Source organism: Notolepis coatsorum (genome assembly GCF_963971535.1).
Source record: "Notolepis coatsorum genome assembly, chromosome: 2".
NCBI lineage: Eukaryota > Metazoa > Chordata > Actinopteri > Aulopiformes > Paralepididae > Notolepis > Notolepis coatsorum.
This window is the reverse complement of record NC_140166.1, coordinates 130,367,924-130,512,102: the sequence shown is the minus strand read 5'-3', so window position 1 is coordinate 130,512,102 and position 144,179 is coordinate 130,367,924. Positions and strand designations below refer to the sequence as shown.

Genomic DNA, 144,179 nt, shown 5'->3' with positions numbered 1-144,179 from the left:
GTAATAGTGTAATAGTGTAATAGTGTAATAGTGTGTAATAGTGTAATAGTGTAATAGTGTGTAATAGTGTAATAGTGTAATAGTGTAATAGTGTATAATAGTGTAATAGTGTAATAGTGTGTAATAGTGTGTAATAGTGTGTAATAGTGTAATAGTGTGTAATAGTGTAATAGTGTAATAGTGTGTAATAGTGTAATAGTGTAATAGTGTGTAATAGTGTGATAGTGTAATAGTGTGTAATAGTGTGTAATAGTGTAATAGTGTAATATTGTGTAATAGTGTAATAGTGTGTAATAGTGTAATAGTGTAATAGTGTGTAATAGTGTAATAGTGTAATCGTGTAATAGTGTAATAGTGCAATAGTGTGTAATAGTGTAATAGTGTGTAATAGTGTAATAGTGTTATAGTGTGTAATAGTGTAATAGTGTAATAGTGTGTAATAGTGTAATAGTGTAATAGTGTGTAATAGTGTAATAGTGTGTAATAGTGTGTAATAGTGTGTAATAGTGTAATAGTGTGTAATAGTGTAATAGTGTGTAATAGTGTAATAGTGTAATAGTGTGTAATAGTGTAATAGTGTAATAGTGTGTAATAGTGTAATAGTGTGTAATAGTGTAATAGTGTAATAGTGTGTAATAGTGTAATAGTGTAATAGTGTGTAATAGTGTAATAGTGTAATAGTGTAATAGTGTGTAATAGTGTAATAGTGTGTAATAGTGTAATAGTGTAATAGTGCAATAGTGTGTAATAGTGTAATAGTGTAATAGTGTAATAGTGTGTAATAGTGTAATAGTGTTATAGTGTGTAATAGTGTAATAGTGTGTAATAGTGTAATAGTGTGTAATAGTGTGTAATAGTGTAATAGTGTGTAATAGTGTGTAATAGTGTAATAGTGTGTAATAGTGTAATAGTGTGTAATAGTGTGTAATAGTGTAATAGTGTGTAATAGTGTAATAGTGTGTAATAGTGTAATAGTGTAATAGTGTGTAATAGTGTAATAGTGTGTAATAGTGTGTAATAGTGTAATAGTGTAATAGTGTGTAATAGTGTAATAGTGTAATATTGTGTAATAGTGTAATAGTGTAATAGTGTGTAATAGTGTGTAATAGTGTGTAATAGTGTGTAATAGTGTAATAGTGTAATAGTGTGTAATAGTGTAATAGTGTGTAATAGTGTAATAGTGTGTAATAGTGTAATAGTGTGTAATAGTGTAATAGTGTAATAGTGTGTAATAGTGTAATAGTGTAATAGTGTGTAATAGTGTAATAGCGTAATAGTGTGTAATAGTGTAATAGTGTAATAGTGTGTAATAGTGTAATAGTGTAATAGTGTAATAGTGTATAATAGTGTAATAGTGTAATAGTGTGTAATAGTGTAATAGTGTGTAATAGTGTAATAGTGTGTAATAGTGTAATAGTGTGTAATAGTGTAATAGTGTGTAATAGTGTGTAATAGTGTAATAGTGTAATAGTGTGTAATAGTGTAATAGTGTAATAGTGTGTAATAGTGTGTAATAGTGTAATAGTGTAATATTGTGTAATAGTGTAATAGTGTGTAATAGTGTAATAGTGTAATAGTGTGTAATAGTGTAATAGTGTAATCGTGTAATAGTGTGTAATAGTGTAATAGTGTGTAATAGTGTAATAGTGTAATAGTGTGTAATAGTGTAATAGTGTAATAGTGTAATAGTGTGTAATAGTGTGTAATAGTGTGTAATAGTGTAATAGTGTGTAATAGTGTAATAGTGTGTAATAGTGTAATAGTGTAATAGTGTGTAATAGTGTAATAGTGTAATATTGTGTAATAGTGTAATAGTGTAATAGTGTGTAATAGTGTATAATAGTGTAATAGTGTAATAGTGTAATAGTGTGTAATAGTGTAATAGTGTAATAGTGTAATAGTGTGTAATAGTGTAATAGTGTAATAGTGTGTAATAGTGTAATAGTGTAATAGTGTAATAGTGTGTAATAGTGTAATAGTGTAATAGTGTAATAGTGTGTAATAGTGTAATATTGTGTAATAGTGTAATAGTGTGTAATAGTGTAATAGTGTAATAGTGTGTAATAGTGTAATAGTGTAATCGTGTAATAGTGTGTAATAGTGTAATAGTGTGTAATAGTGTAATAGTGTAATAGTGTGTAATAGTGTAATAGTGTAATAGTGTGTAATAGTGTGTAATAGTGTAATAGTGTAATCGTGTGTAATAGTGTAATAGTGTAATAGTGTGTAATAGTGTAATAGTGTGTAATAGTGTAATAGTGTAATAGTGTGTAATAGTGTAATAGTGTAATAGTGTGTAATAGTGTAATAGTGTGTAATAGTGTAATAGTGTGCAATGCGACTTGCGGGTTGTGTCATTGCACTCAGTAGGGATATCCTCTTTCATTGGTCTATGTTGACCACTCCCCCGATCCTTAGGCCGCGCCCCCTTTTTGTATCCTTTGAACCGTTTGTCATAGAGACTCGCGAGAGACCCTCTCCCCCGTTGGCCGGCGGTGCACAGGCGTCACCCACACTTTCACAATTTCCCCTGCGCGGAATTGTCTAGTTATTATTATTATTCAAGCGTTAAGTTCAGGTCGTCAGCCGTGATCCCGGCCGCCAGGAATCTGGGGCAGCGGATCGATCGTCGATCCTCTGGTTTCCGGGAACAAACCTGTGTAAAAGAAAATCCAGACGTGCCGCCGACTTATTTGAAAATGTATATGACGGGATTCGTGATTTACCTTTGAGGATGTAGTCTGTTAACCGTCTGTAGTGTGGTAGTGAAAGGGTTAACTGTCCGTAGTGTGGTAGTGAAAGGGTTAACCATTTGGTAGTGAAAGGGTTAAGAGGCTGAATTTGTGATTTACCTTTGAGGATGTAGTCTGTTAACACATTAACTGCCACAGAGTTTGATAATCTTATACCATTCTCTGCCAGCACTGTAAGTCTATGGAGATGTTCACCTTCTTTGCAGGGCTATAACTTTTTAAATTGTATTGCTAAATTGACATTACTATGGCCCATTCAACATCGATTATCTATCGTTCAGGATGTAGGAACGTTTTACTTTTTCATTCACACATTCATACGAAAATACCGTCTAGAACAGAAATATGTTTTTATCGTTTTCTGCAGTAATTCCTAGAACGTGATATATAGGCATAAATGCATGTATAGATTATCAAATGCCGTTTGTTACCGATCCACGCTATATAAAAAATTTCAATTGTACATGGTCCTAAACGTTATGACTGATCATGCGTGGGTGAACGGGGGGGGGGTCGTTTATAATTCCGTGATCGTCGTTAAATGCTTTGTGTAGTATGGGTGATATATAGATCAGAGCAGTTTGTATGGATAATAATAAACACTCACACTGAAAATGACGTCAGCCTCCTCTTACCGTTGGGCGATGAGACTGGAGGAAAAAGATCCCAGTTATTTGATGGGGATCGAGTAGATCCATTTCCGGTTTGTATAATACTAATGCACGCCCAAATCATGTCGATTATTGAGTTATGGCAGCGATCCATATCCACGGTGTGTGGCAAGAGTCCTGCGACGATATGCGAGTGGCCGGACGGATTTAGGAGACGCACCGATATCCAACCGCCCATTTCCGGTTTGGCAACTCGCCGATCATCCACCAGGGGGCAGTATTGAAGCGTTGCAGAGTTGTGCCGGCTCACACAGCATCAGACCAGGCTGCGTGAGGGAAATATGAATACCATGGCGAAAATATGAAATATGATCTCAAAATCTGGCAGAATTAGCATGAACTTGAAACATGTCGTACAACATGATTGGCGCAGGATGTGTTAAGAGGCTGTGATTTACCTTTGAGGATGTAGTCTGTTAACCCTTTCCCCGCCAATAACGTCGTACGACGGGTTTCAAGTTAATGCGAATTCTGCCAATAACGGCGTATGACGTGATTCTGATCATAATTTCATATTTTCGCCATGGTATTCATATTTCACTCACGGAGCCTTGTCTGATGCTGCGTGAGCCAGCACAACTCTGCAACGCTTCAATACTGCCACCTGGTGGCTGATCGGCGAGTTGCAACCGGAAGTGGATCTCTTGTGATCCCTGTGCGTCTCCCTATTCCGTCCAGCCACTCGTTTATCGTCGCGGGACTCAATACACACACCGTGGATATGGATCTTTGCCATAACTCAATAATCTACATGATTTGGGCGTGTATTAGTAATATACAAACCGGAAATGGATCGCCTAGATCCCCACCACATAACTGGGATCTGTTTGCTCCACTCTCATCGCCCAACGGTACGAGGAGACTGACGTGAGTTTCAGCGTTTTTGTTTATCATTTTCGATAAAAACTGCTCTGATCAATATATCACCCATACTACATGAAGCATCTAACGACCATCACGGAATTATAAACGACCCCCCCCCCCCCCCCCTCCGTTCACCCGCGCATGATCAGTCATAACCATTAGGACCATGTACAGTTGACATTTTTAATATAGCGTCGATCGGTATCAAACTGCATTTGATGATCTAATATATGCATTTGTGCCTATATCTCACATTCTGGGAAATACTGCAGAAAACGATAAAAACATGTTTATACTCTAGACGGTATTTTCGTATGAATGTGTGAATGAAAAAGTAAAACGTTCCTACATCCTGAACGATAGCTAATCGATGTTGAATGGGCCATAGTAATGTCAATTTAGCAATACAATTTAAAAAGTTATAGCCCTGCAAAGAAGGTGAACATCTCCATAGACTTACAGTACTGGCAGAGAATGGTATAAGATGATCAAAGTGGTGGCAGGGAATGGGTTAAGAGGCTGTGATTTACCTTTGAGGATGTAGTCTGTTAAGAGGCTGTGATTTACCTTTGAGGGTGTAGTCTGTTAAGAGGCTGTGATTTACCTTTGAGGATGTAGTCTGTTAAGAGGCTGTGATTTACCTTTGAGGATGTAGTCTGTTAAGAGGCTGTGATTTACCTTTGAGGATGTAGTCTGTTAAGAGGCTGTGATTTACCTTTGAGGATGTAGTCTGTTAAGAGGCTGTGATTTACCTTTGAGGATGTAGTCTGTTAAGAGGCTGTGATTTACCTTTGAGGATGTAGTCTGTTAAGAGGCTGGGCACTTTGTCACTGTCGTCCCTCATGGCTTGTAGAACTGCAAGACAGTGAACACACTAGTGTCGTCACGATACCAAAATCTTGACTTCGATACCAGTTCTGAAGCGATACCGCGGCAAAAACCTAAAATATCAGGAAAAGTAGTGATGCACCGATGTGAAAATTGTGGCCGATACCGATAACCGATATTAATATTGCTGTTCTGGCCGATTCCGATATTTACCGATGTCGATATCTCTGTATAGAAAACACCTTTTTATGATAATCAAATAAAGAGCTATTTTCCAAAACGCATTTTCTTTTTTTTTTACTTTTGTAACTTATTTTCAGAAATGACAGATATTTTGAAACTATTTAAGGCCAAAACATGTTAAAAAAAAAGATTGTTTATTTTTTTTGTATTTTATTTTTTTATTATTTTTTAAACACACATATAAACAAACATGACAACACACGATAAGATACACAAGCATTAATACACAGTGTATATCCAACGAAATTACCATTTAGATTTTTAATTTTTTATATATATCGGCCCTATCATGATATCGGACCGATACCGATGTGTACAAAAACGGCCATATCGGCCGATATTATATCGGCGGCCGATATATCGTGCATCACTAAGGAAAAGTAATGGAATATAATATTAGATGACAGAACATGGAAAATGAGAGAGAGAGAGATTCGGGGATGTCTATTCAGCCGACACTGTTGACACACACACACACACACTGCTCCGGTCACGCATCCACTCAACTCATAGAAGATACGCATCAGGCTATTATTCTAAAAGTATCGATACTAATACAATGGAGCATTGAACTGTTTTTTTAACAGCTGGGCTATCGCAATACTTTTCCAGTATCGGTGTACGGCACAACCCTAGAACACACGTGGGTTTGCTCCAGGCGGTCGATAGAGACGCGGCTTGGAAAAGGTTTGCCTCGATCGTCTTACTTCAATGACTATAAAATGTTACGATTTTCCCACGACCTTGAGATTTCAACAGTGAAATCTACTGCCTTCTCTTCAGAAGCATAACTGGCGTTGCCGTCAAACTAGGTCGTATGGTCGTCTTGTCGGAAGAGGCAAGACAATGATGTCCGTTGTCTCCTCACAGTTTACCAGCGTACAGTGAACCGTCCGGGACGAGGCTTAACCAACTAGTAAACAGCGCCTGGAGTGCTGTTCTAAAAAGAAGACTGTCAGGTGACAACATACGTCCTTGTGTGGGAGATAAAACTCCCTTCCCCCCTCTCTCTTTGATCTCTCTCTCCTTCCTACGCTCATCCCCCCCATTCCTTCCCCCCTCTCTCTTTGATCTCTCTCTCTCCTTCCTACGCTCATCCCCCCCCCCCATTCCTTCCCCCCTCTCTCTTTGTCCCCAAAGATGTCACATTCCTTTGACCCCCACCCTTTCCAGTTTTGTATACAGATGTTCCAAGATCCGGTGGGGGGTCTCTCTTCCCGGGTGTCGTAGCTAAACACTACGTTGAGTCATCCAGCCTAACTCAGAATATTTTGTATTGATACTTTGATTGAGTTAATACATCGTATTAACCAGGTCTCTTTTGACTGAGTAAGTTATTAGCTTCTGCTAGGGCTGCAACGATTAGTCGACATAATCGACGACGTCGATCATAAAAACTCGTCGACGCAGAATGTTTGCGTCGATTCGTCGTATCGTTTTTTATTAGAAAACAAATTTGCACCACCTATCTTTGTGAAAGTGGCTTCTCAGCTCTGGTCCAGCTGAAGACAGAGCAGAGGAACAGATTGGACATTGAGCATGACCTCAGAGTTGCTTTGTCTACCATCACCCCAGACTTTGAGACTCTTGTCAGGAGCAAACAACATCCCCAGTTATCCCATTAGTTCCCTGGGATGTTAAGCTGAGAAGTCTGCTAAGAAGGATATATTATTTATTATTATTATTATTATTTTATTTCATTGTGTTTTTAGCCCTAGTTGCACTTTTGTTGCAACCCCAGTTATCCCATTAGTTCCCCCAAACTTACTGTCGGTCTGTTATGTTAAGCTAAGAAGTCTGCTAAGAGCCCGGAAAAGGAAGCAGAGATGGAGGGTGTGACAGAAATAATCGTTAGATTAGTCGACTAATCGGAAAAATAATCGACAGATTAGTCGACTACCAAAATAATCGTTAGTTGCAGCCCTAGCTTCTGCCAAGACAACCATATCATGACAGCAGACGTCACAACAACACCAGTGGTACTCCCGGCGAAGGCGGTCGTTCCACCATCCAAATGTCATGAAAATCTCATCAGTCTAGACACATATGAATGTTTTATAGCGGGCGGCTACGTGGCGTAGTGGGCAAGGCGCTCGCCACGAAATGCTGGAGACGCTGGGCTCGTCAGTTCGAGCCCAGCGCTCCACATTGCTTTCAGTTTAGCTGGTCGTTCATACTAATACACATTGGCCGTATTAGGGGGTGAGAAACTGATGGGTGGGGATCGGGCGTTGTGGACAGCGACTCCTACAGGTCGGTTGGTGCGCCTGCGCAGTAGAATCAGGAAGTGTCGGGGGCAGCGTGAGCCTCCCACGCGTTACTCCTCGCCTGCACTGAGAGATCGAGCTGCGCAGGTGAAAAGATGCGACTGCTGTTACCTCAAGTACCGGAGGGGACTTGTGCTATGTATGACTTAGTCCACATTGCAGCCGGCTTGTGGGAGGCAAGAAACAGCGTTCGTGACAGGGGAGGGTTGAATTTGATGATACGAAATTGGGATGGGAGAAAATATAGAAAATGGGAGAAAAAAGTGGATAAAAAAAATGAATGTTTTAATAGCGATAGGGATACTATAGATTATAGATTATAGATTAGATTATCAGATTAACACTCACTGTTGGTCAGGATCTGGAGGTCTTCAAGCGACGGGGGACCTCCTTTCTTCTCGTAAGGGATCACTGTGGTCAAATACTGAACGACAACAGAAACAAAAGGACAGGAATGAGAGAGACAAATCAAAACACAGAAGAAGTATTTGCTGCGAGATGGAGATGAGAAGTAATTCTAGAGGCCTAATAATCACAGTCCAGGCATAGTGTACACACGGACCGGACACCCATGAGGTCTGTGAGGAGAATAAAATTATGGGATAGCATATGTCTGCAATAGGCTTGTCCGCATGCCACTCCACGTCTCAGTCCATGCGTGCATAGCATTCACAGAGTAGCACACAGGTGTCATACAGAATATGGCCTGGCATCAATGTGGAACGCCCTACCCAAAACTGTAAAAGAATGTGAATCACTACCCACTTTCAAAACCACTCTCAAGGGACACCTACGGGAGACTGCAATTCGAAACTGGCCCCTGTAAATATCCTAACCCAACCCCCTCCAATGTACAGTCATTTACCTAGTATGGTTTTGTCAATATTCCAATGTACAATTGTGCTTGTTTGTACAGTGTGTCCCCCCCCCCAATGTACAGTTTTACTTGTTTATACAGTGTGTCCCCCCCCCCCAATGTACAGTTTTACTTGTTTATACAGTGTGTCTCCCCCCCCCCCCAACCACCTCTAATGTAAATGACCCAGTATGGTTGTCAATATCCCAATGTACCCAACCCCCCCCACCCAACCTCCTCCAATGTACAGTTTCTACGTCAAATGTATATACTCCCTTTTCTTGACTCTTTTTGTATCACAAACAGTACTGTATTTGCAAATCTGGTATGTCATAAATGTATAGATGTAGCAGTACTGTCTATCTGTATGTCATGTATGTCATATATGTCCTGATGAATTGAAAATGGGGGACCCTGATGTAAACAAGACGAAAGTCTTTCTCTGGTCTGCATCCCCTTAACAATTGTGTGTATTGAGCTGTACTGTATTGTACCCATTCTGCAATCTGTTAATAAAGTTTCCAATCAATCAATCAATCAATTCTCGCTGATCAAAGGAGATCAAGGTGGACCAAACACCTGGGAAAGCTACGTCTGGACGACAAAAGGCAACGGACTGGTGGCAAAGTGCATCCTTCCTCTGTACTTCCTGGCTACATGTAGGGAGGTCAAACGTTGTTCTATATATATTTTAGAAAATCAGTGGTAGAGCCAATATTTATTTGGTTAAAAACTCAAAAGTCCCAAATGGAAAGAATAATCCGATTTCCCGCGGTTGTAGTCGAGACTTGGGGCAACATTTGGATGGAAAAAAACCTTGTTGTTGGCTCCTATTTAAGAGGAGTAGCCCCCCCCCCCCCCCACCCCAACACCTGAGATCCCCACAGTATGGCTCTCTGCAGACCAGGGCCCTCATTTATCAATTCTTCTTAGAAAGTATTCTATTTTCATACGTAAGCACAGAATTTAGAATGTGTGCACGCACAAAAAAAACGGGATTTATCAACCGTGCGTACACAGGTCCTACGCTCCTCCGTGTTGATAAATACCTCTTTGTTCTACCGTCAATGATCATGCATGATTATCCATATATGGTCATGAAAGTGATGAAACACCCCCCATGGGATGTGAAATAATGGACTGACCCGAGCGGAACAGAAACTTCACGGGAGATTGTTCACTGAGCTCAATACATACAATTATTAAGGGGATGCAGACCAGAGAAAGACTTTCGTCTTGTTTACATCAGGGTCCCCCATTTTCAATTCATCATGTGTGTGTCATTATAACCGTGCTGTAATATGAATGCCTTTATTAGTTGTGTTCGATTGGCTATAATATGATTTTAGATGCATCTATTTTGAATGAATGAATGAATGAAAACTTTATTTAACAGATTGCGGAATGGGTACAATACAGTACGGCTCAATACACACAATTGTTAAGGGGATGCAGACCAGAGAAAGACATTTGTCTTGTTTACATCAGGGTCCCCCCCTGTTGTTGTCGGTATTAGCCTAATAATACCGACAACAAAATAGATGCCTCTAAAAATCATATACTATTAGGTAGCCTATATGAATTACATATAATAGCAGCCATAGCCTACATTATGCAACAGTAACTTGCGCATACCAGTGTATGCGACGGACCAGTGTATACCTTATAACATATCATATTCATATAATAGTTTACTCTATCAGCATACCAGCATGTAATACGTTCTGAGTGTGTATCTACCTCAACTCCTTATTAAATTCGCGCATAGATTTCAGAAATACGGGAACGTTTTGATTTATATTAAAAGGCTTTGACATTGTAAAACTAAATACGTGGAATTCTGTAAGCATAATACAAGTCATATCACCCACAAGATATATGCTCTGTGTCCAGAGCATGTATGTTTTTCATTCATTTAAGACACATTATTGCAAGGGTTTTGTAATACACATACACCCTGGTCTCATTGCAATGCGTTTTTTATTCTTTCTTATACAGTAGGAAGGGGAAGAACACTATATCGTGGGTGTTCATATGACTTGTATTCTGCTTACAGCTTCGAAATTCCACTTGTTTTGTTTAACGTAAAGCCTTTTAAATATAATCAAAACGTTCCCGTGTTTCTGCGGTCTGTGCGCAAAATAATAACAAGTTGAGTTACGCTGAGCGCAGTCAGTCAGTACACCCCGTATATTCCGATAACGCTATATAAACCATGCTGCATTCATTCGGAGATAAAGACCTATTATTCCAAATGCTATTTATAGGGTTTTGACCATAATTACACTACTGTTGCTATTTTACAATGAACTATAATGAATTACGGTTCATACAGAACATGCCAGTGTTGAAACTAATGCACAGAAGCTTATTTCCTTGTTGTAATAATATATTCTACCAACGGGCGCCAACTACGCATGGTCCGACCTGTGCTTAAATATACGCACAAAGTCAAGCACAAGTTCAAATTGATAAATCCCACACTTTGCTTAGAAATGATCGTACGCACGGGTTACGCACATATCTGTGCGTACGCCACGTTGATAAATGAGGGCCCAGGTGAGTACACAGCTGAGCAAGTTACACGCAGGCAAGGCTGCGGGTCCTGATGGGGTGAGCCCAAAGGTACTCAAAACCTGTGCCTCTCAGCTGTGTGATGTGCTCCAGCTCATATTCAATATGAGCCTGAGGCTGCAGAGAGTCCCGACACTGTGGAAAACCTCCTGTGTGGTCCCTGTCCCTAAGTGCCCGCGTCCCAGCACGTCCAAGGACTACAGGCCGGTGGCTCTAACCTCTCACATAATGAAGACCATGGAGAGGTTAGTCCTGGAGCAACTCCGCCCGGTGACCAAACCCCACCTAGACCCACTCCAGTTCGCCTACCAGCCCCGACTGGGGGTAGAGGATGCTGTCATCTACCTGCTGAACCGAGCCTACACTCACCTAGACAAGCCGGGGAGCACTGTGAGAATCATGTTCTTTGACTTCTCCAGTGCTTTTGATACCATAAGGCCTGGGCTGCTGGGTGAGAAGTTGGAGGCGATGCAAGTAGAGGCCCCCCTGGTGTCCTGGGTTGTGGACTATCTGACGGGCAGACCACAGTACGTGCGCCTACGGAGCTGTGTGTCAGACAGACTGGTCAGCAACACCGGGGCCCCGCAGGGGACAGTCCTCTCTCCCTTCCTCTTCACTGTCTACACCAACGACTTCCACTATCGGTCAGAGTCCTGCCACCTTCAGAAATTTTCTGATGACTCTGCGATAGTGGGATGTATAAAGGACGGTGACGAGAGGGAATACCGGAAACTGGTAGTGGACTTCGTCACATGGTGCGATAAAAAACACCTGCAGCTAAATGTGGCGAAGACCAAGGAACTGGTTGTGGAGCTGGGGAGGAGGAGGAGTGCACCTGTGACCCCCGTTTCCATCAGGGGAGTTGATGTGGACATGGTTGAGGTGTACAAATACCTCGGGTCAAAACATGCAGAAGCACTGTACAAGAAGGGCCAGAGCCGACTCTACTTCCTCAGAAGGCTGAGATCCTTCAATGTCTGTACAAGGATGTTGAGGATGTTCTATGAGTCAGTGGTGGCGGACGCCTTCTTGTACGCTGTGACCTGCTGGGGCAGCGGACTGAGAGCGGGGGACACAACCAGGCTGGATAAGCTGGTCAGGAAGGCCAACAGCGTGGTTGGGGTGGAGCTGGACTCTCTAGCGAGGGTGGCGGAGAAGAGGAGCCTTGCTAAGCTCCAGGCCATCAGGGAAAACCCCACCCACTCACTATACACAGACTTGGCTGACAGGAGGAGCATGTTCAGTGCTAGGCTCACACTACCCAAATGCAGCACTGAACGGCACAGGAAGTCCTTCATTCCAACAGCCATCAGACTATATAATGCATCACTGTGCCTCACTGCATCACTGAGCACAGAGCGGCAGCTCAATAGTGGCAGGAGGACGCGACTAGCGGCCTCCAGGCTCCACAACAGGGGGCAGCGACGGCTGCCAGACATTGATCTAGCTCTTATTGGAACCCAAGGAGGACAATACACTACCTAAAGCATACTGCACCTTGTGACACTGAATACTGGAATATATATTTCATATTTAATTTAGTTAGATTTAAATTATAATTATATTGACCAAATTGTTTACATGCTCAGTATATTCTTACTGTATTTATTTCTGTATATTTTATTTCATTTAATTTTATCCTATTTTATTTTACTCTACTCTTATCCTAGGCAACTTGATTTGATTTGTGTTATTATTCTAATTTGTGACCTGTCCTGTCTAAATGTTTAAATGTTGAGCGATTTGCAGTGTCTAATTTCCCACGGGATAATAAAAGTATTTCTATTCTATTCTATTGAATGAAAAACGCAGACACCATTTTGACAGGCATTTTCCTAAAAAATCATCAAGTGACTGTGACGGGGTGCTCTCTCAAACTCCTTTGAATCTCTCATGAACAGGCGTAGTCGGAAGGATCTCGTTGGTGGGTGCCTCCCAAAAGTGCAGAGGTGATATAGTTTTACAAAAAATGTGAAAAGTGAAAGTAACATAAAACAAAATACCCTATACTTACTATATCTAACAAAAGTGGTATATGGAAAGACAGACAATGAGTGTGTGTGTCTGTACAGTATGCGCACTGCCCGCAGTCAGTGACGGAGCCGCTCCGTCACACTGACAAACGCCATTTCATTGTATACTTGTATGCCGTGACAAATAAAACTCTTGACTTGACTTGTGTGCACACAGGGAGGGGTTGGCTACAATTTTAGTGGTTGTTTGTTCTACCAATTGAAAGTATCGTCCAGGACGTTCTGAAAAGCATTGTGGGTGGAGCTCCCATTTGATTACATTAGGGCAGTGCTTCTCAAACTTTTTCTGTCAGGCCCCCCTTTGGCGGACCAAAATATTTTGGGCCTCCCCCCCCCTCCCTCGCCCCAACAAAATAGTCATGAAATGGGCCATGTTTAAATTTATTGAAATAACACCAATATCGTGACCTTTCAAATTGGCCCTATATTTTGTTCTCAGAGCTGTCATGGATGAAAAGCCAGCTTCACACAGATACTGTATGTGGTGCTGAATGGTATCAACACCTTAACTGCTGCATCATGAGATACTTGGTGGGCCATGAGATGAGATACTTGGTACTCAGCACCACACTCTGAAACTAGCTCTCCAGGGCCCCGTTTCATGTACCGGGATAACAGAGTTAGCCGGATAACTTTAGCTGGATAACTCGGTTAGCCTGACTTTCCGATTTCATGTACCTGGATTTTCCAAATCACCATGACAACATATCCAAAAGTTTGAGCCTGGTCGAAAGCAGAGTTCAAGTTCAAGTTAGCCTGAACTATCGCCACGCCCCCGCAAAGAAGTGACAGCCCGTTTCCTGAAACTATTCCCACAGTCTACGATCTGCATTATACCATTCTGAATTACGTTTTTGTGCTCCATTCTTCCAGAGGGGGCTTTTGAAATGTAAAATAGACCCAAAATGCTGATATTAAATTCACTTTGTCCTAAATAATGCACGTTATATATACCGTGGCGACGGTGGCGCTCGCTCGTGCGATGTACACATGATGTGGTTATTTTAATTGTAACTGGGATTAAGATGTCTGATGAGATGCGCTGTTTGACGGATTTGAGAAATTGAATGAGCCGTTGACGTCACATTAATGAATGAGGATAAAGAGATAAACTTCATTCAAAACAAAGGATATTCTAAACACGGGTCTCTCGTTCATTAATGTATAAACAATGAATTTATCCCATCTGGCCCAGTGGCCCAGCGGTAGTGCCCAAGCCTCCCAATCCACCGACCGGGGTTCAAATCCCCGTGTTTCCAATATGATTTTTTTGAATATAATATTAATGATTATACGCCAAAGTAGCCTGGTTTTAAGTTAAAATATTATAAATCTACATGCATTGAGGATGTCATTCTTTATATAGCTCTCAACGTGCACCAAATTGAATTATTCCTATATTGCAAAAAGAAGGACCCCGGTCTTGAACCCGGGTCGTCCGTGTGGAAGTCAAAAGAACAACCCGTTGGACCACATTGGAGATAAGTTAAATATTGACTATACATCAATCAATGGGCAAGAAAGCCGTCTCGTAATTCTGTATAACAGTTAACTAGTTATTTTCGCTAGCAAGATCTCATTTGATTATTCAATCCAGCAGGCAAGTTTAAAGAAATATAATCTGATTGATTGAGGTAATGAGGGACTTAGAATTAGCCTATAGATAACGCATTTAACTTGTCGGCGAGGCGATTGAGCCTATTGCAATCTGTCAATAAAGTCTTAAATCAATTAATCAATCAATGCCGTTGAGAATCAGGGTCTCTGCCATCGATACGTGCTGGCTTTCCACCTAAAACGGGAGCGCGCATCTAGCCTGACTTGAGCCTGACTCTCAAGTCTGGCTTGAGTTAACGAGACTGAATCCTCCTTTGTGAAACAGGAAAATCCCGGCTTTGAACATCGGGTTAACTGAAGCTGGATAATGGACATGTTGATCGACTTAGTTGAACCACGTACATGAAACAGGGCCCAGGTGGTATCAGATGAGATTTCAAAGAGTTCTTCCAGGAGTTTGGATGGAGATGTGTCAGGAAGCTTTGTCTCAATGTTGTCTGTAAAGATTTTTTTTATCCAGAGTAACTTGGTGATCCTTTTCTGTGTTTTATTAAATAATGATTTTCAGATTTTGAGAAATGGTATTTTCATGGAGAACAGTGCGGCTGCAACAGATAGCACTTTAGTGATAATTTTCTGTAATAAAAAAAAATATATATATATATATATATAATATATATATATATATAAATCTCAAGGCCCCCCCTGTCATGCCTCTGCGCCCCCCCTGGGGGGCGCGCCCCCCACTTTGAGAAACACTGCATTAGGGCATAACCTTTGACCTCCCTACTATGTGAGAGCCCTAATGGTTAGAGGAGCGATAAACGTAACATGTGCATTTTATTTCTCAGAAGGTAGCTATACTTTCAAAAGAAAGGATGAGAAAATAAGGTTTGTAGTTTCCGATACAGGAGAAATGCCGTTCCCGTCAAGAGAGACGGGATGTCATTTCTCAGTACGGTGAAGAGAGTGAGACGCCGGTAGCCAAGAGAGAAAGAGGAGGAAGTAACCTGTCTTTCACCGCCCCCACTCCCAAACGTTTGGCGGAAGCCATTTTGAATGGCAGTGGACAGTCCCTCCATGCTGAAGCGCTGAAGAGGAAGGAAGTGAAGCAAAGGAAACAGGAAGTGAGAGGAGAACCAAGATGAAATAAAACAGGCAGGAAGAGGAAACACCACTGTAGGTCAGTTCTGCATGAAATAAGTAGTATAAGTATAAAGTATAAAGAGAGAATGTAGCATCCATCAAAGGAGAGGAGTTGCTGGTTGTGGTCGCCTACCTTTTGCTAAAGAGGTAAGAAGCACAGGCAAAATGGTAAATACAGGCTAGTACAAGATAATAGCTTGTGCGGTCATCCTGGGTCTATAGGACTCCCTGGAAGAAGAGATCTTGTATCTCAACGGGACATTCCTGGATAAATAAAGGATAAATAAATAAAATAAAATAGTATAATAATATATATAAATATAAATGAAGACAACTGGAGCTGCCCATGGACATTAGGGGGGCTACCGTGGCCCTTCACCGTAGCCTTTTAATGCACTCTTCCACTTAGATTATTGCACTGTCTATTTCCATGTCTGCACCTTACGCATTGTTTTTATTTGGTCAATTCTCTGCTCATTTTATGTCAATTCTCTGCTAATGTTATGTCAATTCTCTGATCATTTTATGCCCTTCTATATTTATGCCAATGTTATGCCTATGTCTATTTCATGTCCATTTGTGTCTACATTACTGCTGTGAAGCACTTTGGGCTGCAATTCTTGTATGAAAGGTGCTATAGAAAATAATGTTTATAATTATTATTATAATTATAATAATAATAATAACAACAATAATAATAATTATTATTATTATTATTATTATTATTAATATTATCATTATTAATACACAGAAACATAGACAAGATGTATGACTATATTCTCAAATGATTTCTTCCAGGTGAAAGTGGCAGAATACTGACTGATCCCAGCGTCTGCATCCTCTCCGTTCGGGCCTGCAGGCTCCCAGCGCCGCTCTTCATCCTCTTCTTCTTCCTCAGCAGCTCCCGCTGTTCCTTCTGACGGTTCTGGACGTCGATGAGGACGGAGATGAAACTGTCCTTCACCTCCTTCTCGAAGTCCAGCTCGTCCCTGAGAGCCAGGTGCTGGATGAGCTCCTCGGAGAACCTCCTGATGGTCGTCTCCACCTCCTCCAGGCGCTCGTTCAGCCCCGCTATACTCAGGGCCCTCACCCCTAGACACACACACACACACACACACACACACACACACATTTAGAATATTTTATTTATGTCCACATAAAAACAAGGTTTAAAGGACACAAATATTAACAGTGCGCTTGTACATTGTGGGATTATTCGGATACAATCGTGCCACAGTGGCAATCAAAGTTACAGACTCACACGGATGATGAACCTGACAATCAACACACAGCTCATGGGTACAGATAGCAGCGTCTTCTCCAAATTGCCCGGCTGCCAATAATTGCTGACACTGAGCAATATTTAGCTAATTGTTTGGCTCTTCTCTTCGGAAGACCGGCCAACTGAAGGCCTCTAACACCCAACTTATGGACATGACCCAGGCTTCCAAATATGAAGACTAAAAGTTTACAGTTGTAGCCGAGTTGTGAAATGGTATGGTCTAACAATTGATATTTTAACATTTTGGTTGTAAATGCTTCCTCTAGACTGTAGTCAAACGTGCAACCAACCACACACACACACACACACACACACACACACACACATACATATATACCGGTACGCAGACAATATAAATAGTAGGTATCTCCCTGAACATGTAAGACCGGGTCGGAAACCACCTTGCAAATTTGCAAAACCATGGTCTGGTGTGTTTATTCTTTATCATTTTATATAATCAATGATACTTCAATTCTAGGGATAAACATAATAATAATAATAATAATAATAATAATAATAATAATAATAATAATAATAATAATAATAATAATAATAATAATAATAATAATAATAATAATAATAATAATAATAATAATAATAATAATAATAATAAATAATAATAATAATAATAATAATAATAATAATAATAATAATAATAATAATAATAATAATAATAATAATAATAATAATAATAATAATAATAATAATAATATTAATAATTAATAATAATAATAATAATAATAATAATAATAATAATAATAATAATAATAATAATAATAATAATAATAATAATAATAATAATAATAATAATAATAATAATAATAATAATAATAAAGGACAGCTTGAGTACAGTTTCACTAATATCACGTATTAAAGCTGCAATAACTATTTTCTAACAGTATTTTTCACATTTTCAAAAAGTCTTATTATGACCACCTGCCATCAGAAGGTCTCATTGAGTTTGTTTGTTTGTTTATTTACACATATAAAAACAATTACATATATAATACAATATAATCCACAGGGGATGTGTATGAGAATTGCCTAAAAACCCTCTAGGGCTTGCATGTGGCATTCACCAGGAAGCAAAATTACACTGATATTATATCAAGATAAAATATAACCCCCCCCCAAACAAACACACACAAGCAGGTCTACATAGACACAGAAGCAGGCACCCATGCCATACGATTTCTGGTATAGAGAAAACAACTAATGACAGGAAGAATATATAATAAAACGAAAATAAATACAATAACAAAATATGGTGTCCTACTCTAACAACCCTGCCATCAGAAGGTCTCATGAGTCATGGTGTTCTACTCTAACAACCCTGCCATCAGAAGGTCTCATGAGTCATGGTGTTCTACTCTAACAACCCTGCCATCAGAAGGTCTCATTGAGTCATGGTGTCCTACTCTAACAACCCTGCCATCAGAAGGTCTCATTGAGTCATGGTGTTCTACTCTAACAACCCTGCCATCAGAAGGTCTCATTGAGTCATGGTGTTCTACTCTAACAACCCTGCCATCAGAAGGTATCATGAGTCATGGTGTTCTACTCAAACAACCCTGCCATCAGAAGGTCTCATTGAGTCATGGTGTTCTACTCTAACAACCTGTACCATCACAGAACAGTTGTTATTCCATCATTTCTTTTCTTTGTTGACAAAACCTGGCCCTCGCTTTAGCTCTGCCTATTTTGTAAACCTATGCATTTATTTTTTTATATAATTCAGCAAATCTCACATCAATAGTGTGCTGTCTGAACAGCATTGTGTTTGTAGGCGAAGTATTTAGCTACCTTGTTTAACAACCAGGAAATTCCCAAGAGAAAGTCGTATGCATTGTAGTTGAAATCTTGTAATCCATGCTCAAAAATCTTTTCACCAAATCTCTATAATTACAATACGATTGTGCCGCTAATGTTGATACATAAAGAGGTTTTTATTTTGGGGAAATGGGAGTTTGTTTATAGTGACAACTCTCTGGCTAACGGGGCGGCATTACAGATTCTACCTTTAAAGCTCTCTCTCTGTTTCACACACATATTAAACTCTCTTTCTCCCCCTCTCTCTCTCTTTCTTTCTCTCTCTCTCTGTTTCACACATATTAAACTCCCTTTCTCCCTCTCTCTCTCTCTCTCTCTCTCTCTCTCTCTCTCTCTCTCTCTCTCTCTCTCTCTCTCTCTCTGTTTCACACATATTAAACTCTCTTTCTCTCTCTTTTTCACACACATTAAACTCTCTCTCTCTCCCTCTCTCTCTCCCTCTCTCTCTCTCTCTCTCTCTCTCTCTCTCTCTCTCTCTCTCTCTCTCTCTCTCTCTCTCTCTCTCTCTCTCTCTGTATCTCTGTTTCACACATATTAAACTATCTTTCTCTCTCTGTTTCACACATATTAAACTATCTTTCTCTCTCTCTCTCTCTCTCTCTCTGTTTCACACATATTAAACTCTTTCTCTTTCCCTCTCTCTCTCTCTTTTTCACACATATTAAACTCTCTTTCTCTATCTCTCTCCCTCCAGCTTCTCCATTTGATGAATTACTACACACAGACAGTTAGCATTAACGCAGCCCGTCCTGACCGCGGACACTCACTGTCCTCGTGGCTCTGGCTGACACTGGAGCGCTGGATGTCCAGGGCCAGCATGCTCAGGTCTGCCTGAGAGGGGTGCTGGTCCGGGGAGTACTGCATCATCTCCTCGATCTCCTCGATGACCTACGGCGACACACAGGAGAAAGGAGCGCAATATTTGTCGATAGACAAGCGATGTTTTGTCAAGCTCTGTGCAAATCCCAGCTTTCACGAGTGACACACCACTTCCTGTTTACAGACTGATCCGGCGGACCGATTGGCCTATTGACTATCCAATGATACGTTTAAAGACGTTGGTCCCTAGACCCCCCACACAGCGGGTTTTGTGATAATCAGGTGAACGTATGGTTATGTATATAACCATAGTTATATGAGTATAGTGACGCTCTGCGTCATACTGTAATACTCTTCCATATCAGTATTAGCACTGAATACATTTTCACATGCACCTTTACACACCTCATCTGCCTGGCCACACCCCCATCCGCTCCTCTACATAAGCAGGGGTGTGGCCATACTAACAGCTCCTTCCCAAGTCTTTCACCACAAAGGCAAGACCACAGGGTCCTCAGTGAGTCAGACGCAGAGCGTCACTATACTCATATAACTATGGTTATATACATAACCGTACGTTATATATCGTATAGCTCCACTCTGCGTCATACTGTAATACAGGAGCTAAGCAGAGCGAGAGCTCGACAAATGTACCCGCTGAGGTCCCCCACAACCATCAGACCCGGGGAGGAGCAGAATGATGCTGAGCGTAAGCCATAATGAAACAGAACGTAAGGTTATGTATATAACCAAGTTCTGTGAATTATGGTGACGCTCAGCATCAGACGCCGCTGCGGCCCTTGATCTCGCCTTGTGGTGAAAGTTTGGGAAGGAGGCGAGTAGGTGACCACACACCTGCTTATGAAGGTAAGCGGATGGGGGTGTGGCCAGACGAATGTTGGGATGTAAAGGTACATGGTGGACATTTTTATTCAGTGCTCGTGCACGAAGTGAAGTACAGTGCAGAATGATGCTGAGCGTAAGCCATAATGAAACAGAACCTTCTGTAGTGTGGTAGTGAAAGAGTTCATCTTCTGGTAGTGAAAGTGTTAAGTGGAGTGGGGGGGGGGGGGGGGGGGGGAGCTATTTGAGAAAAATCATAAATCAAAAACAGCGTAAAATCCAATATTGCTGACTTCATATGTCCCTATGGCAATTGTGTTGTCCATAAGGAGCCACGTCTGATGGTGGCTAGAGGGGAGGTCTCTGGGTCACCAGAATCAATAGGGTTCTTCCTCTAGAGCAGTGTTTCTCAACTGGTGGGTCGCGACCCACTTTTGGGTCGCGGATCTGTGTGTAAATTTTTTTTTATTTTTAAATTACATTATTACCTATCTTTGTGAAAGTGGCTTCTCACCTCTGGTCCAGCTGAAGACAAAGCAGAGGAACAGATTGGACATTGAGCATGACCTCAGAGTTGCTTTGTCTACCATCACCCCAGACTTTGAGACTCTTGTCAGGAGCAAACAACATCCCCAGTTATCCCATTAGTTCCCTGGGATGTTAAGCTAAGAAGTCTACTAAGAAGCATATATTATTTATTATTATTATTTTATTTCATTGTGTTTTTATCCCTAGTTGCACTTTTGTTGCAACCCGTTACCCCAGTTATCCCATTAGTTCCCCCAAACTTACTGTAGGTCTGTTATGTTAAGCTAAGAAGTTTGCTAAGAAGTATAATATTATTTATTATTATTATTATTTTATTTCATTGGGTTTTTAGCCCTAGTTGCACTTTTGTTGCACTTTTTGTGTTTATTTCATGTTTTTAACAGTGCATGAAAGATTGTGTATTACTGCAAAAAAGAAAATTTGAAATAAATCATAGTGGTTCAAAAATTTGGGTCGCGACTTAATGACTAAGGAAAATGTTGGGTCCCGAGGCTAGACCAGTTGAGATGTGTAATATGTAATGTGGTGGATACATAATAATACATTATTATTAGGGCTGTCAGTTTATCGCGTTAATTCGATTAATTAATTACACAGCAAATTATCGCGTTATGAAAATTTACTCAAAATGTATTACAAAAAAAATAAATTTAATCTCATTCATTCCATTAAAACATAGAATAAACATTTACAGACTTTTTTTTAAATGGTCCATTTGCATGTTCTTGGTATCTGAATCTATGGATCTCAGGGAATGTATTCCCAGTGTCAGAAATACTGTGTCTGTTACTAGGCTTGAGTAAATTCTAATGAACCAAATGAGAATATTCCATTTTTTTTAGACTGAATAACACCATGCTAAAATTTACCAGACCTGAAAAATCTAAGCAAATGAATAAAGGGAAGATGATTAAACAGACGGTTTTGTAGATACAGTACTGAATTCTGCCATCCGGACACATGCAATTTGAAATATGATTATAGAATATAAAATATCAGTCCTAAAATGATTAAAATGCGATTAATTAGATTAATTAATTACAAATCCTGTAAATAATTAGATTAATTTTTTTAATCGCCTGACAGCACTAATTATTATCATTATTATTATTATTATTATTATTATTATTATTATTATTGTTATTATTATTATTATTATTATTATTATTATTATTATTATTATTATTATTATTATTATTATTATTATTATTATTATTATTATTATTATTATTATTAGTTAACTTGCGATTAATCGCAAATGAATCGAATTTCTTTTTCTTTTCTAAATCTACGGATCTTTTTCAAGTTTTAATACTCTTATCAACATGAGTCAACAAATGCTTGCTTTATGCAGCCATTTAACACAAAAGGATGACCCTCATGCATTGCAAATTTGCATCAAATTCAAAACAGAGTGATGCACAAAATAACTTAAAAGAAAATAACAATTTAAAACAATTAATAAAGTGTGCATGAAATAATAGGGGAAAGAAAACGTTAGGAACTTGTTACATTCACCCACACAAGGGCTGAGGACTCACACACACCCCCCCCCTCTCTATCTCTCTCTATCTCTCACACACACACACGCACACACACAGACACACACATACACACACACACACATCAGAGTGACAGCCACTAAAAAAAAAGTGACAGCCAACCCACCCCCCATACTCAATCTCTCTTTCTCTCCATCCCTCTCTCTCTGTCTCTCCCCCCCCCCCCCTCTCTCTCTCTCTCTCTCTCTCTCTCTCTCTCTCTCTCTCTCTCTCTCTCTCTCTCTCTCTGTTGCCTATACTCAATCCATACTAATATACTGCCTACAACTGTCTTACACTGTACTCATAACTACCTCAATCTATAGTCTATAAATGATAGCAATGTACAATAAAACTGTGTATACTTTTATCTATATCTGAATATATATTCCACACCTACTTTTATTAATTAAACCGCTGGCTACATTGGTTAAGTGCACCATTGAGGTCATGGATCAGCTTCATACCATCTTCTGTCCGACCTACAATGTCTAAACCATGTCTGTGGTTTAGACGTTGAGTTCATTGCTGGGTTAAGTACTTCTTCTTCTTTTTCTTTTTTTTTATTGATCTTCCCCCCCTCCTTTTTCCTCAGATTTTCTCCCATCCCAATGTTAGTCGTTATGCCAATTCCCAATCCCCTTCCTGGTCGCTGCGCACTTACCCTCCACAGTCGGTCTGGGAGAGTGGAGGCTACCACTTAGCTGGGGTGGAGGGGGTAGAAAAAATTCTTATTGGGGACTGGAACACGGATATGCTGCGCAAATCAGCACCCGTCTTCAAGGCCTTCAGTAGATTTTCTGACCTGCACGGTTTCAGCCAGCTAATCACACAACCCACAAGGGTATGCGATTCGACACAAACCACCATTGACCTCATTTTGACCTCTGACAAGTCCATGATCTCCAGTAAAGGGGTGATAGCATGCGGGTTAAGTGATCATTATATGATTTTCTGTACCCGCAAAAAGCTAAAACAGAAGGCCGGCTGTCACAAAACAGTCACATCTAGAGACCTCAAAACTTACTCTAGAGAGGCCTTTAACCTAGAACTGGGGAGCTTGGACTGGTCAGATGAGCTCAGTGGTACACAGGTTGAAGAAACATGGCTTGGATTCAAAACCAAATTCACAGCAATACTCAACAACATGGCACCGATAAGAACCACCAGGGTTAAAAATCGCGCTGAGGCATGGATGCACACTGAAATACTGGCCGCTATGAAAACCAGAGACAAAAAATGCTCTGAACTTCATAAAAGTCAGACAAAGCTTTCCAAAAGCTCAAACAGTGAACTCCAAGCCCACGTGGTTGAACTAAAAATCCAAAGAAACAGACTAAGAAATGACGTAAACACCATGATCAGAACCGCAAAAAGAAATTTCATCAACGACAAAACTGAGGAAAACAAAAACAAACCCCGCGAACTTTGGAAATTACTCAATAATCAACTAGGCTGCAGTAAAAAACTTAAAACCAGATTCTCAAACATAAACATAAAGACGGACAACACGCTCATCACAGACAAGCTGGATGTAGCCAATTACTTAAACATCTTCTTCACAAACATAGCCACAACACTGGTAAACAAACTACCCTCCCACTCAGGGCATTATGGGGTAGAACACATAGTAGCATACTACAAAAACCTAGGGGTCCACAAAGACGACTTCAAACTTGAAATGGTAACAACCGATGAGGTACTCAAAAAATTGAGCGCCCTCCAACCTAACAAGGCCACTGGCCATGACAACATCCCCTCCAAATTCCTCAGAGACGCAGCAGCCGCCATCACCCCAGTCATCACACACATAATAAACCTCTCTATAAAACAGGGGCACGTCCCCAAGGACTTCAAAATTGCGAGAGTGACCCCTCTACACAAAAAGGGCAGCAAATTAGACCCAGGCAACTACCGCCCTGTTTCTATTCTTACCTCCATCTCGAAAGTCATGGAGAAAATAGTCTACGAACAGGTCGAAAAGTACCTGGCGGAAAAAAACCTAATCTACGAATTCCAATCTGGCTTCAGAACGTCCCACTCCACTGACACATGCCTCCTCTATTTGAACGACCACATCAAACAAGAGGTGGACGCTGGCAAATACTGCGGCATGGTCATGCTGGACCTACAAAAGGCCTTCGACACTGTCAATCACTCCATTCTAATGGACAAGCTAAAAGCAATTGGTTTTGATAGCCTATCAGTGAGCTGGATGCAATCCTACCTGGAGGGGAGAGAACAGATGGTAGAGGTAAACGGTACTCTATCCCCCCCCCTCACAGTGAGCTGTGGTGTTCCACAAGGAAGCATACTAGGACCGCTACTCTTCCTAATTTATGCAAATGACATGTCGTCAGCCTGTGACTGCAACTTGTTCCTGTTTGCGGACGACTCAGCCCTGCTGGTCTCTGACAAGAACAAATTGCAGGTTGAAAAAACCCTCAGCACGGAACTAGGCAAAATCTGCATATGGCTCGCTGATAACAAACTATCATTACACATGGGCAAAACAGAGTCCATTCTCTTCGGTTCAAATAACAAACTCAGCAAGACCGACGGCTTCTCAGTTACAGTGGGTGACAATATTGTCACAAGGAAAGACGAAATTACCTACCTGGGTTCCATCCTAGAGGCAAATCTTTCCTGTGACAAAATGGCATCCAATGTAATAAAAAAAGTCAACCAACGAACTAGATTCTTGTACCGGATCTCCTCTCTGGTAAACAAGAATACCCTGAGGACTCTGGCAGGAGCACTCATTCAAGGGTACTATGACTATGCGTGCACCTCATGGTACCAAAGCACCTCAAAGGCGCTTAAAACAAAATTACAAACATCACAAAACAAACTGGTCAGACTACTACTTGACCTGAACCCCAGAACCCACCTCACCCCTGCCCACTTTGCCAACCTAGGATGGCTTAGAGTAGACGACAGAGTACAGCAACTTGCAATGGGCCTGGTCTACAAGATACACTATACGACCGGGGTGCCCATGTACATGTCAAAATACTTCCCAAAGGTCAGTGAATACCACAACCACTACACCAGAGGAAGCTCAACAAATCATGTTAAACCCAGATTCGGCTCAAACAAGGGACTAAACACGTTTCGCAATTATGCCACAACAATGTGGAACGCCCTACCCAAAGCTGTAAAGGAATGTGAATCCCTGCCCACATTCAAAACCGCCCTTAAAGAGCACCTACGGGAGGGGGCGGAGCTGAGCGATCATGGAGTAGACGTGTTTTCACATGAGCTCCCTTCTACCGTGCTGAATATACGTTTCTCCCCATTAGTCTTTATTTTATTTTTATTTGTTTTTTATCTGTTTGCTAGGTCGTCGTGTTTAGTATACATTCATCAACTTTTTTCGACTTTCTACGATGGCGGGGGTGGAAACCAGAGCCATGAAAGAGTTAGGCACGACACCGACACCGCCGAGCATGGCCGTACCGTCTCCCGCTGTCGGGGAGTTAAGCGAAGCTGTGCTCTTGGTCATGACCAAGCTACACGCAGACTCTGAGACACGCATCGCTGAAGCACAGAAGAAAGTACACGCAGACTCTGAGGCACGCATCGCTGAAGCACAGAAGCAAGTGCTGGCGGATTTCTGTATCAGCCTCCGTCGTGAGATATCAGAAGAAATACGGCTGGCGGTAGTCCCGCTGACAGACAAGATGGAGACTATTCACGCTGCCTCATCGGCTAATGCTAACGAACTAGCCATGCTAACGACGGAGGTATCATCACAGTGTGAGAAGATGGCGGGTCTTGAATCCGCCCTGCTGGCTAGGCAGGCTGAAGTCAACAAACTACAGTCGGCGATGGAGGAGATGCAGTCCCGGGATAGACGCCACAACGTCAGGATTGTTGGAGTACCGGAGACCAGCGGTGAAGGCCGTCTCTCTGAGACCATGCCCGAACTGCTGCAGAAGATACTAGGGACGGACGTCCTCCCCTCGCCTCCTATCTGTGAGTCGGCTTACAGAGCGGGCAGGTTTTCTCCCGGCGTGAACAAAGAACCGAGGCCCATCATAGTCAAGCTGAACAGACTCCAACAGAGAGAAATCATCATGCGGTCGGCTCGTACCAGAAGGGGTACTCTGAGGTTTGGCGATCACAAAGTGGCCATTTTCGAGGACTTTACACCGGAGGTTCAAGCTCAGAGAGCCGAGTACAAGGTGGTCCTGACTAAGCTATGGAGACTAGGCCTGAGGCCCACGTTATTCGCTCCCGCGAAACTATCTGTGTTGGAGAAGGTCGGTGGTCAGCGTTTGTTTTGGTCGTTGGCTAAAGCGAAGGAATATCTCGCGAAGACACCCGAGTCTGTTGCTTGATATCTATGGAGGGTGAGTGACTTGGCGGTTTGGGCCTATATACATTGATTAGGTCGACTATTCACAAACACTTGCTGTCATGCCCAGACATGCTAACTGTCCTCTGCCCATCCAACTAGCGGGGCTTCCCAATGACTTCTGTTACTTGCTAAAGCTGACCTCATGGTCGTACTTGTGTATCGCCTCTTTGGAAGCTAACGAGCTAGCTGAACAATGTACATAGTAGGCTAACGTGCTATCCGGATTCGTCACTAGCTTACGCGCTAGCCTCGGGCTAGCCAGCGGGCTTCGACTATGGTCTGCGCTGAGACATTCGTTAATGGTTACGTATTTTGGTTGCTGTTGCTGTTCAAAGGGACATTGGTTTGCACAGTTCAAGAGTGACCGAGTCCCTAACTAACTTCTGGTATGCTTTTTATTTTTATATCCAGGTTGTTTTGAGCTTTGGTGATCCAAAGTAGATGCCAAGGTCGGTTGAATATGCATAAACAATATTTGATAACAGGTTGGGTCGGGTATGGCTTGCACTTAATGGCTATATGGTTATATGGCTTGCACTCTAGCCATTACCCTCTCTTCCTTTCTTTTTTCTTTCCTACTGTCGCTGTTTTTATGTCATCTATATGCGCGATTTAAATGTGATCCGGTTCTACCTTGGACTAACTACTGACAAGCCTTAATTTTGTTTTGAATTTTCCGTGAGGCACTTATGCTATAACGTTGATACATTAATATGCAGACTCCAGGGTAGATGGTTACAGGTTGATGCTGAGTAATTATATAATAATTAGTGTCGCTGTTTTAAGGGCAATTGAATGAGCAATTAACCTGTGACCCGAACCTGCCTTGGACTATCGGCTGGGATGCTTTAATTTAATTTTGTATTGAATTTTCCTATATGTTTTAATGGCATTTGAATGAGCAATTTAAATGTGATTCGATCCTACCTTGGACTAACTGCTCCGACCGATATCTTTATTGAAACAATGTATGATGACAGGTGGTGTCAGGTGTTGCCTATTACCATCCCCGGATTGATTAATGAATGATTGTGTTTAATTCTAATCTTACATAGGTTGGGTCATTTCAGCCGTTGTGCCTGATCAGAGGGACGGCTAAAGGGGTGCACTTTGACCATAACCTTTTTTTTCCCTTCCTCCTTTTTTTTTGTCATTGTTTAATTGACACTGTTCACACAATTTTGCACAATTAACCTGTGACCCGAACCTGCCTTAGACTATCGGCTGGGATGCTTTAATTTAATTTTGTATTGAATTTTCCTATACCTTTTTGGGCTATAACAATGTGATGTTGAAGCGCAGATTCCGAAATAGAGGGCTGCAGGTTGATGCGGAGTTATTATTTAATAATGGCTATTTTTACCATTATGGTTTTCTCATGTTGGGGCCAGGGCTCAGGTGGTTTTCGACCGATATCTTTATTGAATTTTATTTTATTATTATTTGTGTTTATTGGACTAGTGGGGGTTTACTCAGGGGTTTATCTAGAGGGGGGTGGGAGTGGGAAGCGTCTTATTGATCCATGTCTCTAGTGGGAAGTGATAGGAAGATGACCATCCTCAGTGGGTGGGGCATAGGGTGGGGATTGGAGAGTGGGTATAGAGGAACTTATAGTAGGACGGGTGGGTTAGGGTTTAGAGTAGAAGGAGGGGGGGTTGTAGCTGGGGTGGTATTTTTATGTGTTCTATGTACTGTTGTCTTATATATGTGTAAGTGTTCCTCCTCTGAACTCCTGGGATTGACCGTCCGGGCCCGCCGGGATCGGCACCTCTGTACTCAGCCTGGCTGCACGGGTATGTTCTCTACGCACTTATACAAGCTCGACCATGGCTAAATTGAATATTTTAATTTGGAACGCAGGAGGGCTTAACGCCCCACACAAGCGTGCCAGTGTCCTTTGGCTATTGAAGAGGAGAAATATTGACCTTGCTCTCCTTAGTGAGACGCATTTAATGGTAGGTGACGTGTCAAGACTGGCAAATCGGCAATATCACGTTATCTCCGCATCCTCAGCCGATGATAAGACGAAAGGAGTAGTCATAGTTACAAGACGTAACCTTGATATCAAAATCTTGGATGTATGGTCGGACACGGAGGGAAGGATTACTATAGCAAAAGTTGAATTCTTGCATAGGAAGATGGCTATAATAGCATTGTATGCTCCTAACACATTTGATTCAGCGTTCTATAATACAATCACGAAGAATATGTTGGAACTTAATGGATACGCTCTCATTGTGGGTGGCGATTTTAATGCGTGCTGGGATGCGGAGATGGATAGGTCTGGGCCCTCTGAAACGAGCGACCAGAAACGGGCCTCTAAGGCCCTCAGGATGTGGGCCAAAGACACGGGGCTCTCAGACCTCTGGCGCTTATGCAACCCCACCCTCAGAGATTACTCTCACCTGTCAGCCAGACACAAAAGCTTCTCTCGAATTGACTATGCATTCGCGTCCCCTAATATGTTTGATAGTTTCGATGTCTCATTGGTTCCCTTGGCTCTCTCAGACCACAAGGGGATTTTCCTTACGGCAACCTTTGGCAGGCTCTCCGCAAGAGCTCCCAGATGGCGTTTTAATTCGACCTTGCTAAAGAACGATGACTTCTGTTCTGAGTTCAGGAGTAAACTAGCTGAATTTTTGCAGATCAACGTTGGCACAGTAGAAGACCCTAGGGTCCTGTGGAACGCATTGAAAGGATTCATCAGGGGTCATGTCACACTATTTGCCTCCAATTTGCGAAAATCCCGGTCAAAAAAGCTAGAAGGACTGGAATCATTATATGCGGACCTATACGCATCCTTGCAAACTGACTATAATGAACGACTAAACACACAACGTAAGATAGTCAAAAAAGAAATAAACTCCATACTTAAACAACAGTCTGAGTTTTTGATACATAGGACAAGACAAAATTACTATTTTCACGGCTCCAGACCTAGCCATCTATTGGCAATGAAAATACGATCAAATGATCATTTCTCAGATATCCCCTCGATTAGGACGAGCCAGGGTGCAGTCACTACTGATTCGAAAAAGATCAATGACACTTTTAAAGAGTTTTACTCACAGTTATATAGCTCAGAGGGTAATCTGGATGACTCTAGATTTGAATCGTTCATTGGCGGGCTTGAGATACCCCACATTTCTGAGGAAGAGGCCAAGGAACTGGGGAGACCGATTACTCTCGTAGAATTGAGGGAGACTATTGTTGAAATGCAGAGGGGTAAGGCGCCAGGCTGGGATGGTATTCCACCCGAAGTGTATTTAGCTTTCTGGGACCAACTGGGTCCATTGATGCTCGATATGATCAATTACGCTATCGAACAAGGGGAGTTCTCAAGAGATGTCAATATGGCGTTGATTTCTTTACTTCTCAAAAAGGACAAAGATCCCAATGATTGTGGTAGCTATAGACCCTTGAGTCTTCTCGGGGCCGATTTAAAGGTGTTTGCCAAGGTGCTGGCCCGTCGCCTGCAGAGATTTATGTCTGTATTGGTACACTGCGATCAAACTGGTTTTATCCCGGGGCGTCTGGCTGCAGATAATCTTAGGAGGCTGTTGCATGTAATCGATAACAGTAAAGACAATACAACTCCATCCACAGTTCTGTCTTTGGATGCCATGAAGGCGTTTGACAGACTTGAGTGGTCATATCTGTGGAAGGTACTTGAGGTCATGGGTCTTGGAAAGAGTTTTATTCATATGATTAAAGTCCTGTATGCCTCGCCGTCTGCGATGATACTGACAGGCAAAAACTGTTCCACACTCTTTCCAGTCTCCAGATCTTCTAGACAGGGTTGCCCTCTGAGCCCGGGACTGTTCGCGCTTTCCCTCGAACCTTTGGCCCAATTTATTAGGCAATCGGAGGACATCGTCCCCATAATGGTCAACAATACTCCACACAAAATTGCTCTCTATGCGGATGACCTGCTGATTTTCATGGACGACCCCTCCCGGTCGGCCACAAAATTATTGAGGATAATCGACGACTTTGGTAAATTGTCAGGTTTTAAGATTAACTGGAACAAATCAGCCTGCCTACCTCTTAATGAACTGGCCAAGGCGGTACGACTACCAGCTGATATCCCCATAGTAGAACATTTCAAATACCTGGGCATAGAGATATTCCCCACGCTGAACCAAACTACTAAGTACAACTTCACGGGTACTTATGATAAAATACGCCAGGATCTAGACAGGTGGTCGTCCCTTCCTAACTCCTTACAAGCCCGGGCTTCCATAATCAAAATGAACATCCTGCCTAGGATAAATTTTATTAGCTCAATGCTCCCCCTGCCCCCTCCAATAGACCACTGGCGCAAGGTACAATCGATGGTATCTAAGTTTGTCTGGAATAACAAACGCCCGAGAATCAAAAGGGCTACTACTCAACGTAGGAAACAAGATGGGGGCCTCGCAATCCCTGATTTTAAACTGTATTTCTGGTCCTTTTCACTGAGACCTTTGATGTGCTGGCTAGACCCTGTAGAGGCTGTATCGTGGCGCTCCTTAGAAGCGGCGGCGGTGTCTCCGCTAAGATTACAGGATGTAGTGTACTCCACTGTCTCTATTGCGAAATGCCGGCTGAGGTATGGACCGATCATAACTCACGTGATCCAAACGTGGCGTAATGTACAGAGGTCGTGTGGGGTTAAATGCCCTTGGCACCTGGACTCTCCAATTTTTAATAACCAGCAATTACTTGTTGGACACAAGCCGGTTAATATTCCTCAATGGCAAAGGAGGGGAGTGCATACTCTGGAGGATATTTATGATAAGAACGGCCTCCGTGCGTTTCAGGACTTAAGAGAATTTTATGATCTACCCGGCGAGTCCTTCTTTCTTTACCTTCAACTAAGGTCAGCACTGAGGGCGCATGGCGTACCGTGGGCTCAAGCCTTGCACCCACACCCCTTCCTCAGGCTCATAGTGGACAGGACGACATCCAGAGGGTTTGTCTCCGACTTTTATACGCTCTTAATTCAATCCACGTATAAAAATTTATCATTGGATACAATCTGGCGTGTGGATATACCGGAGTTGGACCCCGAGTTTGACTGGGATGATGTTTGGGCAAATGTGGCATTATCTTCCCGCAACCCCAATCACCAGCAAATTAATTTTAATTATATTCATAGGACCTATCTTACACCTAGGAAGCTATTTGCTATGGGACTGATAACCGACTCTCGGTGCACTTTGTGCTCTCAAAAGGCCACTGGCACTTATATGCATATGTATTGGGATTGCCCACCAGTGGCCCGCTTCTGGAGGTCAATAACGGACAAACTTTCAGATCTGTGTGGCTTAACTATCCCATTCACAGCTGTTACGCTACTCCTGAACAATATAACGACACTACCCGCGTCCGTACAACTGAAAAGGGTTGTCCTAGCGGGCGTCACAGCAGCGAAGAAGCTAATAGCAATGAGATGGAAGGAGCCTGAGAAGCTTACAATGATTAACTGGTCCCTAACTCTATTGGATGTGATTTATCTTGAGATATCCACGGCCCGGGTGATCGGGGTAGGGCAGGCTGGAATTGACCTGTGGTTCGCAGCAGCTGAGAAGGTAAAGACCGCAGTGTGCGGCTGAGCGGGGTTGGGGCGCTTGATCGGGGGGGTCCGGCGGTCTCTGGGGAGGGGGAGGAGGAAATGTCTTGTCTGTCTTGGTTTTTGTCTTGTCCTTCTTAACTTTGACTGGGGGGATTTTAGGGGGGGTTGGTATTTAGCTATTCTGCGCTATATGTCAACTCACATGCCATCTCCCCAAGAGACTAATATTGACAGACTGATTGACCTGTCAACCAACTTGGAGGAAGAATTTCTTTCTTCTTACACTTTACCTTCTGCAAGTTTGGCAGTCTTGAACATGTGTAAGGGACCTAGGCTATCTACAGTAAATCTGCGGCAACACTCTCATAAACAATCTTTTAAGTCACTCCACTTTGTAAAGGTGGGGAAAGGTTGCCATGTTTTGAAGACCCTTTTTGTTATTGAAGTAGCCATCTATATTTGATAGGTTGGACGCTGTTTCTTTTTCTTTTTGTCTTTATAATTTATTATTCTGTATTATTATTGTTTGTTATTCTCCTGTGAAAGTTATGTTTTTTGTTACTGTGGTTATTGTGTTGTCCTGTTTCATGTAATTAATAATAAAAAAAATTTGATCAAAAAAAAAAAAGAGCACCTACGGGAGGCTGCAATTCGAAACTGGCCACCGTAAATGCCCAAAACCCCCACCACCTCCTAATAGACAGTCTCCTCCCCACCGCATGTATATATTCCCTCCCCGCCGTATGTATATTCCCCTCCCACCCACCCACCCCCTCCTAATGTACAGTCCCCTCCCCATCATATGTATATACTCTGTCAGGATCTAGGGGTAACAGTACTGTATATTTGAATACCGCCTATGTCACAAATGTATCAGTACTAAATACCTATATGTCCCTATGCCATAAATGTCATGTATGTTATGTATGTCATAAATGTCTATATGAATTGAAAATGGGGGACCCTGATGGAAACAAGATAAACGTCTTTCTCAGGTTTGCATCCCCTTAACAATTGTATGTATTGAGCCGTACTGTATTGTACCCATTCTGCAATCTGTTAAATAAAGTTTTCATTCATTCATTCATTCACCACATGCTTCCTCCGACACACGTCCAGCCAATCAACCGCTTCTTTTCACCTGGCAGCGCGGATTCTCACTGAGAGGGCGTAGCGTGTGGAAGGATCACACTATCCCACTCAGATCCTATCCGCGCTGAGCAGGCGCCCCGACCGAACTGTAGGAGTCGCTGTTTACAACGACCCGGACCCACCCCGCCAGCTTCTCCCACCCTCTAATACTGCCAATTGTATTAGTGTGAACGGCCAGCCAAGCTGGTGACAACCCCGGAGCTGTGAGCTGGATTCGAACAGGCGAATCCAGCCGCTCCGGGGTTGGTGACGAACACAATCTCCGTTACGCCACCTGACCGCCTGGGTTAAGTACTTCTATTCTATTCACATATATGCTTACTACATGTATCTATTGTTATGTCCGCCCATCACAAACATGAAAAACTGTCTAACGGATGTCCCCGTCTCCCCGTCTCCCTGTGAGTGAATGTCTCGTGGTGATGACTGCAGTGGTGGAAGTCCCGTGATGATGGCCGGGAGGATGCAATCCTCTTTACGCCGCCCCCATACCTAAAATGTACTTGCATGTATTTATTTGTGTTTCATTACACATATATATATGTACATGCTTACCGACTGTTTCGCCTGTTTTATAGCAACACTACTATCACCAACATCTAAGAAGGGAGATCCATCATCACTGACATCATTGAGTCCATCCTCACCCACTCCATCATCTCCTGGTTCCCCGCTGCAGCGGCAAAAGATCTTGCCAAGCTGCAGCGGGTGATTCGCTCCGCGGAGAGGGTGACCGGCTGTCCCCTGCCCTCCCTCAGGTCCCTGCACGACTCCAGGGCGCTGAAGAGGGCGAGGAAGATCATGGCCGACCCCTCCCACCCCGGTCACAGCCTCTTCACCCTGCTCCCCTCTGGGAGAAGGCTGAGGATCCCAAAGGCTGTGAAAGCTTGACACAGACTGAGCTTCTTCCCCTCAGCCGCCAGGTACCCCCCCCCCTCTGCCCCCAAGTGACACTGGCACAATGACACTGACTGCACTGCACTAGTCCGTACTGGATCTCTGCACTCTTCACTTTATATATATGTATTTTATTGATTAATCCCCCACTGCACTGTTTCGTTTCTTGTCTGTGTTGGTGTTGTTTACTGTGAAAAAAGAAAGAAAATTCATACACTGTATTGCTGCAACAATTACCAATGTGTTTTACACAAATGGCTCAATAAAGGAATCTGAATCTGAATCCCCCCCTTGAACGGCCCTTCTAAGGTTTCTCTCCTCCACATTGCCTGTGGTGCTTTTTTCCTATTGCTAGGTTTTTAGTGAGTTTTTCCTTACCTTCGCGTGGGGTATGTCTTGGAGTGTTGCATTAATTTAATAAATGTATTTAACATTTTACTTTGGATTTCCTGGTGTTTTTGTTTTGTTCTAGATTCATTGTGATGTTTCTTCTTGACTTTAAAGAAGACGTGTCCGGCCCCATGGGGACATTAGCGTGTGTTGTCGGGCCTTACAAATACATTTTATTTTATTTTATTTGGCTAATATGGTTTACTACCATAGTGTGTTAACAAGTGTACCACTGTATATAATAACACTGTACATTAGCTTAGCATATTTACTCCATAGCTTCAACATACAGGTATATACTCCACATATGCACATGTTGCACTGTATACTGCAATGCATTTTACTGCTACTTAATTTCACTGTACTCTGTACTTGTAGTTGTACCATGACAATACATGTAATGTGATCTAATCTAATGTAAAAATCTGCCTGTAGTGTGCAGAGCAGAGGGGTAAACCTCAGCCATGCCTGGTCTAACCTACCTGCTCTGATGTAGCTACTGGTCTAACCTACCTGCTCTGATGTAGCTACTGGTCTAACCTACCTGCTCTGATGTAGCTACTGGTCTAACCTACCTGCTCTGATGTAGCTACTGGTCTAACCTACCTGCTCTGATGTATCTGCTGGTCTAACCTACCTGCTCTGATGTATCTGCTGGTCTAACCTACCTGCTCTGATGTAGCTACTGGTCTAACCTACCTGCTCTGAGGCTGCTGGTCTAACCTACCTGCTCTGAGGCTACTGGTCTAACCTACCTGCTCTGATGTAGCTACTGGTCTAACCTACCTGCTCTGATGTAGCTACTGGTCTAACCTACCTGCTCTGAGGCTGCTGGTCTAACCTACCTGCTCTGATGTAGCTACTGGTCTAACCTACCTGCTCTGATGTATCTGCTGGTCTAACCTACCTGCTCTGATGTAGCTGCTGGTCTAACCTACCTGCTCTGATGTAGCTGCTGGTCTAACCTACCTGCTCTGATGTAGCTACTGGTCTAACCTACCTGCTCTGATGTAGCTACTGGTCTAACCTACCTGCTCTGATGTAGCTACTGGTCTAACCTACCTGCTCTGATGTAGCTGCTGGTCTAACCTACCTGCTCTGATGTAGCTACTGGTCTAACCTACCTGCTCTGATGTATCTGCTGGTCTAACCTACCTGCTCTGATGTAGCTGCTGGTCTAACCTACCTGCTCTGATGTAGCTACTGGTCTAACCTACCTGCTCTGATGTAGCTGCTGGTCTAACCTACCTGCTCTGATGTAGCTGCTGGTCTAACCTACCTGCTCTGATGTAGCTACTGGTCTAACCTACCTGCTCTGATGTAGCTACTGGTCTAACCTACCTGCTCTGATGTAGCTGCTGGTCTAACCTACCTGCTCTGATGTAGCTACTGGTCTAACCTACCTGCTCTGATGTATCTGCTGGTCTAACCTACCTGCTCTGATGTAGCTACTGGTCTAACCTACCTGCTCTGATGTAGCTACTGGTCTAACCTACCTGCTCTGATGTATCTGCTGGTCTAACCTACCTGCTCTGATGTAGCTACTGGTCTAACCTACCTGCTCTGATGTAGCTACTGGTCTAACCTACCTGCTCTGATGTAGCTACTGGTCTAACCTACCTGCTCTGATGTAGCTACTGGTCTAACCTACCTGCTCTGATGTAGCTACTGGTCTAACCTACCTGCTCTGATGTAGCTACTGGTCTAACCTACCTGCTCTGATGTAGCTGCTGGTCTAACCTACCTGCTCTGATGTAGCTACTGGTCTAACCTACCTGCTCTGATGTAGCTACTGGTCTAACCTACCTGCTCTCAGGTTACTGCTGGACTAACCTACCTGCTCTGCTGTGAAGAGCGGCTCCTCGCTGAGACAGGAGACGATGATGGAGTGCATGTCCAGCTGCTCCCTGAGCTCCTCGTCGTCCGACTGCTCCGCTGCCTCGTCCCCCGCTGCTCCCCGTCGGGACCCGAGAGCCGGGCTCTCTGCCCGTTTGAACGGGGGGGCGTGTAGGGAGCGCGTTCGAGACCGTCTCCAGTCCACTGGCATCGCTTGTCCATACTTGTCGGTCAAGGCGTTCCAAATTCTGCGTGAGACACGAGAGAGCACAATTGTAATTCGGTAAATGGGATCGAACAAAAATCACACCGGGTGTCGATAGCAGCGGTGGACGGCAGACTGCGGTGCCGTGATCATGATGTTGAACAAACGGTTATCACAGTTACAAACCATAGCTACCGCTCTATAATTACTGTCCTGACAACGAGACTATATTAAGCATGTAACTAACTCTTGGTGGTGCCTGTTGGTGAGCAAAAGCCACAGAAATAAGTTTTAAATCATAGAGCCAGTGTGTGTGTGTGTGTGTGTGTGTGTGTGTCATAGCTGTCAACATTGGGATTTGAAAAAACTGGTGATTTCGCCCCGCCCCCCTCCCCCTCCCAATGTAGTCTCCTCCCCCTCGTATGTATATATTTTCTGTTAGGATGTTTGTTGACAGCTGCTCTCTGCTGAGCTGCCTCGTCGCTGCCATCTGCTGGTCAAAACATGTATGTACCCAAGGACTGGGTGAACTACTAATTGCTACATTAAATTAATCAGATACCTGGTTGAAAGTGAAATGCTGTGTACATCCCTGCATTAAATGAATGGAAGTGTCAGTGTTTCTGTAGAGGAGATGGAGCGCCTGCTCTTGTCGGCACTGCGCAGCCGTGGAATCGCAAGGCCATAGATTTAGAATAGATAGAAAGGGCACATTGTGGTGTATCATAATTAATTTGTTGTATACAATAGGATTTTTATAACGTTGACACAAATTAAGGAATATTTACACTAAGTTCTCTTTTACCTCTTATTTAATTCATTCATTAATTTAATTGTAGGTACTGTTTATATTGTACATAGTCCTGTGTGTTGTATATTGTGTCCTATGTTACTTTTGTGTTTATTGTCTCTTTCTATATACACCGTGGGAAGGGGGGCACGTAATTGAATTTTTCTGTATGTCTTGCACAAATTGGAAAATGACAAAGTTGACTTTGACTTTTAACATGTGTCTATAGTGTCAGACACTAATTGTAATGTTAAACGGATACTGCTGTAATATAAAGTGAAATTCTGCCATGCCTCAATGTTTCAACTTTAAACATACACTAAATGTTTATGTTAGACATTTTAATTTCCATTATTTCCACCATGTGCAACATTTCCTAAGAACAGCAATGTCCATTCTATCAACTCCAAATCTGTGCTATGAGCTCAATTCTCCCGGTGCATGCAGAAGTAGAATTTTTTTTTTAATCCACTTTTTCTCCCCATTTTCTATTTTTCTCCCATCCCAATTTCGTGTCGTCCAATTCTTCCCTCCCCTGTCTTGAACGTTGCTAGACTATGCCTCCCACTGTCCCACAGGTCAGTTGTAGTGAGGACAGAAGCCTTGCATCACGTGTCCCCTCCGGTACACGAGGAGGCAGCCTGTCGCATCTTTTCACCGCAGCAGCTCGAGCTCTCAGTGGCGAGGAGTAACGTGTGGGAGGCTCACGCTGCCCCTGTCACTTCCTGCTTCCGTCGCACCGGCGTCACCAAACCGACCTGTAGGAGTCGCTGTCCAGAATGTCAAATCCCCACCCACCGGCTTTCCCACCCTCTAACACTTGCCAATTGTGTTAGTATGAGCGACCGGCCAGCCGGTAGCAACGCCGAGAGCTGGGCTCGAACCCAGCATCTCCTGCTTTAGAGGCAAGTGCCTTGCCCACTGCGCCAATCAGCCCCCCGAAAAACGGAAATCTTGTTTTATTAAAGTAGTTTTGACATGTGATATAGATAAAGATATTGTTTCATTGTGTATTGATTAACTTTACATTTGCGCTTCATTACTTTACAAAAGTTATACTAGCACATGGGTCTAATACAGCAATGGATTATGGGTAAATGCAACGTTAAAGCAGTGCCAATGTAAGACTGACTTTACATTAACCCATTCTCCGCTAATCACGTGTTAAGGCGGGTTTCTCCGACATGCGTTGTCTGCACCAATCACGCCGTAAGGCGTGTTTGAGATCAATATTTCATATTTCCGTCATGGTATTCATATTTCACCCACGGAGTCTTGGCTGATGCTGTCTGAGCCATCACAACTCTGCAACACTTCAATACCGCCACCTGGTGGCCGATTGGCAAGTTGCCAAACCGGAAGTGCCCATTGGGAGCTCGGTCCGTCCCCTAATTTCGTCCGGCCACTCGTTTATCGTCCCGGGGCTCAATACAGACACAGTGGATATGGATCTTTGCCATAACTCAATAATCAACATGATTTGGACGTGTATTAGTAATATACAAACCGGAAATGGATCGCATCGATCAACATCACATAATTGGGATCTGTTTGCTCCACTCTCATCGCCCAACGCTGCGAGGAGACTGACATGAGTTTCAGCGTTTTTCTTTATCATTTTCGATACAAACTGCTCTGATCAATATATCACCCATACTACATAAATCATTTAACGTCGGTCATTGAATTATAAACGACCCCCCCCCCCCCCCCTCCGTTCACCCGCAGATGATCAGTCATGACGTTTAGGACCATGTACAGTTTTTAATATAGCATGGATCGGTATCAAACTGCATTTGATAATCTAATATATGCATTTATGCCTATATCTCACGTTCTATGAAATACTGCAGAAAACGATAAAAACATATTTATACTCTAGACGGTATTTTAGTATGAATGTGTGAATGAAAAAGTAAAACGTTCCTACATCCTGAACGATAGATAATTGATGTTGAATGGGCCATAGTATAATGTCAATTTAGTGATACAATTTAAAAAGTTATAGCCCTGCAAAGAAGGTGAACATCTCCATAGACAAATAGCGCTGGCAGAGGATGGTTTAGGATGATCAAAGTGGTGGCAGAGAATGGGTTAAACGGATGACAATAATATAGTATAAAGTAGGGTATTATTTGGACTAAAGAATGGTGTTGTCTCACCCTACTCGCATGTTGAGGGAGAGCACCATACATTATACACTGAGAAACCACGGCCGAGAGTGAGCTCTCCGGGAACAACCCCACTGTGCCCGACAGTTTGTCGGCAACTGTCTTCCGGTCTGACTTCCTGTGGTAATGTTCTAATTTACACTGCTGCCACCTGTCGTGACGGAGGGGAATTGCAGCCATTTTGTATAAATAAATAAAAACTGCAAAAATACGGGAAAAGAAGAGAAGGTTGAAATACGGAGAATCCCGGGCAAACGGGAGGGTTGACAGGTATAGTGTGTGTGTGTGTGTGTGTGTGTGTGTGTGTGTGTGTGTGTGTGTGTTTTTGATTGATTGATTGAAAACTTTATTAACAGATTGCAGAATGGGTACAATACAGTACAGCTCAATACACACAATTGTTAAGGGGATGCAGACCAGAGAAAGACTTTCGTCTTGTTTACATCAGGGTCCCCCATTTTCAATTCATCAGGACATATATGACATACATGACATACAGATAGTCAGTACTGCTACATCTATACATTTATGACATACCAGATTTGCAAATACAGTACTGTTTGTGATACAGAAGGAGTCAGGGAAAGGGAGTATATACATTTGACGTAGAAACTGTACATTGGAGGAGGTTGGGTGGGTTGGGTACACTGGGATATTGACAACCATACTGGGTAATCTACATTGGAGGTGGTTGGGGGGGGGGGGGGCACACTGTATATACAAGCAAAACTGTACATTGAGGGGGGGGGGGAGGGGAGACACTGTACAAACAAACAAAATTGTACATTGGACTATTGACAAAACCATACTAGGTAAATGACTGTACATTGGAGGGGGTTGGGTTAGGATATTTACAGGGGCCAGTGTTGAATTGCAGTCTCCCGTAGGTGTCCCTTGAGAGAGGTTTTGAAAGTGGGTAGTGATCCACATTCCTTTACAGCTTTGGGTAGGGCGTTCCACATTGATGTGGCATAATTGCGAAACGTGTTTAGTCCCTTATTTGAGCCGAATCTGGGTTTAACATGATTTGTGGAGCTCCCTCTGGTGTTGTGATCGTGGTATTCACTGACCTTTGGGAAGTATTTTGACATGTACATGGGTACCTTGGTCGTGTAGTGTATCTTGTAGACCAGGCCCATTGCAAGTTGCTGTACTCTGTCGTCTACTCTAAGCCATCCTAGGTTGTCAAAGTGGGCAGGGGTGAGGTGGGTTCTAGGAGTAAGGTCAAGCAGTAGTCTGACCAGTTTGTTTTGAGATGTTTGTAATTTTGTTTTTAGTGCCTTTGAGGTGCTTTGGTACCATGAGGTGCAAGCATAGTCGTAGTACCCCTGAATGAGTGCTCCTGCCAGAGTCTTCAGGGTATTCTTGTTTACCAGAGAGGAGATCCGGTACAAGAAACGAGTTTGTTGGTTGACTTTTTTTATTACATTGGATGCCATTTTGTCACAGGAGAGATTAGCCTCTAGGATGGAACCCAGGTAGGTAATTTCATCTTTCCTTGTGACAATATTGTCACCCACTGTAACTGAGAAGCCGTCGGTCTTGCTGAGTTTGTTATTTGAACCGAAGAGAATGGACTCTGTTTTGCCCATGTGTAATGATAGTTTGTTATCAGCGAGCCATATGCAGATTCTGCCTAGTTCCGAGCTGAGGGTTTTTTCAACCTGTAACTTGTTCTTGTCAGAGACCAGCAGGGCTGAGTCGTCCGCAAACAGGAACAAGTTGCAGTCACAAGCTGACGACATGTCATTTGCATAAATTAGGAACAGTAGCGGTCCTAGTATGCTTCCTTGTGGAACACCACAGCTCACTGTGAGGGGGGGGGATAGGGTACCGTTTACCTCCACCATCTGTTCCCTCCCCTCAAGGTAGGATTGCATCCAGCTCACTGATAGACTATCAAAACAATTGCTTTTAGCTTGTCAATCAGAATGGAGTGATTGACCGTGTCAAAGGCCTTTTGTAGGTCCAGCATGACCATGCCGCAGTATTTGCCTGCGTCCACCTCTTGTTTGATGTGGTCATTCAAATAGAGAAGGCATGTGTCAGTGGAGTGGGATGTTCTGAAGCCAGATTGGAATTCGTAGATTAGATTTTTTTCCGCTAGGTACTTTTCGACCTGTTCGTAGACTATTTTTTCCATGACTTTCGAGATGGAGGTGAGAATAGAAACAGGGCGGTAGTTGCCTGGGTCTAATTTGCTGCCCTTTTTGTGCAGAGGGGTCACCCTCGCAATTTTGAAGTCCTTGGGGACGTGTCCCTGTTTTATGGAGAGGTTTATTATGTGTGTGATGATTGGGGTGATGGCGGCTGCTGAGTCTCTGAGGAATTTGGAAGGGATGTTGTCGTGGCCAGTGGCCTTGTTAGGTTGGAGGGCGCTCAGTTTATTGAGTACCTCATCTGTTGTTACCATTTCCAGCTTGAAGTCGTCCTTGCGGACCCCTAGGTTTTTGTAGTAAGCTACTATGTGTTCTACCCCATAAAGCCCTGAGTGGGAGGGTAGTTTGTTTACCAGTGTTGTGGCTATGTTTGTGAAGAAAATGTTTAAGTAAATGGCTACATCCAGCTTGTCTGTGATGAGCGTGTTGTCCGTTTTTATGTTTATGTTTGAGAATCTGGTTTTAAGTTTTTTACTGCATCCTAGTTGATTATTTAATTAATTTCCAAAGTTCACGTGGTTTGTTTTTGTTTTCCTCAGTTTTGTCATTGATGAAATTCTTTTTTGCAGTTTTGATCATGGAGTTTACGTCGTTTCTTAGTCTGTTTCTTTCTAGTTTGAGTTCAGTCACGTGGGCTTGGAGTTCACTGCTCGTGCTTTTAGTAAGCTTTGACTGACTTTTACGAAACTCAGAGCATTTTTTGTCTCTGGTTTTCATAGCGGCCAGTATTTCGGAGTGCATCCACGGCTCAGCGCGATTCTTTACCCTGGTGGTTCTTAGGGGGGCCATGTCGTTTAGTATTGTTGAGAATTTGGTTTTGAAACCAAGCCATGTTTCTTCAACCAGTGTACCATTGAGTTCATCTGACCAGTCCAGACTCTCCAGTTCAAGGTTGAAGGCCTCGCTAGAGTAGGTTTTGAGGTCTCTAGATGTGACTGTTTTGTGGCAGCCAGCCTTTTGTTTTAGTTTTTTGCGGGTACAGAATATCATATAATGATCACTTAACCCGCATGCTATAACCCCTTTATTGGAGATCTTGGACTTGTCGGAGGTCAGAATGAGGTCAATGGTAGTCTGAGTTGATTCACATACACGTGTGGGTTGGGTGATTGGGTGTGTGTGTGTGTGTGTGTGTGTGTGTGTGTGTGCGTGTGTGCGTGCGTGCGTGTGTGTGTGTGAAAGTTAGTGTGAGAGAGAGAGAGACACGTTACATTACTAGTAGATACTATATCTATATATCCCTTACTAATACCTATATACCAGTAGTTACACTGCTGGCCAATATGACTACACTGTACATCTGATTAGCAGTGCACTATTACTCAGTAGTACTCATTTATATATTTTATACCCAGTTTAATCACCTGTATACATTGTATATCACTATTGCACTAATTTACTGTTACATGTGTACTCTGGTTGGATGGCAAAAGAGAGAGAGAGAGAGAGAGAGAGAGAGAGAGAGAGAGAGAGAGAGAGAGAGAGAGAGAGAGAGAGAGAGAGAGAGAGAGCGAGAGAGCGAGAGAGAGAGAGAGAGAGAGAGAGAGAGAGAGAGAGAGAGAGAGAGAGAGAGAGCCAGAGAGAGAGAGAGAGAGGGGGGGGGTCATCCTATCTGTTCCCAGTTGAGAATCTAACATTTAACCAGGTCTGTGTCGCCTAATAATAACACGTTAGCCCGTGTCCTCAGTCACTCACAGCCAGGGCAACACAACGAGGGGACCGACGAGGGGAAAGTACAGCCACCCGTTACGATCAACTGCGGTCAAGTGAGCCGTCTTTTGCTTTTGCGTGGTCAAGTGAGCCGCTCTTGTTTTTCGAGTGCGCGATTAGTTCCAGGTTTACGGTAATGCATTAAAACAAGCCTGGGACGCTGTTGTAATGAACCGACGTGACTTTTGAACACAGTCTCACAAGTAGATCTTACAGAAATACTTAATATGACATTGAATGCGCATCGAATCAATAGGACGTTTAGTCTAATCAATAGGACGTTTCGTATGTGCAGTATTATTGAACATCGAATCAATAGGACGCGCAGTATATTCGATCACTAAACTAAAGCTACAGACAATTCCACAGAGGAACACTTCCGGTGAGGATTTCAAAGTAAAGGATGGCATGTGGTTCATTTCTATTATTTCATAAGTAGTTTATTACACTGCCATGTTTGTACTTAATACTTCTCAAGACTACTTGCACAAATAATATTAACTACTTTTACTGTGTACTTTGAGTAATTTGAGTTTCAAAGTCCTTTTTATAGAACAATGAGTATTTTCGACTAACTTTGATGTGGGATAAAAAAAGATTTTCCCATAAGCACTTTATGAAACTGCGATGGTTGTACTTAGTACCTCTTAGACTACTTGTACAAATTATATGAAATATTTTTACTGTGTACTTTTTGAGTAATTTGAGTTTCAAAGTCCTCAGAATCAGCATTTTCGACTAACTTTGATGTGGTATAAAAAAAGATTTTCCCATAAGCACTTTATGAAACTTCCATGGTTGTACTTAGTACCTCTTAGACTACTTGTACAAATTATATGAAATATTTTTACTGTGTACTTTTTGAGTAATTTCGGTTTTAAAGTCCTCAGAATCAGCATTTTCGACTAACTTTGATGTTGGATAAAAACAATTCTTCCCATAAGCACTTTATGAAACTGCCATGGTTGTACTTAGTACCTCTTAGACTACCTGTACAAATTATATGAAATATTTTTACTGTGTACTTTTTGAGTAATTTCAGTTTTAAAGTCCCCAGAATCAGCATTTTCGACTAACTTTGATGTGGGATAAAAAAAGATTTTCCCATAAGCACTTTATGAAACTGCCATGGTTGTACTTAGTACCTCTTAGACTACTTGTACAAATTATATGAAATATTTTTACTGTGTACTTTTTGAGTAATTTCAGTTTTAAAGTCCTCAGAATCAGCATTTTCGACTAACTTTGATGTTGGATAAAAACAATTCTTCCCATAAGCACTTTATGAAACTGCCATGGTTGTACTTAGTACCTCTTAGACTACCTGTACAAATTATATGAAATATTTTTACTGTGTACTTTTTGAGTAATTTCAGTTTTAAAGTCCCCAGAATCAGCATTTTCGACTAACTTTGATGTGGGATAAAAAAAGATTTTCCCATAAGCACTTTATGAAACTGCCATGGTTGTACTTAGTACCTCTTAGACTACTTGTACAAATTATATGAAATATTTTTACTGTGTACTTTTTGAGTAATTTCAGTTTTAAAGTCCTCAGAATCAGCATTTTCGACTAACTTTGATGTTGGATAAAAACAATTCTTCCCATAAGCACTTTATGAAACTGCCATGGTTGTACTTAGTACCTCTTAGACTACGTGTACAAATTATATGAAATATTTTTACTGTGTACTTTTTGAGTAATTTGAGTTTCAAAGTCCCCAGAATCAGCATTTTCGACTAACTTTGATGTGGGATAAAAAAAGATTTTCCCATAAGCACTTTATGAAACTGCCATGGTTGTACTTAGTACCTCTTAGACTACTTGTACAAATTATATGAAATATTTTTACTGTGTACTTTTTGAGTAATTTCAGTTTTAAAGTCCTCAGAATCAGCATTTTCGACTAACTTTGATGTGGGATAAAAAAAGATTTTCCCATAAGCACTTTATGAAACTGCCATGGTTGTACTTAGTACCTCTTAGACTACCTGTACAAATTATATGAAATATTTTTACTGTGTACTTTTTGAGTAATTTGAGTTTCAAAGTCCCCAGAATCAGCATTTTCGACTAACTTTGATGTGGGATAAAAAAAGATTTTCCCATAAGCACCTTATGAAACTGCCATGGTTGTACTTAGTACCTCTTAGACTACGTGTACAAATTATATGAAATATTTTTACTGTGTACTTTTTGAGTAATTTGAGTTTCAAAGTCCCCAGAATCAGCATTTTCGACTAACTTTGATGTGGGATAAAAAAAGATTTTCCCATAAGCACTTTATGAAACTGCCATGGTTGTACTTAGTACCTCTTAGACTACTTGTACAAATTATATGAAATATTTTTACTGTGTACTTTTTGAGTAATTTCAGTTTTAAAGTCCTCAGAATCAGCATTTTCGACTAACTTTGATGTGGGATAAAAAAAGATTTTCCCATAAGCACTTTATGAAACTGCCATGGTTGTACTTAGTACCTCTTAGACTACCTGTACAAATTATATGAAATATTTTTACTGTGTACTTTTTGAGTAATTTGAGTTTCAAAGTCCCCAGAATCAGCATTTTCGACTAACTTTGATGTGGGATAAAAAAAGATTTTCCCATAAGCACCTTATGAAACTGCCATGGTTGTACTTAGTACCTCTTAGACTACGTGTACAAATTATATGAAATATTTTTACTGTGTACTTTTTGAGTAATTTGAGTTTCAAAGTCCTCAGAATCAGCATTTTCGACTAACTTTGATGTGGTATAAAAAAAGATTTTCCCATAAGCACTTTATGAAACTTCCATGGTTGTACTTAGTACCTCTTAGACTACTTGTACAAATTATATGAAATATTTTTACTGTGTACTTTTTGAGTAATTTCAGTTTTAAAGTCCTCAGAATCAGCATTTTCGACTAACTTTGATGTTGGATAAAAACAATTCTTCCCATAAGCACTTTATGAAACTGCCATGGTTGTACTTAGTACCTCTTAGACTACCTGTACAAATTATATGAAATATTTTTACTGTGTACTTTTTGAGTAATTTCAGTTTTAAAGTCCCCAGAATCAGCATTTTCGACTAACTTTGATGTGGGATAAAAAAAGATTTTCCCATAAGCACTTTATGAAACTGCCATGGTTGTACTTAGTACCTCTTAGACTACTTGTACAAATTATATGAAATATTTTTACTGTGTACTTTTTGAGTAATTTCAGTTTTAAAGTCCTCAGAATCAGCATTTTCGACTAACTTTGATGTTGGATAAAAACAATTCTTCCCATAAGCACTTTATGAAACTGCCATGGTTGTACTTAGTACCTCTTAGACTACGTGTACAAATTATATGAAATATTTTTACTGTGTACTTTTTGAGTAATTTGAGTTTCAAAGTCCCCAGAATCAGCATTTTCGACTAACTTTGATGTGGGATAAAAAAAGATTTTCCCATAAGCACTTTATGAAACTGCCATGGTTGTACTTAGTACCTCTTAGACTACTTGTACAAATTATATGAAATATTTTTACTGTGTACTTTTTGAGTAATTTCAGTTTTAAAGTCCTCAGAATCAGCATTTTCGACTAACTTTGATGTGGGATAAAAAAAGATTTTCCCATAAGCACTTTATGAAACTGCCATGGTTGTACTTAGTACCTCTTAGACTACCTGTACAAATTATATGAAATATTTTTACTGTGTACTTTTTGAGTAATTTGAGTTTCAAAGTCCCCAGAATCAGCATTTTCGACTAACTTTGATGTGGGATAAAAAAAGATTTTCCCATAAGCACCTTATGAAACTGCCATGGTTGTACTTAGTACCTCTTAGACTACGTGTACAAATTATATGAAATATTTTTACTGTGTACTTTTTGAGTAATTTGAGTTTCAAAGTCCCCAGAATCAGCATTTTCGACTAACTTTGATGTGGGATAAAAAAAGATTTTCCCATAAGCACTTTATGAAACTGCCATGGTTGTACTTAGTACCTCTTAGACTACTTGTACAAATTATATGAAATATTTTTACTGTGTACTTTTTGAGTAATTTCAGTTTTAAAGTCCTCAGAATCAGCATTTTCGACTAACTTTGATGTGGGATAAAAAAAGATTTTCCCATAAGCACTTTATGAAACTGCCATGGTTGTACTTAGTACCTCTTAGACTACCTGTACAAATTATATGAAATATTTTTACTGTGTACTTTTTGAGTAATTTGAGTTTCAAAGTCCCCAGAATCAGCATTTTCGACTAACTTTGATGTGGGATAAAAAAAGATTTTCCCATAAGCACCTTATGAAACTGCCATGGTTGTACTTAGTACCTCTTAGACTACGTGTACAAATTATATGAAATATTTTTACTGTGTACTTTTTGAGTAATTTGAGTTTCAAAGTCCCCAGAATCAGCATTTTCGACTAACTTTGATGTGGGATAAAAAAAGATTTTCCCATAAGCACCTTATGAAACTGCCATGGTTGTACTTAGTACCTCTTAGACTACGTGTACAAATTATATGAAATATTTTTACTGTGTACTTTTTGAGTAATTTGAGTTTCAAAGTCCCCAGAATCAGCATTTTCGACTAACTTTGATGTGGGATAAAAAAAGATTTTCCCATAAGCACTTGATGAAACTGCCATGGTTGTACTTAGTACCTCTTAGACTACCTGTACAAATTATATGAAATATTTTTACTGTGTACTTTTTGAGTAATTTGAGTTTCAAAGTCCCCAGAATCAGCATTTTCGACTAACTTTGATGTGGGATAAAAAAAGATTTTCCCATAAGCACCTTATGAAACTGCCATGGTTGTACTTAGTACCTCTTAGACTACGTGTACAAATTATATGAAATATTTTTACTGTGTACTTTTTGAGTAATTTCAGTTTCAAAGTCCCCAGAATCAGCATTTTCGACTAACTTTGATGTGGGATAAAAAAAGATTTTCCCATAAGCACCTTATGAAACTGCCATGGTTGTACTTAGTACCTCTTAGACTACCTGTACAAATTATATGAAATATTTTTACTGTGTACTTTTTGAGTAATTTGAGTTTCAAAGTCCTCAGAATCAGCATTTTCGACTAACTTTGATGTTGGATAAAAACAATTCTTCCCATAAGCACTTTATGAAACTGCCATGGTTGTACTTAGTACCTCTTAGACTACCTGTACAAATCATATGAAATATTTTTACTGTGTACTTTTTGAGTAATTTCAGTTTCAAAGTCCCCAGAATCAGCATTTTCGACTAACTTTGATGTGGGATAAAAAAAGATTTTCCCATAAGCACTTTATGAAACTGCCATGGTTGTACTTAGTACCTCTTAGACTACGTGTACAAATTATATGAAATATTTTTACTGTGTACTTTTTGAGTAATTTGAGTTTCAAAGTCCCCAGAATCAGCATTTTCGACTAACTTTGATGTGGGATAAAAAAAGATTTTCCCATAAGCACCTTATGAAACTGCCATGGTTGTACTTAGTACCTCTTAGACTACTTGTACAAATTATATGAAATATTTTTACTGTGTACTTTTTGAGTAATTTGAGTTTCAAAGTCCCCAGAATCAGCATTTTCGACTAACTTTGATGTGGGATAAAAAAAGATTTTCCCATAAGCACCTTATGAAACTGCCATGGTTGTACTTAGTACCTCTTAGACTACGTGTACAAATTATATGAAATATTTTTACTGTGTACTTTTTGAGTAATTTCAGTTTCAAAGTCCCCAGAATCAGCATTTTCGACTAACTTTGATGTGGGATAAAAAAAGATTTTCCCATAAGCACCTTATGAAACTGCCATGGTTGTACTTAGTACCTCTTAGACTACGTGTACAAATTATATGAAATATTTTTACTGTGTACTTTTTGAGTAATTTGAGTTTCAAAGTCCTCAGAATCAGCATTTTCGACTAACTTTGATGTTGGATAAAAACAATTCTTCCCATAAGCACTTTATGAAACTGCCATGGTTGTACTTAGTACCTCTTAGACTACCTGTACAAATCATATGAAATATTTTTACTGTGTACTTTTTGAGTAATTTCAGTTTCAAAGTCCCCAGAATCAGCATTTTCGACTAACTTTGATGTGGGATAAAAAAAGATTTTCCCATAAGCACTTTATGAAACTGCCATGGTTGTACTTAGTACCTCTTAGACTACGTGTACAAATTATATGAAATATTTTTACTGTGTACTTTTTGAGTAATTTGAGTTTCAAAGTCCCCAGAATCAGCATTTTCGACTAACTTTGATGTGGGATAAAAAAAGATTTTCCCATAAGCACCTTATGAAACTGCCATGGTTGTACTTAGTACCTCTTAGACTACTTGTACAAATTATATGAAATATTTTTACTGTGTACTTTTTGAGTAATTTGAGTTTCAAAGTCCCCAGAATCAGCATTTTCGACTAACTTTGATGTGGGATAAAAAAAGATTTTCCCATAAGCACCTTATGAAACTGCCATGGTTGTACTTAGTACCTCTTAGACTACGTGTACAAATTATATGAAATATTTTTACTGTGTACTTTTTGAGTAATTTCAGTTTCAAAGTCCCCAGAATCAGCATTTTCGACTAACTTTGATGTGGGATAAAAAAAGATTTTCCCATAAGCACCTTATGAAACTGCCATGGTTGTACTTAGTACCTCTTAGACTACGTGTACAAATTATATGAAATATTTTTACTGTGTACTTTTTGAGTAATTTGAGTTTCAAAGTCCTCAGAATCAGCATTTTCGACTAACTTTGATGTGGTATAAAAAAAGATTCTGAGGACTTTAAAACTGAAATTACTCAAAAAGTACACAGTAAAAATATTTCATATAATTTGTACAAGTAGTCTAAGAGGTACCAAGTACAACCATGGCAGTTTCATAAAGTGCTTATGGGAAGAATTGTTTTTATCCAACATCAAAGTTAGTCGAAAATGCTGATTCTGAGGACTTTGAAACTCAAATTACTCAAAAAGTACACAGTAAAAATATTTCATATAATTTGTACACGTAGTCTAAGAGGTACTAAGTACAACCATGGCAGTTTCATAAGGTGCTTATGGGAAAATCTTTTTTTATCCCACATCAAAGTTAGTCGAAAATGCTGATTCTGGGGACTTTGAAACTGAAATTACTCAAAAAGTACACAGTAAAAATATTTCATATAATTTGTACACGTAGTCTAAGAGGTACTAAGTACAACCATGGCAGTTTCATAAGGTGCTTATGGGAAAATCTTTTTTTATCCCACATCAAAGTTAGTCGAAAATGCTGATTCTGGGGACTTTGAAACTCAAATTACTCAAAAAGTACACAGTAAAAATATTTCATATAATTTGTACAGGTAGTCTAAGAGGTACTAAGTACAACCATGGCAGTTTCATCAAGTGCTTATGGGAAAATCTTTTTTTATCCCACATCAAAGTTAGTCGAAAATGCTGATTCTGGGGACTTTGAAACTCAAATTACTCAAAAAGTACACAGTAAAAATATTTCATATAATTTGTACACGTAGTCTAAGAGGTACTAAGTACAACCATGGCAGTTTCATAAGGTGCTTATGGGAAAATCTTTTTTTATCCCACATCAAAGTTAGTCGAAAATGCTGATTCTGGGGACTTTGAAACTCAAATTACTCAAAAAGTACACAGTAAAAATATTTCATATAATTTGTACAAGTAGTCTAAGAGGTACTAAGTACAACCATGGCAGTTTCATAAGGTGCTTATGGGAAAATCTTTTTTTATCCCACATCAAAGTTAGTCGAAAATGCTGATTCTGGGGACTTTGAAACTCAAATTACTCAAAAAGTACACAGTAAAAATATTTCATATAATTTGTACACGTAGTCTAAGAGGTACTAAGTACAACCATGGCAGTTTCATAAAGTGCTTATGGGAAAATCTTTTTTTATCCCACATCAAAGTTAGTCGAAAATGCTGATTCTGGGGACTTTGAAACTGAAATTACTCAAAAAGTACACAGTAAAAATATTTCATATAATTTGTACAGGTAGTCTAAGAGGTACTAAGTACAACCATGGCAGTTTCATAAAGTGCTTATGGGAAAATCTTTTTTTATCCCACATCAAAGTTAGTCGAAAATGCTGATTCTGAGGACTTTAAAACTGAAATTACTCAAAAAGTACACAGTAAAAATATTTCATATAATTTGTACAAGTAGTCTAAGGGGTACTAAGTACAACCATGGCAGTTTCATAAAGTGCTTATGGGAAAATCTTTTTTTTATCCCACATCAAAGTTAGTCGAAAATACTCATTGTTCTATAAAAAGGACTTTGAAACTCAAATTACTCAAAGTACACAGTAAAAGTAGTTAATATTATTTGTGCAAGTAGTCTTGAGAAGTATTAAGTACAAACATGGCAGTGTAATAAACTACTTATGAAATAATAGAAATGAACCACATGCCATCCTTTACTTTGAAATCCTCACCGGAAGTGTTCCTCTGTGGAATTGTCTGTAGCTTTTGTTTAGTGGTCGAATATACTGCGCGTCCTATTGATTCGATGTTCAATAATACTGCACATACGAAACGTCCTATTGATTAGACTAAACGTCCTATTGATTCGATGCGCATTCAATGTCATATTAAGTATTTCTGTAAGATCTACTTGCGAGACTGTGTTCAAAAGTCACGTCGGTTCATTACAACAGCCTCCCAGGGTTGTTTGAATGCATTACCGTAAACATGGAACTAATCGCGCACTCGAAAAACAAGAGCGGCTCACTTGACCACGCAAAAGCAAAAGACGGCTCACTTGACCGCAGTTACGATCAAAATGCTTCAGATTGTGTTACAGTCAGAGATGAGTAATGTTCAGTGGCGACCTGCGAGAAAACTTAATAACACACAGGCAAGGCAAGCTATTCAAGCACCTCGCCCACACTGGAATCCGACACTGATCCCGTTACAACAGTTATTACATGATAGTAAACACGCACACACACACACCACGGCGTAATAATCGCACACTCACTCGTCTCTCTTCAAAACCGTGTCCTCGGTGATTAGATTCACGGGAGCGATGATGATGATGTCCGTCTCGTTGCTGCCGGTGTTATCATTTCGGAAGCACGACGATAATAATTTCTCGACGTCGAAATCGTTCACCGCGTCTTCCATCGACTTGAAACAAGTGCCCAGTTCTCCCGAAAACAAGCCGCCGCGGAGGAGCTGCTCGCCGGAGAGATCCTCCTCCTCCTCCCGGTCCGGGACGTCCCGTGATCGGCCGGTCACCACCGCCGCCACCACCTCCTCGACTTTATTATTCCGGTTCCCGCGGTGGTCCTTCTTCTGGATCTCAGAAGAAACCATCTTCTTAATAAGTTCGCTCGAACCTCCTCCTCGCCACTCGTCCTCGTCGTGGTAGGAGACGGAGTGCGCTGCTGCTAGGGGCGCCGCCATGGCTGCTGCTACCCGGACCAACCCTGCGCGCGTCCCCGGTGATGAGGTGTCGGCGGAGCGGCCTCAGCATCCTCTCTCTCTGTCGGTCACTTGGAAAACAGCAGCGTCCCACCACTCCTCCTCCGAATGAATGAATGAATGAAAACTTTATTTAACAGATTGCAGAATGGGTACAATACAGTACGGCTCAATACACACAATTGTTAAGGGGATGCAGACCAGAGAAAGACGTTTGTCTTGTTTCCATCAGGGTCCCCCATTTTCAATTCATATAGACATTTATGACATACACAACATGGTACATGACATTTATGGCATAGGGACATATAGGTATTTAGTACTGATACATTTGTGACATAAACGGTATTCAAATATACAGTACTGTTACCCATAGATCCTGACAGAGTATATCCATATGATGGGGAGGAGACTGTACATTAGGAGGGGGTGGGTGGGTGGGAGAGAAATATACATACGGCGGGGAGGGAATATATACATGCGGTGGGGAGGAGACTGTCTATTAGGAGGTGGTGGGGGTTTTGGGCATTTACGGTGGCCAGTTTCGAATTGCAGCCTGTAGGTGCCCTTTAAGAGCGGTTTTGAATGTGGGCAGGGATTCACATTCCTTTACAGCTTTGGGTAGGGCGTTCCACATTGATGTGGCATAATTGCGAAAGTTGTTTAGTCCCTTGTTTGAGCCGAATCTGGGTTTAACATGATTTGTGGAGCTCCCTCTGGTGTAGTGGTTGTGGTATTCACTGACCTTTGGGAAGTATTTTGACATGTACATGGGTACCTTAGTCGTATAGTGTATCTTGTAGACCAGGCCTGTAACTGAGGGGTACAATTCCCTGACTGTATTACTAGATATGATACTTACTACCACTACCTTTGTACTTAATATTCGGCCACCCAGTACTCGGCATAAATATATTATGATGAACACTGTCACGTAGATGAAACGGATCCAACACAAATGTACGAATTAGAAATAGGTATTTATTTCTACACAGCGATGGTGTGTAGAGCAAGCACTTAATCAAATCAATCACATTTATGAATGGGAATTAGTATGCACTTTTATGGCAAGAGTATTCGTCGGTATATCAATAGAGAATGTCCAATCTCTGAAGGCGCAGGTGGTACATATAAGACCTGGAATAGTTAAGGAATAACAGCAATGATACTTTAATGATTATAGACTGGATACACTAGGGGGGGTTAATCCGGTCGCTTGTAAGCCGACAGGAGTAGGAAGGGGAGGGGGGGTAGAGTCCGGCTGCCTCATCCGGCCAAGGGTATCCCAGGTGAACCCACTGTAGTGCCGTTCAATGCGCCGGCGATCCTTGGACCACAGATGAAAGCAGATGGACTCTTTGTGGGCCGGCGTCCTCCGGTCCACGGAGGAGAGACGTGAAGCGACCTCGTCTTGCAGAGCGTCTCCTCACCTTGCGTCCTCTCCAGGGGGGGGGGGTTCCAACACACGGCAGTGTCGGGGGTCTTTATCCATGGAATAATCAACGTATACAAAGCATAATCCGTGCCTGGGAAGGCGGGCTGTCGTCGGTAGAATAATCCGGTATACAGGTCCACTCGCTCGTCGGCTCTGGGGCTCCTCGGGTGCAATCTCACATGGGGTCCTGGATAAACAGCCAGTTTTCTGCCCGAAACGATGGGGTGCTGACTACGGTAGTATTCTCACCGTACGAAGCACTATATATTAACAGACTATTATTAGCTTAATAGACTATGTCCAACTCGACGATATAGTGCCAAATATGACTATTCAAATATTAATATACACGATGTCTCAATACCGATGGTAGGCCGAACTTGGCCTTACTCCCACACGTGGCGTCGCGGGGAGGCTTTACGTCTGTCACTCTATTGGAGGGTAAGAAACTGGACTGAAAAGGGAAGTCCTACTTTAGTAGCGCAGTATATATACGCACTATGAACAAATAGTCCCATTAGTGGTGCGGTAGCCAGATTCCTACGCGGAACTAGGACTTGTTCGTACATGTTGAGCGGTACGTTTGAACTGGGTCTGGGGGGTATGGCAGCCTGGCACCAAGGTCTCGACCAATAGTAGAATGGAGACTATTATGGGATGTTCAGTAGGCTAGAATGGATATTCAATGCATATTGTACAAGGAATATACAAGGGATATCAAGGAATATTAGAGAATATACAAATACAATTAAATATATATATATAATAAATATATATATTCGGTTTAATCTGGCCCTTCACAACAGCCACCCCCTGATTGGTCCCAGACCTAATCAGTTAAGCAGAGACAGATTAATCGCGTTGTCTATTTACACATAAGGGTTTGCTGTAGGGGTCAGTCAACTTCACAAAGTCATAGGGTTATAGGGTCATGGTCATCATCGATTGTGTCTGGGAGTCGGGGCAGTTCTATGAGCCTCGCCACGGGACGGGTGTAAGTGCGACCCTGGACAAGCACTTCAGCTGCTCGGACCTTGCCGTCGGCACCGGTGATCACTTTGCTTACGCGGCCGGCCGGCCACATAGCTCTGGGCAGTGATTGATCAATAATCATGACGACTGTTCCTTCTGTCAAATTGTCTCTCTCCTTTACCCACTTCTGGCGGGTCTGTAGAGACGGTAGGTAGTGCAGTAGGAAACTGCTCCAAAACTTGTCGGCTAATACTTGGCTGTACCTCCACATTCGTCGGCCGTTCGCTTCTTCAGGCCGGTACATTGTCTGGGGTAACGCGGGATCTAGCCGCCCCATCAGGAGTGTGTTGGGGGTAACTGGGTCGATATCCGCCACATCGCTGGAGACGTAGCCGAGGGGCTTAGAGTTCAATACTCCCTCAATCTCCGTGAGGACTGTCATTAGGACTTCTTCCGCCACAGTCTGGGCCCCAAGTACTGCGTACAGGGCTGTCTTTATGGAACGCACTTCTCGTTCCCAAGTGCCACCGAAGTGGGGTGCGTTTGGGGGGTTGAATTGGAAATCAACCTGTGCTGGAGCGAGGTGGGTCTTAAGTTCTGGGCCCATAGCTTGGAAGCTCTCTCTCAGCTCTCTTTCGCCGCCTTTGAAGTTTGTCCCATGATCGGACAATAGGGTAGACGGTCTTCCTTTCCGTGATGTGAATCTACGGAAGGCCATAAGGAATGAGTCTGTGCTCATGGTCGGGAGAAGCTCGATGTGTATCGCTCTGGTGGTCATGCATTTGAATACAATACCCCACCGCTTCTCGGTTCCTCTTCCTTTCTTTATGTGCAGCGGGCCAAAGCAGTCCATACCCGTTGAGTGGAATGGCTTGTCACCGATTCGGAGGCGACATGGAGGAAGGTCAGCCATCCTTGGTATGCTGGGCTGCGCGCGCCACTTGCGGCAGTCTAGACATGTTCGCTGGAAGCGTCGTACCGCCTCTCTTCCTTGTAGGATCCAGTAACGACGTCTGATTTCCGCGAAGACTCTTTCTGCTCCTGCGTGATGTACATCCTCATCGTATTTCTTTATAATCAGCTCTGTGACCTTGTGTCGGCTGTTCAATACGATCGGGTATTTAATGTCATCCGGTAGATTGGGGGCTCTGCGTAGGCGGCCACCCACTCTGATGAGGGTATGAGCGTCGCTCTCGGGGGCCAGATGAATTAATCTGCTGTCGGATGGGACGGGCTTTCCTCCCTGTAGACAGGCCAATTCATCGGGGAACGAGTCTCTCTGGGCTCGCTGCAGTAGAAGCAATTCTGCTTCCTCGTAGTTAGCTGCTGACATTTCAGCGGGGGACTTACACTCCGGGTGGTGCCGCAGGAATGTCCTTTGTTGTGCACTCTCTATGGACGTGCAATCGTCTATGTTAGGGTCGGTGGAGGCTACGGTGCTCAATCCACAGAACACAGACTTCTTATTTTCCACCTCCTCTGGACTTGCTTCCCTCGGGATAGGCATGGGCCACTGTCCTTCCGGGAGTCTTAGGAATGCGGGGCCGTCACTGTAAGCATTGTGACGGGTGAGGTCATCTAGGGGCATTCCCCGGGTGATGACGTCAGCTGGGTTCTGTTTTGTATCAACGTAGCGCCACTCTGTTTCTCCGGTTAACTCTTCGGTTAAGTCTTGAATCTCGGTGACTCTGACTCCCACGAAGACTTTGTACTTGCATGAGTCCGATTTGATCCAGGCGAGTACTGTCGTGGAATCTGACCACAGGATTGTTCTAGACACCGGTATGGTGAGCTCACGTTGGATGAGCGTGGCTAGGTGCGCTCCGGCTAGGGCTGCGCAGAGCTCTAGGCGTGGGATAGATTGTTGCTTGCGTGGGGCTATTCTCGAGCGGGCGAGGACAAATGCTGTGTAGATCTCTCCCCCCTTTTCTTGGGCCCGCAAGTAGGCTACTGATCCGTATGCGACCTCTGAGGCGTCACTGAAGACGTGTAAGTCCATTTTACATGTCTCTGGCCTCACCGTGGGTGGGAAGTAGCTTCGGCGCATATTAACGCCTGGGAGTGAGTGGAGCTCCATCTCCCACTCTCTCCAGGTGGATGTAAGGTGTGCGGGAATGGGGTCGTCCCAGCCCTGGTCCTTGTCCCACAATGCTCGTACAATCATTTTTGCCCTGGTGGTGTACGGTAGAATACATCCTAGCGGGTCATATTGTCGGGCGAGTGTTGTGTACACACTCCGTCTGGTGGTCGGCGCCGCCGCCGGCCTTCCCTGCTCCGTAGTCAGGGGCTTGTGTCTGTAGTGAAGCGAATCTGTTTTGAATCGCCACACCAATCCCAGGGTCATCTCCTGGGCTTCTCCCGGGATTGTAGCCATCCAGGTCTCGCTGCTGGCTGCCTTGTCCTCGGAGGAGAGGCTGCGCAGTACTTGCGGATCGCTGCTGGCCCACTGCCTGAGATCAAAGCCGCCTTTGATCAATGAGGCGCGGAGTTTAATCAGGAGAGCCTCGGCTTCTTCCTGGGTTGAAAGGCTTTGTAGACAGTTGTCTACGTAGAAGCTGTTCTTTACGCTGTGTCGGACCTCTTCGTCCGCTGCTGGGTCCTCTGCTACATGTTTCTGTAGTGCAAATGTAGCACAGCAGGGGCTGCACGTCGTTCCGAAGGGGAGGACTTCCCATTGGTAGATGGCTGGGTGCTCATCTCCTGGCTTCTCTCTCCATAGGAACCGTAACAGGGGCTTGTCCTCCTCTACTAATCTCACCTGCAGGAACATTCCTTTAATGTCCCCGCTGATGGCCACCTTTTCCTGGCGGAAGCGGAGTAGAACGCCGAGTAGGGAGGGGCCGAGTGTGGGACCGGGCAGTAACTCTTTATTCAGATTTTGGGATCCGATCTGGTAGCTGCAGTTAAATACTATGCGGTCTTTACCGTTGTGATGGACCTTGTGGTGAGGCACGTACCACGATTCAGTGGTCTGGTCAGCCTCTTTAATGTCCATCTTTGTGACGTGTCCCGCTGTGATGAGCTTCTCAATCTCAGCGCGGTATACACTCTCTTGGGCGGGGTTCTTGGCTAAGCGCCGCTCCGTGTTCAGCAGGTACCGTTCTGTGGCGTCTGTCTTGGCGTGGAAAGTAGGCATTCCTTCTCGCCGCAGGAGTGGCGTGGCGTATCTCAACACGCCGTTGACCGGGACTCTCTTGGTCCCTGTCTCGAGGAGGTGAATGGCGTAAATGTCATCTTTAGAGCGAATGTCTTTCTTTCTGTTCTTAAAGGGCATTTGTTCCAAGGTCCATAGCCGCTCTACGTGTTGCAGGAGTGCGGTTTCTCCCTCTGTGACTCGGGAGTGGAGACATCTAGTGGCTGTACTTCGGTTGAGAGATTTGGCGAGCGGGCCTTGGAGAGTCCATCCCAAACGGGTCTCGACTGCTGCAGGACAGCCTCGGGGTCCGGTATGAACCCGGTCTATCGGGACAATGAGGTCTGCATGGTCGGAGCCTATCAACAGGGTCGGCATAGCATTGTCTATGAGCGGGATCGGTAACTTGCGCAGATGTGCATATTTCTCCATCAGCTTGGCGACGGGGTATGTGTACCGCGACAGTCCTATTTCTTGGCTGGTGAAAGCGTCTGTAATCTGGTACCGTCGCTCAGGCTGGCCGCTTGCTGCGATAGAGAATGAGACATTCTCGCCCTTTATCGTCTTCAAATCTCGTCTTATTGTCCGAATTGTCATTTGGGTTTCGCTTCCCCGCAGCCCTAGCTGGGCCGCAGCGGAGGCGAGCAGAAGGGTCTTCTCTGACCCGTCATCGAGGACGGCGTAAGTGTCCAGGACTTTATTCTGGTAGCTTAGTGTCACACGCACTACTTTTAGGAGTACTCGGGCTCCACTGCTGCTGGCGGGATCGATGTACATGACGCTCGCTTTGCTGCTGGATGGTGCGGGTGAAGGGCGCCGTCTGTTACTGTCGTGAAGTATGTCCAGATGGGCTCCATCGCACTTGGTGCACCTTTTCTTTAAGCGGCATTCGGCTGCCATGTGTGAGCGCGCACAGCGAAAACAGCGCTTGTTGGACTTTATCCATTGACTTGCTTCCTCCGCGTTCAGCTTGGGGAAGGAGTCACATTGCGCTAGCCAGTGTTCTTTCTCACAGTAGGGGCACACTATCTTCCACTTCTCCGTTCTGGAGGGGGTACTGTGGCTCCTGCTGCTCGGTACTGACTCCGATTGGTGCATCACAGTCACCGATCTTCTTCCATCATTTAGTCGTCTGGTTCCTTCTCTGGAGCCAGGGGTGCTCTGTCCGAATGTATCTAGCCGTAGGCTGCTGACTTCTCTCGCCAGGAAGTCTGCTAGATCGAGGAGGTTCGGTTCGGGGCCATTCGGGTCTCGGTGGTCTCTCTGCCGCCTAAAACGCTCCTGTCGAGCGGGCGGCAGCTTCTCCAAGATCCTTTCCACATTTGAGTTGGCGTAAAGTTCATGCCTCCCCTTCTCTCTCTGCGCTCCCAACATCCCTACCAGGGACTGCACTCTGATGGACAGGTCGTCCAGTGCTCGATTGTCTATTGCTGGGGGTAAGCGGTCGATGTGTCGGATCTCCTGGATCACGTAATCCCATATGCGCCCATACCTCTGGTCCAATGCTACCAGCGCTGCTGTGTATGGGGTGGTGGAAGTCGCGTAGGCGAGCGCTATATTATGTGCGCGGGGTACCTTTAAGTGCTTCAGTAGGATGGCGTATTTGTGGCGTTCATCCAATACATCCACCAACATGGTCTCCAGACACATGCGGAGTTCTGTATACTGGGCCCGGTTCTCTTGGGTGAAGTCGGGTACCATAGGCGTGCCAATGTATGACGCTGACTGTGGATACATCGGCGAGCGTTGGGGGAGAGGCCTCCTAGGCGAGTCTCCTCCCGCTCCTTGGTATGGGCTGGTACCGGCAGTGTACCATGGCCCGCTTGTCCAGGTGCTGTTCCTCGGTGCGGGTCGTGCGTCGTGCTCACCCGTGTATAGAGTCGGGGGTCTGTAGCGCAGCTCCGCGGGAGTATAGCCTGGGCTGTACCGGACCTCCTGGTCCGGTAGAGTACTGTGCTGTCGTCGGGCGTGGTTCTCCTCCTCTTCCTCTTCGTCTTCAGTTAGGTCATCCAGTGCTTGTAGTCTCTGGTTTAGCCTCTCCACAGGATATGCTGCTCCTTCCCGGTTGCTAGGTCTCGCTTGGACCGGTGGGGGGAGGTGGTCTGTGGGGGGTATAGACCTCGTCTGTTGGTCAAGTTCAGGGTTGTTTACTCGGCTAGGGGATGCCGCCCTGGAGGTGTGTCTAGACGAGTTCCTGGAGCCTCTGGCGGAGGGAGAGGGTGTTGTCCGTCTGATCAGCTGTTCTATTAGTTGCGCTTGCTGTCTGTCGCGCTCTGCGTCCCGTAGAGCACCAGCAGCTGCTCGCTGGCTGTCTGCTCGGTCTCGGGCCACATTCTCTTCCCTCTGAATGCGTCTTATTTCTAGACGTATATGCTCTTCTTCGCTCCGCTGCTGGATCTGCAGTCGGTCGCGTTCAGCAGCGGCGTTCAGGCTGATGAGGAAGGCCTGCTGTAGGGTCCTCTCTGCCTCGCTGGGAGAAGGCGGTTGTATAGGGGAGCCTTCCCTCGGGGTACTCCTTGCGGAGCCTTGGAGCTCTATCTCCACGGTGCTCTCCCCGTCTTCTTCCGTGCCGAGTTCTCTCTCGGTAGCGTTGTATTCCTCCCGGGACTCATCGGGGACTACTTCAGTACTGGCGGGGTGTGAAGTCATGTCTGGTTCCCACTGGTCCCCACCGTGAACTTGGTCAGTTACATTAGAGCCCGTAGGGGCCTCTATGGTCGGGGTAGTCTGGGCGTTGGGGTTAGACATACTTTTACTTTCTAGTTTTACCGCGTTTACTGTTAGTAGAAGACTAGGTTGTTGACTGACAGCGTAAGCCTCTAAGTACTGAGGGAGCCGTCGTTCGCGCTGCGGGCGTTGGTTAGGAGGATCGTTTCGTGGAGTGTTCATCATAGGCCATTTCAATATTAATAACACTATATTAATATTACACTAATTACCATCCGGCTCGAAGGACCAATTGTAACTGAGGGGTACAATTCCCTGACTGTATTACTAGATATGATACTTACTACCACTACCTTTGTACTTAATATTCGGCCACCCAGTACTCGGCATAAATATATTATGATGAACACTGTCACGTAGATGAAACGGATCCAACACAAATGTACGAATTAGAAATAGGTCTTTATTTCTACACAGCGATGGTGTGTAGAGCAAGCACTTAATCAAATCAATCACATTTATGAATGGGAATTAGTATGCACTTTTATGGCAAGAGTATTCGTCGGTATATCAATAGAGAATGTCCAATCTCTGAAGGCGCAGGTGGTACATATACGACCTGGAATAGTTAAGGAATAACAGCAATGATACTTTAATGATTATAGACTGGATACACTAGGGGGGGTTAATCCGGTCGCTTGTAAGCCGACAGGAGTAGGAAGGGGGGGGGGGTAGAGTCCGGCTGCCTCATCCGGCCAAGGGTATCCCAGGTGAACCCACTGTAGTGCCGTTCAATGCGCCGGCGATCCTTGGACCACAGATGAAAGCAGATGGACTCTTTGTGGGCCGGCGTCCTCCGGTCCACGGAGGAGAGACGTGAAGCGACCTCGTCTTGCAGAGCGTCTCCTCACCTTGCGTCCTCTCCAGGGGGGGGGGGTTCCAACACACGGCAGTGTCGGGGGTCTTTATCCATGGAATAATCAACGTATACAAAGCATAATCCGTGCCTGGGAAGGCGGGCTGTCGTCGGTAGAATAATCCGGTATACAGGTCCACTCGCTCGTCGGCTCTGGGGCTCCTCGGGTGCAATCTCACATGGGGTCGATCATCCTGGATAAACAGCCAGTTTTCTGCCCGAAACGATGGGGTGCTGACTACGGTAGTATTCTCACCGTACGAAGCACTATATATTAACAGACTATTATTAGCTTAATAGACTACGTCCAACTCGACGATATAGTGCCAAATATGACTATTCAAATATTAATATACACGATGTCTCAATACCGATGGTAGGCCGAACTTGGCCTTACTCCCACACGTGGCGTCGCGGGGAGGCTTTACGTCTGTCACTCTATTGGAGGGTAAGAAACTGGACTGAAAAGGGAAGTCCTACTTTAGTAGCGCAGTATATATACGCACTATGAACAAATAGTCCCATTAGTGGTGCGGTAGCCAGATTCCTACGCGGAACTAGGACTTGTTCGTACATGTTGAGCGGTACGTTTGAACTGGGTCTGGGGGGTATGGCAGCCTGGCACCAAGGTCTCGACCAATAGTAGAATGGAGACTATTATGGGATGTTCAGTAGGCTAGAATGGATATTCAATGCATATTGTACAAGGAATATACAAGGGATATCAAGGAATATTAGAGAATATACAAATACAATTAAATATATATATATAATAAATATATATATTCGGTTTAATCTGGCCCTTCACAACAAGGCCCATTGCAAGTTGCTGTACCCTGTCGTCTACTCTAAGCCATCCTAGGTTGTCAAAGTGGGCAGGGGTGAGGTGGGTTCTGGGGTAAGGTCAAGTAGTAGTCTGACCAGTTTGTTTTGTGATGTTTGTAATTTTGTTTTAAGCGCCTTTGAGGTGCTTTGGTACCATGAGGTGCACATTAGTCGTAGTACCCTTGAATGAGTGCTCCTGCCAGAGTCTTCAGGGTATTCTTGTTTACCAGAGAGGAGATCCGGTACAAGAATCTAGTTCGTTGGTTGACTTTTTTTATTACATTGGATGCCATTTTGTCACAGGAAAGATTTGCCTCTAGGATGGAACCCAGGTAGGTAATTTCGTCTTTCCTTGTGACAATATTGTCACCCACTGCAACTGAGAAGTCGTCGGTCTTGCTGAGTTTGTTATTTGAACCGAAGAGAATGGACTGTTTTGCCCATGTGTAATGATAGTTTGTTATCAGCGAGCCATATGCAGATTTTGCCTAGTTCTGAGCTGAGGGTTTTTTCAACCTGTAACTTGTTCTTGTCAGAGACCAGCAGGGCTGAGTCGTCCGCAAACAGGAACAAGTTGCAGTCACAGGCTGACGACATGTCATTTGCATAAATTAGGAAGAGTAGCGGTCCTAGTATGCTTCCTTGTGGAACACCACAGCTCACTGTGAGGGGGGGGGGATAGAGTACTGTTTACCTCTACCATCTGTTCTCTCCCCTCCAGGTAGGATTGCATCCAGCTCACTGATAAGCTATCAAAACCAATTGCTTTTAGCTTGTCAATCAGAATGGAGTGATTGACAGTGTCTGTAGCTAAGGGGCTACACAACCCTGACTGTATTTAAATGTTTAGATTAGACCACTACTAGAATATTAATTAGCCAGACAGTATAGGTACACAAAATGGCGGACACTCCATTAACTGCGAGGGGACAGTGAAACCGAGTTAAACAATCACTTTAATATTAATAGAAAAACATACATAGCACATGAACACAGATCTCCTGTTATTACTTTAATATCAATGCCACAATGTCCGAGGTAACGATAGTTCCTATACTACGGGTACCCGACCGGTGGAGCTCTGAATGGAGTAAGGCGGAGCGAAGCAGCACAGGGAAAAGCAAGATGGTGGATGGAGACGGTAATTCTCTCTGGAGCTCCGACTCCAGAGAACTGCAGACTGGTGGGATAATCCTGTCGTCGCTGGGGAAGAGGGTCTCGTACGGAACCAGTCCTTGTATTCCTAGCGCCCGATGGCAGGATTAATAGCTATTAGTCCAAAAGCCCGTTGGCATGGGTGATAGCTAGTTAGCCCCTTTGCTAGGCTAACCCGCAGGAAGTCTTCAATAAGTAGTTATATCCAGAACGTCGCTGGGTTCAACTATAAGTCTCTCCACGTTACTTCGCTTACACAAGTTACTATACTGTGCCAATAGTGGCTCGACAATATTATGGTTGTATCTAAGTAATTAGCCGTGCGGCTCTCTATAACGATACGTTGCCTTGCCGTCCTGTTTACAACCGCGCCAAACGTTACTTCTCTCTCACTCTGTGTTACCTGTGGACTGAGCCTGTTCACCCACACAGATCAATGCGCTCTCTCTGGGCTTGCCTGGGCATGTTCTGAAACTGTAAACTGTTACGTGATACTGGCACGTAAAACAGATGACGTGAAGATATATATATCTTATATATATAAACAATATATAAGTTATACAAATTAATAAACGCAGACTTTCAGTGTTAATCTGGACCTTCAGAACAGTGTCGAAGGCCTTTTGTAGGTCCAGCATGACCATGCCGCAGTATTTGCCCGCGTCCACCTCTTGTTTGATGTGGTCGTTCAAATAGAGGAGGCATGTGTCAGTGGAGTGGGACGTTCTGAAGCCAGATTGGAATTCGTAGATTAGATTTTTTTCCGCCAGGTACTTTTCGACCTGTTCGTAGACTATTTTCTCCATGACTTTCGAGATGGAGGTAAGAATAGAAACAGGGCGGTAGTTGCCTGGGTCTAATTTGCTGCCCTTTTTGTGCAGAGGGGTCACTCTCGCAATTTTGAAGTCCTTGGGGACGTGTCCCTGTTTTATAGAGAGGTTTATTATGTGTGTGATGACTGGGGTGATGGCGGCTGCTGAGTCTCTGAGGAATTTGGAGGGGATGTTGTCATGGCCAGTGGCCTTGTTAGGTTGGAGGGCGCTCAATTTTTTGAGTACCTCATCGGTTGTTACCATTTCAAGTTTGAAGTCGTCTTTGTGGACCCCTAGGTTTTTGTAGTATGCTACTATGTGTTCTACACCATAATGCCCTGAGTGGGAGGGTAGTTTGTTTACCAGTGTTGTGGCTATGTTTGTGAAGAAGATGTTTAAGTAATTGGCTACATCCAGCTTGTCTGTGATGAGCGTGTTGTCCGTCTTTATGTTTATGTTTGAGAATCTGGTTTTAAGTTTTTTACTGCAGCCTAGTTGATTATTGAGTAATTTCCAAAGTTCGCAGGGTTTGTTTTTGTTTTCCTCAGTTTTGTCGTTGATGAAATTTCTTTTTGCGGTTTTGATCATGGTGTTTATGTCATTTCTTAGTCTGTTTCTTTGAATTTTTTGTTCAACCACGTGGGCTTGGAGTTCACTGTTTGAGCTTTTGGAAAGCTTTGTCTGACTTTTATGAAGTTCAGAGCATTTTTTGTCTCTGGTTTTCATAGCGGCCAGTATTTCAGTGTGCATCCATGGCTCAGCGCGATTTTTAACCCTGGTGCCATGTTGTTGAGTATTGCTGTGAATTTGGTTTTGAATCCAAGCCATGTTTCTTCAACCTGTGTACCACTGAGTTCATCTGACCAGTCCAAGCTCCTGAGTTCTAGGTTAAAGGCCTCTCTAGAGTAAGTTTTGAGGTCTCTAGATGTGACTGTTTTGTGACAGCCGGCCTTCTGTTTTAGCTTTTTGCGGGTACAGAAAATCATATGATGATCACTTAACCCGCATGCTATCACCCCTTTATTGGAGATCATGGACTTGTCAGAGGTCAAAATGAGGTCAATGGTGGTTTGTGTCGAATCACATACCCTTGTGGGTTGGGTGATTAGCTGGCTGAAACCGTGCAGATCAGAAAATCTACTGAAGGCCTTGAAGACGGGTGCTGCTTTACGCAGCATATCCGTGTTCCAGTCCCCAATAAGAATTTGTTCTACCCCCTCCACCCCAGCTAAACACCCATCAAGTGTGTCATAAAAGCCACTCTGTTCTGGCGGTCTATAGATTGTGCCTACTAGTACTGATTTCAATCCAAACAGTTTCAATTTCATCATGGTTAAGGTCAGTACGGTTGATGTATTTGGTATCTTTGTGTATATACACACAGACGCCACCTCCATACTGGTTATATGCCGTATTTTCTATCGCGTTTCGCTCTGAGCCTTATGAGATATACTATCTCCTATGATACCTAATGTATCTCCCACGAACAAAAAATACATGCACCACACCTGTATGGGGCTCCACCCCCATGGTGGCACCGCCCATATAGCAGTGACTCTGGTCACCACACATCCTTCCTCTATTTTCGTCCCAGCGTACTTGGATGCGTGCACCGTACGATAACTAGTAGGATGAAAAGATCAGAGTCATAATGTTGGAAGCTTACCGGAGGTTGCTGGCCCCTGGCATCTTCGACGCATGTTTTCGGCAACACGACGGGCCTGTGTTGATGTTCCTCGTTTGATGACAGCACATCGAGGTTCAGCTGTACAAGACTGGCTGTCGGGCCAGCTTGTACTCAGGTAGGCCCTGTGTCTTCAGGCATGGGTATTAGTGTTAGTAATGCTGGTTTGTTTTGTTAACACAACCATGTTGTGTGTTGGCGCCGGGGGCAGGATGGTTTGGTGAACGTTCTCTGCAGGGAACGGTTTCCAAGCTGTCTTGGGCGTGCTGCTAAAACATCTAATGCTATGCTACATGCTATCGCTAATGCCGCATGCTATTACTACTGCTAATTGCTATGCTGTTTTAATGTCTCCGCCGTGAGATGTTGTCACTCTCCCTCTTCTTGCCCGGTTCATCAATGAAGGTCAGTCGGTAGCTGTTGTGGGTTTTTTTGCTGAGTCTTATTTACCTTTTTCGGGTAAATGGGTTGACAACAGGGTAGGCCGTGGCTAGATTGCCTAGCCAGGTATTTTACCTTGTGTTCCGGCGGGGTTTGTTGAACGGTGTTCCCATCTGGGTTGGCGTCGGGTAGTGGGGCTATGGGTCCAGCCGACATGGTAAACATGTTGCGTGTCTGTGCACAGGCAATTGTTGTCTTGGGTCCCACATCGCCTGGCGCTAGGCTGCAGTAGTATAAGGGCAGGGCCGCCTGGGAGAAATGTGAGGCCCTGTGCGTTTTTAGACGCGAGGCCCCCCACCTCCTGGGGCGGCCCTGTGTAGGGGGCTATTGTTTCGTTTTGTCACTCTGCTATGAGAAGGTCTGTCTTGCTACAGTTTTCTCTCTTCTCAACCATTCATACTGACGGTCAATCGGTATACTGGGGGAGTAGTGCGGGGGGGGGCTTTGTTTACCTTTTTTGGTAAATGGGCTAAACTAGGGCTGGTGTCCTGTTGTGAATATTTTGAATGAAGGCGGGACTGGTCCGTCTCCCCTTAACTTTGTGTATATGGGTTTGCTCATTCTACAGTAGTTTGTGGTTTAGCTCTTTTATTCATTTAACCCTTTCATGGTGCACACCACAGTGGAGGGTGCTGTTTGCAATCACCACTGTGGCTCCGTGTTAACATCAGTCCTTTGTTTTTGATATATTGAAACAATGCCCCGCCCGGCCGACACCATGGGTGGGTCGGCCTGGCGAGTGGCTGGTGGGCTGTTAAGGCTTGTACCGCCACGGTATGGAATTGGCAACGATTAGAACTGTGTTCGAATTGCTGTTTTTTTCTATTCGAAAAATGGTGTCTGGTGGAGGGGCCTTGAGGGCCAGCCGACGTCGACACATCGCGCGAGGTTGTTGACGTTATTAGCTTTGACCCAGCCGCAAGCTATAACCGCTCAGGGTTCCCCTCTCCGCAGGGGATTTTGGTCTTCTGCTGGAGCGCGGGCGGTATTGTCCTAGGCCCTACACCGCCTCACACCGCACAGCCAGAAGAAGAGAGAGCACGGCCTCGTCAGCGGCGATGACGGGGCCCTCGACAGGCGGCCATGTTTTTCCCCCGCCAGAGGTATCCTGGGCGTCGATTCGACAGGTGTCCACAAGGCCGACAGCCTTGGCGGCCGAGGGATCGGCCATGTAGGATGGGTTCGGCTTGAACGAACAAGCCGTCACCGTCCTGCCACGAGCAGCCCGCTCTCCGATCGCTCCCTTCCCCAACACCAGCGGAAGAAGTGGGCTCTGATTGTTTCCTTTGGCTGCGGGCCGCGTGCCTTCGTTGATGCGCGGGCGGCCCCCCTTTTCGCTTCTCATGGGGACAGGGGCTGACACCCAGTTTATGGCTGAGCCTGGGTCTGTCCGTGAGAATGTTGTGCTGTCAAGCGGCTCCCACACCTTGATCTGTGTTGGTTGAGCCTGGTGTTACGTCTGTCAACTTAAGTGTTGTCAGCAGGGGGGCTCGAAACCTTTTGAGGCACACAGTGCGGGCTTCCCCGGCCTCGCCTTCGCCAGGCCTGGTATCATGTTGGTGCCTCCCACTCCTGGAATATTGGCAAGTGGTCGCAGCTCACATGATTTGGGGTGGTAGTAATATCACTGCAGGGCTACGGTGTGTAGGAACCCATGGGGGCCTTACACCTTGCATGTCCGGCTGCAGAACAACTCCTTCAGCATGTTCTGGAGGGGTGTTCAGTGGGGGGGCTTTTTTCATCGGAAGCCCCCCGTATCAGACCGGCCCTTTCTGTCGGGGTTCCCCCTTGGGTGCGATTGCCTCGTGGGTGGTGTCAGGGTCAGGTGTTCCGACACGGAACGCGCTCCTCGCACGGTTCCAGGTTTGGCTACGCACAGCGGGGGGACCGGGCCAACTATCTACGGTTCCTAGCGGACCTGCGCCACGTGACGGCGGGTGCGTTGGGAGTGTTGTCACATATGACTACGGCAGTATCATATGTCGAGGTGGATGGAGAGAACGCTGAGGCGGGGACTTGTGTTTACACAACCCCACCCGTTTTCAGGTTTGGTACAGACCCTATTGTCGGGGTCTCCAGCTGTGACAGCTCTGGTCAACGAGATCCAATCTCTGTGGACGAAGCAAGCCATCGTCGTGGCGTTCTCCTCCCGGTGTTCTCTGCCCGAGAAGTCGGGAGGGAGGGGTGTAAGACCCAGGCTGGACCTGTCCCATGGGAAGGTTCAGCATTTTTTGGATCGTCTCCTACCTGTTGAACACTGTCAGGTGGGGGTCTGGTTCTCCTCCATGGACCTGTAGGATGCGTATGCGCATCCCCGATCTTCCATCCTAGGGCTTACCTACGCTTCCTTTGCAGGGTTAGCGTATGAGTACCAGAGGCTGCCGTTCGGTTTTCTCTGGCTCCCCGCATCTTCACCAAGTGCGTGGAGGCCGCACTGGGGCCTCTGCGTCGTCCGGGGTTACGGAGTGTTCTGCCCTGATGACGTTCTGGTCCTTCGCGGTCAAGGTGGATCGTCAGGTCTCGTACCAGGCAGGTCTCTACCAGCCTGGGGTTGCTGTAGACTGGATGTAGAGTATTCCTCTTCCCAGTCAACGGTTGGAGGGCTATGGGCATCCATCTCAGAGCGTGTTGTCAACACGCTCGGGAGGTTCCGTCCTAGGACGGTTACGGCGCTGTCTCACGTCGCGTTTTCACCGACGCCTCCCTCGCTGGTGATGCGTCGGGCCAACGCAGTAGGGGGCAGCTGGCAAACCATGCTGCCCGGTCTGCGCTACGTTCAATGTGTTGGTGTTGAAAGCGGTCCTTCTGGTCCACAAATGGTGTTGATCAGGACGGACGATACGACGTCAGTGTCGTGTATCGACAGACAGGGAGGAGTACGCTCCCCTTGTCTGCACCAGGCGGCGGGCGGCTGGCTATGGGCGTCCTCCATCTGCGCGGCCTGAGGGCTCCCCACATCCCCGGCAGGGAGAATGTGGGTGCAGGTGTACTGTCGCGGGGCGGCCCTCATCCTGACGGGTGAGGATTGCGTCTGGACATGGCCAGGCAGGTCTGGGACCAATGCCGTGCCGCCAGGGATTCTTCCCCATACATCTGTTAGGTCAGTTGTTGGGACGGGTACGTTGAGGGGCGCAGGTTCTTGATCCTGATGGTGTTACCATCTGGAATGCGCATGCTCCCTCCACTGTCGCGCTTACGCGGGCAGATGACGTATGTTCCAAGTGTGGTGTAAGGCGGGGGGCCGGGACTCAGTCTCCTGCCCCCTGGATGCTGTCCTTAGTTACCTCCAGTCTCTCCTTGATAGACTGTCGGCTTCGACGGTGAGGGTATATGCAGCAGCTATATCCTCCTATCATGAGGGGTTTGAGGGGGATGTCTTGGTCAGCCACCCTCTTGTGAAGCGTTTCCTGCTTGGCGCTCGACGCGTTAAGCCGGTGCAACGCTCCTTGGCTCCGACTTGGGATCTTCAATTGGTCCTCGGTCGGTTGTCCTTGGCCCCGTTTGAGCCGCTCGAGCAGGCGCCGTTGGGACAGCTGTCCTTCGAGACCGCGTTCCTTCTGGCTGTCACTTCCACTAAACGCGTAGGTGAGCTCTGTGCTCTCTCGGTACGTCCAGAGTGCCTGTCTTTTCGGACCGATTGCGGTGTCACTCTGCGACCTAATCCTGCTTTCGTGCCTAAGAATATCCGGAGTTCCTTCCGCTCCCGGGATATTGTGGTTCAGGCGTTTCGTCCTCCTCCTCACACTAGTGAGTTAGATGCGGGCCTTCACCTGTCATGTCCAGTCCGCGCTTGGGGATTTACCTCAGCCGTACTCAGGATTTCAGGGTTACCGACCAGCTTTTTGTCTGTTACGGTGGGGCTCGTGCTGGTAAGGCACTGTCGGAGCAGCGCCTGTCCCATTGGTTGTGCGAGGGTGTTACCCTCTGCTACACGTTGGCTGGGCAGGATCCCCCTGGGGGCGTCAGGGCGCACTCCACTCGTGGGGTGGCTGCCTCTGCCGCTCTCCTGGGTGGGGCCTCGGTGGAGGCCATCTGTGCTGCAGCTTCATGGTCCTCCCCGGGCTCCTTTGTAAGGTTTTTCCTCATGGACATGACCGGGGGTTCTGTCTCCCAGGCGGTTCTGGGGTCTGTGGCCTTTCCTGCTTCCCGTCCTTTGGTCGGGTAGCAGGAGTGTATGGGTATGGGCCACAGTGTGTTGAGTCACACGTGGTTCCGCCTGTACGGTGTGTTCAAGGGGTTCTAGTTTCCCTCTTGTTCGCATTCAGGTGGAGTTGACTGCGCCCCCCCTTCATTAGGGAGGATGGGGTGACAGGGCTCCCCGCACCCCTTGATGTGGGCTTACGGGTCCTCAGGGGGTACATTTGTCGGGCTTCGCGTCCGCTCTTCCCCATATCTCATAAGGCTCAGAGCGGAACGCGATAGCAAATACGGCATATAACGGTAGGTTATGTAGATAACCTAGTTATATTAGTATTGGCTGAGCGTTCCGCTCTGCGCGGCCCTGAGTTCCCTCTTGAGGAATCTTTTCCTGGGACAGGTTTTTTGGCGAGGAAGGATGTGTGGTGACCAGAGTCACTGCTATATGGGCGGTGCCACCATGGGGGCGAAGCCCCATACAGGTGTGGTGCATGTATTTTTTTGTTCGTGGGAGATACATTAGGTATCATAGGAGATAGTATATCTCATAAGGCTCAGAGCGGAACGCTCAGCCAATACTAATATAACTAGGTTATCTACATAACCTACCGTTTCTATCCCTCCTGACTATTGAGTAGTTTTCAATTTCAATCTCTGGATCCTGTACAGATGAGTCTAATTTTGTTTCTGTGAAACACAATATGTTAGCCTTACCGTTTAAAAACAACTCCTCTCTGTGTTTCAACATTCAAGGTTGTTTATTGTCATGTGCACAAATTGTCTATTTCCCATACCCTCTAAGTTTCCTTCTAGCTTGTTGTCAGTAAAGTGGTTGACAATGCAGTTGTTTGTCGAAATTTGATTTGATTTAATAAGGATCTCCATTAGCTGGTGCCATAGCAACCAGCTAGTCTTCCTGGGGTCCACACACAAAAAAGCATACAAAAACAATTATTATTGCAAAAACAAAATTATTAAAAGTCAGTACACATAATGAAACTACTGTAACAATTAAGATAGCTAAAATTACATTACAGTGTAAAACTAAAAATTACTTTACATTGTTAAAAACAATTTAAAAACAATTTAAGATTATTTTAAAAAGTGAATCTACTGTAAATGCAGCAGAGGTTTTGAGGCAGGTTATTCCAAAGAGTTAATGCTCTAAAAATAAAACATCTCCTTAAAGCGCTGGTTCTAGGACCTGGCAATTCAAGCTGCCCACTACTGGAACCTCTAAGTGGTCACCAACCCGTCGATCTTGATCGACTGGTCGATCTTTGAGACCTTAGTTCCCTGTAGATCTTTCCCTGAAAAAAAAATGTAATTTTTTTTTATTTATTTTTTTATCTTTCCCTGAGAGTCCACATTACAGTTCTACTTTTGTTTTGATGTGAAAAGTGATGCTGCCTAAGATTACTGCACTTAGCACTGACTGAGAAAGTACATATTACAGTTCTACTTTGACAATTACAATTAGCATTTTCTAATGTTAATAATATGAGAGTCCACATTACAGTTCTACTTTTGTTTTGATGTGAAAAGTGATGCTGCATAAGAGGACTGCACTTAGCACTGACTGAGAAAGTACACATTACAGTTCTACTTTATAAAATGCTAATTGTAAATATGTTTGGCAATGTTAATTAATAGGAGAAGGTCCACATTACAGTTCTACTTTTGTTTTGATGTGAAAAGTGATGCTGCATAAGAGGACTGCACTTAGCACTGACTGAGAAAGTACATATTACAGTTCTACTTTATAAAATGCTAATTGTAAATATGTTTGGCAATGTTAATTAATAGGAGAAGGTCCACATTACAGTTCTACTTTTGTTTTGATGTGAAAAGTGATGCTGCATAAGATGACTGCACTTAGCACTGAGAAAGTACACATTACAGTTCTACTTTATAAAATGCTAATTGTAAATATGTTTGTCAATGTTAATAATATGAGAAAGTCCACATTACAGTTCTACTTTTGTTTTGATGTGAAAAGTTATGCTGCATAAGATGACTGCACTTGACTTAGCACTGATTGAGAAAGTACATAGTGTATGGCCCAGCGCCTCACGTTGATAATGGCAGCTAACTCATATGCGTGCTGGAGGGGGGAGCCAAGGCTGTCTCGTCAACCCCCACCCCCCAGCCCCCCCCCCCCCCCCTTCCCCCCCCTCAACGCTTCAATAGGTAGATCTTGCCTTCACAAAAAAAAAAAAAAAAAAAAAAAAAAAGTGATCTTGGGCTTAAAAAGGTTGGTGACCACTGCTCTAGTGTAATGCTCATGCACAGTATTACTAAAAACAATCTGATTATGTATAAAAACAGGAGTTTTACTGTGGTTTAATGTGGTGGCCGGACAAGATTTATGTAAAAATTACTGTATAAAATCTGAGAAATATGAATAATAATAATTATGATAATCATACAGATATTTTATATCATTTGAAAGCCCTATAGTTGTTATTGTTAACAGAATTCGGCTATAGGGCGACAATAATGTGGTCAAGAGGCATGGTTTCTATCTTGAGCCTGAACTGGCGTGGTTTCTTTTATTCACATGGAAAGCAGCAGTAACACAGGTCTTCGCTCACTGACAGACATGGAGGAGAGAAAGAAGTGGGAGGAGACATCTACTTTTATACTCGCCAAACACACTCAATGTGTTTGATTGATTGAACATTTTATTAACAGATTGCAGAATGGGTATACAGTACTGTACAGCTCAATACACACAATTGTTAAGGGGATGCAGTCATGCAGACCAGAGAAAGACTTTCGTCTTGTTTACATCAGGGCCCCCCAGTTTCAATTCATCATAATTGTTTGTGTGTGTTGTGTTACATAATTTGATTGATTGATTAAACACTTTATTAACAGGTTGCAGAATATACAGTACAGTACAGCTCAATACATACAATTGTTAAGGGGATGCAGACCAGAGAAAGACTTTCGTCTTGTTTACATCAGGGTCCCTCATTTCAATTCATCATAACATATAATCCATACACGACATACAGATAGACAGTACTGCTACATATATGTACACCTGACCCTACTCGGATTATGTTTCAAGAAGAAAAGCCACACCGTCTCTTCGCCTGTACGTCACAGCCCCGAGACACACGTTTGACAGCGAAGTCGTCGGCAAGTCGTCCAACTCTCTGCTTGGGAGAACGAGGAAAAGGCCACCTTGTGGAAGAAACCATAATAGCAGCGTGTTTCGAAGTTACAACAGGCTGTCCGTGTTACTAATGGCAACATACTCCAAACAATCACTATGCTGCACGGATGAGGATAACAACACTTAGACCTACATACTTCACCCCAAACGTGTAGGCTATATAATCCGTTGACATAACAGTGTTTTCGAGAGCATAAACAAATATTATTTGTTTCATTATTTTAGTTTCTCTCGGACGATCCACTGAGATGAGCTCACCTTTGTCCACGTTGAAGAAAACCAGGCGAGGTCCACTACTCCCAGGCCAAGGGCCTCACAGTCAGCAAGGGTATGATGAGACAGGGGTAAACAGGTCGGCACCTCGCCAAAAGGATTCGCCTGCAGTCCGACATTGATTGATTGAAAATTGTATTAACAGATTGCAGAATGGGTACAATATACAGTACGGCTCAATACACACAATTGTTAAGGAGATGCAGACCAGAGAAATACTTTCGTCTTGTTTACATCAGGGTCCCCCTGGGGTGGGGGTACAGTTACATCAGCTTTGAGACTTGAGTAACTGTATATTTCCATATCTTGTATGTCACAAATGTAACAGTACTGTATATCTGTATGTCATGTATGTCTTAAATGATTAGATTAGTTTAGATGATTAGATTAGATTCTTATATCTGTCATAAATGTCATTATGAATTAAAAAAAATGGGGGACCCTGATGTAAACAAGACGAAAGTCTTTCTCTGGTCTGCATCCCCTTAACAATTGTGTGTATTGAGCTGTACTGTACTGTACCCACTCTGCAATCTGTTAATTAAAAATGTCAATCAATCAATCAATTCAGTAACTGGTGGTTAAATAACTTTTTTTTAACATAGTTCCTCATTAGTGCCTGGCTATCCTACCATTATTATTATTATTATTATTATTATGCCCCTATAAGTGTTACAGATGTGTGGCTTACTCCATAATTACAACTTGTCTGTGTAAAGATTTGCATAGGGAACATGTATGCCGTGTCTCCATTAGCTAACTATGTTCAGCCTGCCTGCCATGGTCTAGCATGGTATGGTATGGTTGGGTTTGTGTCTCCATTAGCTATGTTCAGCCTGGCTGGGGCTAGCCATGGTCTAGCATGTTATGGTATGGTTGGGTTTGTGTCTCCATTGCTAAACTCTCCGGTCACTAGGCAACCTTTCAAAATTCACACCAGCAACTGTGGTACACAAGCTAAACCATGATGATACAACAGTCCCAGCCAGGTTGTGAAAGGTGTCTGTCTCAGCCGGGGGCCAGCCAGGTTTGGCCAGGTTCTAAAAGACCATGGAGACGCTCACTGTGTGCCAGACAGGCCACAGCACGGCTAAACCCTGGCTAGTGGAGACCAGACAGGCCACAGCAGGGCTAAACCCTGGCTAGTGGAGACCAGACAGGCCACAGCAGGGCTAAACCCTGGCTAGTGGAGACCAGACAGGCCACAGCAGGGCTAAACCCTGGCTAGTGGAGACCAGACAGGCCACAGCAGGGCTAAACCCTGGCTAGTGGAGACCAGACAGGCCACAGCAGGGCTAAACCCTGGCTAGTGGAGACGAGGTCACAGCAGGGCTAAACCCTGGCTAGTGGAGACCAGACAGGCCACAGCAGGGCTAAACCCTGGCTAGTGGAGACCAGACAGGCCACAGCAGGGCTAAACCCTGGCTACATTACATTTACATTTTGTCATTTAATTTACTCTTATCCAAAGCGACTTACATGTTTTGTACGACAAGTCAGTAGGAAGGGTACAACTCTATCAGCTGAGTAACAATGTTCATCCAAGTGTTCCAAGTGTTCAGACTTGAGTGCCACAGTGTTGGGTGCATGTTAGTATATATATACAGAGCTAAACCCTGGCTAGTGAAGACAAGGCATTAGTTCTACAACTTTTACATTTTACAGGGGGAGAGGAAGAGTGCCGTTCAAGAGGACTATTTATACAGGTATGATACCAGTAATATCTCAATACCGCAACAGATCTAATCTAATCTATCTAATATCCACAAAATAGTAACTTAACAAAATATTAAATTGATTAAATAAACGCTGGCGATGTGTTGCTGTCATGTGTGTGATGTGGTCCTGGTGTCCACAGAGTATGAAGCAGCACTGCAGGACGACGCCTCCCTCTTCACTTGCACTGATGCTGCCTCCACTTCAAAGACAAAAGCCTCCTTAAATAACAGCTGTAAGTTGTTACAATAGCTCAACATTGGAAATCCAAGTCATCCTCTTTTAATGAACTTTGTAAAAAAAAAAAAAAAAAAACTTGGTGTATGGTTTTTATGATTTATGTATTTGAAAAAGAAAAATTATGAATTATTTTTCTTGTTTGTTCAAATAAGTGGTCTACATGTTAAAATAATAGCTCTACATTCCGACAGCCATCACGGTCAGACAAAAAATAAGAAATACAACTAAGTTATGAGCAAATATGTGTTGAAACTAGTACAATTATCTACCAGTGCACGCAAATTTGGTTTGGTAAGATCTCTCTCCTGATTAGATAAAGTGGGAACGGGATACCAGGAAATTAATTTCATGTTTACTGACCAGACACTCTATATCAGTGATGGCTGTTGAAATGTAGAGCTATTTAACACTTATTTTAACAATGAAATATTACTTACAGCACCTTTAAGGAAAGAAAAAAAAGACAGATAAATACAGAAAACGTGTGTTTGTGTGTGTGTGTGTGTGTGTGTGTGTGTGTACGCGCGTGCGTGCGTGCGCGAATAACGGTTAATCAGGTGCACCTCCCAGTGACTTTGAGCTCATGTCCTCCATGATGCAACGTGTGACCCAGCTGGAGGCCATGGTGAGGATACAAGCCTCGGAGCTGGAGCACAAGGTGAGACACCGTCACGGAGGAGTTGTATTCCCGCTCCTCCCGGGCAGCGTGTCGAAGTGTCCTTGAGCAAGACACTTAACCCCTAACTGCTCCCGCGGTGAGCAGGTCGGCACCGCCATCGGTGTGTGAATGTGTGGGTGAATGTGAGGCATAAGTAGCTATATAGATTCAGTCAATTTTCCATCCGTTTACCATTTACTTCCATCAATTATATGATTAAAGGAACACGCCGCCAACATTTTGGGAATTTTTAGCTTACTGTCTTCTCCAGAGAGAGACAAGAAGATAGATACCAGTTTGAGTTTCCTCTCTGTGCGTTCAGTAGAAACCATTCATTGTGCTAAGCTAGGCTATAACGGCCAAAATAGACTTGTAAACCTCTACTGAAAGATATGTCAAAATGATTTAGTTTGTGTCTTCTTTTTTCTCTCTCTCCATTGAACTGAAGGAGACAAAGATTTCTGTCCTGGAAGAAAAACTTAAGCATCTTAAAGAACCAAGGGGTAAATCAGTTCAGAGATCAGACCCGTTCACAGGAACATACGTCATACTGATATGTACTGATATGTACTGATATGTACTGATATCTCTCGTCTGAAAACTAGCAGGTGAAAACAACTTCATTATTTTAAATCCCTCCTATGTATGAGTTTAGATAAGACCAGTGACCAGAATGAGGAAGACGATGCTGTGAAGATGTGCCAGCAACTGCAGACCCAAGTGTACGAAATGGAGGCAAGTCGGTCGCTATAATAAAGTATATATACACTTTGTTTTTACTGCAATCACGCTACATTCATATCCAACAAAGATTTCATTAAATTCAAATGTATTGTGATCATACAGCACAAGTACAACAGTACAGTACAACAAAAATATGTTTGGCATCCAACCAGTGCAAATGTAGCAGTAAAGTACAATAGTAATATACAATGTACAGGTGATTAAACTGGGTATAAAATATATAAATTAGTACTACTGAGTAATAGTGCTAATCAGATGTATGTACAGAGTCGTAGTATTAATATGTACAGTGATACAGGTATAAAGACACTATGGTAGTAAGTCATACTGGTCAGTAGTGTAACTAGTAAGAGTAGGTTAGGGATATGTACAGATATTAGGGGTGTAAAGGTACACCGTATCCGTACCGTTTCAGTGTGTACCGTACAGAACGGCTGTGTAGTGTACCGAACGAATACAACGGTATGTTAACCACTAACGACCGCCCACCGGGGGCTGTTTTTTTCACAATCTAATATAATATATATATATATATATATTTCTTTCTTTACAAGTCTATTATTAATTTCAATATAGAATATTTGTTGACAGCCCTACTAGTACAATTAGTTACTGCACACTACATCACCCCTGAGTGGAACATGGAAAGCCAAACTTTCCCCCACTGTACCAAAAACCCGTACCGAACCGTGACTTCAAAACCGAGGTACGTACATCGTATAGCTTACGCTCTGCTCTATTGGAACCCTATCCCTTATCAATCTAATACTGAATAAATGTCTTCACATGTACACACCCATCCGCCTGGCTACACCCACATCCGCTCCTCTACATAATCGGGGACGTGGCCATGCTAACAGCTCCTTCCCTATTTTCACCACCGACAAGTGTCTGCATACACCACTTGAGTTTAGTGCCGAAATAGTTGTTGGAAAGGAGCTACGTGGACATTGTATCTTATTTTTCTCTCTCTCGCCAATTTATGAGAAAAGCTAAGACATAATGTTTGCACCTTCGGCGGGTTTGGACGCTCGCAACGTCACCCTTCACCAGCGCTTCACCATTGCCGCGTCCTCCGTGGGGCGTCTCTGGCTCCGCGGTCGTGGCGGTCAGATATGCCCAGGCAGCGCCCGGTGGTGAGTTTGCCTCTCCGAGGGGCCGTTGAGCCTCCATCTCCCGTGAGATGGCCTGGTTCCGGCCCTGGTTCCCCCGCCAGCTGGTGGCTGGGCATTTGCGACGCAGACTCTTCGCCTCTGCTCGCTCTCATCGTAAGGCGGCGAGCAGCAGGGGCGAATGGCCAGGCTTTGATGTTGTGCTGGAGCCGGACGAGAGTTCTCTTGCCTCGTCTCCATTTCCGATGGAGACTGAGGATTATATGGAGGGGGCGAGAGCTCTCTTGTTCGAAGCCCCAGTAGAGACGTATCACTCTCCCCCTCGGGGAGTGGCAGGGAAAGTTGCGTCTCCTTGGGGTGCCTTGTACTCCGGGGTTGGGTTAGTAGAACCTCCGACCCTGAGACAAGATGCCCAGCTATCTGCCGCGTCTGATGGTGACGCCCGTGGCAGCCTCCCGTACGTAAGGGACGCGAGTGACGTGGAGGGCGGTACGCAAGGGGAGTTGCTTGCCTTGTTCCCCGAGCTCATGGCGGCCGCCGCAGCCGCTAATGGCGTGGCGTTGCCGCAGCCACTGCCAGCACCTGTTCCTGATGACATGATAGGTCATCTCTGGCAATGTTGTCCTGTGAGAGAGACGGGCGTTGTCTGCCCATTCTTCCCATCAATGGAGGCCTACGTGAAACAGGGACAGGTAATCTCCCGCATTGTTGGCCTTACCCCCGCCTACGTGCGAGTCACGCGGGTGGCGGGTTTGGTCCAGGGGCTAAAGGACGGGGTGCCTCGGCTTGATATTCCGATGGCATCCATACTTTGTCCCGAAATGGTGTGGGAGCCGTTGCGAAAGCCGGTTCCCCAAGGGAAATCGGCTAGGCAGATGGCTAATTGGAGTGACCAGGTGTACATCGCCGCAACTCAGAGCCTCGCTGCGACTTCCAACATCGCGCAGCTAGCGCGCTACATGTCGGGGATGATGGCGGGCGGGTCGGTATTGGATGACCATCAACAATATCTTCACGCCCAGGCGGCTGGAGCCGTCCTGCACCTAACCCAGCTGCAGGCGATAGCCGCGGGGAAGGAGCGCGCCCTGACCACCCTATCCCAGCGCCACCCTTGGCTGGAGCAGGCGCGGGTGCCGGAGCAGAAGAGGATTCCGCTGCTCACGGCCCCCCTCTCCGATGCTGGGCTATTCGGGTCGGCCATGCAGCAGATGACGGCAGCCTGCAGAGAGATGGAGGAGGAGCGCTCTGTGCTCCAACCCCATTTCCCCCGACCCGATGCCACCGGTGATGTCCGGAAGAAGCAACGCCGGCAGAGGACCGCGACCGTTGCCTCCGCCACCACCGCCGCCGCTACTGGACCTTCGGCGAAGAAGGCCAGGAGTGGAGGGAGTGCCTCGTCCGCTGCAGCCAGCCGCCCCACGCCCGGAGGTAACGGTAGGGATCGACGTGACCAGGCTCCCCAGAACCGTTCCTCAGGGCCGGCTCCCCGTGGGGGCAAGCACCGCTCTGCACGCGGCAGGCGCCGCTAGTGACTCCCCTGTTTACCCCTGTCCCCTTCCCCCCCCCCCAACATATAATTTTGTTATTAAATAAAAAGAGAGGGACTGTTTTTTGTTACAAAATGTGTGTTTATTCACTATATATTGGGGATACGATGTATAAACCCTCACCTAGCTGTGGGGTTGTGTGTTTGCTTAGGGAGTAGGACAGTTTTCTTGAAAATTCTTTGTTTGCTTAGGGAGTAGGACAGTTTTCTTGAAAATTGTTTCTGGTCGCTATATATATGTGTGCTTAGCAAGGCCTAGCACTCGGTCGAAAGACTTGTCTCCCCTCATCATGAAGAAGACTGTGTTCTTCTTGCAGTAGTAAGAGTGGGGGGGGGGGGGAGTTCCCTGGTCCCACGCCATATTTGGGCAGGTGGGTCACGGAATTCCCCGGCCATAGAATACGTCACTGGGCGCGTTTCTATTGGTCGTGAGGCTTCCGTGAGTTTTTTTCAGGCTCCATGTTGTGGACCGCTGTCATTGTTAAGATTGAGTTATGCGGTGCATGGAAACTTTGTTTTCTGCTCTGCTCTCTATTGCATATGTGTTGAGCTTTTGGTCACGTAGCTCAATGTTTACATATATCTTTTCAATTATTACTCACGTGGGAGGTCTCTCTGGGGGTTCCCTGTCTCTCTTATACAGAGCAGTGTTGGCAGGGTTTCTTTCCCTCAGACGCGTCATATGGGGCCCATATCTGTGTCTTTTGGCCAGCTTCCTACCGCTCGTCCCAGGCGGCATGGAGGGAACGTTATCTGGGTTCTTGTTAGAATTACCATTGATGTGTTTTGGGTCTCGACGTGTACATAGCGCTGGCCCTGGGTGCTTCAGTGTGGAACCACGCATGGGCTGGCGCGCCTTGGTTGCTCATTATAGAAACAGCATTTTTTGTAGAGCAACTGGGATGGAGATTTTATCTCTTCCGAGCGGCAGTGTACTAGGTTAGTCTCGACGAATTCTCGCTCATCTCTGGGGGGAGATGACGGAGTAGATCAAAACATTGGCGGAGGGTCTCACACCCATGGGGTGGGCCACCGGGCACAGTGCGTTCATGTTCTGACCGTCTTGGTGGCGCCCTCTGTGATGTTTTAGATCGACACGCGTACCTACCCCCCTCTTAAGACTGGGGATGATGATTAGGACACAGGACTGGTTCTGGTCGCGCCGGACCAGGTCAGTTAACCCGTTGTCCGCCGGGGTGCAGATCTGCTGGGAGGGGGGCTGTCCAGGTGGTTCTATTGTACCCCTCTGGCATCCCTCTGTACGTCCCGGTCCGCCGGGCACAGGTCCGGACTCGTTCTCGTCGACCTGTTGGCCTGGGTTAACCCCTTCTTGAAAACTGAAACACTTGTACTGCCTGTATAGCCGGTGTATACGCGCAGTTGTGTTCCGGAGTTTTTTCTTGGGGGGGTTAAGGGAACAACCGCCTCCTGTTAAACTAAACATAGGGGGGTGGTTGGTTCCCCGGTGTGTTGGTAGCGGAGTCGACTCTCGGGTTTAGGCCGGGCTTGACCCCGTCTGCCTGCGAGTGTGCCCCCGCACTTTTCATGACGTCTGCCAATCGTGTCAGCCTTCTCTACCTCGACCTCTCTAGGGGGTCGGGTTTTGTAGAGGCTGCGACATGGTGCACAGCATACCGAACGCCCCTTCTGCCGGGGTGCTGTTCACAGTAGACCCCTTAGGCGCCTGTCTAGTCCGCAGTGCTCCGGGCACAGGTCGGTTTACGCTCTTGACCTGTTGCCAGGATTGAGGGATCAACCTCTTTGGGTGCGCCGACTGGCCCCACAGTGTTGTGGGGGTGTAGCCTCTGTAGAGTGCTTCAGGGCGGCGTGCTGTAGGGGGGAAGGGCCTGCTCTTGGATTGGGCCCTGTCCGATACGCTGGCGATGTGGGGGGTGGTGTCACTAGTGACCGTCTGGTGGGGTCTCGATGCTACGGCATCGTTGGCCTCACCAGGCCCCCTTTCCGGGGGGTCCTGACCCTCAGGCTGTTCCTGGGGCTGGGTCCTCCGTGCTCCGCTGCTATGGCCTTGCCACAGGGTTGGGTTCTTGACCTTTGACCCCGTGATGTTAGGGGCTGTAACGTTTTTTTTTCTTCCCGTTCGTTCCCTAGTGGCATGTGGGATGCGCGCCTGAGTAGTTGCGGGTCCTGTGTGAAGGTAAGTCCCACGATCTGCTCACCCTGTGCGTTGAGTTGCTAAACCCTCTTTGCACAGTCGGATCCGATTCCCTCCCGTCCCCCTCTAGGGGGGTCCGGGGGCTCGGGTCCTCCCCGGTTCTGATGGTTGTGTGGGGCCTCAGCGGGTACATTTGTCGAGCTTCCGCTCTGCTCAGCTCCTGTGTTCCAATAGAGCAGAGCGTAAGCTATACGATAATATAACATACTGTTATCCTATAACCATAGTTATATGAGTATAGCGAGCGCTCTGCTCTGACTCACTGAGGACCCTGTGGTCTTCGCCTTCGGTGGTGAAAGACTTGGGAAGGAGCTGTTAGTATGGCCACGTCCCCGCTTATGTAGAGGAGCGGATGTGGGTGTGGCCAGGCGGATGGGTGTGTACATGTGAAGAAATGTATTAGATTGATAAGGGATAGGGTTCCAATAGAGCAGAGCGCTCGCTATACTCATATAACTATGGTTATAGGATAACCGTATGTTTTTGTGTACTGTTACACCCCTAACAGATATAGATATAGTGTAGGAGACGGGAAATCATGACCAAAGAGAGTGAAGTTTCTTTGACCACACATCAGTGTGCATCATTTATTAGCATAGCGTGGATACCACAACAAACCAAGCCAAGAGTTCATATGGCCGCTCCAGCTACCCACAATGCCCCGTGTCCTTAAAGTGACAGTGTAGGTGGATTATGTCCAGTCCATGTAAGTGTCCATGTAAGTGCCCACTACAATAGTATCTACAGATATGTAAAAATTATTATATGCTGGTATATATATATATTGTTATATGTTATATGCAGGTGTATAAGTAGGTATATAGATTTTATGCAGGTATACAAAGACAGATATTGATACATATATATATATGTATGCAGTAAATATAAATTTATATATACGTATATACAGCACTATTGTACATGCTATCCTACAGAGTTATATGGGTAGACTATAGTATGAGGTAGGTAGTTGTGATTTCTAATAAATAAAAAATCTATAAACACACTAATGAATAAAAGATATTCTCCTCTCAATATGGTGTGGGTGGTTGCCGTGGCAGTGCTTCCTGAGTGACTATGGCCTGGTGTGGGTGGGGGACAGAGAGAGCCGTGACCCGGCCTGTCGACAGGAGGGAGGGGAGGCTGAGCACGTCCAGACTCAGAGCCCAGACGCAGCCCCCCTGTGGAGCCCAGGTAGGGGGACCAGCGCTCATACACACACACACATATCGTCACCATATAGAAGGCTCTCTTTCAAAATCTCTTTCAAAATGGAGTTATGTTTCCGAGTTCAATATTGCTCTGTTTTAGAGGAAAAAGGGGTATAAGGAATGGCAGTAACTACAAAATCACCGGCGGAGAGACAAAGAACTTTAAAGCCATTTTTCTCAGTATATAAGCCGAAGGCTCTCATGGCCAGCAGCACAGAGAGACTCAGGGGGAGCTTCTATCCCCAGGCCATCAGGATGCTCAATGACTCTATGTAACAACCCATCATACACTCATTGCACACACATCCACATGCACACACTCACCTTAACACTACATTATATTATCTATTAGATTTGCACTACATTCATACCTCATTTGCACCTTACCTTAAAGTTTTGTACCTCATTTTCTACATTGTACCTCACTGTTTACTCATTCTTACATTGTATTGTATATTGTATATTGTATATATGTATATTGTATATTCCTCTTTGCTACTTTTTTACTTACTTACTCTTTTTTTTTTTACTGTATGAAGCACACTCTCAGGGGCTCATACAGAACCAAGCATTTCACCGTAAAGTATGTGTATTTTATTGTGATAATTAATAAACAAACTTGAAACTTGAAACTATGTGAGGGGGATCAGGCATGGTCTTTGCTCAGCTATGAGTGCTCCTTACAAAATACAAAATAATGTTTTTGGTTCAGTTACATAATCAGAGGTGTCTTTTTAGTTAGGGTATACCCCTTCAACCAGGAAACAGATACCAGCGATGTTTAGTGGAAAACATTAAATTCGATTTCTCAACTTGAAAAGGGCACCCCCTTCCCCCCACTGCACACGCCACTGGTGTACAATCACATCGATAGAATCGGGCTCTTACCGTGTCACAATACATACATACTCGTGTGCAAACGGAATATGATATTTTGAACTCCGAGCCTTGACATTTAGCCTTTATCCTATTGTCATACTAGCACTCGTTTCCCTATTCTTTTTCTTTCTTTTGTTGTTGTTGTTAGCTCTATTCTATTTAAATCTTTCAAAAATGTTCTTATGTACCCCAGTTGCTATTGCATGTAGATGTAGGCTGCATATTTGTGTTTTATTACACGTACATACATACCAACTATTCGCCTGTTTTATTCTCCACCCATCGATCATCCATAGCAACACTACTATCACCGACATCCAAGAAGGGGGATCCCCCCGTTGAACGGCCCTTCTAAGGTTTCTCTCCTCCACCTTGCCTGTGGTGCTTTTTTCCCCCTATTGCTAGGTTTTTAGTGAGTTTTTCCTTACCTTCGCTGGGGTATGTCTGGGAGTGTTGCGTTCATTTATTTTACATTTATTTTGGATTTCATGGTGAGTTTTTTGTTCTTGATTTATTGTGATGTTTCTTTTTGACTTGTTTAATTAAAGAAGACTTGTCCGGCCCATGGGGACATTGACTTGTGATATCGGGGCTTTACGAATACATTTGATTTGATTTGACAACCATGTCTCCTGCAGACACTCCGAAGACCTTCCGTATGAACTTTAACCTTGTGCTTCGGAGCATCCGGGAGTTGAACATCCTGGGTGGGGAGGGGGAGTGCTTTGTGCAGGCGACGGCCAGGGGGGCGCAGTTAGCTACAAAGGCCCCAATTCAACTGGGTCTCTACAGCAACGGCATCGTGATGTTCGACGGCCCCTTCCGCTCTTACCAGGAGCCCAGCACCCAGGTCGGTCCATCAAGACTGTACTGAAAATATTATAGTTGCATAATTCAGGAATTTGGAAGCACGCATTGATCGTGATTTGTGCATTTTTAGATTAGATTCAAATGTATTGTCATCATACAGCACACCACGTAGTACAACGAAAAGAAGTTTGCCATCCAACCAGAGTGCAAATGTAACGACAGTAAAGTGCAACAGTGATATACAATGTACAGATGATTAAACTGGGTATAAAATGTATAAATTAGTGCTACTGAGTAACAGTGCTAATCAGATGTATGACGTTCAGATACGGTATATACAGCAGCACTATGTACATGCTATCATACAGATATATGGGTAGACTATAATAGTATGAGGTAGGTAGTTATGGTTATTATGATGCATGGCGGCTCACATCCCATTGTTCCTGGTCCTTACAGCGGTGCATGCAGGATCTGATGGACGGATACTTTCCCTCTGAGCTTCAGGAAAGATTTCCAGACGGAGTGCCGTTTGAGGTGTGTGCGCGAGCGTGTGTGTGCGTGTGTGTGTGTGTGTGTGACTGTCTTGCTCTGAACATGTGACTTTCCATAGAGCTTTATGTTGCGGTGAGCAGCACCTCGCAGTATATAAATAGAGCAGTGGTTCTGTCCGTGTGCAGGTCCGCGACAGGAGAGAGGAGGAGTTTATTACCCAGCGCCCGTGGGATGGAGAGGGGCGTGTCCTCTCTGGGTCATCAAACACCCCCCCCTCTCAGATACCAGGTGTGTCCTCTAGGCAGCATGTTATTACTTCTCTAAGTAAACAAAATATACCATATATATTAGTGCTGTCAGGCGATTACAAAAATGTATCTAATTAATTACAGGATTTGTAATTAATTAATCTAATAATTAATCACATTTTAATCGCATAACCATTTTAGGCCTGATATTTTATATTCTATAATCATATTTCAAATTGCATGTGTCCGGATGGCAGAATTCAGTACTGTATCTACAAAACCTTCTGTTTAATCATCTTCTCTTTATTCATTTGCTTAGATTTTTCAGGTCTGGTCAATTTTAGCATGATGTTATTCACAGTAAAAAAAAAAATTTGAATTGATATTCATTTGGTTCATTACAATTTACTCAAGCCTAGTAACAGACACAGTATTTCTGACACTGGGAATACATTCCCTGAGATCCATAGATGTCCCTAGAATCAGATACCAAGAACATGCAAATGGACCATTTAAAAAAAAGTTTGTAAATGTTTATTCTACGTTCTTATGGAATGAATAAGATTTAAATAAAAAAAATAAAAAATCTATATATATTTTCTATACATTTTTAGTTAATTTTCACAACGCGATAATTTGCTGTGTAATTAATTAATCTAATTAACACGATAAACTGACAGCCCTAATATATATATAGAAATACTATTATATATATATATATGTCTGACGTCTGTACATACCATATACAATAATATATGTCTGTACATACCATATATGTGTATCTCTCTGTACATACCATATATATATTATCTTTCTGTATATACCTGCATATAATCCTTTTTAAACACTGTATCTGTAGATACTATATCTCTATCTGTACATCTGTACATATCCCTTACGCTGCTGGCCAGTATGACTTACTACCATAGTATCTTTATACCTGTATCACTGTACATATTAATACTACAACTCTGTACATACATCTGATTAGCACTATTACTTTGTATTACTAGTACCAATTTATATATTTTATACCCAGTTTAATCACCTATACATTGTATATTACTATTGCACTTTACTGTTTGCACTCTGGTTGGATGCCAAACTTTGTTGTACTGTACTTGTATGATGACAATACATTTGAATCTAATCTAATCTAATTTACTGCAGGCAAGAAGCTGACCATGGATCAGTTCCTGAACAAGCTGCCGAAGGTGCTGGTTAAGGCTGGTCGGGTGATTGACATCAGGGACTCGGTAAAGGCTACTCTGCAGGTGAGGCACATGATCATTAGTATGACACACAAGGCCTGTCTCTATAGTATGACACACAAGGCCTGTCTCTATAGTATGACACACAAGGCCCGTCTCTATAGTATGACACACAAGGCCCGTCTCTATAGTATGACACACAAGGCCTGTCTCTATAGTACGACACACAAGGCCCGTCTCTATAGTATGACACACAAGGCCCGTCTCTATAGTATGACACACAAGGCCTGTCTCTATAGTATGACACACAAGGCCTGTCTCTATAGTATGACACACAAGGCCCGTCTCTATAGTATGACACACAAGGCCTGTCTCTATAGTACGACACACAAGGCCCGTCTCTATAGTATGACACACAAGGCCCGTCTCTATAGTATGACACACAAGGCCTGTCTCTATAGTACGACACACCTGTCGCTATAGTATGACACACAAGGCCCGTCTCTATAGTATGACACACCTGTCTCTATAGTATGACACACAAGGCCTGTCTCTATAGTACGACACACAAGGCCCGTCTCTATAGTATGACACACAAGGCCCGTCTCTATAGTATGACACACAAGGCCCGTCTCTATAGTATGACACACAAGGCCCGTCTCTATAGTATGACACACAAGGCCTGTCTCTATAGTATGACACACAAGGCCCGTCTCTATAGTATGACACACAAGGCCCGTCTCTATAGTATGACACACAAGGCCCGTCTCTATAGTATGACACACAAGGCCTGTCTCTATAGTATGACACACAAGGCCCGTCTCTATAGTATGACACACAAGGCCCGTCTCTATAGTATGACACACAAGGCCCGTCTCTATAGTATGACACACAAGGCCTGTCTCTATAGTATGACACACAAGGCCTGTCTCTATAGTATGACACACAAGGCCTGTCTCTATAGTATGACACACCTGTCTCTATAGTATGACACACAACAAGGCCTGTCTCTATAGTATGACACACCTGTCTCTATAGTATGACACACAAGGCCTGTCTCTATAGTATGACACACCTGTCTCTATAGTATGACACACAACAAGGCCTGTCTCTATAGTATGACACACAAGGCCTGTCTCTATAGTATGACACACAAGGCCTGTCTCTATAGTATGACACACAAGGCCTGTCTCTATAGTATGACACACCTGTCTCTATAGTATGACACACAACAAGGCCTGTCTCTATAGTATGACACACAACAAGGCCTGTCTCTATAGTATTCCAGTTAACCATGTGCTTTCACTAGGGCTCATCCGATGCTCCGAGAGGCTGCTCCGCTACCCTTGTGGACACTCCAGCGGTGCAGGCCATGAAGGAGAGGTACGCCCACTTCAAAACACTCCTCTCGATCTACTCATCTCGTTAGACGGGACTTTAGTCGATACGTGGAACGAGGACAGGCGTACAGATGTGATTAGTCTTCTTCTGTTCAGGCTGGAGATATGTGACAGGCCGCGGTCCGCCCGCGACGTCACCACGCTGAGGGTCAAGTCGGAGGACGGGGAGCAAAGCTACATACTGAAGATGCGCTTCTCGGAGACGATAGGTCACCTTCGCCAGCACCTGGACAAACACAGGTGAGGCCACGGGATCCTCCGCGCTGACCGTCTCCTCTCATAATCACACGAAGAAGTCCAAGTCCAATCATCCTTTCTTGTATGCAACTATGTATGATGACATGTATAATAATGCTGTAGATACCGTATATATATATATATATATATATATATATATATATATATATATATATGTATTCTTACTCTATATATATATATCCAGATCTGAACATACCTGCATAATGCATATAATCCTTTTTACAGCAAACGGTACAAAAACAAAATATACCATATATGTCTGTATACCATATACATATCTGTCTGTATTCATTTCAATTCAAACCTTTATTTATTCTCAAAAAAGGACAATTGAGGTCAACCCTCATTTTCAATGTCGTGGAGACTTGAGACATTTCAACAATGTATAATCTTTTTTTAATATATATATATGCCTGTACATACCTGCATATAATACGTTTTACACACCATCTGTAGATACTATATCTATATCTGTACATATCCCTTACCTACTCTGACTAGTTACATTGCTGGCCAGTATGACTTACTACCAGTGTCTTTATACCTGTACATATTAATACAACTCTGTACATACATCTGATTAGCACTATACTCAGTAGTACTCATTTATATATTTTATACCCAGTTTAATCACCTGCACACATTCATATCACTATTACACTTTACGGTTTGCACTCTGGTTGGATGCCAAACTTATTTTCGTTGTACTGTATGACGACAATACATTTGAATCTAATCTAACTTCCTGTACTACAGGGGGGAAGGCGTCCCAGGATATGACATCATCAGCGTGTTCCCACAGCGCTGCTACGGTGACGACAGTCAGAGCCTCCTGTCCTGCGGGCTCACCCCCAACGCTGCTCTGCTGTTACGCACGAAGCAGTGACTGACTGGTCCACTACCTAAAGTCACCCGTTTAGGGCCAGTCACATTCAAGTTACTTACCAATAGGGTTGCACGATACACCCATACTAGAAAATATTGCCCATATCCAGCTGTTAAAAACGGTTCAATACTCCCATTTGATTAGTATCGATGCTTTTAGAATAATAGCTTGATGCATATTTTTGTGCACGCTTTGCATAGTGGGCGTGTCAACAGTGAGAACATCCCTGAATCTCTCTAATAATCGTGTTATCGTTTTAGAACCGGTATCGTGATACTTAGGCTGGTATCCAAGTAAAAATTTGGGAATCGTGACAACTTAGTTAGTAACTTATGACGTACACAGAAAAGGGATAATTTTGTTTACTTAATGTCTTCATCCATGGAATGACACATCAAACATTAAAATGAAATAGACATGATTACGGAGAATTTCTTTATTTCTAAAATATGCAAATACAATAGAGGACAAAAGACATATCTGAAAATATAAACACGTTTGTTCTGGTTTGATATAAGGCGTGTGGCGGCTGACTTTCCAGAAAAAATAAAGCTTGAATTAGACGGTCAGTTCAATATCTCAACCTGACCGATGTTATATTCGTTGAACTAAACATTTTAAACCAGACGTAACAGTAATAAATTAGACAGAGAATGCTTTGACGTCGCCTCGCAAAACAAACTAAGGACAAACAATAAACGCAAATACTGCAGAATAATAGTGTTGTAATCATGTGTAACAAATCTAGGAACACATTAGCCGTCATCAACTTGGCATCATACATTTAGTGTACAGTGACCTTCACATCTACAATCGCCAGTCCACCTGATATGACTCCCGATGACAAAATATCAACTTAACGATTTCATGTCACCCACTGTGAGCGGAAAAACAGTGATAAGGCCTCAATAGCATAATGTGACATAGCCCCAAAGTCGCTGTTTTACAATCAGAGTCTAGGAATGTATTGATCGTTTGTTCGTTGGTTGATATACACCAAGAAAGAACAGGTCAGTCTTATCAAAGTAGCAAAAAATCACTTTCTGGTTGGTCTATGGTATTATGGTTGCAAACTGTACAGAATGGTAGACGTTTGACATTCATTCATTCATTAAAAAAAAAAAAAAAAAAAAAAAGAAAAAAGCCCAATATTTGAGAGAGAGTATTCACAAAACACAAGTCTCTGAGAGCAGAACTGTATTAGGCTCGATGGCGTGAGAATGTTATTTTACCGCTTAAGTCAAACACGCATACTAGAAATTGTTACAGCGGTCGCCATTTTTTAAAACAATGGCTTTTCAGTAACATTTCAGGTTTTATTCACTCAAACACTTTTTTAAATTGTCAGTTGATTGTCAACCACATCCTGGATTATTCACCCCCCCAAGAGGGAAAGTAGAAGTTAAATAAAGCAAACATAACTATGGAAACGGTCACACAAATACTCCGCTCGAGTGAAAACAGCACTCAACGTCGACGAGTATTTGGCAACAAACAATGTACTAAACAACCGTTTCGTCACAAAACGATGCATAGGAAGACCACGCTCAAGAAATGCTAGGGGATCAAGTACACAGGTTTAAGTTGTTTTAGGACTGAAATGGACGAGGTCGCCGCGGTGAAGATTCTGTGCAACACGCAGACTTCAGATCCAACATACAGAGAGATGAAGGACACAGAACCAGTCTGTGAAGATTCTGTGCAACAGATGGACTTCAGATCCGACGGACAGAGAGATGAAGGAACACGGAACCAGTCTGAAGATTCTGTGCAACACAGAGACTTCAGATCCGACGTACAGAGAGATGAAGGAACACGGAACCAGTCTGTGAAGATTCTGTGCAACAGACAGACTTCAGATCCGACGTACAGAGAGATGAAGGAACACGGAACCAGTCTGTGAAGATTCTGTGCAACAGACAGACTTCAGATCCGACGTACAGAGAGATGAAGGAACACGGAACCAGTCTGTGAAGATTCTGTGCAACACAGAGACTTCAGATCCGACGTACAGAGAGATGCAGGACACAGAACCATGCAGGCGGGTCTCATTGTTCCAATACTATCCCTTTGGACGACATTCAGTAACCGACCGTGAAGACGAAGCCGGTTTTAGAAGCCCGGCCTGGTCGTTCACTTCACACACACATCTCCGCCGCCACCAGGGCAGTTCAGGTTATTGCGTGGTGCAGTTCTCGCCCATGTCCTGTGCGTAGCGGTCCGAGACCGTGGTGCGCAGCGCCTCGACGTCCCGGCGGAGCTGCTGGGCCTCGGCCAGCTTCTTCTGAAGGACGTCTGGGCTCAGCCAGTCCTCCGTCTGCTCGTCCATGGGAGGGGGCGCTGCGGACGGAACAACATGGTCATTCTCACGTTTTTCTAGAGACCTATTCTATTGAAATACATTTTATTTCCTAAACGTAACACTTGACACTGCGACAGGAAATACACTCAGGCCTGTTCATTTCACTGTAATGTACATGTACCTTATATGTGACAGATAAAACAACTAATTTCACTGTAATGTACATGTACCTCATATGTGACAGATAAAATAATAATTTCACTGTAATGTACATGTACCTCATATGCAGGGATTAAAGCAACAAAAAAAACTTTTTTTCAGGCCAAGTCATATTCTTATTTTAACCTCAACTGTATATATATTTTTAATAGTGTTAGCGTTTTAAGGGAACTAGATTATTTTGAAAAAAAATTCTATTGCCAGTTTGCTTTTACGTAATATCAATGCTGTTTTGAATTCATTAAATAAAACGGATACTTTGCAAGGGTTTTGTCATACAAATAAATAAATCTACATACTGTAACTTTTCATTGCATGTTTTTATTTACAGTACATTGTGACAACTGAACAAGCTTATGACTTGAACAAGGAACTAAACAAGGGAAACAGTGCTTTAATAATGCAGGGAACACAATTTTCTTTTTGGCTTACCAGCCAAGGTGGCTGGTAGATTTAAAAAACGACCAGCCAGGCAGATTTTTTACCAGCCAAAAATGATAAATAGCTTTTTAGTATATCGCCATGGGTTATTATTACTATTTATTACATGGCGTTTTAACATTCGCCAAAATGCTTGGTTGTGATTGGTCAATAGCCCCCGACAGCGGTGAATTATTTTTCGATAACCACCGGTGATTATTGTTTTTCGCAGCTGGAGCAATCAAGCCCACTGTTTCACTGCAATCAGACACACCTGCCGGCTGCCGGCGATAATAATAATCACTTTATTTGGGCTGACAGAGCCACAGAACAACTGCGTCTGCATTTGATCTCGTCTTGTCGATGGTGTAAAATGAATTAGGTATATTGTTAGTAAGTTAGCCATGTAATAAGCGGGATAATGTATAGCTATACTCTGTCATTGTCGCAAAATAATTGACCTTCACTGACGTTTAAAACACCTCTGCGAGGCGCCTCTGTGTTCTAAACTCTGTGTCGGTCAATTATTTTGTGACAATGACCTCGTAGCTATAAATTATCCCTTACTTATTACATGGCGTTTTCACATTCGCCGAAATGCTTGCTTGTGATTGGTCAATAGCCCCCCGACAGCGGTCATTATCAGACAATAATGACCGCTGTGGGACAATAATGACCGCTGTGCGCAGCTGTTCGCAATCAAGCCCCACTGACACACACTGTTTCAGTGCAATTAGACACTGCCGGTGTTCTGCTGCCGGCGATGACAGGGGGCGGAGCGACGAGCGGAGCCAGAACGCAGCCAGAACCAGTGTTGCGAGTCGATGTAAAATGAATTAGGTATATTGTTAGTAAGTTAGCCATGTAATAAGCGGGATAATGTATAGCTATACTCGATCATTGTCGCAAAATAATTGACCTTCACTGACGTTTAAAACACCTCGCCGAGGCAGCTCGGTATTTTAAACTCTGTCGGTCAATTATTTTGCGACAATGACCTCGTAGCTATACATTATCCCTTACATAATACTCATGCAATTTTCAATTAATATAATAAACAACATAAGGAATATTAGCATCATTTTGAGTGGACTGAAGAAATGAGTCAGCGTTAATAGTTTAAAATACAGATAATTTATTAAAACATATATATTTAGTGTAGGGCTGTCCCAAATACCATTTAGTAGGCTTTGAATACTCCTTGGTGTTTCCGAACGCGTATTTGAATACTCTCTCAAAAACACTATTAAAAACAAAAGGATTAACATTTCATAATTAACCACAAATCATAAGTGTTGGCTTACCATTCTGTTCTATCCAGTAGCAACCCGAGACGTCACATAAAATTGCGTTGGCAACATGCATTCTGATCACCGTTGTACTACCAGTATGATTCTGCGTGTATAGACAATTGTGTGTACGTACATTCACACGGGGAACCGATCTTTTTCGTTTTCATTTAAAAAAAAGTTTGTTTTAGACTTCGCTTTTTTATTTTGAAACCCCCCGACCGGAAGTATTATTGTTATCGCTAGCTAGCGGAACAGTCGTCCGGTTCTGTGCTTTTGAGCTAACGCTAGTTAAGCTAGCTAATATTAGTCTTCCTTTGACTTGTTGAAAATGTCTAGGATACAAATGTTGAGATTGTTGGTGAACAAGCGACTAACTGCAGCTATGTTGCAGTGTGCACACACACTGTCGAGTCTTGACTTTAGGCACAAAGCGGACATTTGCGCATATTGCTCCGGTAATTTTTTTTTAAATAAAAGTTGAGACGTATGTAGTACCTACTTACTGGTCACAGGAGTCTTCAATAACGTTTGGATGGTAATACATTTTGTGAATACATTTGTTGAAACAACATATTTGTTGGCAGACGACTCCTTATAAACACTGCTATCTAACGTTAGCAAGCTAAGTGTGCATAGCTCGACCTGGCTGTGTAACGTTAAGTAACTTGTATTCCCGCTCATCATTGCATACAATTTGAAGTAAGAGGTGCACTCCTCATGCTACAAACGGACACGCATACACGTCATGTATAGAAGCGACCGCCGACACAGAAGCTATTTCTTTTATGAAAATTCAGAAAGTTGGCTCCCAATTTTTGTACACACACCAGGGTGGCGAGTAGCCTCCGTAATTTACCAGCCAAAGAGTAAATATACACGCCATTGGCGCTTGCTTATTTTGTTCCCATCTACAAATCATATTATACCAGGTAGCCAATTGACGGAAAATACGTCACGACTCCGAATCAAATTGACGGAGATCCGTCTCAAGACGGAGAGCTTTGATCCCTGCATGTGTGACAGATAAGACACAAGCCGGTGAACTCACACGCGATGCCGAGCAGCAGGGAGAGGTTGGGGTCGTGCCCCTGGGCCTGCTGCGTCAGGACGTTGCAGAGGGAACGCAGGTCACAGAGGCAGGAGGACATCTCCCCCTGGAGCCTCTGGGTGAGGCGCGCCCCGGCCGGCTGCAGGGAGGAGGAGGAGGAGGCCTGGGTCCTCCACTCGGGGTCTCCCATCTGCTCCTGCAGTGTGAGGTTCTGCTCCAGCAGCCCCTGGTTCTGGCTCGACAGCTGGGGGAAGGAAAAGCGGTTGTGACAACGCGGCACTCGTCTAGACTAACTGTTCTCTCAGTAGGTCAAGTCAGGGGTTCCTTCACTAATCCCCTCGGGCCGGGAGGGAAGGTCACGGAGGGGAGGCCGGAAAAGAGATGACAATAGAAATGGAAAATAATTATAATATACAATCATATAAAATAAACTAGAATGACAGTATATTCTAATGATAATAGTGTACATAGTAGTAGCATACTGCGCCAGAGTCTGCGCAGAGTTTTTTTATTAGAGTAATTAAGAGACTTCTCCAGCTGTGTGTGGCACCAGTACACGATGTGGTCACACATCTTTCTTTTAGGTCAACGAGCGGTGGCAGGAAAAAAGACAACAATAGAAATAGAAAAAAGGATAATATAATATAAAATAGAATGACCGTATTATATCGATAATAGGACAGCCTAGAGGTCAAAAGGCTGGCCAGTAACCGAAAGGTTATATAATAATGACAATACATTTGAATCTAATCCGATTCATGACGAGGTCTGATGAAGACGACTCCCCGTCTCTTGCGACACACAAACGGGGAAACAAAAACAGACTCGTCTTCCTCGCTCACCTCCCTCACGGCTGTGCGGAGCTGTAACACACCCTGCTCCTTGGCAAACACCTCCTCTCTGAGCGCCAGGGAGCCGCTCTCCTCCTGGGACACCTGCTCCTCCAACTTCTATATATATATATATATACACACACACACACACACACACACACACACACACAGTCAGACTCGGCATGGGAACCAAGTTCAGACGAGAGTTGATACGAAGTGTAGTGAAGGAATAAATACCCTGAGCTCAGCGCCGAGCTGCTCCATCATCCTCTGTTGCTTCTCAATGACCTGCGAGGGGAGAAACAGGCTTTTGACTAAACGTTTCTCATGTTGCTCCTATTTTAATTAGAGTTGGGTACCGTTCACATTTGAACCAATACCGGTACCCAACGGTACCCTTTTTCTGTACTTTAGTCTAAAAAAATGCAATCTACCTACCTCAGTTGTAAAAAAAAATTTCCAAACTTTTATTTATTTATCATTGTTATTATTTATTTAGAACAATGTTAATATATATATAATATTGCAGTGAGCGTTGTCTGCATCTAGCTTAGTAAAGTGTAACCACACTTGCGACCGTTTTCGACTTGCCATTCCCCCCGACTGCTTTGTTGTTGAATCAAGTCAAATCCTAGGTAAGTGTGTATTGTGCGCGTGAACGTTGACGTGGACAACTGAACGTGCGGCACACTTCATCGGTAGTACAGACGTGATTCGGTCGATACCCTTAAAAGAACCGGATTCGGTACCCATCCCTGATTTTTATGGAACAGTACTATGACCATCTCAGATATAAGGAATAACAATATTAAAGGGGCAATTCATTCTTCATTTTGCACACAATCTGACGTATAATATCCAAAACTCTAAACGGGTTTTGAACACATTTGTTTAGTTTGACAGTTATTGAGAGTTGACGAGTTTGAACGTGGCCACCTGGCCAGTGATGTCATCAGGGGACACTGAATCCTTGTTAATTACAGCTCAATGATATGAGGTAGATGACATTCAGAGGATTCAGTGTCCTCCGATGACATCACTGGTGGTGGTGGCCACGTTCAAACTCATCAACTCTTAACTAAAGACGAATGCATGCGAAACAGTTTTAGAGCCTTTGGGATATGTGAGAGATATGAGAGAGAATATGGCTACGTTCACACTGAAGGCAAATGTGGCCTCAAATTCAATTCTGATTTGGGCCACTTTCATATGTGCTCCTAAATCAGATACAGGTCTGATTTGTTTTCATTAGCCGGCCTCCACTGCATTCAACTTATACATTAAAGTTTAAACCATAAACTGTGACTTCAGTGTCCTCCATGTTTACATTCACATTCCTTATTGTTCATTTGTCAGTTCAGGAGCGCGACCAGTTCACACTGGAATCAGATATTAGCCACATAAAAAAAAATACGTATGTATATATATATAAAATAATGTAAACAAAAAAATGTATCTTGGATCTGAGCAATAAATCAGAATCGAGCACTAAGACTTGCAGTGTGAACACAGCCACATTTGACTCGGGGGTAAAGAAGTCCTGACCTTCTTCAGCCTCAGCTGCTCCTCTCTCAGGACGTCGTTCTCCCCTCGGAGCTTCTCCACGTCCAGCGAGGGCAGCCGGGCTCCGTCCTCCAGACCCTCCTGCACGCGCTCCTGCAGACTGACGAGACACCAGGACATCACACACATGATGGTGCAACGACCACATTGTGAACATGCCCTTTGATTAGATTGTACCGTGTGTGTATTTGTGTACGGTGTGTGTGTTCTCGTGCGCACTGTGTGTGTATTTGTGTACGGTGTGTGTGTATTTGTGTACAGTGTGTGTATTTGTGTACCGTGTGTGTATTTGTGTACAGTGTTTGTGTTCTCGTACGTACTGTGTGTGTATTTGTGTACGGTGTGTGTGTACTCGTGTACTGTGTGTGTATGTGTGTACGGTGTGTGTTCTTGTGTACTGTGTGTGCAGTGTGTTCTCGTGTACTGTGTGTGTACGGTGTGTGTGTTCTCGTGTACTGTGTGTGTATGTGTGTGTTCTCGTGTACTGTGTGTGTACGGTGTGTGTGTTCTCGTGTACTGTGTGTGCAGTGTGTGCGTGTTCTCGTGTACTGTGTGTGCAGTGTGTTCTCGTGTACTGTGTGTGTACGGTGTGTGTGTTCTCGTGTACTGTGTGTGTACGGTGTGTGTGTTCTCGTGTACTGTGTGTGTACGGTGTGCGTGTTCTCGTGTACTGTGTGTGTATGTGTGTGTTCTCGTGTACTGTGTGTGTACGGTGTGTGTGTTCTCGTGTACTGTGTGTGTACGGTGTGCGTGTTCTCGTGTACTGTGTGTGCAGTGTGTTCTCGTGTACTGTGTGTGTACGGTGTGTGTGTTCTCGTGTACTGTGTGTGCAGTGTGTTCTCGTGTACTGTGTGTGTACGGTGTGTGTGTTCTCGTGTACTGTGTGTGTACGGTGTGTGTGTTCTCGTGTACTGTGTGTGTACGGTGTGCGTGTTCTCGTGTACTGTGTGTGCAGTGTGTTCTCGTGTACTGTGTGTGTACGGTGTGTGTGTTCTCGTGTACTGTGTGTGCAGTGTGTTCTCGTGTACTGTGTGTGTACGGTGTGTGTGTTCTCGTGTACTGTGTGTGTTCTCGTGTACTGTGTGTGTACGGTGTGTTCTCGTGTACTGTGTGTGTATGTGTGTGTTCTCGTGTACTGTGTGTGTACGGTGTGTGTGTTCTCGTGTACTGTGTGTGTACGGTGTGTTCTCGTGTACTGTGTGTGTATGTGTGTGTGTTCTCGTGTACTGTGTGTACTGTGTGTGTTCTCGTACTTGGTGACGGTGGAGAGGAGCTCTCTCTCCCGGCGCCGCTGCTCCTCCAGCTGTGCGTCCTTCTCCCGGGTGTGGGAGCGCGCCTCCTGCAGACAGACCTCCAGCTCCCTCACCCTGCCCTGGAGCTGGGCTGCCCTCTGCTCGGCCTCCAGGAGCTGTGTGACACACACACACACACCATCCATTTAGTTAGCCGTTAATTAGGCGTGGACGGACATAATGTATGGACATATAGTTGTGTACAGTTAAGAGATTCTTAGCCACATAGTTTGATTATTGGATAATTGGATATTGGAGCTTGTCTTGTGTGTGTGTGTGTGTGTGTGTGTGTGTGTGTGTGTGTGTGTGTGTGTGTGTGTGTGTACTAGTCCAAGTCTCTTGTCCTTTGTCCCGTTTACTTCTAATGTCAGGTTACGTCAGTATTATGTCAGTGTGCGTGTGTGTGTACTAGTCCTTTGTCATGTTTACTTGTTATGTTATGATGTAAGTATTATGTCTGTATACTAGTCCTTTGTCATGTTATGATGTAAGTATTATGTCTGTTTGTATACTAGTCCCGATATGGCATTTTTTTTTTACACATCGGTATCGGTCCGATATCAAGATAGGGCCGATATGAATCATATTATTATAGTTTTAAAATATCAGTCATTTCTGAAAATAAGTAAAAAAAAAAAAAAAAAAAAAATTGGAAAATAGCTCTTTATTTGAAAAGTGTTTTCTATACAGAGATATCGACATCGGTAAATATCGGTATCGGCCAGAACAGCAATATTAATTAATACCGGTTATCGGTATCGGCCACAATTTTCACATCGGTGCATCACTACTTGTTATGTTATGATGTAATAAGTATTATGTCCGTTTGTATACTAGCCCTTCTTTTAAGCCTGGACCTGGGGACCACCAGGAGGTGCTGATAGGCAGATCTGAGTGAGTGGGTGTTGGTGTAGGGACGGATGAGTTCAGTGATGTAGATAGGGGCCTGACCGTGGAGTGCTCTGAAAGTAAAAGTGAGGACTTTGAAGTGAATTCTATAGTGTACCGGGAGCCAGTGCAGGGATGCCAGAATGGGAGTGATGTGACACGATTTTTTTGACCTTGTGAATAGCCTGGCTGCAGCATTTTCGACCATTTGCAGTTTGTCTGTGGATGATTTAGTGAGACAGGTGAAAAGTGAGTTGCAGTAATCAAGCCTAGAGGAAATAAAAGCATGCACGGGACAGTTCTAATTCAGAGTGCCATATGATGGAGCGGAGTTTTGCAATATTTCTAAGGTGAAAAAAGCAAGTGCGTGTAAGTATTTTGACATGTTTGTCTAGGTTCATGGCCTGGTTGAAAACAACACCCAGGTTTCTCAGATGGGGGTGTATGTTTTACTAGTCCTTTGTCATGTATTCTGTCTGTTTGTGTACTAGTCCTTTGTCCTGTTTATTTGTAACGTTATGTTATGATGTAAGTATTATGTCTGTTTGTATACTACCGTAATTTTCGGACTATAAGCCGCGGCTTCCCCCCCCCATTTTTCGACCCTGCGGCTTATATAATGGTGCGGCTAATATATGGATTTTTACAGCTAACTGAGCGCGCTCCCTCAGCTCTGTGACCGTCAGATCAGACTCCTAAATCTGCTGCAGCAGTGCACGCCTTGCCCCTCATCCTCCCCCTCACAGACCCACGTCAACAAACCATTACGGCAAGAGTCTAGTGTATGAGCAGCTCAGAGCTCCTCTTTCAACATAACTGAAGCTTTAAACAAAATGACCCAGTCAACGAACTATTCACTTTAGTTTATTAATGCATGAGGCATTGTCTAATGTTATCTAGCTACTGATAGCTCCTGATATCATCAGTTTGGCATTCGATTTAGCAGGTGCTGGCTAACTGGCTATCGTTCTGTGAGCTGGCGTTGGTACCTGGCTGGTGCTGGCTAACTGGCTATCGTTCTGTGAGCTGGCGTTAGTACCTGGCTGGTGCTGGCTAACTGGCTATCGTTCTGTGAGCTGGCGTTAGTACCTGGCTGGTGCTGGCTAACTGGCTATCGTTCTGTGAGCTGGCGTTAGTACCTGGCTGGTGCTGGCTAACTGGCTATCGTTCTGTGAGCTGGCGTTAGTACCTGGCTGGCGCTGGCTAACTAACGTGGCTATCGTTCTGTGAGCTGGCGTTAGTACCTGGCTGGTGCTGGCTAACTGGCTATCGTTCTGTGAGCTAGCGTTGGTACCTGGCTGGTGCTGGCTAACTGGCTATCGTTCTGTGAGCTGGCGTTAGTACCTGGCTGGCGCTGGCTAACTAACGTGGCTATCGTTCTGTGAGCTAGCGTTAGTACCTGGCTGGCGCTGGCTAACTGGCTATCGTTCTGTGAGCTAGCGTTGGTACCTGGCTGGCGCTAACTAACTGGCTATCGTTCTGTGAGCTAGCGTTGGTACCTGGCTGGCGCTGGCTAACTGGCTATCGTTCTGTGAGCTAGCGTTGGTACCTGGCTGGCGCTGGCTAACTGGCTATCGTTCTGTGAGCTGGCGTTGGTACCTAGCTACCGTTACTGTTTAAACAAAAATGTTAATAAATGGGAGCTTCCTCAAACAGCCACGACAATCCCCGCTGAGCACGAAACCTTACATATGGTAATTAAACATTAAAACACCTGCGGCTTATAGTCCAGTGCGGCTTATATATGTACACATCATTCAATTTAGCTGCTGCGGCTTATATTCAGGTGCGCCTTATAGTGCGAAAATTACGGTAGTCCTTTGTCCTGTTTATTTGTAATGGTATGATGTAAGTATTATGTCAGTGTGTGTGTACTAGTCCTTTGTCATGTTTACTTGTAACGTTATATGTTATGATGTCAGTATTATGTTGCACGGTCACAATTAGGGATGCTCGATATTGGCTTTTTTACCGATACCGATATTCCGATATTGTCCAACTCTTAATTTCTGATACCGATATCAACCGATACCGATATATGCAGGGTTTCCCCAAAAAAACCTGAATAATTTCAGGTAACTAATAATTTCACTGGATGCATTCAAAAGGCTTTCTAAATGTAAGCATTATCTGTGCAAAATATGATAATTAAAAAAATAAAAATTAACATTACATATCTCTTGTTGAATTAAACCAACATGCATATTTTTGACAATAAATAAAATAAGAATTGGTTCTTACTTGCCTGCCTGGGTAAATAAAGGTTAAATAAATGTTTAAAAAAAAAAAAAAAAAAAAAAAAATGTTACCGATACCGATATTTTCCGATATTACATTTTACTGCCGATATCAGCCGATAATATCGGTCGGCCGATAATATCGGACATCCCTAGTCACAATGTATGTTTTTTGTGGACCCCAGGAAGAATAGCTTCTGCAATGCTGTAGCTAATTGTGGATCCCGAAAACTAAACTAAACTAAACTAAACACACAGCTTGAGAGACTCCATCTGCTACCGTCACCTCATCACAGTAGCTGCCTGCGGTGGCATCTACCTGCTTGTTCTGGCCCTGGTAGTCCTCCATGGTGGGCAGGTCGGCCAGGTAGCGCTCCAGGGTCTCGATGCGCTGCTGCTTCTCCCTGTTCTGCTCCGCCTCCTTCTGACACTTCTTCTTCAGGTTGTTGATGTGTTTGTCTCGACTGCGGATCTGCGCCAAACACACTGGGAGATTATTACACATAGTGGCTATACGGTCTAACGATGTACTCAAATGTATTAGTAGAAGATTCAAATGTATCGTCAGCATACAGCACAAGTACAGTTTGGCAGGGTAAGCAACTAGTAAGAGTAGGTAAGGGATATGTACAGATATAGCAACTACAGGTACGTAAAAAGGATTATATGCAGGTATGTACAGATAGATGTGGATATACATGATTATGGTACGAATAAATATACATATATACGGTATATAGAGCATTATTGTATATACCATCATCCTCATACAGAGTAATATGGGTTGTATGCAGGTGTATAAGTAGGTATGTAGAAGAATTATATATGCAGGTATATTCAGACAGATGTGTATATACAGTACAGCTGCATCTCAATAAATTAGAATATTGAGGAAATATATCGGTTGCCTCCAGGCCACGCCGCATTGATTCATGCAAAAGGAGCCCGACCAAGTATCGAGTGTATATACTTTTCAGTAGACATTTCTGTTATATATATATATATATATATATATTTTTTTTATTAGTCTTATGTAATATTAAAAAATTCTCAGATACAGAATTTTGGGTTTTCATTCGCTGTAAGCCATAATCATAAAACATGAAAGAAATAAAGGCTTGAAAGATTTCACTGTGTGTAATGAACCTATATATGATTTTCACTTTTCAAATTGAATTACTGAAATAAATTAACTGTTCCTCAATATTCAAATTGATTGAGATGCACCTGTAAATATCTAAATGTATATATATGATATATACAGCACTAGGGGTGTAACGATGCAACCTCACAACGATTAATTTCGATTACGATTATTCAGGCAATGATTCAATGCATCATGAAATCTCACGATTTGATTCGCAAAATTTTCGATACATTTTCTATCAGTTAATTCCCCCAAAAATGTTGAATACACAAATGTGGCTGGGGGAACTGATTCACTCAGCATGAATAGACTATAGGTCAATAAAGACAATACACACAAAACAAAAAACATAAAATAAATTAATTAATTAATTAAATTATTTCGATTATAATCGATTCTAACATTTTCAAATCGATGCAGTTGAATCGTCACATTAGAATCGTTACACCCCTATACAGCACTATTGTAAAATGCTATCATACAGAGTTCTATTATTCTATTGTTGTTGTTCTTCACCCTCTCCTCCTGTTTCCTCAGCTCCTCCACGTGTCGCTCGCTGCTCTCCTTCAGGGCGTCGGTCAGCCGCCGGGTCTCGGCCTCCACGGCCCCCAGCCTGCGCTCGGCCTCCGCCTTCTCCTGGGCGGCGCAGTCCGTCCGCTCTGCGAACTGGGCCCTCAGGAAGGCGTTCTCCCTCTGAGCCTCCTGGAGATACGAGCAGGGGACAGGGGAGGTTCAGATTCACTTTGTTTATTATTTTTTATTATTATTATTATTATTTACGTGCATCTCTTTGTCTCAAAGGATAGTCTTCGAAGAGGCCATATAGTACAAGCAAAAAAAAATACTAAAACATGCATGTATACTAATATTTATGAAAGAGAAAATAAAAAGATAAGTATCTACAGATATCTAAACTGAATTTCTTTTTTCTCCACCCGATTTTTTTTATCTGCTTTTTCTCCCCATTTTTTCAATTTTTCTCCCATCCCAATTTCGTATTATCCAATTCTTCCCTCCCCTGTCTCGAACGTTAGTAGACCATGCCTCCCACTGGTCGGCTGCAATGTGGACGAAGCCTTGCATCACGTGTCCCCTCCGGTACACGAGGAGGCAGCCGTCGCATCTTTTCACCTGCACAGCGTGATCTCTCAGTGGCGAGGAGTAACGCGTGGGAGGCTCACGCTGCCCCCGATACGTCCCGATTCTGCTGTACAGGCGCACCAACTGACCTGTAGGAGTCGCTGTCCACAACGTCCGATCCCCACCCACCGGCTTTCCCACCCCCTAATACTGCCAATCGTAGGCCTGCCGCGATAAGCAATAAATCGATTAATTGCCGCGATAATTAAAATGAATGCAATGATTTTGACGGGCGCGATTAATTGCTACTGTATTTGCGCGTTTGTTTGAGGCGGAACCAGTGCCCCTTCTCAGTCACTGTCCGTGTTGGGAGGCGGGCCGCTGGCTTTACTACAGAGCACAGCACAGGAGCTCCGTGGGGCTAACGTTACCCCTCATTGTGTCTATTCTACTAGCATTAACGTTACTCATACAAACAATCAATAGCGAGTTATATTGATCACGCTATGTACGATAGCCATGCTAAAACGCTAGCACAACATTAGCACCTAACCTAACAACAAGCCTTAACAAGTCAGCGATCTTTTTGCGAGACTAAACTCTCCGCTCGGTGGCAAATTGTGTTGATGTCGGTTTTGTTTAATCAATAAATGAGGCAGAATACAGTGACTGTATCCTTTGTTTATTGCACTTGTGCCTGCTGCAAACATAATGATTATGAAATCCTATGCGAGACATTAAAGATAGCGGCGTTCTGTTTTCGTTCAGACTCCCTCAGACTATCCAACGAGTGACACTCTATTCTGACCAATCAGTGGTCTGCAGTGTTTCACGTGACTTTTCTGGTACCACTTCTACCAATAAGATGCATGCATCTCACTCGCTTGGAACCACGACAGAGCAGGGACTAAAAAAGTACCTGATAATTACAACAATACTTCCGGTCCGGTCGGTGGGCTTCAAAATAAAAGTCTAAAACACCGGAAAAGACGGAGCGGTGGGCTTCAAAATAAAAGTTTTGGAAAATAAATTTCTCCAAAAAAAAATTCTCTAACCGGTCGCAATAATATCGCTTATCGCGATATTTTCGGGGGCAATTAATCGCCCAGCAAAATGTGTTATCGTGGCAGGCCTAGCCAATCGTATTAGTATGAATGACCAGCCAAGCCGGAAGCAACGCCGAGAGCTGGGCTCGAACCCAGCATCTCCTGCGTTTGTGGCGAGCGCCTTTCCCACTGCGCCATTTAGCCGCCCACTCTCCACCCCTGATTTGAAAGTAAAAAGAAACGTTCACTAGCTGCTAGTTAACACTATAAGGACCGGCCACGTATATATACGTGTTTCGGTGCCATGCGTTGTGGACCAGAGCCACGTATATAGCCGTGGCAAGTTGTTATTGTTTTATTCCATATTTATAACGCTATTAACGTCCGCGATCGAGATGCATGACCTACCCACATATTTGATTTTCGAAACATGCAATACCGGCCAGATCCGCTTAGGGGCGCCATCGCTCCACTGCAGTATCATTGAGGGCGATTGTAAAAAAAAAATCTTTTACAGTCTGTGGGCGGATCATATGAGCCTCGATTCCAAACGAAGACCCTCCATCTTTGATCTCGTTACCGAACGCATATTTCAGCCTGGAATAATGGGATTTATGATTAGCCAATGGACATATCGATCTACCAGAATCCGATGACTAATGAAGAAATGCTGCCGGCGATCACATGGCCTGACGGTAGGATACTATTCCCCCAAATTACAGCTGGATTGGACATTGTTTTAAAAACTAACGTGATCGATCACTGACATTGGCTACCTGAACGCACACTGTATTGCTAATCAATAATACTAATCGGTGTTCCCCGCCGCCCCCATTTCATCCATAGATGCTCTGTAATAGTCCGGATGCTACGCAGTTTGTTTTATTTCATTCGTATATATACAGCAGAAATGGCGTTTGATATAACGGCGCCAACGTTTAGCCTATTATCTAGCTTCCTGGAAAAAAGACGAGACGAAAAGCGCGATAAACCTTATATTCACGACGCTATAAAATGACAACCAACCGATGGATTTTTATTTTCTTTAAGCCATTATGAAGGCACGGTTTATGCACTCAAGTGACAATGAGAATGGACAGATAGCAATACTATAAATTATATATATAGCTCTTAGAAAGTACATCGGTTTGTAAACAAACCTGTCCTCTGAGGCATAAATCGCCGCAAGACTGTGGTCGCCAAAGTGTTAACAAGCTGACCTGCAAGCCTGCGTTGTTTTTCAAGAAAATTATTTTAGTGTGTGGACAGGGTCTCAATCCTGCACTGCTCTGCCGTTAGTGGACAATCTGTAGCAGACACCGATCCGCCATGTTTGTTTAGCGCCGTCTAGGGCTGACCCCTATTAGTCGAATAATCGATCGAAAGGAGCCGTAGTCGACTGCCAACCTCTTAGTCGAATGCAAAAAAAATAAATATAATTTTTTTAATCATTCTTTCCAAAAGAAAAGAGGCCTAGAAGCGTGGCTAACGCTAATGGCACGCATACCAGAGGCTAACTGCCTAAGAAAACAGGCACAGAGGCACCAAAGAGGATTTCACCCATCTAATCCTGTGATTAAGACGGGGAGGACGCAACCCTCTTTGCGCCGCCCCTGTGCCTCAAATAGATCCGCTATCAGCTCTATCTTTAATCTTTCAAAATGTTCAGTTGCTATCGCTATCAGCTCTATCTTAAATTTTTCTAAATGTTCAGTTGCTATTGCATGCACTCATCTGTGTTTCACTACACACATGAGTGCATGCTTACCAACTGTCCGTCTGCAACACTACTATCACCGACATCTAAGAAGGGAGATCCCCCCTTGAATTGGCCCTTCTAAGGTTTCTCTCCTCCACATTGCCTGTGGTGCATTTTTTCCTAGTGCTAGGTTTTAGTGAGTTTTTCCTTACCTTCGCGTGGGGTATGTCTGGGAGTGTTCACATTTCATTCATTTATTTTGCATTTATTTAAAATTTGTTGCACATTATGGTGTTCTTGTTTTGTTTCTTGACTTATTGTGATGTTTCTTCTTGACTTGTTTAAAGAAGATGTGTCCGGCCCATGGGGACATTAACGTGTGTTGTCAGGCCTTACAAATAAATTGTATTTGATTTATGATTTAATGAACACACTAGACTAGACAAATATCAAGATGTATCCATCAGTGGACCAATTGCATGCTTTTGCAGAGAACAAGAAGCCTTCCGTCGACTCCTTCAGACATTAAGCACCCCCACAGCCCAAATGAAATGATAAAAAAAAAATATATATATATATATATATATATATATATATATATATATATATAAAAGACAGCTTAAAACCTATCTCTTTGCTCAGGCATTTCAATGACTTACCTGCACTATTCTTACCCTGCCTACTTTTCTATGCTAATTTTATCTTATTTTACACTGCCTATCAAATTCATGTGTCGGTTATATGACTATTTTTAAACTGAATCATTTTAAACTATTTTTCACACTTTTTACTGTAACCTTGCTATTTACATTTTTTACTGTTGTTGTATGTCCGTTCTATTTTATAATTTTTAGACTATTTTTAAACTTAATAATTTTACTTTATTATTTGTATTACTGAATAGAGAGCATATTAGGATGCTAGATCCTAATGTGAAACACTGATTTACCATACCCTGCTATGCTCACCCATGCCTGTATTTTTACTGTTGTGAAGCACTTTGAACTGCAACCTCTGTATGAAAAGTGCTATACAAATAAAGTTATTATATTATTATATATATATATTATAATTTTTTCTTCTTCAATTTTTTATTTTCTTTTCATAGTAGACTAATAGTCGACTATCGGCTAATTTCGGCCAATCAAAGTCGACTATCCAAATCCTTAAGGCCCTCTCATAGTCGAGCGGACCATACACGGAGCAGACTCCCGCGGGCTCAAAGCGGACTCAAAGGGAGTCAAAGCAGACCCACAGCAGCAGACCCACAGCAGAGTGCAAGTGCGAAGCTCCTATTTTCTGACGCGCGGACGTCCGCGGCGCCCACTTGGTGTCACACAAACTGGCGCGAGGTGTAAACTGGTGTAAACTGGCGCGAGACATGTAGGAAATTGGTCCGTGGAGGTACGCTCGACTATGAAAGCTCAAAGAGTCCAGCAGACCTCCGCTGAGTCCAGTCCGCGTACAGTCCGCTCGACTATGGGAGCACCTTTAGTCGGGGACAGCCCTAGCGCCGTCGGGCCTGATGTTTTCCTTCGGTCATGGCGTGCTTTATCGGGGGGGGGGTCTTGGATGGGGATGTGGTAGGGATTGATGTGTGGGGTGTTCGGGGGACTGAAATGTATGCCATTTTTTATTTTTTTTGTGCTGATTTTATGCCTATGTTCATTTTCATACTAATTGCTGTGGTGCACTCTGGACTGAGAGAGTACTATGTACCGGTAGATAGTTATTCATATTTATTATTGTTATATTGTAGAAATGTGTGCATTGAAATGTCTGTAAAGTCTCGACTACATTGAAAATGAGGGTGACCGTAATTGTAATTTCGAGAATAAATAAAGGTTGATGATGATGATGTAAGGTATATACGTGTGTGGAGGAGGCAGTGCGTGCGTTTCGGCTGACCTGCAGTCGGAGCATGCAGACGTCTCCGTACGGCGCCCCGCGGCCCAGCAGCGCTCCGTGGACCTGGAGCTCGCTCTCCCGGAGACGCTGCTCCAGCAGGCCCATCTGCTGCTTCTGTCTGCAACAAGAACCAGGGTGCAGACACCCGTCGTCAACACCACACAGAACTGAGACAAGATATTCCTTTATTGATCCCCTTCGGGGGGGATTCTGGCATCATAGCAGCGTGGGGGAGGAGGGGAGGTACTGGTATGGGCAGGGTAATAGTAGAAATACATAAATGTAGGCAATAGAATTAGATCTGAATATAGAAATATGAGAAAAATTAGCAATGTAAACAAAAAGGTGCAGATGAGGGTTTGTATGCCCCATCGGTCATAATTATATGTTACACTGTTGAGTATTCTTGAAAGAAATATAGGCAATAAAAAAAACGTGATATAGAAATATGAGAAAAATTTGCAATGTAAACAAAAGGTGCAGATGAGGGTCTGTATGCCCCATCGGTCATATTATACGCTACACGAAATATAGGCAATAAAAAAAAACGTGAATCTGAATATATACTATGAGCAATAGTAAAAGTAAACCGTATATACACAAGGTGCAGTCACATAACATTGTCATCTTTTATATTGCAGTACGTTCCCCACAAAACTATACATTGAAATATCACATTTATTACATGAAAATTAAGTGTGACTGAAAGCTTTTTCACTCTATATCCTCATCCCTGCGATAACTTATAAGCCTCCACAGCAAATCCGCTTGGCGTCGGGTCTCTAGACCGCTAGCGGCTTTGTGAGCGGGCTGAAGAGGTGGCCGTCTCCAACCAAAACGCTCTAAATACTTCCGTCTACAGACAAAACTGCTCGGCTAGCTCAGCCTCCCGGTAACTAAAGCCGGTGTTTGCCAAGGCTTTTTTTCATGCAATTGACTAAGCCACTGAAGTTACACGTTTCACGCGGTCACTTCCTGGTTGTGAGCACCATTCAGCCACTGAAGTTACACATTTCATGCGGTCACACTTCCTGGTTGTGAGCACCATTCAGCCACTGAAGTTACACATTTCATGCGGTCACACTTCCTGGTTGTGAGCACCATTCAGCCACTGAAGTTACACGTTTCACGCAGTCACTTCCTGGTTGTGAGCACCATTCCGCCACTGAAGTTACACGTTTCACGCGGTCACTTCCTGGTTGTGAGCACCATTCCGCCACTGAAGTTACACGTTTCACGCGGTCACTTCCTGGTTGTGAGCACCATTCAGCCACTGAAGTTACACGTTTCACGCGGTCACACTTCCTGGTTGTGAGCACCATTCAGCCACTGAAGTTACACGTTTCACGCGGTCACACTTCCTGGTTGTGAGCACCATTCAGCCACTGAAGTTACACGTTTCATGTGGTCACACTTCCTGGTTGTGAGCACCATTCCGCCACTGAAGTTACACGTTTCACGCGGTCACTTCCTGGTTGTGAGCACCATTCAGCCACTGAAGTTACACGTTTCACACGGTCACTTCCTGGTTGTGAGCACCATTCAGCCACTGAAGTTACACGTTTCATGCGGTCACACTTCCTGGTTGTGAGCACCATTCAGCCACTGAAGTTACACGTTTCACGCGGTCACACTTCCTGGTTGTGAGCACCATTCAGCCACTGAAGTTACACGTTTCACGCGGTCACTTCCTGGTTGTGAGCACCATTCAGCCACTGAAGTTACACGTTTCACGCGGTCACTTCCTGGTTGTGAGCACCATTCAGCACCATCGACTCGCCTTTAGACAAGCCTGGACAATAGGGTTGTTTTGAAAACCACGTTTCCATATAAATCTCTATATACGAGGGTATAGGCAGTAGAAACGAGCAGTAAAAGTGTGTCCGACTCTTAACGCTCTGGGATCCTCTGGTCCATTTAGGAAATCCCTGAACATGAACTTGCATTGGTTTGTGATAGATTATTAGTTACTGGGTATTTCAAAGTACCTCATATTTGGTACCATTTTGAAGCCAACAACTAGGGCTTTCCAATGATATAAAATAAGTGTATGATCATCATAATTTTTATTATTATGGTTCATATGTAGTTGCACTTGAACTTGTTGAAATTAAACTTGGGAAGACCAAAACCTGCACAGACTACAACATGTTTTTTTTTTGATCCACTTTTTCTCCCATTTTTCTATATTTTTCTCCCATCCCAATTTCGTATCATCCAATTCAACCCTCCCCTGTCACGAATGCTGTTTCTTGCCTCCCACAAGCCGGCTGCAATGTGGACTAAGTCATACATAGCACAAGTCCCCTCCGGTACTTGAGGTAACAGCAGTCGCATCTTTTCACCTGCGCAGCTCGATCTCTCAGTGTCGAGGAGTAACGCGTGGGAGGCTCACGCTGCCCCCGACACTTCCTGATTCTACTGCGCAGGCGCACCAACCGACTTGTAGGAGTCGCTTGTTCACAACGTTCGATCCCCACCCTTCAGTTTTCCCTCCCCGTAATACGGCCAATGTGTATTACTGCGGACGACCAGCCAAACTGAAAAACAATGTGGAGAGCTGGATTCGAACACGCGAATCCTAGCGTCTCCACACTGGTGGCGAGTGCCTTAGACCACTACACCACCTAGCCGCCCCACAGACTACAACATGTATACATGTACATGTATATTATCATGCCAGAGAGTATCTTGTGTATACCGCACCTTGAATTTCCCCCAATGGGATCAATAAAGGAATATCTCATCTTTAAAATAGAACCATTATCCATATTATTTTGCATGAGTCCCATCCAGCTACAGTGTAGCCGCTACACCCTCACTGCCTCGTGAAGGGGAGCAGTGGCTCCAACGTGAGGGAGGGCCGTGTTGTGAAAAGAGGGGGAGAGGACTTTGACGCACTTTGCTATTTTAAGATGTTTTACAACAGTTAATTTTGACTGCAGTGACTGGTGGGAACCGTTGGGTCACTCTCTGGGTTATTAATAAGTCGTCGCGGGGGGCCCTTCCCCCATCGTCACAGGCCCTTCCCCGTCGTCACGTACCTCTCGATGAGAAGCTCCTTCTCCTTCAGCATGCTCTCATTGGCTTGGACCAGAGCGTCCCACTTGCCGGGGTCGGGGTGCAGCGCCGGGCTGTACGGAGGCGGGTACTGGCCCTGGCCCACTCCTGCCGTCATCAGCTGGACCAACAGCGACACAGAACACAGAGACACTCACTACAAAATATATTTTAAAAACTAATCACAGCCTCTCTTTTTTTTAATTTTTTTTACCCAGTCCATCTGAAATGTCAACCAGAATCTAGTGTACTTATTTTTTTTACAAAACCCTACTTGGTCTAAGCCCTCCGTATTTGATATACCTGTTATTAAACGTTTCATCTACTCCCTATAACACAAGAGCTGCTCACCCGTTCCCAGTGTTAAAACTTCCTTTGGTCAACCCTCCTTCCAATTTGCTGCTCCCAGCAGTTGGAACGAGATGCAAAAGACTTTGAAAATGGACAAACTTACTCCCCTCACTACCTTTAAAGACTCCATCGCAGAATTGTTTACACCGGCTGCAAGTCTGTCACCCAGCCTTTCAACTGTACTTTTTCTGTTCTGCTTCATGTATTACATACCATGTCATTTGATTTGGTTGTTTGATGTGCGTTTTAATTATTTTCCTTATCCCTGTGATTAGGGCTGGGCGATTCTTGCTAAAATGTGAATCAGGTTTTTTTTCCACACGATTCTTATTTTTTCAATAAAATCATTTATTGCACTATTTTTTTTTAAGATTTATTTTTTAGCGTTTATCGCTTTTTACTGCTTGGCAGTCCAGTCGAGAGAGAGAGAGGAGGAACGGGAGACAGAGTGGGGGTAAGACATTCGGCAAATAACGACGGGTCCGGGAATCGAACCCGGGTCGGCCGTGCCGGGACTCAGCACGTTATGTGGTTCGCCACTGGGGCGCCCGCACTTTCTTAAACAGACAACATAACATATGTCAAAGTGCTTGACTTAAACTTAAAAGTCTCTTGTAACATACAAAATAACTCAAGTCAGAATCATCATCATTTAAAAAAGTTAAGTAAAAAAAAATCATCATAATTTTGAAATGAGATTGCATAGGTCTATAAATCGAGATCGCGATTTATTTTTTAGATTAATTGCCCAGCCCTACCTGTGATGTATGTATCGTCTGTCTCGTTTCTATTTTATTTTTGTCCCCTCTCCCCGTTACCCTTCGAGAGTCACCACCAGGCCGTCTAATTGTGAATAAGAATTTGTCCTTAATAGACCTGGCTGGTAAAATAAAGGTGCCATAAATAAAAAAAAAAAAACATTTCCATTTAATGATAATAATATTTACTCCCCCAGGCTGTGGCTGTTGATAAAAGACACAAAGTCCTTCCTCGATGAATTGAAACACTGAATACAGAATCATACAGAGAACTATAAAGTTAAGTTAGACTCATTATTATTTTCTATTTTTGCAAAAGTCTACACACTGTGCACTGCAGTTTCCCCCACTCCCTCCATCTTACTCCACTGATGCCTCAGTCAGAGGCCCCAGACGTAGGCCTGCTGTCGCTGCTGTGCTCACCTGCATCTGTTCCACCTGCAGGCGGAGACTCTCCAGCTGCTGCTTCTGCTGCTGCTGCTGCTGCCAGCTGGGGAGGTCACCGCACCGGTCCTGCAGCAGGGGCTCGTAGGCCTTGGCCCCCGGGTGCTCCCTCAGCAGAGCCTGCGTCTGCAGCCCCAGAGAGCCGGGGTAAAGGACCCCGGCCCGGGCCTCGGGGAGGACCTTGTACGAGTGCTCCAGGACCGCCCTGTAGGGTTCGCCTCCGCACTCCGGGGCGTCGCCGAGCTGCAAGCGGAGCCGGACGTCGGGGCACAGCCCCCCCAGCAGGGCGGACTGGTTCAGCGTGGGCTCCACGGCGGGGGTGTCGAAGCGCGTGTGCTCCCCCGCCCCCGCGGGAAACATCGAGTGGTCCAGTCCGTTCACGAGGCTGAGGTAGCGGCTCAGGCAGTCGGGCTTCGGCGATGGGGGTTCTGCGCCGGCGCCGGCGGGCTGAGCGTCCAGGTTGGGCGAGGACGCCGACTTTGAGAGAGAGGAGGACTTGGAGCTGGAGCCGCTGGAGGTCCTGGAGCCCGAGGACGGTCGGTGGACGTCGGTGGAGGAGGGCTGGGGCTCCTCCTGGAGGCGGGGCTGGTGCTTGGAGGCTCCGGCCGTGGACGGCATCACGTGGGCGGTGGGGATGGGGATCTGACTGCGGATGGGCTGGAAGGAAGGGCTGCTGCTGGAACTGCAGAAATCTAAGAGCGAGAGAGGGTTCAGTTAAGGGCGGAAGGTGGAGCCAATATGATGGTATCCATCATGGATCCATACAAAAGGTATGGATTTTTACTATACAGGCATCCACTATATACACATATATAAATACATTTACATTTAGCCGACGCTTTTATCCAAAGTGACTTACAAGTTGTGTACAACTCTGGCAGCTAAGGGTCAGTAGTAACATTGTTCGTCAAACAGTGTTGAACTTGAGTGCATAGTAGTGTAGACATATTAGCATAGTAGGTAGTAATATAGGCATGGTAGATTACTTAGCAAAGTGCATACAGTACGAAGGTTAGTAGTCAATGAAGAGGTGTGTTTTTAGTCACCAGCGGAAAATCTGGCAAGTTTCTGTGGTGGGAAGTTCGTTCCACCATTGTGTAGAGCGATGACCGAGAATAGCCTGCTTCACTTTGATGATATATTACATACTGTATATATTTTTTAAACCAATCAAAAAAAATATTCCTCACAGCAGTATTAAAAAGGTAAATACAATAGGCCATTTTGAATGAAATAGGACCACGACAATCGTCTTACAAAGATAAAGATGTGCACAATATCACATTGTCATTTGCACTAGAAAACGATACCATCAAATACCGTTATACCCAGTTTAATCACCTGTACATTGTATATCACTATTGCACTTTACCGTTACATTTGCACTTTGGTTGGATGCCAAACTTCTTCTCGTTGTACTGTACTAGTGCTGTATAATGACAATTAATCGAATCTAATCTAGTCTGTGTGCTTCCCACCTCTGCTGTGTTCCAGTGGTCACAGGCTGCTCAGCGAGGGGAACGAGAAGACTCTGAGGTACAGAGGGAGGACAAGAGTTTTGGGGAGCGAGAAGACTGAGGTACAGAGGGAGGACAAGCGTTTGAGAGCGTGGCGCCCTTCGTTAAACACTGACCCTTTGGGCACCCAAGTGGCGACCCATGTAACGTGCTGCGTCGCGAAGCGGCCGACCCAGGTTCGATTCCCGGACCCAGCGTCCTTTGCCGAATGTCTTCCCCCCGCTCTGTCTCCCATTCTTCCTCTATCTCTACCGGACTGCCCGATAGTACAAACAAATAAAAATCAACCAAAAACATAATAAAAAATTATAATAAATAAACTGACCCTTTAAACATACTGGTGGACGCACATTTTGGAAGACCATGCGCGTTGCTTTTAGCACGATTACATTAACCTGGGACACTGGGAAGCAGATCGTGAAATGAATAGAAGCACTAAGTTTTAGATTCAAACTCATCATTATAAACTAATCATTATTACCAACTGTTGTGCCTTCTCCCATGCTTGAATTGAATATATCGGTCCTGAAATTTTTTTGGAAAATCTGTGATAAGCACTAGATTTAAAAAGAGGTCCTTCCGCATAATCCTATGCAGGGAACTCAATTCCACAAAGTTGTCGATTAAAATCAACCGATCGATTATTCGACAGATTCCTATGGCCGTTAGTCGACCAAGAGTCTCTTTAGTCGGTGGATGACCCCAAGCGCTGGATGAAAACAAACACAGCGCGGCGCCTTTTCCACAGTGTCAACTGAACTAGAGCAGAATGTCTATCTACAGAACTAGTGCCAGGTCAATTTACTCCATTTTCAGGTGCTGGTGCAACCCCCCCCCCCCCCCCCCCCCCCCCCCCCCGAGCAGGGTTTGTGGGTGGCCTACTTTGTCCTTCATCACGTGTCACCAATGACAACTTGGACAGTCTCGACTCTCTCATATATATATATATATATATGTTGCACGGTGAAAGTTATAGCCTGTGATTGAATGTAGCCAGATTGAATGCATGAAATGTATAGTTCCATGTGAAATGCTTATTGTGCCCAGGTGAAAGTTAGCCGATACACAACTGCTGAGTTTGCAGTTTTCTGCCCGAGGGGCCGTTTATTCACCCAAAGCAAGAAGCGTATGACTTCTCCTACATACAAGAATAGACAGGCACACGCTCGGATCATCAATGAACACACACCCTGTCGTCTCCATCATCAGGCATTTTCCAAGAAGCCAACGGTGTTATGACTCGGGGGGGAAAACATTTGAAGTTACAAAAACAGCCTCCATGATTTCATTACAGTTTTAAAAACGGAAATCAGCACCAAAACAACAACAACGACCGCTAACAGAAGGGCCCCACAGGCCTCGACACAAACACAACGGTGCATAACGAGCATTTTGAGCAACGGTACAAAACTAAGAAAGAGACCCGTGGAGGTCCACTCACCTGGCACTCACTCCAACGCGGCGACAAACTTGTCATGGGCGATGGCATGTTTCACAGCCGCTTTGAGGCGATACGCAGGCCGCTTTGAACCGATACACGACTCCCTCCACATTTCTGGGCAGAACTAGCACAACAACAATGGCGTGAACTACTCTGAAAAGTACAGTAGAGGCCGGCAGCAGCACCGCAGGCGGGCCCCATGCCCGGGCGGGAGTATCGTCTTAGGAGAGTGTGACCAAACCAGCCGCAGTGTGCCGACTTCTGAGCCTCCGCACACAAACGAGGCGCACGCAGGAAAGGTTAGGGGTATTTATAGGCCGCCTCTCGTGTTACAGGGTGATTTGTGGGAGCCGCTTATTTAAGCACCTTGCCACCCCTCCCACTGTTCCACACGTAGAAACACACGTGTGTGTGCGTCCAAAAACAAGGGAGTGAATGAGTGCGCTCCACTACTTGTTGTGGACAGCGGCCGTGGGTACACAAGGCGGCGCATAGCAACTGCCGTGAACAATAACAATTAGTAAATACAAAGCAGAGGGTGATTTTTTTTTGGGACGACATCCAAGTCTCCACAGAAAAACCCTCAAGTGCCAAGGTGCCTCCAGGCTCGGCTGATTCACGAGGCCCGGCTCGAACAAGTCTGAACCGCTCTGTCGGGAGAGAAAACGTCTCACAAAACCTGCTCGTCTCGCAGGCAGACATTGCCCTTAACGTGGCCCATGTAACACAGTGTTTGTGCTAGCAATACTGTGAATTGCAGTTAAGACAGACTGTATCAAATCAGATATTGACAATGGTCTAATATTATTTTCCCTCGTAAAAACCTATAAATTATGATAAATACAAAAAATACTACACATCTCCTATGAGGAAGGGTAGTATAGGGTTGGGCGATAAAACGATAACGATAATTATCACGATATATTTTAATAATCTATATCGATTGATAATAAAAAAAAATTGTGACCTGCAACAGGGCGTTTTAAAACCAGAGACAGTGGACAGACTTGTCTTTCTTGCCTGCAACTTAAAGTAATGGCTTTGCTTGTCCAAATGACAATACTGACCAAATTGAGATTTATTTTTCTCTTGTCCATTTATTTAGTTTGCTTTCTAATTTAAAATACAGTTCGAAACCGTCTGTACACAGTAGGCTATGTGTGCTAGCAGAGCTAGTCTCCACTCTCCAGTCATGAGTCACGGTGCACATGTGCGGTGGTTTGTCCACCAAAAAAGCGACAAAAGATAGAAAAGAAACTAGCAGAGCCAGAACTATTCAACTCCCCTGGAGCCACAGCCAGCAGAGAAGCCTGTTTACTTTCGCTTTCAAGACCAGCTGCAGCCTGAGAACTGGAGTGTGAGGGGCTGTAACACTAAAGATGGCGGCAATGACAAAGAATTGCTGCAAAATAAACATACATTGTTTAAAAATATATATATATATATATATATATATATATATATATATATATATATATTTTTTTTAATGTTTATAACAATATCGATAATTATAGATATCGAGTGATATATTGTTATCGATATCGTGATATCATTTTTGGCCATATCGCCCAGCCCTAAGCTTGACCCGGTGGACTTGAGCCATGCTAGATATATAACAACCCCTGGACAATATATTAGGAGTCAGGACTCGAGTTGCTAGGCACCGTTATCAGCTACAGCACCAGTACAAAGCGGTGCCATCAGAACACACCTGCTTGACAGTTAGGCCAAAATACAACTCTAGCCTATAAAAAGTTATTCCTCTAGACAAAGAGGCATGCGTGGAGGTATGCATTTATCAAGAAGTGATAATGACAGCATGATAGCATGTACAATAATGCTGTTTATACCGTGTATATATATATATATATATATATATATATATATATATATATATATATATATCCGTCTATACATACCCCTATACATACTGGCAATATAATCCTTTTTACATATCTGTAGATACTATATCTATATCTGTACATATCCCCACTCTTACTAGTTACGCTGCTGGCCAGTATGACTTACTACCAGTGTCTTTATACCTGTATCACTGTACATATTAATACTACAACTCTGTGTACATACATCCGATTAGCACTATTACTCATTTAGTACACAGTACTACTCATTTATATCTTTTATACCTAGGTTAATCATGTTGTACATTACTACTATTACACTGTACTGTTACATTTGCACTCTGGTTGGATGCCCAAACTTTTCGTTGTACTGTACTTGTGCTGTATAATGGCAATACATTTTAATCTAATCTAACCTAATAATGATGAACACAATACATGTAGCCGGACACATACACAATACATGTAGCCGGACACATACAGTGTGTGCATGGAAAAATGGAAAACAAAACATTGATTCTGACCTTCAGGGTGGAAAGGAATCCCAACCAGAGCATGACATAAGAGCAAAATGGCTACAGTGTGAATATGGCCTATGGGTGCCACTCACATCTCCAAAACTACCTTACAAATGATGTCCCCCCTTTAAAGCCATGGGTGCAGCTAATCTGTCAGTATTACATGTAACACGGACATGAGGCAGGGGGGCAAGGGTTCACAGTTTCCATTTAGCCGTCCAATCCGGTCAACCCCCCCCCCCCATCAACTCAATTAGACCCAACGCCAGAGGGGTGGAAGAGAGCCTTGGGGCATTTTTGTCCGGGAATATAACCCACCTCTACAAATCTCCAGAGCATCCGAGGATCATGAGAGCATTTCCCCGCTCTATAAATAGTCTAAGGCGCAACAACACAAACCAGAAGATTCCCCTACTCTTCTGCGTCTGTAAGTGGACATTCCAAGCATATTCCCCCCTCAGTGGAACATTGCTTTAACGTCCATTAGGCCGTCAAACTCAACTTGAAGGGAGCTTGGTGGTTAAGGAACTAATGACACCGTGTCATGTTCTGTGGAGATGTCCTATTTAGACGTTAACTGTGCCGGGTTCATAGATTAGAGATAATGACGTCCAGAGGCGTCAACCGGGAGATCAATATCAGACCCTTTCTAATTTACTTACGATGGGTTAATTTAATATCTGGACTGCATAACCAAATATATGTTTAGTACAACGTGCTATATCTACAGATGATTTATTGTTGTTTGTATGGTTTGCGTTTTCCCATTTAAAAAACGGCGACTAATGTCAGTGTCCATTTGCAAATAAATGTAATCTGTCTAGGTTAGGGAAATCCCGATCATAATCTGAGCCGATCGTGGCATATTTTAATTGATCGGCATCGGGTATATTAAGCCCAATCAAATTCAGATCCTTTTTTGTTAAAATAATTATGAAAACTAGGGATGCTCGATATTGGCTTTTTTACCGATACCGATATTGTCCAACTCTTAATTTCCGATAACGATATCAACCGATACCGATATATGCAGGGTCCTCCCCCCCCCCCCCCCCCCCCCAAAACTAAATAATTTCAGGTAATTAACATTACATATCTCTTGTTGTGGAATTAACACAACATTATGCATACTTTTGCCAATAAATAAAATCAGAATTTGTTCTTACTTGCTTGCCTGGGTAAATAAAGGTTATAGAAATGTAAAAAAAGAAAATAATCAATTTTTTATTTTATTTTTTAAACCGATACCGATATTTTCCGATATCAATATCAATTATCGGTAGGCCGATAATATCGGCCATCCCTAATGAAAACCATTAAGGGAAAGCTGTGATGTTTTGTGATGATCTTTTTCTTTAAGCAGAACTATTCTATCACCAAGCATTTCTGACCTAGTAGCTACATTGAAATGGTTTTACTAACTTTAACATACTGGAAGTGTGCACTGTGCTGCTGTATTATCTAGGAAAATACACATACGGGATCAGGAGTATCGGCAGATACTCAATATTAAATTACTCGGATCGGGATAGGGACATTCCTAGTCTAGGTACAAACTAGGGCTGTACCGAATGTCATTTTTTAACATTCGAAGCTTCGATTGAAGTATTCGAACGAAGCTTCGAATGTCTATAAAAAAATTATAATAAGAATATATATATATATTTTTTTTTTACAATAAAAAAAAATTAAACTGAATCCTCAATTTGAATAAAGTGATTAATCTGATTAAATTAGTATTTTTCTTTTATTAAATCAACTTTCTTTAATGAATATAACTCATCAGTTTCGTCAACATAAATAATCCAATAAGGGCACGGTTGGTATGAAAGTGATGGTGACGTCTTATAGTATAATATTATAATATTAGTGTAGCCTAATCTTTAACTGCAACGGTGAAGAAACCCCCCATTGGTTTAAACAGATTGAATAGACAAAATTTAAATTTAGACATTTTAATTTTAATTTTAAAAGAATTATTAAAAATAAAAAATTCAAATGTTGATTTAGAATTCAAATGTCAACATTATGATCGAAGCTTCGAAGCTTCGAAGCATTCGGTACAGCCCTAGTACAAACACATGAGGAAGTGCACTCATTCGATTGTATTGTATTGATCTGGCAAAAGAATCAGCCTGATCAAAACGTACAGCAGATTAGTGTGCTGGCCTTTTCTTAGGGGATCCCCCCGACTTTGGACTGAACTTCTGGCCCACCAGACGGCTTGAAAGCAGCGAGCTACTGCTATTATTCAACAAACAACACTGTAACCTCATTCCAAAATTAATATTCCACAATCCATATACTGAGTGCAGACAGGGTCAGAGTCAAGGGAAAGTTGTCACCTTCTGTGCGGTCGGATGTGCTGACGCCAAGGCCAGTGTCCCCACTGTCTGCTGCCCCGGGCCGACGGCCAAAGCGGCTCTGGAACTTCTCGGACACAGCTGGCGTCTGCCACTCCATGTCGGGGAACGCAGCTAGAATACATTCGTGAAGCGGGAAGAAAACAAACAATGAAAACAACTGTTTGGGCCACGGCGACTAGGCGACTACACAAAGTCAAATTGGCACATAGGCTGTGGGAATTCTCTTTGATTTGGAACGTCTACTTACCTCCTAGCTTGGATTTAATGCATCTCTGTGAGGTGGTCATTCCACACAACGTCACCTGATTTGAGAGGAGAGAAGCGGTTTAAATCAACTATGGGGATGGAAATCATCCTACGGGTACAGGCCGGGTGAAGAAGATACACAAGAGTTCAACTTCTCGAGTTATGGTTTAGATTAGAATATGTCTGGGCAACCCAACAACATACCAACACAAGAGCACATGTACGCCATGTCCTAAGTTATATAATCAACAACACACACACTTATGTGCTAGGGTGCCTCTTTATGCAATCAACAACATATTTGCTTACAGCGAAGACACAGACACTAAACTAACCCAAGTGGAAGGCAGACATGAAAATGTTTTCACTTCACACTTGCAAATCTGGTATGTCATAAATGTATAGATGTAGCAGTACTGTCTATCTGTATGTCGTGTGTGTCATGTATGTTATGATGAATTGAAAATAGGGGACCCTGATGTAAACCAGACGAAGGTCTTTCTCTGGTCTGCATCCCCTTAACAATTGTGTGTACAGAGCGACCAGGTGGTGCAGTGGGCAAGGCACTCACCACCAATGCTGGAGACGCTGGGTTCGCGTGTTCGATCCCAGCTCTCCACATTGCTTTCAGTTTGGCTGGTCGTCCGTACTAATACAATTGGCAGTATTAGAGGGTGGGAAAGCTGATGGGTGGGTCATGGGCGTTGTAAACTGAAAAATACTCCTACAGTTCGGTCGGGGCGCCTGCTCAGCGAAGGAAGGATCTGGAGGGAGGTAGTGTGACCTTCCACACGTTACACTCTCCCGGTGAGAATCTGAGCTGCCAGGCTGGCTGCCGGCTGGCTGCACATGTGTCGGAGGATAGCATGTGACAGTCTCCGGCCTCCCGCACAAACAGTAGGGGGGGTGCGCAACAACCAGGAAGGGAGTTGGGAATTGGTATAACGACTAACAGTGGAATGGGAGAAAAATTGGAAAAAGAAAAGGGGGGAAAAAAGATAGTAAAAAAAAATTTAATAAAAAATGTTATGTACTGTACTGTATTGTACCCATTCTGCAATCTGTTAATAAAGTTTTCAATCAATCAAACTGATATCAAACTGATAAACTATCATTACACATGGGCAAAACAGAGTCCATTCTCTTCGGTTCAAATAACAAACTCAGCAAGACAGACGGCTTCTCAGTTACAGTGGGTGACAATATTGTCACAAGGAAAGATGAAATTACCTACCTGGGTTCCATCCTAGAGGCAAATCTTTCCTGTGACAAAATGGCATCCAATGTAATAAAAAAAGTCAACCAACGAACTAGATTCTTGTACCGGATCTCCTCTCTGGTAAACAAGAATACCCTGAAGACTCTGGCAGGAGCACTCATTCAAGGGTACTACGACTATGCTTGCATCATTCATGGTACACTACCAAAGCACCTCAAAGGCGCTAAAAACAAGATTACAAACATCACAAAACAAACTGGTCGGACTTCTACTTGACCTTACCCATAGAACCCACCTCACCCCTGCCCACTTTGACAACCTAGGATGGCTTAGAGTAGACGACAGAGTACAGCAATTTGCAATGGGCCTGGTCTACAAGATACACTATACGACTAAGGTACCCATGTACATGTCAAAATACTTCCCAAAGGTCAGTGAATACCACGACCACAACACCAGAGGAAGCTCAACAAATCATGTTAAACCCAGATTCGGCTCAAACAAGGGGCTAAATACGTTTCGCAATTATGACACATCAATGTGGAACGCCCTACCCAAAGCTGTAAAGGAATGTGAATCCCTACCCACAGTCAAAACTGCTCTTAAAGAGCACCTACGGGAGGCTGCAATTCGAAACTGGCCACCGTAAATGTCCAAACCCCCCACCCCCTCCTAATAGACAGTCTCCTCCCCACCGCATGTATATATTCTCTCCCCACCGTATGTATATTTCTCTCCCACCCCCTCCAAATGTACAGTCTCCTCCCCACCGTATGTATATTTCTCTCCCACCCACCCACCCCCTCCTAATGTACAGTCCCCTCCCCATCATATGTATATACTCTGTCACGATCTATGGGTAACAGTACTGTATATTTGAATACCGTTTATGTCACAAATGTATCAGTACTAAATACCTGTATGTCCCTATGCCATAAATGTCATGCATGTTGTTACAAGTCATAAATGTCAATATGAATTGAAAATGGGGGACCCTGATGTAAACAAGACAAACGTCTTTCTCTGGTCTGCATCCCCTTAACACTTTCTGCACCAATCACGTTGTACGACGTGTTTCAAGTTCATGCTAATTCTGCCAGATCACGGCGTACAACATTATTGTGATCATATTTCCGCCATGGTATTCATATTTCACTCACAGAGCCTTGTCAGATGTTGTGGGACTCAGCACAACTCTGCAACGCTTCAATACTGCCACATGGTCAACACACATAGACACAGTAGTAAAGAAGGCGAAACAGCGCCTCTACCACCTGAGACAGTTAAGGAAGTTCAGAGTATCGGGGAAGATACTCCAGTCCTTCTACTCAGGAGCTGTAGAGAGCATCTTGACCGGAAACATCACTGCCTGGTATGGAAACAGCACGGCACAAGACAAGAAGGCCCTACAGAGAGTGGTGCGCTCAGCCGAGCGTACCACGGGTATTGCACTACCTACTACTTCTATACAACAAGAGGTGCAAATCCAGAGCCTGCAGGATAATGAAAGACCCCCACCACCCCAATAACAGCCTGTTCCAACTGCTGAGGTCAGGCAGACGCCTGCGAACCCCAGCTACTAGGACAGAGCGGCTTAGGCTCAGCTTCTTCCCCCAGGCCATCAGAGCACTGAACAATGAACATTGATTGAGTGCCACATAACACTGAACTATCCACACACAAGCACACATGAACACACACACGACACGCACGCTGTGCACGCTCACACACTAGCAGCCACTTAACACTTTAACATGAGCGGGCACACACTCATGCCGCACACTTATGGCCAAAAGGAAAGGCCACTTTAAATTAGAATAACAGGAACAGTGTATTGCACTACCAAAGCTACCTAGCATGTCCTATATGCTCTGTAAATAACTATGTACAGATACCGAGATGTCACATCATGTTACCTGTTACCTGTTTATTGCACAATGTTGTTTTTTTATTGGATTCTATTATATGTTGTACCACTGTATTGCACATCGTTGCGGGCAAGACCACCCGCATTTCATTGTATACTTGTATGCCGTGACAATTAAAACTCTTGACTTGACTGGTGGCAGTTATCAAACATTGATGGATATAAGCGTGGCAGTTAATGTGTTAACAATTGTGTGTATTGGGCCGTACTGTATTGTACCCATTCTGCAACCTGTTAAAGTTTTCATTCATTCATGTCTTGTAAGATGAAGATATCAACTCTAACGTTAGATGTTCATCGTTTCACCAAATAAAACGCTAGCTAACGTCAGTTGCCTCACGGTTAAGTGCGTGACATAATAACATAACCTAATTTAAGGTAAGAATTTCGTCAAATACATGTTTGTTTGGTAAAGTTGGTTTACTAGCGTCCCGTTGACCCCCAACAACAACAACACAACGGCGGTTTCTAGTGTGCTAACCTGCGTTAGCTAACGCCAGCTAAATCGTACCTTATTGTAACTAAATAGCATTAACATTAACTCATAAACAAACAATAGTCCGTCACAGCGAGTTGTAGTTAGACATATTTATGAAACTTAACGTCACCGTACCTTTCATAAAAATAATAAATCTCAGTTTCACCAGCACTAGACGATAACAGTAGCTAAGCTAACAACAGTACACTAGACGATAAATCTTTGCCAGCTGTTGCTCACATAGATATATATAGATATCTATGGTTGCTCAGACCACTCTTCTTCTTCTTCTTCTTCTTCGGAGTTAATGGCGGGTCGCAACCACAGAAAGGCGCATACCGCCACCTACTGTACAACCCAGCAACTGGAGCGGATAAGCAAGAACCCGGCAAAGAAAAGAAAACAATAAAGAAAAACCAACAAACCCAGAACAAACAAAACAAAATTATTTACCACATATATAAACATTAGGGATGTGCATGACTGACCAAAATCATTTTCGAATAGTCTACTGTTGTTAAGACCGAATATTCAAAAGAATTTCGACTCAACCATGAAAATCGAATGTGGAGACTGACACGACTATTCGAAAATTCGAAAATTCGAACTCATCCCTAATATACATATCCGTCAATATACCTGCATATAATCCTCCTATATACCTACAGTACTTATACACCTGCATATAACTCATAACTCTGTATGATAGCATGTACAATAATGCTGTATGTATAAATAGTAAATAAATACCCAAACCTAACATCACCTAACACCACTGTTACAAAGGGTCAGATTAAACCGAATATATATATTTATTGCTTGAGATCCCTTGTATAATATTTGTATATCGTTTGATATCCCTTGTATATTCTTTGTATATATACATGGAATATCCCTTTACCTGGGTACAAACCAGACCATAATATTCGCTCTCCTATTGGACAGCGACCCCTAGGCGCCAACGACCATACCCCCAACGGCAAGTTCAAAGGCAACGCCAAGGCATGTCTCAACATGTCCAGGTTTGCGCAGTAATACGAGACAGAACTGAGGTTGGCACTAGATAATTCACCTTACGTATAAATACGGCGCAGGTGGAAACAGCAGCAATTCGTTCATTACTAGTAAAGCCTTCACCACGAGACAACGTACAGTGAAGTGGGCAACTTTGCCTCTGAATAGAGCCTTGAGAACCGCGTGCGAATAGATTGCTAAAGTGTCAGAGTTTAACGCAGTACCGTTGAGTTCGACTTATTCTAATGTGAAGTAATAGTCTATCATTTATAGTGTATCGTGCGGCTACCGTTCTTCAGTGACCAGCATTACCACCGGTTCGTCGTGTATATAGCTAGTGCACTTATCCAGGCTGGGCGGCCTAAACTCATGCCCCCACCCGAGGAGTCCTAGACGAGAACCGTTGGATATGTACACCGGAGAACCTACACCGGCGACTGCAGAACCTTTTCTGGTTGGATTATATTGCTTTGGTACCGTGACTGCTGGAGCAGAGAACCGTCTACCCCACTATCGTGTGGGATCTACCCCCCGTGAGGAGCATCACTCGAGCCCGCCTCTAGGAAGAGGCTGGCTAGCTTTCATCCATGCTGTCGAGCATACTGGATTATAGCTGTTGCTTTGTCTACTGATCAAGGGAGTACTGCACTGGCTCCTGTATCTGGAGCCTCGTTATTCCGCGTTGACCCAGACTTTGCACCCGAACATTCCTCTACCCTGCCGGCCTTACACCCGGAGGGAACCCCCTAGTGTCTCCAGCTGGTACTAGTGTGCCTTATGTAATTGCTATGCTACAGGTGGCGTCAGTTTAGACCCATCTTACTATTCTCATTGACTTACGCTCTTGACCTACTTTACGTGTGTTCTTCGCCTTACAAGCGCGAGTATAATTCTCAATCTGTAACCTAACGTTGCTTGCTGATAATAATAAATACCCTCCAAATAGAACTTTATGTGTCAATGCCGTGTTCTTGTGTGGGTGTTCACCATATATATTCATGTACTGTATGGCCAGTAATTAAAGTACATAACTAAGTAGTGGTTTAATATACCATACTCTCAATACAGTCAGGGAATTGTACCCCTCAGTTACAACCACCCTATACAAAACCTAATACAAATAAAAATAAAACCTAAACACAAACCAAAGAAATTAAATAAAATTCAAATCCTACCACCCAAACCAATTGAAAACACCACTGTTTGCTGAATGCACCCGCAAGACTCAAAGGGGCGTTTGTTTCACATTACAGTGCATAGCTGTCAACATTGGAATTTGAAAAAACATGAGTTATATTGTAACTGCCCCCCGGCTTGGTGGTGAAATAAAGATGCGGTTATGTTTCGTACAGGTGCTTTTATTTATTTTTTCTTTTTCTTTTGCCTTTCAGCATAGCATCACTGTCGCCTTTCTTTGGTAGTTGTCGTTGCACCGTAGTTGTACATGTTGTGACGGTTGCATCGTTTGCTCCGTTTGCACCGTTTGCACCGTGAAAACTGTGACAGTCAAAAACACAAACATATACAATTAGTTATATTGTTCACAGTTCAATATTGTTCACAACAAAGCACCTAACGTGTTCAAACAAACATTTGAATTTAATGATATTATTGAGGGTGAACTCGTCTTCCATAATAAAAGGCATTTAAGGAAAAATAATGATAAATAGTAACGTTACTTGTTCGGCAGCAGGTGCCTTTGATTAGAACCTAATCAGTGAGTGCACCACTTTACATGTTTACCACACATAAATATAGACCTCTTCAACAACAGTAATAATAATAATAACAATAATACATTTTAGTGTTCAACGTACCTTATTCCGCTTTACCAAGGGGTGTTATTTACTGAAGTAAGGTCCTTATATTCTACATAATTCGCTGTCTGCTCCATCGTTGTCTCTGAGTTACTTCCTGCCTTGATCACACACAGGATGCGGTGACCTTTATACTATAGGAAAGACGAGCTCTGCCCCCATCTGGACACGAAATGAAAATGCACAAGCGGCTCTGAAATATTCTTTTCTTAAATAGAAAGCTCAGTATTCTGAGCTAATAAAGAGAAGTCGATCATCTAGACCAATGTAAATTAAAGCTTACTGACAATAAAGATGATAGGCATCTTTACCCTTGGCGGTCAGTTACAATATACTCGTACTGGCCATCGCGTCTCGCTCTTCACCATTGAGATATACCTCATCTCCAGTACCTACTGTACTACATTAACGAAACAAAGCACCCATGCATTCGACCAGGCCCGCCCCGGCGCACCCCTATAAGGGGCCAGGCATGGTCATACTCGCCCTTCCTCTTCTTTCGTTTTCCATCATGGACGTGCTTTGCATCCCATGTAACTAGTGTGATGAAATGCAGAGAGAAATTGAACAATGTTGGGTTTTCGCCGGAGATTTCCCAGTCCCTGGAATCTTCTCGGCATGTTCCAACGGCACGTCGGGTCTGTCCTGGGGTTTCCTCGTCTTTTGACAGCAGTTCGAGGGACGTCGCGTGGTGTTTAGCTATCGGGCTAACTCGCGCTCAGGTAGGCTCTGTGCCATCACGCATTGCTGCTGGTGTTAGTAATACTGCTGGTTGTCCTTCGAGACAACCGAGTTGTGTATTGGCGCTAGGGGCAGGATATCTGGGTAAACGTTACTCTGAGTTGGACGTTTTCCCAGCTATCCTGGAGCACGCTACTAATGCTAATGCTGTAATGCTGGGTCACTGTTCTACTGTTCCCCGCTGTGGGATGTCACCACTTTACCCTCCTCTTAACCGGTTCATTGATGAAGGTCAGTCGGTAGCTAGTGTGGGTTTTTTTGCTGAGACCTATTTATCCTTTTTACGGGTAAATGGGCTGACGACGGGGCGCAAGGCTGGTGTGCCTTGGCTTGAGAGCCAGGTAGCATCGACCCTTTGCCCTGACAGGGTTGAACGGTGTCCCACCCGGAAGCCGACACTTGAGAGCAAATCGGCCCGGCAGGTGGCAGTATGGACTGATGATGTTTATACTGCCATAGGATGAAATTTAGCTGCGGCCAGTGTTGTGGCTCAGCTGATTGTTTTTCTGTCCACAGTGGCGTCGGGTAGTGGGGCTACAGGGCCAGCCGACACTGAAAACATTGTGCGTGTTTTGGGGGTTATAGAAATCTTGAATCAGTCGCAAGCTATAACCGCAGGGAGGATCAGGATGCTATCAACACTTATTAATAGGCATCTCTGGTTGGAGCAGTCTTCCCTTGGGGAGGAGGAAAGGTTTCTTCTCCTTAAGGCTCCTCTTTCCGCAGAAGGACTTTTTTGTCATTCTACGGAAACGCAGGCAGTATTTGATCTGGGCCCCACACCGCCTCACGCCATGCAGCCAGAGGTGAGAGCACGGCCTCGTCAGCGACTATGGCGAGGCCCTTGACCAGCAGCCATGTTTCCCCCGCCTGAGGTACCCTGGGCTCAACGTCAACAGGTGTCCACAAGGCCGACAGCCTTGGCGGCAGAGGGATCAGCTACATGGGATGAGCACGGCCTAAGAAACCGTAGCCGTCCTGCTGTGTGCAGCCCGCTCTCCGATCACTCCCTCCCCCCCTGTTCATTGACTACAGCTCAGCGTTCAACACCATAGTCCCCACCAGACTGGTGGACAAGCTGATCGAGCTGGGTCTGAGCTCCGCCCTGAGCGCCTGGGTACTGGACTTTCTGAGTGAAAGACCCCAGGCGGTCAGGGTGGGGGGTCAGACCTCCAACACCATCACCCTGAGCATCGGGTCCCCCCAGGGCTGTGTTCTGAGCCCCCTGCTGTACTCACTCTACACACACGATTGTGTGGCCAAGTTCAGCTCCAACTCCATAGTGAAGTTTGCAGACGACACAGTGGTGGTGGGGCTGATCTCGGACAACGACGAGAAGGCCTACCGGGAGGAGGTTGAGGTACTGGAACGCTGGTGCCAGGACAACAGCCTGCTCCTGAACATTCGTAATACTATTGATCGTGGATTATAGGAGAGGACAGCAGGAGACACACACACCACTGATGATAAACGGGGCTACCGTGGACAGGGTGAGCAGCTTTAAGTACCTGGGGGTCCACATCTCAGAGGATCTGACATGGTCAACACACATAGACACAGTCGTAAAAAAGGAGAAGCAGCGCCTCTACCACCTGAGACAGTTAAGGAAGTTCAGAGTATCGGGGAAGATACTCCAGTCCTTCTACTCCGGAGCTGTAGAGAGCATCTTGACTGGAAACATCACTGCCTGGTATGGAAACAGCACGGCACAGGACAAGAAGGCCCTACAGAGAGTGGTGCGCTCAGCCGAGCGTACCACGGGTATTGCACTACCTCCCCTGCAGGTTCTATACAACAAGAGGTGCAAATCCAGAGCCTGCAGAATAATGAAAGACCCCCACCACCCCAATAACAGCCTGTTCCAGCTGCTGAGGTCAGGCAGATGCCTGCGAACCCCAGCTACTAGGACAGAGAGGCTTCGGCTCAGCTTCTTCCCCCAGGCCATCAGAGCCTTGAACAATGAACACTGAGTGCCACAGAACACTGAACTTCTCACACACAAGCACACATGAGCACACACACGACACGCACGCTGTGCACGCTCACACACTAGCAGCCACTTTAACATGAGCAGGCACACACTCATGCCGCACACGCCCACACTTATGGCCAAAAAGGAAAGGTCACTTTAGAAATAGTATAACAACAGTAACAGTGTATTGCACTACCAAAGGACCCAGCATGTCCTATATGCTCTGTAAATAACTATGTACAGATACCGAGATGTCCCACCATGTTACCTGTTACCTGTTTATTGCACAATGTTGTTCTTTTATTGGATTCTATTAGATGTTGTACCACTGTATTGCACATCGTTGCGGGCGAGACCACCCGCATTTCATTGTATACTTGTATGCCGTGACAAATAAAACTCTTGACTTGACTTGACTTGAACACCAGCGGAAAAGGGGCTCTGATTTGTTTCCTTTGGCTGCGGGCCGCGGGTCTTCTTTGAAGCGCATGCAGCCCCACGTTTCGCTTCTCATGGGGACAGGGGCTGACACCCAGTTGATGGCTGAGCCTGGGTCTGTCCGTGAGAATGTTGTGCTGTCACGTGGCTCCCTCGCCACGCGTTCTGTCACCTTCAAAGATTGTCAGCAGGGGGATTCGAGGCGTCTTCGAAAGAATGCTCATGCGCGGGTTCCCCCGACCTCGCCTTCGCCAGGCCGGGTATCACGTTAGTGCCTCCCACTCCAGAGAGCCCGGGAGTGGTCTGGCAGGCGCATGTGATTTGGGTGGTAGTAATATCACTGCAGGGCTACGGTGTGTAGGAACCCATGGGGTCCTCACACCTTGCATGTCCAGCTGCAGAACAGCCCCTCAGCGGTCCATTGGGTGCGATTGCCTCGTGGGTTGTATCAGGGACAGATGTCCCGACTCCACGAAACTCCCTGCCCGCATGGTTAGCGGGTCCAGAGTTGGCTACGGACAGCGGGAGGGACCGGGCCGCCTATCTACAGTTCCTTGCGGGCCAGCGCCAAATGGCGGCGGGTGCGCTTTGGGATTATCGTCACATATGGCTACAGCAGTGCCATATGTCGAGGTGGATGGAGAGAACGTTGAGGCGGGGGCTTGTCTTGCAATTCGCACAACCCCACCCTCCGTTTTCAGGTTTGGTGCAGACCCTGTTGTCAGGGTCGGCAGCAGTGACAACTCTGGCCGCCGAGATCCAATCTCTGTTGGCGAAGCAAGCCGTAGTCGTGGTCCCACGGGAGGACGCGATGTCGGGCGTCTACTCCCGGTATTTTCTGGTGCCCAAGAAAACGGGAGGTGTCAGACCTATACTGGATCTGTCCGCGTTCAATCGTCTGATTGTGGCGAGACGGTTCAGAATGTTGACCGTCAAACACCTGTTAAACGCTGTCAGGGTGGGAGACTTGTTCACCTCCATAGACCTGAAGGATGCGTATTTTCACATCCCGATTTACCCTCCTCACAAGAAATACCTACGGTTCCTGTTTCAGGGCATGGCGTACGAATACCAGAGGTTGCCGTTCGGCTACTCTTTGGCCCCCCGCACATTCACCAAGTGCGTAGAGACCGTGCTGGAGCCTTTACATCGTCAGGGGATACGAATTATTTTCTATCTCGACGACATTCTGCTCCTCAGCCGGTCGGAGGAGGTCGCCAGGTCTCATACCAGGCTGGTGGTGGAATTCCTCACCAAGCTGGGTTTTGCTGTGAACTGGAAGAAGAGTACGCCTCTTCCCAGTCGACAGGTGGAGTACTTGGGTTTGGTTCTAAACTCAAGGTCCATGAGGGCAACCCTTTCGGAGCGGCGGCGAGTGTCTATCCTCGGCACGCTCAGGGGTCTCCGTCCTGGCGGGACGGTTACGGCGCTGCATGTGATGCGCCTGCTCGGTATGATGGCATCTGCTCACACTGTGGTCCCTCTTGGCCTCCTCTTCATGAGGAGGATACAGAGGTGGTTTTCCAGTATGAAAATAGACCTGGTGAGAGGCAAGTGGAAGCGTTTGAAGGTTCCTTTGTCAATACGGGGGGATCTCGACCACTGAAAGAGGCCTGGTGCCCTCACCAGCGGGGTCCCCTTGGGCGACAGGCGGTCACACGTCACGGTCTTCACCGACGCCTCCCTCACAGGATGTTGGGGACGTGTCGGAACAACGCAGTGGGGGGCAGCTGGACGGTTCAGGCTGCCCGGTCTGCTACGCACATCAATGTGATGGAATTGAAGGCGGTCCTCCTGGTTCTCGAACGGCTCGGCCCCTTGGTGAGGGGCAAGCACGTGATGGTCAGGACGGACAGCATGACGGCGGCGGCGTATGTCAACAGACAGGGTGGAGTACACTCCATCCGTCTGCACCGGGCGGCGTTCAAGCTTTGGATATGGGCGTCTCGCAATCTGCGCAGCCTGACGGCCCTCCACATCCCTGGCAGGGAGAATGTGGGTGCAGATGCGATGTCGCGGGGTGGTCCTCGTCACGACGAGTGGGGTCTACATCCCGGCATAGCTGGATTGGTCTGGGTACGCTTCGGGAAAGCTTCGGTGGATCTGTTTGCGAGCAGACAGTCTCACCTGTGCCCGTTGTGGTTCTCGGTCAGCCGGGAGGACAATCCTCCCTTGGGGGTGGATGCCTTCTCAATGTATCCATGGCCGCCCGGGATTCTGTATGCTTTTCCCCCCATACATCTGATGAGTCAGTTGTTGGAGCGGGTACGTCGAGAGCACAGGACCTTGATCCTGGTCGTGCCGAACCGGGGCTCGTGGGCCCTCTCTCAGGTGCATGGGTCTCTGTATCGGTTCCCTGTGCTGGGCCAACCCCTGATGGTTTGGCTGCTGAAGGGGTGAGTCTGGGGAGGATGGACCCTTCTGTGGTCGACACCATCCGGAACGCGCATGCTCCCTCCACTATCGCGGTTTACACGGGTAGGTGGCGTATTTTCCAGGAGTGGTGTAAGAAGGGGGGCTGGGATCCGGTGTCCTACCCCCTGGACGCTGTCCTTTCCTTCCTTAAGTCTATTTTGGATAGACTGTCGGCCTCGACGGTGAGGGTATATGCCGCGGCTATATCCTCTTGTCATGTGGGGTTTGAGGGCGTTACGTTTTTCAGCCACCCTCTTGTGAAGCGTTTCCTGCTTGGCGCTCGGCGCCTTAAGTTGGTGGAACGTTCTCTATCTCCGAGTTGGGACCTCCAACTGGTCCTCAGCCGGTTGTCCGAGGCCCCGTTTGAGCCTCTTGAGCAGGCGTCTTTGGAACAGCTGTCTTTCAAGACTGCATTCCTGCTGGCCATCACCTCCGCTAAGCGCGTGGGTGAGCTTTGTGCTCTCTCGGTGCGGCCGGAGTGCTTGTCTATTCGTGTCAATAGCGGTGCGACTCTGAGGCCTAATCCAGTCTTCGTGCCAAAAAATATCCGGAGTTCTTTTCGCTCCAGGGATATTGTGGTTCAGGCGTTTCATCCGCCTCCTCACGCTGGTGAGTTAGAGGCGCGCCTTCACCTGGCGTGTCCAGGCTTTGGGGGTTTACCTCAGCCGGACTCAGGACCTCAGAGCTACCGATCAGCTCTTTGTTTGTTACGGTGGCTCTCGCATTGGTAAGGCACTGTCGAAACAGCGCCTGTCACATTGGTTGTGCGAGGGCATTGCCCTTTGCTACACGTTGGCTGGGCTGGCCCCCCCTGGGGGTGTCAGGGCGCACTCCACACGTGGGGTGGCGGCCTCTGCCCCCTTGTTAGGGGGGCCCTCGGTGGAGGACATTTGTGCTGCGGCCTCCTGGTCCTCCCCGGGTCCCTTCGTTAGGTTTTGCCTCATGGACATGACTGGGGGTTCTGTTTCCCAGGCGGTTCTGAGGTCTGGGACCTCCCCTGCGTCCCGCCCTTCGGTGGGTTAGCAGGGATGTGTGGGTGTGTGCCACAGGGTGCTGTGTCACATGTGGTCCCGCCTGTGCTGTGCATTTTTTGGGGTCTCTAGTTCCCTCTTTTTCGCACTTGGGTGAAGTTGACTGCCGCCCCCTCTTCACTAGGAAAGGGGGGTGACGGGACTCCCTTCCCCCCTGGTGGTAGGGCTTGTGGGTCCTCAGGGGGTACATTTGTCGGGCCACGCGTCTGCTCTGCCCCATATCTCAATGGTGAAGAGCGAGACGCGATGGCCAGTACGAGTATATAACGATAGGTTATTTGTATAACCTAGTTATATGAGTACTGGCTGAGCGTCTCGCTCTTGGCGTGCCCTGAGGTCCTTGGTTTTTTTTTTCTCTTGATGGAAAACTTTTCCCGAGGAAGGGCGAGTATGACCATGCCTGGCCCCTTATAGGGGTGCGCCGGGGCGGGGCCTGGTCGAATGCATGGGTGCTTTGTTTCGTTAATGTAGTACAGTAGGTACTGGAGATGAGGTATATCTCAATGGTGAAGAGCGAGACGCTCAGCCAGTACTCATATAACTAGGTTATACAAATAACCTATCGATTTCCAGCCTGACGACATCAATCAGATAACCAACCCAAATGGACTTCATATATTTCATTTAAATACAAACAGCCTGAGACCTAAACTGGTTGAAATCAGACAATTGTTTTTGAACGGTAAGAATAACATATTGTGTTTCACAGAAACAAAACTAGACTCATCTGTACAGGATCCAGAGATTGAAATCGAAAACTATTCAATAGTCAGGAGGATGGCTGGATAGTGGCTGGATCTGCGCTGACATGGCTGACATCATACCTCAATGACCGCTCCTACCAAGTGTCATGGAGAGGGACTCTGGAGAGGGACTCGGACGGGTGTCCCCCAGGGCTCGGTCCTAGGACCCCTTCTCTTCTCCCTCTACACTAGATCACTGGGTAACATTATCACGTCTCATGGCTTCTCATATCATTGTTATGCCGATGATACTCAACTCTTCCTCTCCTTCCCTCCCTCAGATATCCACGTCTCTGAGCGGATCTTGGCATGTCTGTCCGACATCTCCGCCTGGATGACGACCAATCACCTCAAACTGAACCTAAGCAAAACAGAATTGCTCCACCTGCCGGCCAAATCCTCCCCCCTGACGACCTCTCCATCACAGTCGAGAATGCAGCTGTGACCGCGTCCCCGACCGCCAAGAACCTTGGTGTTGTCCTCAACGACCAGTTGAACTTCTCTGCTCACATCGCAGCGACAACCAGAACCTGCAGATTCCTCCTGAGCAATGTCGGAAGGATCCGCCCCTTCTTGACAAAAGAGGCCACCCAACTCCTCGTCCAATCAACAGTCATCTCCCGCCTCAACTACTGCACCGCACTGCTAGCTGGCCTCCCGGCCACTGCCACCAAGCCTCAACTCATTCAAAACGCAGCGGCCCGCCTGATCTCAAACCTACCGAAGTCGGCCCATGTCACCCCACTTCTTAGGGACCTGCACTGGCTCCCCATTGCTGCACGTATCCGCTTCAAGGCCCTCGACCTAGCATACCATGCGGCAAAGGGAACCGCTCCCGCCTACCTCCGGTCAATGGTCTCTAACTACACACCCTCAAGACCCCTACGCTCTGCATCATCTGGCCGCCTCAGACCTACTCCTATCCAAGCTCTGGGAGGGTCATCAAAGAGAAGCCGCCTATTCTCAGTCCTTGCCCCACAATGGTGGAATGAACTACCCACCCCAGTTAGGACAGCCAAATCCCGTCCAATCTTTCGCCGTCGACTAAAGACGCACTTCTTCAACCATTATCTAAAAAAAATTATAATAATAAAAATAAATTGTATCTAACCCTAACTAACCTTACTATCATGCACTTGTCCTAATAAACTAACCTACACTGTAACACGCAACACTTTGATGAATATTGTTACTCAGCTGATAGAGTTGTACCCTTCCTGATGACCTGTCGTACAGAACTTGTACGTCGCTTTGGATAAAAGCGTCAGCTAAATGACTAAATGTAAAGGTAAATCAGTATGGAGGTGGCGTCTGTGTGTATATCCACAATGATACACAATGATACCAAATTCATCAACCGTACTGACCTTAACCATGACGAAATTGAAACTGTTTGGATTGAAATCTTATTTGAAAGGGGCGAAATCAGTACTAGTAGGCACAATCTATAGACCGCCAGAACAGAGTGGCTTCTATGACACACTTGATGGGTGTTTAGCTGGGGTGGAGGGTGTAGAAAAGATTCTTATTGTTGTAATGAGGTGTTTAGGAGAAGTGGGTAGGATTCAAGCGCAGGACAATGATGGGTGAGAGAGAGACGAGCACGAGTCGAAGTTGCAGATAACCAGGCTTTTACGTGGGCGGTCAGGTGGCGTAGCGGAGATTGCGTTCGTCACCAATGCTGGAGACGCTAGGTTCGCGTGTTCGAATCCAGCTCCCGGCGTTGTCACCAGCTTGGCTGGCCGTTCACACTAATACAATTGGCAGTATTAGGGGGTGGGGAAAGCTGGCGGGTGGGTCCTGGGCGTTGTGGACAGCGACCCCTACAGTTCAGTCGGGGCGCCTGCTCAGCGAGGGTAGGATCTGGAGAGAGGTAGTGCGGCCTCCCACACGTTACACTCTCCCAGTGAGAATCTGCGCGGCCAGGCTGGCTGCCGGCTGGCTGCACATGCGTCGGAGGAAAGCATGTGACAGTCTCCGGCCTCTCGGACCAACAGTAGGGGAAAGTGCGCAACAACCAGGAAGGGGGTTGGGAATTGGCATAATGACTAACAGTGGGATTGGAGAAAAATCGGAAAAAAAGGAGAGGGAAAAAAGATAAAAAAAAATAAAAGAGACAGGGACGAGGCCCGGTGAGGGGGGCTGGAGACGGGGACAGAGGACCGGTGAGGGGGGCTGGAGATGGGGACAGGGGCCCAACGGCGGAGGCCGGACACTGGGACAAGGGCCCGGTGAGGGGGCCCGGAACAAAGGGGCGAGGGCGACAACTCCAGAGCAGGACCCCGGACGGGGGCCACTCCAGGTGCAGACCCCGGGACCGAACCAGGGGGCCCGGAGATGAAGGGCGGAGGCGACGACCCCGGAGCAGGACCCCGGACAGGGGACACTCCAGGTGCAGACCTCGGGAACGAACCAGGGGGCCCGGAGAAGAGGGGCGAACAGGCTAGACTCCCCGGGGACAGGAGCAGGGGCACGACCCGGACCAGACGTCGGGGTCTCCCCGGGAGCCGGAGGAACAGGGGCAGCTAGAGCCACTTTAGCAGGGGCTAAACAGGCAGTAGAGACTGAGTTAGCTACCTGGGTAGTGCTAGCTGCAGGACCTGTGCTAGCTGCTAGGGCTACACTAGCCGGCGGGGCTAAGGCGCTAGCAGTAGGAACTCTAGCATGCGGAACTGAGGGACTAGGCGTAGGAACCCTAGCAGACGGGACCGAAACGCTAGCAGCAGGGGCTTTAGCGGACGAGACTGACGTGCTAGCAGCAGGGGCTCTAGCGGACGAGACTGAGGTGCTAGCAGCAGGGGCTCTAGCGGACGAGACTGAGGTGCTAGCAGCAGGGGCTCTAGCGGACGAGACTGAGGTGCTAGCAGCAGGGGCTCTAGCGGACGAGACTGAGGTGCTAGCAGCAGGGGCTAAGCTAGCTGTTGAGACCATGGGGTTAGCCGACGGGGCGGCTCCAGGGAAACTGACCTTGCTAGCTGAAGGGGCAGTCCTAGCAGTGGGGAAACTGACCTTGCTAGCTGAAGGGGCAGTCCTAGCAGTGGGGAAACTGACCTTGCTAGCTGAAGGGGCAGTCCTAGCAGTGGGGAAACTGACCTTGCTAACTGAAGGGGCAGTCCTAGCAGTGGGGAAACTGACCTTGCTAGCTGAAGGGGCAGTCCTAGCAGTGGGAGACATGCTGGTGGTAGAGGCTACATAGGCAATCTGGAGTAAGCTAGCAGGGGCTAAGCTAAGTGCAGGAGCAGTACTAGCTGCAGAGAGTCTGCTAGCAGTGGGGGATGTGCTAGCTGTAGAGGGTACACTAGCAGGTTCTGCCAGCTGCGGAAGTCTCGCTAGCAGTAGCAGGAGGGAGTAAGCTAGTGGTAGAGAACGAGCCTACACTGAGCCTCCTAACAGAAGAAACCCTTGACTTAGCTGTGGGGGCAGAGGTTCTGCTAGCTGCGCAAGCTACGGGAGCTAGGCTAGCGGCAGTGCTGATAGCCTGGGCTGTGTTAGCAGAGAGAGCTAAGGGGGTAGCTGTCGAAGCTACAATGGCTGCAGGGGCTAAGCTAACCACAAGGGCCTTGCCGGCCGATGGGGCGGTCCCAGCATCAGAGGCTTTGTTAGCTATAGGGCCTGAGCTGGCTGCCTGGGCAGCGAGGGCTGCGGAGCCCATGCTAACTGCTACAGGGGCAGTACTAGCTACTGGGCCTGAGCTGGCTGCCTGGGCAGCGAGGGACGCAGGGCCTATGCTAACTGCTACAGGGACGGTACTAGTTACTGGGCTTGTGCTAGCTGCCTGTGCAGTGAGGGCCGCGGGGCCTATGCTAACTGCTACAGGGGCAGTACTAGCTACTGGGCTTGTGCTAGCTGCCTGGGCAGTGAGGGCCGCGGGGCCTATGCTAACTGCTACAGGGGCAGTACTAGCTACTGGGCTTGTGCTAGCTGCCTGTGCAATGAGGGCCGTGGGGCCTATGCTAACTGCTACAGGGGCAGTACTAGCTACTGGGCTTGTGCTAGCTGCCTGGGCAGTGAGGGCCGCGGGGCCTATGCTAACTGCTACAGGGGCAGTACTAGCTACTGGGCTTGTGCTAGCTGCCTGGGCAGTGAGGACCGCGGGGCCTATGCTAACTGCTACAGGGGCAGTGTTAGCTACTGAGGTACTAGCGGCGCTTGCTACAGGGGCAATACTAGTGGTAGCGGCTATGCTAGTAGGACTAGCTGAGGTGCTAGCTACCGGTAACCCAGCAGGTGAGGCTAAGCTAGCCGTCCTAGCACTACTAGCTCTCCGAGACCTACGAGCAGCGCGAGCTACGCTAGCAAACAGAGCTAACATGCTAGCAGATGGAGCTACTGAGGTCTTACTAGTAGGGAAGAGCGTGCCGGAAGCCATGGCTTCGCTGGGGGCAGAGGAGCAGAGCGTCCGAATCATCAGTTTCAGCTGCCGGTCATGTTCCGCCAGCAGTGGCGCTCTGCGCTGCACATCTCCTTAGCGCAGGAGAGCAGCGCGTTCAGCTGCATTAGCTCCCACGAGGACGAAGAGCGGAAGTCTCCTTCGAAGAAGCGCTCCATGGTGAGCAGCATGTCGCTCGCTTGGTCTCTCCCTTTGTCCGCTGAATCTTGGGGAGGTTGCGCCATTCTGTTGTAATGAGGTGTTTAGGAGAAGTGGGTAGGATTCAAGCACAGGACAATGATGGGTGAGAGAGAGACGAGCACGAGTCGAAGTTGCAGATAACCAGGCTTTTACTGAGCATAGTCAACAAGGCACACGTTACAGGGGTACAAAACAAAACCGAACTTAAAACACGGGAACAAAAACCTCAGCAGGGCTGGAAAACGTGGCTAGGAAGCAGGAACGGACTCACGGGGGAAATACAGAATAACAAGGCTTTCACGAAGGATAAGCAGAGTAGCACGACAGGATAACACCGGGGAGGCAGAACACAGCACGGAAGGGTACTGACAGGATAACCAAACAATGGCGCGACACTGGTAGACAGGGAGTGGCATGAATATATACAGGTACTGATTATGATGGAAAACAGCTGGGGCTGACAGACACAAGAATGCTAATACAACACTGGGAATACAGGACTAGACGAACATATGAATATGAATACACACACAGGGAACAAAAGGCTAGACTAATAAGGACTAATGGGAGATACACAGGGAGCATGATATAAATGATAGACAACAGACTTGACAGAATAGGTCAATAAAGACCCATACAAAGGGCGGCGGCCTGTAGCACCGCGAACAGACCGCCCCTGGCGCGGCAGAGGATTGTTCAGAGAGTTCAGATTATGACACTTATTGGGGACTGGAACACAGATATGCTACGTAAAGCAGCACCCGTCTTCAAGGCCTTCAGTAGGTTTTGTGATCTGCACGGCCTCAGCCAGCTAATCACCCAACCCACAAGGGTATGTGATTCAACACAAACCACCATTGACCTCATTCTGACCTCTGACAAGTCCATGATCTCCAACAAAGGGGTGATAGCATGCGGGTTAAGTGATCATTATATGATTTTCTGTACCCGCAAAAAGCTAAAACAAAAGGCCGGCTGTCACAAAACAGTCACATCTAGGGACCTCAAAACCTACTCTAGAGAGGCCTTTAACCAAGAACTGGAGAGCATGGACTGGTCAGATGAGCTCAGTGGTACACAGGTTGAAGAAACATGGCTTGGATTCAAAACCAAATTCACAACAATACTTAACAAAATGGCACCCCTAAGAACCACTAGGGTTAAAAATCGCGCTGAGCCATGGATGCACACTGAAATACTGACCGCTATGAAAACCAGAGACAAAAAATGCTCTGAACTTCATAAAAGTCAGACAAAGATTCCCAAAAGCTCAAACAGTGAACTCCAAGCCCACATGGTTTTAAAAAAAAAAATTATCTACTTTTTTTCCCATTTTCTATTTTTCTCCCATCCCAATTTCGTGTTTATCCAATTCTACCCTCCCCTGTCTCAAACGTTGTTTAGGCCATGCCTCCCACTGATCGGCTGCAATGTGGACGAAGCCTTGCATCACGTGTCCCCTCCGGTACACGAGGAGGAAGCCGTTGCATCTTTTCACCTGCACAGCGCGATCTCTCAGTGGCGAGGAGTAGCACGTGTCGTGGGAGGCTCACGCTGCCCCCGTCATTTCCTGATTCTGTTGCGCAGGCGCACCAACCGAGCTGTAGGAGTCGCTGTCCACAACGTCCGATCCCCACCCACCAGCTTCCCACCCCTAACACTGCCAATTGTGTTAGTATGAACGACCAGCCAAGCTGGTAGCCATGCCGAGAGCTGGGCTCGAACCCAGCATCTCCTGCATTAGTGGTGAGCGCCTTGCCCACTGCGCCACTTAGCCGCCCCCAAGCCCACGTGGTTGAACAAAAAATTCAAAGAAACAGACTAAGAAATGACGTAAACACCATGATCAAAACCGCAAAAAAAAATCATCAATGACAAAACTGAGGAAAACAAAAACAAACCATGTGAACTTTGGAAATGACTCAATAATCAACTAGGCTGCAGTAAAAAACTTAAAACCAGATTCTCAAACATAAACATAAAGACGGACAACACGCTCATCACAGACAAGCTGGATGTAGCCAATTACTTAAACATTTTCTTCACAAACATAGCCACAACACTGGTAAACAAACTACCCTCCCACTCAGGGCATTATGGGGTACAACACATAGTAGCCTACTACAAAAACCTAGGGGTCCGCAAAGACGACTTCAAACTGGAAACGGTAACAACAGATGAGGTACTAAAAAAACTGAGCGCCCTCCAACCTCACAAGGCCACTGGCCATGACAACATCCCCTCCAAATTCCTCAGAGACTCAGCAGCCGCCATCACCCCAGTCATCATACACATAATAAATCTCTCCATAAAACAGGGACACGTCCCCAAGGACTTCAAAATTGCGAGAGTGACCCCTCTGCACAAAAAGGGCAGCAAATTAGACCCAGGCAACTACCGCCCTGTTTCTATTCTTACCTCCATCTCGAAAGTCATGGAAAAACAAGTCGAAAAGTACCTAGCGGAAAAAATCGAATCTACGAATTCCAATCTGGCTTCAGAACATCCCACTCCACTGACACATGCCTTCTCTATTTGAACGACCACATCAAACAAGAGGTGGACGCGGGCAAATACCGCCGCATTGTCATGCTGGACCTACAAAAGGCCTTCGACACTGTCAATCACTCCATTCTGATTGACAAGCTAAAAGCTATTGGTTTTGATAGTTTATCAGTGAGCTGGATGCAATCCTACCTTGAGGGGAGAGAACAGATGGTGGAGGTAAACAGTACTCTATCCCCCCCTCACAGTGAGCTGTGGTGTTCCACAAGCAGTGTTTCCCACAGGATTTTCGGAGACTATGGGGGGTGAACCTCCGACGCTCTAAACTTTTTTTTGTGTGTACATTTTAAAGTTAAATGCATCAATCCGGTGCACTTTGAGAGCAAAATAAAGAGGCTAGATGAACCTATGATGAACTTTGTGCTCAAAACACAAAATCGACTAGACTAGTGCTTCCCAATCCTCTCCTCGAAGCACCCCAGCCGTTCAATGTATTTGTTAAATTCCACCACCAGCACACCTGATTCAACTTAACTAGCCCTTTATTAGTTAAATCAAGGTGTGCTGGTGGTGGAATTTAACAAATACATGGAACGGCTGGGGTGTCTCGAGGAGAGGATTGGGAACCACTGGTTAGAGCATACATTTGAGCCATAAAAGAAATGAAGCAAAAGTGTTGAACTGGTTTATTTTTTTAGAAAATAAAAAAATATAGTGGATTACTATTACGACTACTACCACTGCCAATACTACTGATACATCCCTATTGGCAAACTTTATATTTAAAAAAAAATTGTAAAAAAAAAATAATAATAATAATATATATATAGTTTTTTTTTTATTACATTATTTTTTGTCCATTATACAACTGTGGCGGGCCGCCACAGTCTAGGTAATTAATGGGAAACCCTGACAAGGAAGCATACTAGGACCGCTACTGTTCCTAATTTGTGCAAATGACATGTCGTCAGCTTGTGACTGCAACTTGTTCTTGTTCACGGACGACTCAGCCCTGCTGGTCTCTGACAAGAACGGCTTCTCAGTTACAGTGGGTAACAATATTGTCACAAGGAAAGATGAAATTACATACCTAGGGTCCATCCTAGAGGCAAATCTTTCCTGTGACAAAATGGCATCCAAGGTAATAAAAAAAGTCAACCAACAAACTAGATTCTTGTACCGGATCTCCTCTCTGGTAAACAAGAATACCCTGAAGA

General features: G+C 44.7%; 3 protein-coding genes across 6 annotated transcripts in view; 1 reads left to right on the top strand and 2 right to left on the bottom strand.

Moving 5' to 3' along the window:
- LOC311222817 (fasciculation and elongation protein zeta-2-like) overlaps positions 1-53,333 on the bottom strand; it is a 65,441-nt gene extending 12,108 nt beyond the window's left edge. Inside the window, exons 1-6 of one of the 2 annotated variants that reach the window (XM_084307446.1) lie at positions 52,889-53,333; positions 36,853-37,099; positions 19,672-19,792; positions 16,613-16,884; positions 7,975-8,050; positions 5,078-5,143 (exon numbers count right to left, since the gene is read on the bottom strand). In XM_084307446.1, the coding sequence (XP_084163572.1) occupies positions 5,078-5,143; positions 7,975-8,050; positions 16,613-16,884; positions 19,672-19,792; positions 36,853-37,099; positions 52,889-53,316 (1,210 nt within the window). In that variant the 5' untranslated portion in view covers positions 53,317-53,333. The remainder of the gene's footprint in view (positions 1-5,077; positions 5,144-7,974; positions 8,051-16,612; positions 16,885-19,671; positions 19,793-36,852; positions 37,100-52,888) is intronic. The other variant, XM_084307447.1, reaches the window with a different exon arrangement.
- An 11,074-nt stretch (positions 53,334-64,407) lies between these two features.
- ubxn11 (UBX domain protein 11) lies at positions 64,408-90,555 on the top strand (the record flags this gene model as incomplete). Its single annotated transcript, XM_084308302.1, has 13 exons — positions 64,408-64,465; positions 76,827-76,919; positions 77,482-77,582; positions 78,031-78,085; positions 78,238-78,317; positions 84,219-84,351; positions 85,886-86,097; positions 86,517-86,594; positions 86,738-86,840; positions 87,971-88,074; positions 89,321-89,394; positions 89,508-89,651; positions 90,426-90,555. The coding sequence occupies 13 exons, from the start codon at positions 64,408-64,410 to the stop codon at positions 90,553-90,555; spliced, it is 1,365 nt and encodes a 454-aa protein (XP_084164428.1).
- Positions 90,556-90,976: 421 nt separating this feature from the next.
- cep85 (centrosomal protein 85) lies at positions 90,977-125,952 on the bottom strand. 3 transcript variants are annotated; one of them, XM_084307679.1, is made up of 14 exons: positions 125,852-125,952; positions 122,094-122,148; positions 121,826-121,957; positions 114,122-114,834; positions 112,574-112,710; positions 109,530-109,647; positions 104,313-104,498; positions 102,936-103,121; positions 99,486-99,640; positions 98,215-98,332; positions 96,907-96,957; positions 96,679-96,786; positions 95,837-96,080; positions 90,977-92,895 (listed from the first exon to the last, which is right to left on the bottom strand). In XM_084307679.1, exons 2-14 carry the CDS (start codon positions 122,131-122,133, stop codon positions 92,732-92,734), a joined length of 2,352 nt encoding a protein of 783 aa, XP_084163805.1. In that variant the 5' UTR covers positions 122,134-122,148; positions 125,852-125,952; the 3' UTR covers positions 90,977-92,731. The 3 variants fall into 3 exon arrangements, with proteins under 3 accessions (XP_084163805.1, XP_084163806.1, XP_084163807.1); XM_084307680.1 differs by having other exon boundaries at positions 102,969-103,121; XM_084307681.1 differs by lacking the exons at positions 121,826-121,957; positions 122,094-122,148; positions 125,852-125,952 and adding an exon at positions 117,101-117,350.
- Between the last annotated feature and the right edge of the window lie 18,227 nt (positions 125,953-144,179).

Excerpts from the sequence above, each read along its gene's own strand:
- cep85 (XM_084307679.1), bottom strand. The coding sequence starts at position 122,133 with ATGACCACCTCACAGAGATGCATTAAATCCAAGCTAGGAG. Across the intron at positions 114,835-121,825 it reads CACATCCGACCGCACAGAAG|ATTTCTGCAGTTCCAGCAGC; the intron begins GTGACAACTTTC and ends TCTCGCTCTTAG. Across the intron at positions 103,122-104,312 it reads TGAGGAAACAGGAGGAGAGG|ATCCGCAGTCGAGACAAACA; the intron begins GTGAAGAACAAC and ends TGTTTGGCGCAG.